This window comes from Pituophis catenifer, unplaced genomic scaffold, assembly GCF_029215685.1.
Source record: "Pituophis catenifer annectens isolate HBS135680 unplaced genomic scaffold, rPitCat1.0.hap2 SCAF_8, whole genome shotgun sequence".
NCBI lineage: Eukaryota > Metazoa > Chordata > Lepidosauria > Squamata > Colubridae > Pituophis > Pituophis catenifer.
The window spans coordinates 41534245-41660185 of NW_027256888.1; the positions used below are offsets into that span (position 1 = coordinate 41534245).

Genomic DNA, 125941 nt, shown 5'->3' on the forward strand with positions numbered 1-125941 from the left:
AAAAAGGGGACTAACTAAAATTCTGACAGTTGCTCCCCTCCCTCTGGTCATCTGATTGCACTCTGGGTGCTCAGCACTGCAATCATGTACCCGCACTTTACAATGATTTGGCCGAAAACTGGCAGTTACTTCTACTTTTCAACAAAACTGTGTCCATAGCAATCATCACAATGTTTGCCTAACGAACACTGCTAAAAATGTAAAATTGAGTTGGTTACATCAGGGATCCCCAATCCCCGGTCCATGCCCAATGTTGGCAACGGCCTGTTTGGAACTAGGCCACAGAAGTGGTGGGCAAGTGCATATGCAACACTGCATTTGTGAAAGCAGCACATGCACACAAAACCATTCCCATCCCCCACCCCCACTGCTGCTTCCCCCTGTCCACCAATCTGGAAAGGTTGGAAACTGCTGGGTTACATGGCCAACCCATTTCATGACCATTATGACTTACAACTCTAAAGGGCAGGCTTCCATTATGGTCGTAATTCAAGGAGTACCTGTATTGAGTGTAACTCTTCCTCCACATGAATGGGAATGGATTGCACAGTAGAATATCGCCAACATTATTGTGGTTGCACAGTAGTCACAATCATCCTGTTTTTCCAGCAAGCAGGGCCAGTTTAAGAAATTTGGGAGGGCATAGTAATGGAATACCGCATTTTAAACAATCACCTAAACACCCAGTCCCAGATTAATATCAATGGATTCCTACAAAATGAGATATGTATTCAGAATGGAATATCCAAAGAATAACCTAAGATGATCGTGTTTCCCCGCAGAAGCCCGATTGCGCTTATTATCAGGAGATGTCTTATTTTGGGGAAAACAGGATATCTAGGAGACTTATCTTGGATATATTACACAATAAAACCCTTCTCAGGAAAATGACCCGTATTGGCCTGGCCTAACACTGAACCACATTGGCAAATGGGTCAAAAACTCCATTATTCCAATCTGCAGTAGCCAGAGGCAGCTGACCTTCCAGGAAATCTCATTGGTTTAAAGTAAATACAAGATGCTCTCTCATGATCAGAATGATAGAGACAGACTGTTGTAGTTTGGCCCATCTTTAACACATAGCTCACTGCAGCAATAGTATTTCTTTACTGTTCCAGGTCCAGTGCACCTATATACATCATGGCCCCACTTACTCCCTAAACCAGACCTGAAGGAAATCATGTATGCTGTTACACTTCTGGCAAATTTAGTTAATTTCCTAAGCAACATCCAGGCTCCATGGTACATAATATAACCATTATTGTGCTAAATCACTGAATATTTCTTACAATGCAATTCTGGAATTAATTAGGAATTTTGCACTTAGAATAATGTTAAGTCATTCTTAATGTGAACAGCTTGACCATAAATTCCATAATTCCTTTCAATAATACTTTGGAGTGGAGGAAAAACACTTTTCAGCGTGAATGACTTTTTTCTTTTCCAATTCCAGATTTTTATAGTAACAGCAACACCTGCTGGAAAAAGTTGGAAAGATTAAAAAAACAAGGTTGGGGAGGTCCTGTTTCTGAAGAAAGATGGTAGAGAGAAACCTTCAAGTACTGTCAAAGAAGGCAAAAGCCACAGCAGAGCAAGAAGCATGCAACAGCTATGATCTTTCTTCTGCTCTCAGCAATCCGGCATCTGCGGAAGTCGATAAGGAGGAAGCGGTGGCCCCCTCCAAAGGCACACTGAAGGAAGGCTCCAAAGAATCTGGAAAAAAACGCCACTTCTCCTTGAGCAAAACTATACTCTTCAACCACCACAAAGCAAACACTCAGCAGGAATATGGCAGTTGGGTTTCCTGTAACTTGTAAAGGCATCAACCAGTTTTGAAAGAGAGGCCCGAGGAACATCGTCCAGAGATGCTGCTTTTCATTTCTAGGACTTAATGCTAACATGCTGGACCATTTTACTGGATCAGCATTAGCAAGCATGTAAACAACAAAAAGACAGAAAAAAAACATGCTGTCACTCCCCTTCCTTTGCTTCAGTCTCTGCGAAACAGCCATTGTTGTGGAAGTTTACTACTATAACCAGGCAGCAAACTCCAGGCATCCTTGTGGAATGCATCAGGTAGACTACCACATTTTTAAAAGTCTGTAGAGATTCTCAGTCATGATTGTCCCAAAGGTGCTTTTTCCAGAGGCAACTGGACTGTCTTGTTTTTTTTCTTTCAAGATGAGAAGTGAAACGTCTTCAAAGAAAAAAACAAACTCCATTTGCCTCCTGAATAAGCACCTTTCAGACACATTTTTTAGTCTCCAGGAAGGGCATCAAGATCTGGCTCTTTACCCAGGTGCTAGGACAGACCGATGGGCATCTGTGGATGGTATGGAAGCATCCTAGGAAGAAGACTAAGACGCAGGGGTTTTGGTTCAGTTGCCCCTACCCAGCGGCTACAAGATGCGGGCTACAAGATCCAGAGGATTTTTAAATGGCACCAAAGATCTCTTTGTTATCAAAGAGATGGTAAAAACCGGATTTTTGCAGGAAACATTATGGTGTCTGCCTCGCTTCCCTAGTGGGACCGTTAGACGAGAGGTGGGAAGCTGATAAAATCGCAAGCACGAAAAAAGCCTCCCCTCTTGTGCATAAGCGCAACAGGCCAGGCGCCCTTCGTCAGGCAACAAACCTCGATGCCTGCAATGCGCATGCTCAGTCCGAAAAATTCGAAAAGGCCCGTAAGTCTGCCTTCGTAGCTTCCGTAACGGCGCAGGAAAAACGAAAGGCGGAGTTTGTCCTTCTGCGGGCCCCGTACTACGACAGCAGACATGGCGGAATATTCTTGTGTTAAGAAAACAAAACTGGTTCTTAAAGGGGCGAAATCGAAAAGGTGAGTATGTTATTCCTCAGGATGGTGGAATGGCGGAAGTGATATAGTGGGTTTCCCTCTTTTTCTCCAGAAAGTGTGGTTGATATCTTCGCCTGGGAGGCGGTTTGTAGTGCTCGCCCTGATATAATGACTAAATGCCTCTGAGCATACACAGATATCCTTCCCTCGCTTTTGAGGAAAAAATTCGTCATGCAGCTGGGATTAAAAGAGGAAATTAATAAATTTTAAAATTTTAAATTTTTAAAGAGTGTATTTTTAAACTATATTTTTTAAACTAAAAATGCAATTAGCGCCGCTTTTAAAAAGGAATTTAATTGTACATTTCGTATCCCTCAATTCAGAGTATTAGATTTGTAGAGCTGCCCATCTCGCACGAGACACGCACAATAACCACCAGCACTAGATATAACCCCAGGCGACAGGTAATAATAATAATAATAATAAAATTAAGACACAATTCCTTTCCCGCCCATGACCCTGGGAAAACAACCCACGTCTTCCATGCCTTACAAAATGCATAAGTGGAATAATGATACAAATCTCTGGATAGCATTTAGTAATACGTTGTATCTTTGCCCTGCTTACTTCTTGAAATAACTTGCTGTTCTTGTACATACATAAGCATCTTATGTGGTTGTGAAATGGAAATGCTTACAGCATGGAATGTTCTCATATATATGTTCATATACATATTCTAAACCACAAAGAATTACGCTAGATTCTTTATTATTTTTTATTTGTGTGTGTGTGTGTCTTTGAGTCAATTTTTTGATTCCTAAAACTGCCCGGAAATAACCTCTGCAGTTTTCTTGTCAAGTTTTTCCAAAAGTGACTGCCTCCTTCCTAGGTCTGAGAGAAAGTGACTATCACCCAGTTGGCTTCTAACCTAAGGCAGTACTAGAATTTGCAGTCTTCCAGTTTCTAGTCTGGTGCCTTAACCACGACACCACCAGACTATTACTTCTAAATCAGACTTTAGCTCAAAAGAAAGCACAGTACTGCGTAAGTTTTACCATAGCTTAAATTCCTATTATGCCGATTACTTTGTATAACCTCTTGTTAAGTAAACTATAGTTAATTACATTGGAATTCTTTTTGCTCCTAATTTGTTTTTGGTTATATTTTGGCAGTATTTATAAAAATTGAATTTGCATTGTTGATAAACCTAAGCAGCTGTCCAGTGGTGTATTTTTAGGACCATAACAGACTTGACTAAGGCTAGGATATAAATACCTCTGTATAATGGATTGTGTTGCTATTTTATGTATAGATTCAAAAGAAGGGTTTATTTCAGGGGAGAGTGAGTTGTAGTTTAAACAAAACACCAATAGAAACCAGGATAGGTTTATAATAGATAGCCTTTCACTTAACATGTGAGATTATGGGGAACCCTGATATTTAAGCAAGAGCAGTTCCGAAAGGATTTGGGAAACCAGATAAGAAATGTAGTTAATTAGTTCTAAATTTCAGCATTTTCTTTGGACATGTCCTTGCTCTTCTGTTGAGTGTTGCTGTCATTTAAGAAAGAAATGTGCAATGGTAAATTGGTTAGAATTATCAATTGCAAATGCCCACTTTTCTTTCAGTAAGAAAAAAAATACAGATAAAAAACGTAAAAGGGAAGAGGATGCAGAAGATAAGCTTGATATAGTTGGTAAGTGATTTTTTTTCATGGAAAATAAAAAAAAAAAGGGAATTGTTAATTAGGGGCCAAAGAAAGATTAATGTTTAAATAAACTTGCAATTCTAGCTGATTTGGACATACCTCCCTGTCTTAAATAATTAATATATCATGTTTTGTGGTTGACTAATAATAGAACATAAGCCTATTATACGACAATATTGATGGTTGGAGTCTGAGCATATGGAATAGTCACAGATTGTGTCTATACTTTGCATATTTTATGATAACTTACTGAATATAACATTCACAGCATTTTATTGTGATTCTCAATACTTCAAGCTATCTAACTTACGAACTCAGATATGTAGTCCAAAGCTAGCAATAGTAAATTTGATCCTTCATGTTTATTTTTATCAGCTGTTGTGGCAAGAGAATTTCTACATCTAAAGCTAGACACTTCATTATTAGATTGCAAAATTACAAACAAGGATAAATACAGGGAAATGTGTTTTGTATCTAGTGGCCTGCAGTCTAAATTTGGTATCCCATAAAGAAGTTAATGTGTTTAATGATAATGACAATTTGAAAGGCTGTTGATTAAAAGCTGCAATTGGGCATTAACATTGATCTCTCCTTAAAATAAATTGTTACAAAGAAAAGCTTTTGCTTGATATTTCCAAAATCTTTCCTTAAGCAATTATAATCCCTTACATTTTAAGAAGTATGGAGCAGCTCTTTTATTCTGTTGTTTTCTCTTATTTTAGAAGGCTGGTGGACAGTAACTAATTTTGGTGAAATCACAGGAACTGTAGCAATAGAGATGGGTTTTGGGACTTATATCAGTGCTCTTGATAATGGCCTCTTTACTCTTGGAGCTCCACATAAAGGTTGGTATCACATCTATTTATATCAAGAGTAACCATTCTGTTTTTCCCAGTGATAGCAAATATATGGTAAATTAATCTTACAAACACCGCCAAAGCGGTGTCCAGATTTCTACCTACATTTAATTATTGGCCTGCCAGTTGCATCCAAAAAATACAGAACCAAGTACAGATAGACCTTGACATTACCACAATTGAGGCTGGAATTTCCATCACTAAGCAATGAGGTCATAAAGTACAATGTTATGTGCCACATTGCTTAGCAATGGCAATCCTGGCAGTCCCTGTTGCCATCTTTAACTACCGTATTTTTCGGAGTATAAGACACACTTTTTCCCCCCTAAAAGAGGGTGAAAATTTGGATGTGTCTTATACACCGAATGTAGCCCTACCCACCAACCTGCTCCCACCCTTCGACCTCCACGCATCCTCTCAAACGGAACTTTTGAGCCTCCAAAAGCTCCGTTTGAGAGGGTGAAAAAGCAAGTGGGTGAAAAAGCAAAGCGCAAAGGCCAAAATGGCAACTCGGAACAGCTGCTGGCTTGTCGGACCGGTTCCGCACTTCGCCTGCTGTACTCACTGGAGTGCCCTGCAATGATCAGCTGCATTTTTGAAGCTGCGTATCTGCCCCAACGAGGCCTGTGCGTGCTCACAACCAGCAGACCTGTTCCTAAAGTTCACTTCTGGGAACAGCTCATTGGGGGTATTCTTGGAGGCCAATAAACCCGCTAATCAGCTGCTCGTGCTGAATCAGGCTAATGTGCTGAAGCTGACTAGGCTATTTGCTAAGGACACTAGCCAGATGAATACCGATGGATGCTGGTAGGCAGAGGCAGAATTTTTTTTTTCTTATTTTCCTCCCCAAAATCTAAGGTGCGTCTTATATTCTGGAGCATCTTATACTCTGAAAAATACAGTAAATTCCATTAGTCATTAGTCAAAATCCATCCTGATCTAAGTCATTCCTGGCTTGGTTTCTTCTAACCCTGAGCCATTGTTCTGCTAAGGTAAGGAAATGCCTTCCTGTCAACTCCCTGCAACTGCCTACTCACCCAACCCCATCTCTTCTCTTTTGGCCACCCCACATCCTGCCTTATTAGGTAGATGCCAAATTTAATTTTATGTTTCTTGTGATGCAAAACCAGTCCTATTTGTTATAAATTATAGATAGGTATAGGTAGTGAACATATCAGAAAAAAATAAACTTTGATTTTCCTAATGTCCTTAGTGCATTCTCTGAATCTTTTGTATCAGTAATTGTTAAAATAATTCTCCAACTCCCAACAACTATTAAACTATTTAAAGCCAAAGTTGGTGCTCAGTTATATATTTATAAGGAATTTAAAAGCAATTCAGTCACAGTTATTGAAAATCCTACCACAAGTTCCTTATTCAACTTCCAATTCTCTAACACTACTGGAATTAGGTTGCATTTTCCTTGGAGACTGATTAACTTTGCTGTCTTTGGTTCTGGCTGAAGCAAGTCCATTGGGGAACTTCCCTGGTCCATCTCATCTTATTAGGTTCACTTCTACCCAAGAATAGAATAAGAATAAAGAATAATTTTGATTTATATGCCACCCTTCTCCGGAGACTCAGGACGGCTTACAGTGCGCTAAGCAATAGCCTTCATACTTTTGTATATTTATACAAAGTCAGCTTATTGCCCCCACAAACTGAGTCCTCAATTTACCTACCTTAGAAAGGATGGAAGGCTGAGTCAACCTTGAGTCTGGGGAGATTCGAACTAGCAGTTATTGCAGGCAGCTGAATGATAATAACAAGGTATTAGTCTGCTGCGCCACCAGGCTCTTCTTCAACAAATTATTGATAATTTGGCATACCACAGTCTCATTTTGACAACACTACCTACTTTTGGGACTTAATGAAGCCCTGGCTGAACCAAAGAGAAGATTTGAAAATCTAGAGATCAAAAATGACAGAGCTAATACCATGTCTTACCCCCTGTACAGCACAATTGCTTTTTCTCCCTGGACTGTCCCTTGATATTTCTTTAACCTGTTATGTGGTCTACATAGGAGACTATTTATTTTGGCCCAGATTGAGATGTTACCTATTAGGGCAACAATTGGTAGATATATAAGTCTCCCATATGAAAGCCAGACTTGTTTCTTTTGGAGGTAGAATTTGTTTGATATGGACTATCATACTGTATAAAATATCATATATCATATGCCTGTTGAACATTGAATTGTGATCATACTTTATATTTCCAATTGTTAACAGTTCTAATTGCCATTGCATTCAGGAGGCCATCCCCCTTTTCCTGGGTGGTAACTCTTCAGAAACCTCAAAGATGTTTGACAGATTTTTATCAGTAGTTACAAGCCATTTGTTCCTCCCTAATTTTATTTATTTAGAATTTTTATCCTGCCTTTATTATTGTAAATCTTAAAATGGTGAACATACCTAATATTCCTCCTCCTATTTTCCCTACAGCCACAACCTATGAGGTGGATTGGGCTAAAAGAGAGTTACTGGCCCAAAGTCACCTAGCTGGCTTTCATGCCTAAAGTAGGACTGGAACTCACAGTTTCCTGGTTTCTGTCCTGGTGTTTTAACCACAATACCACTGGCTCTCTATAAATAACTCATTGTGATAAACATGCCTAATAGTTTTTTCTCATCCTATTTTCCCCAGAACCACAAACTCTCCTAGTTTCTAGCTTGGTGCTTTAACTAGATCAGATTGGGTTCCCTAGTTTGCAAATTAATAAACATTGACTGGATTAGAAATTTTGTTTTTTAAATCCCTTTTTATAGTTGACTCTATTGCTAGTCTTTTTCTTGTTTTCAGTCTTAGATGATAAATACACTTTGATTGAATTCTACAACTATAATAAACATATCTATATTTTTTTAAAAAAAAATAGATGAAGGACCTAGTCCTCCTGAACAATTCACCGCAGTCAAGCTGTCAGATGCAAGGTAATTTTTCTCTTGGACTTTGAATTAATATAAGATTATCAAATTTAGATTGTAGTAGCTCTCTCTAGATTGCTTTTGTAATCATAGTTTAGAAATAATATTTCCCTTTAAGAAATTGATATGTATCAATTTTATTTATGTCCACGAGAGTTACAGAATCACTGCATGTATGCATTAAAAAAACACATGGAGATCTTATAGGTTAGGTTCACTGCTGACACATTTCGATTGTGCAGTTTCTGCAGATGTAGGATGTACAGGTGAAACTCAAAAAATTAGAATATCATGCAAAAGTTCATTTATTTCAGTAATGCAACTTAAAAGGTGAAACTAATATATGAGATAGACTCATTACATGCAAAGCGAGATAGTTCAAGCCTTGATTTGTCATAATTTTGATGATTATGGCTTACAGCTCATGAAAACCAAAAATTCACAATCTCAGAAAATTAGAATATTGTGAAAAGGTTCAATATTCTAGGCTCAAAGTGTCCCACTCTAATCAGCTAATTAAGCCATAACACCTGCAAAGGGTTCCTGAGCCTTTAAATGGTCTCTCAGTCTGGTTCAGTAGGAATCACAATCATGGGAAAGACTGCTGACCTGACAGTTGTGCAGAAAACCATCATTGACACCCTCCATAAGGAGGGAAAGCCTCAAAAGGTAATTGCAAAAGAAGTTGGATGTTCCCAAAGTGCTGTATCAAAGCACATAAATAGAAAGTTATGTGGAAGGGAAAAGTGTGGAAGAAAAAGGTGCACAAGCAGCAGGGATGACCGCAACCTGGAGAGGCTTGTCAGGAAAAGGCCATTCAAAAGTGTTGGGGACTTTCACAAGGAGTGGACTGATGCTGGAGTCAGTGCATCAAGAGCCACCACACACAGACGGATCCTGGACATGGGCTTCAAATGTCGTATTCCTCTTGTCAAGCCGCTCCTGAACAACAAACAAGGTCAGAAGCATCTTACTTGGGCTAAAGAAAAAAAGAACTGGTCTGTTGCTCAGGTCCAAAGTCCTCTTTTCTGATGAGAGCAACTTTTGCATCTCATTTGGAAACCAAGGACCCAGAGTCTGGAGGAAGAATGGAGAGGCACACACTGCAAGATGCTTGAAGTCCAGTGTGAAGTTTCCACAGTCTGTATTGATTTGGGGAACCATGTCATCTGCTGGTGTTGGTCCACTATGCTTCATTAAGTCCAGGGTCAACGCAGCCGTCTACCAGGAGATTTTGGAGCACTCCATGCTTCCTTCCGCAGAGGAGCTTTATGGGGATGCTGACTTCATTTTCCAGCAGGACTTGGCACCTGCCCACACTGCCAAAAGTACCAAAATCTGGTTCAATGGCCATGGGATTACTGTTCTTGATTGGCCAGCAAACTCACCTGACCTGAACCCCATAGAGAATCTATGGGGCATTGCCAAGAGAAAGATGAGAGACATGAGACCGAACAATGCAGAAGAGCTGAAGGCCGCTATTGAAGCATCCTGGTCTTCCATAACACCTCAGCAGTGCCACAGGCTGATAGCATCCATGCCACGTCGCATTGAGGCAGTAATTGATGCAAAAGGGGCCCAAACCACTGAGTACATATGCATGCTTATACTTTTCAGAGATCCGATATTGTTCTATATACAATCCTTGTTTTATTGATTTCATGTAATATTCTAATTTTCTGAGATTGTGAATTTGGGGTTTTCATGAGCTATAAGCCATAATCATCAAAATTATGACAAATCAAGGCTTGAACTATCTCGCTTTGCATGTAATGAGTCTATCTCATATATTAGTTTCACCTTTTAAGTTGCATTACTGAAATAAATGAACTTTTGCACGATATTCCTGTTTTTCGAGTTTCACCTGTATACATACATACAGGTCTCCACATGAAAGGGAAAAAAAGACTATATGAACTAGAGCCCCTTCAGACTCATCCATATCTTGCAATGGATGGTTTGATATGTCTTCATGGGAAGGTTAGACTACATAACCTCTTCTTCTAGTGGCTAGCCACATTCCCATATGCTCATGTTCTATCTGGAGAAAACAATGACACCTTTCTTCATAAGTTTACTAATAAGTATACATGCATTATTGTCTTACCTTATACATCCTGTTTCTACTAGAAATAGGAAAAAATGGGTTTAAGAACTTAGAAAAGTCAATCTAAAAGCAAATCATGGTCTTAGATTGACCTTTCTAAATTCTTAAATCCAACTGGGATTTGAGAAAACACATTGAAATCCCTACTTAATCATAGTATCTTTTTGTTGTCATTCCTTCCTAGTGGAAACTATTTCCCTAAGTATTTTTCATGGTGACGCAGTGAAAAGAAAAGGCTACAAATGCCATTCACTTAAACTCCCAAAGAAAATCAGGATATAGACGATATTGTTAACAGTAACAGCAGTAATAATTATATAATGCTACTTATTATATATAACACAACAGAAGAAAGTTCATTGGGGATGGTTGGATAGTGGGTTCATGCTCTTCAGTGGTGGGTTGCCCCCAGTTCGGACCGGTTCGCAAGAACCGGTAGTAAAACCGTCAGGAGGCCCCGCCCCCCACCCCAGATGTGGCATTCTGCGGATGCGCAGAAACAAGGCATGCACAATCCCATTGCAAATCTATAGTAAAGGTAAGTAGAACCCACCCCTAATGCTCTTGGTTGCATAGGGAGTTCATGTGAATATCCGTTTGGATATTCTCTGAGTTTCTTTCTGAACTGCAAGTGTAAACACACATCCATACTTCTACAGTTTTTCATAATTTCTTTTAAAGAAATGTGTTTATTGTCTTCTCATTGGATCGGAGAGTATTCTAGAACATAATTTGAAAAAAAATATTAACTTCAGTATTAAATCTGATCAATCCCCCAAATAATTTCTTCTCTTTTTTTCCCCTTTCTTTTCCTTTCCTTTCTTTTCCTTTCCCTTTCTTTCTTTTTTCTTTCTTTTCTTCCTTCCTCCTTCCTTCTTTCCTTCCTTCCTTCCTTCCTTCCTTCCTTCCTTCCTTCCTTCCTTCCTTTCTTTCTTTCTTTCTTTCAGAATTGCATTGAAATCAGGGTATGGGAAATACCTTGGCATTAATTCAGATGGGCTTGTAATTGGACGTTCCGATGCAATAGGTGCAAGGGAGCAGTGGGAGCCTGTGTTTCAAGAGGCAAGTGTTCTAAAACATTCAGTTGTCCTTCTTAAAGTATCTTAGCAGAAGAGGATGTACTTTGTATTTGTGAAGAGAATTTGCAGTATCACATATGTCAGATAAAGTCACAATGTTTTGCTCTGAGCCAGACTCTGGCTGTACAGGTCCTGGAATTGACTGAGGCATGGTCTAGTGGAGTTAATCCTACTGTAGCTACACAAATTTGCATTTTGAGTTGGGTAGCCATACAAAAACATGTGAATGATATATAATGTGCTCAATCCCTAGCCTCTTTAGTTACATCAGATCAAATAGCACATGATTGGAAGATTGCCAAAGAGTCCTGTTCAGGCAGGGAAGATTATAATGGGCTTGATTGGCAGGACAAACGTCTGTCTCATGAGTCAGACTAGATGCCAAGATTCTGTTCTTCGATAGCCTAATTACAAGCTATTTTCTTTTTCCCAACTCCAGAGAAGAGATACAGTATTTGCACAAATTGGCAAAGAAATACTTATATACAAATGCTTTTTACTGTAAGTGAATAATGGAAGTTTCCTACCTATCTCTCATTAGGAATTTGATTGTTCCTATTGCGTGTGAATCCTAGTGTGGATTCACTTTAACTAAATGGATGAAATAATATATCCTGTAATAAGACAACTTCTTATGTTACTGAGACCAAAATGACACTATTGGAACATTTACTGTAACATATTTTTTGCAGTGGCTATTTCAGTCTGACACATGGAGAAGCATATTATTGAAAATAATTGTCAATTTGTTGAATGTAGACTTCAATTTAAATTTGTAATAATATTCTAAAATGCTGTGTTGTAACATTAATAAAGTGGGGGCAAATGGTTATCCAAAATCCATGAACATGCATACATGGATGCATGTATCCATCAAAAATATCAAAAATAACATTAATTGGTTTGGAATTAATGGGTATGGAAATAAATTCCTGAAAAAATAATCTTCTTTAAATCTTGCATGTGAACCTTAAGCAAATAATCTAATTTGACTTTTTGTTGTTGTTGTTTTTTCCCTTGCAGGGAAAAATGGCTCTGTTAGCAGCCAACAGCTGTTTTATCAGTTGTAATGAAGAAGGTGATATAATAGCCAAAAGTAAAACAGCAGACAATGATGAAATGATCAAGGTAACTCTTGTGATTTGTAAATAAAGGTACTACTATAAGCAGTGTTGAATAACATAAACGAATGCAGAACCTGTAGCTTACCACCTAATTCAAAAAGATATGATTTCTTTTTTCAAAAATGGTGATGGTTACAAGAACTGGTTGGTACACATGTATCCTTCCTGGTGTTTTGCCTATAACATATACCATTTCTGATCATCATTTATTGTTCAGAAACCCAGACAAGGAAAGCTTCCTTTGTCATCTGATTTAGGTTGTCCATTTTAACTGGCTTGAACTTTAGTACTTTCTTGAGAGAAAAACTGGATCCTCGGCAACTTTAGATGAAATAGCTTTAGCTAAATGCTTTTTCCTTTATTTAAGGTACAGGCTTATATAGCAGAATTGATAGAATCCGATGCTTTGATGGAATCCCAACATATTTAAAATCAGAAAATATTCAGGCTATTACGCAGCAAAAGGCACTATCCCAGCAACAGTGTATAAAACTTAATACAGGAAGAACAGTTGTACAATCATGCGCTTAAACTAAATCCTTGCTATATGTATTCCTTGAATCAGTCTTATACAATCTAGCATATCTTGATGTGTTGGATTATACAAGCCTTTTCCCCCCATGTGCTGAGAGCAATAGGAGTCCAACACCCTTGGGATGTATCAAGTGGGGAGAAAGCTGCTCTGTTTCTAAGGGCTTTTTTATGAGATGTTATCAAAGCAGATTCTTCACAGACAGATGCATATTTAGGATTAGTGAACCTGAATAGGAAAATGTGGAGGAAAAATGCCACTAGAAAGGAAGATAAATTTGAAGTTGGACTTTTCAAAATCTGTAATTTTCTCTCCTCATTTAGATCAGAACATGTACAGAAAGAGAACCCAAACAAAAAGATGACATTTCTGAAGAAGATAAAGGAAATGTAAAGCAATGTGAGATCAACTATGTGTATGTAACATAAATTACTTCACTCTCAGTAAAAAATAAAAGCAAATTGTAACTTCACTAGTAATAAAAGATATTTTTCCTTTGGTGAAAACGTTTCAAGAACTCTGGCCTGAGATTTCTGAATAAATTTTATGCTGCAGCTGCAGCTAGGGCTCAAAACTGAACATAGGACAGATTTGGTTTTGAAGAACAACTTGTTTTTATAGAACAAGATAAAAACTTTTGCAGCTAATTACAAAATAGTTATTTTTACCAACTTGTCTTAAGTTGGGTTCAATCCATAAATGGGTGGATTGTTTTAAGCTATTTTACTGTTAAAACGTCTTAAATATGTTTGTTCTGCAAATACACATGGATACACATATGTGCAACACTCTTCCCCAAAACCACATCCCCTTGATTAAATCATGAAACTTACCTTCTCTGGCATATGCAGCTAATGGTCCTAAGTAAGAACTGCAGTACATGATGTAAGACATATTTCTTCACTGTTCTGGTTTGCATTTAGTTGTCCCCTTGTACAGGTAATCCTTGACTTACAATCACAATTGACCCTAACATTTATGTTTGCTAAGTGAAAGATTTGTTAAGTGACTTTTGATCCATTTTATGACTTTTTTTGTCACAATTATTTGAGTGAAGCATTGCAATTGTTAAATTAGTAACACGGTTGTTAAGTGAATATGGCTTCCCCATTGATGGCTTGTCAGAAGGTCACAAAAGCTAATCACATGGCCTCGGGACACTGCATTGGTCATAAGTATGAGCTAGTTGCCAAGCATCTGAATTTTGATTATGTGACCATGGGAATGCTGCAACCGTTGTGTGAAAAATGGTCACAAGTCACTTTTCAGTGCCATTGTAACTTTGCACAGTCACTAAAGGAACTGTAAATTGAGGACTACCTATACTGTATAACCCATGCAGTCAGGAGGACAAACAAGTCAGTTGACTCTCTACTTGATCCCAGAGGTGACTCCAGTTTCCAATTTTTTCTGTGCCAAGGGATACTTTATAAAGTCTTGGGAAAGTTAATCTTTATAAGACTCTTTTTATTCTATTAAAATATTTCTGTACAATGAGAATTCTCCTAACTATTCTGATAATTCTTTAATGCTTTTCAGTGGTCTATATTTTGCCTTCCCTCTCTCAGGAGTAAACCATTAAGGATCATCAGTAGAGAGAATATATATATATATTATTCAAATCAAAGGCATTAATCATCTGTGTTTTATTTTCTAGGAAGAAGTTTCAGAGTTTTCAAGATCACAAACTCAAAGTAAGCCAAGAAGATAGTAAAATTCTGAAAAAAGCTAGGAAAGAAGGCACTTTCCATGAAGCACTGCTGGACAGGTACTCTTATTTATATACTCTTATTTTGTTTCTCTCTTTTTTCCATATACTCAAGGTGCCAAACATACCAATATTCCTTCCACCTCATATTTTCCCCACCTGTTGGTGAGTTCAGCTGAGAGAGAATGACTGGTCCAAAGTCACCCAGTCACCTTTCATGCCTAAAGTGGGACTAGAACTCATAGTCTCATAGTTTCTAACCTGGTGTCTTAATCACTAGTTCAAATTATTTCAACCAAACTAATTAATAATCTCAAAGCAATCATTTTCTTAACTACAGGATAGAGGGTCTTGTGCAGCTTTTCCTAAACTAAGTACACATTTGCGCGGCACAAATTTTATCTGAAAATATTCTACATACAAATATAACAGTAAATATAATTTTATTTCTGCTTAATTTATATTTATTAAATTTATATTACTATGTTAAATGCAATAATCCTCACAATAAAAAATATTAAAAACAATAAAACAATCATGGCTCCTATAAACAAAGCAGAACAATTCTCTCCCTTTGTGTTCCATCTGAAAATTGCAGTGTATACTTTGGCAGCATTTAAGATTATTTTGGGTAGAAGGGAGTTTGATATTATGATGAAATAAAATGTAAAAAGAAAGAAAAGCATTATTCAAAAAGCATTCAGATAGCTCTCTCTTATTTTATTTTTCTTTCCTTTTTCTCTTGGTGTATACTACATTTACTTAAACATTATTATTAAGCTTAAAAATAAAAATTTATAAAATTGACAACAGTTACGGATCTTGTGTGAGAAAATTGAATAATGGTAGTTAAACCTTTTTTGGGTGGGAGGAGAAAATCTAAACTTTTTGTTTTTGGGTGGGGGAAGTAATTCTTTGTGTTTAGGGGCCTAGAAAAGTTACCTAACTAGTTACCTTAGTTACCTAACTAAGCAAGGCTGGGAGAAGACTACCTGCCTGCTGCCTCAGGCAAAAGACACAAGCTCACCAGCTAAGCTTAACTCCATCACAACACAAATTTGGGTGGGAACTCCTGTCAGTGACTTGCTGCAATTAGCCAAGGTGGAGAGTATGTTCAAGGCACTTCTCAAGTTGCAAGCCCAGATTTTATGGTGATTAAACTTACTGTTATCATTGGTCAGCCAGATATTTAGATTGGATTTGGTATTTTTGTCTGCCTGTCAAGTCCTTCCTAAGGATCTGAAGCTGATTTTTGTTTAATAATATTAAATAATAATATTAAATATATATTAAATATTGTCATTATTATTTAGACTTAATTTTATATGCACTCAGTTTTTTTCTGTGCATGAGGGTTTCATATTCTATGTGGGAATATAAGGTTAGGATAAGCATCCATATTTTTTTATAGTCATTTATATAAAGAGCTTCTTGCTCTCTCTTTTCCAACATCTCCTTCCAACACTGGCCATTTTGGCTTTTATTTGTATTTTGTTTCTTCTTGGTGTTCTAAAACTGTGATTTAGAAACCCAGAGTCATATATGCAGCAGGATCAAGTGAATAAATAAATAATGGGCATCATTCATCTACAGTCACCCATAAACCTAAACAGAAATGATTTAAAGGACTTCATTGTCCTTTTTATCAATTTACATAAAATTTCATATCAATTATACTCTTATATTGCATTGCATTCATTCTATTGTGGTTGGTATAATGAGAATATAATTCTTTATTGGCCAAGTGTGATTGGACATACAAGGAATTTGTCGTTGGTGCATTTACTCTCAGTGTACATAACAGGAAAAAAAGAAAAAAATACATCAAGAATCATTAGACTTAGTGATAGTCATAGGTTACTAATAAGCAATCAAATCATACTAGGAAACAAACAGAACAATATAAATCATAAAAATACAAGCAACATGGTTATAGTTATAAGTGGGAGGAGACAGATAATAGGAAGGATGAGAAGAATAGTAATTCAGTTTTAATAAATAGTTTGACAGTGTTGTGGGAATTAGTTGTTTAGCAGAGTGATGGCATTCGGGGGAAAAACTGTCCTTGTGTCTAGTAGTTCTGGTGTGCAGTGCCCTATAGCGTCGTTTTGATATCAAACCTTTACATAAACTATATTAAGTTTGCTGCATTTTACGACCTTTCTTGCCACTGTTATTAAGTGAATTACTAAAGTTAAATTAATAACATGGTTGTTAAGTGAATCAGGCTTCCCCATTGACTGATCTCACATGATCTCGGAAAACTGCAACCATTATAAATAAGAGTCAGTTGCCAAGCATCTCAGTTTTGATCACATGACCATGGATATGCTGTAACAGTCCTAAGTGTGAAAAACGATCATAAGTCACTTTTTTCACTGGCATTGTAACTTTGAATGGTCAGTGAATGAACTGTTGTAAGTTGAGAACTACCTGTAGTAAACCAATTTGAAGATTAATTATGGGAGTTGATGGGTGGTTTTCCTCCTTCAGTAGTTTTCAAACAAAAGCATTGACTAACGGATATTCCTCTAAAAACAATATATACTATCGTATTTACATTTTCATCCACATAATCTAAAAAGTTTGCTATGCCAATTTTTAAACATTATGGTTTCAAATGTTTTGATCACAATGTTTCAAAAAATACATAATTTTGAGTATAAAGCAGGCTGTTTCAAATATTTTTGGAAGCATGTCAAGCTCCAACTACTGTCAAAAATCCCACAACAGTCCGGTTTACCTATGAGATGGGACATATTGCTAGATTTCACACTTGATATATTTCAGAATGGTACATTTTGCACAGTCCTACTTATATCAGTGATAAATGATATAGATTTAGAAGAAATAGTTCCTATTGATTCAGTTTAAATCACAATTGCATTATGTCAACCATTTTAATCCATCCTTTTCTTCCTTTCTTTTTTAGGAGAGCAAAACTGAAAGCTGATAGATATTGCAAATAATCAAAACTTGGGTGCACTTTATTCCTTCCCTTATTAGCTGCTTTGTATATGTATATGTGTATGTGTGTGAATTTTTTAAAATAAAACAGATTTGTCAAAGTAAATCTCAATTATTCTAAGACCTTGTTATTACTTTAGGAAGCAAGTCCTTGTGTTAATGTATTTAACATTTTCATGTTTATAATTCACATTACATTGTAATTGCTGCAAGATTATCAAAAAATAAGCAGAAATATGCACAAAATATGCAAATCTAATACATAGTACAACACAGGGCTCTGGATGGCTTAAAAAAGAGCCAAAGTACAGATAAAATTAAGTCCCATGCCATTAATGTCATTGACACCTTTTATCAGACAAATAAAATTGTTCTAAAGCCTCTTCCAAATATTATAGGAAGGTAATATTTCCATTTTAATATTAGGTCCAAAAGAAGGGTTCTACTACAAAAGGAGAATATGCTGTTGATGTTGAACATATGCAGGATAGGACCCATGAAAGTTGGTCCAATAAGATTGAATACACAGGTACTCTTTGACTTACAACAGTTCATTTAGTGACCATTCGAAGTTAAAAGAGCACTAAAGTGACTTATGACCGCTTTTCACACTTACAACTGTTGTAGTATCCCCATAGTCACATGATCAAAATTTGGATGCATGGCAATTGGTTTATATTTATGACCGTTGTAGTGTCTGGGGTCATGTCACGTTTTACAGGTTATTGCAGGTTATTAACAACTGCAGTGATACACTTAACAACTAGGACAAGAAAAATGGAGCAAAATTCATTTAACTGTCTCAGCAATAGAAACGTTAGAGTCAATTGTGTGTGAAGTTTCCGAAAGATGCCCTAATTAATTCATGAGCCAGGAGCCAAACTTCAAAAGAAATACAGTCATTTATTAGGAGCACCATTTTGGCAATATTCGGATGCAGTTAGAACTAATCCCACATAGATTTATGTTCCCCTATGACCCTGTCTCTCCCCTCCTCTCTGGCCATGTCATAAATCACATTCTCCAATTAACCACTTTGGCTGGCTGTGAAATCCAACACCCTCTTACTGACTGCAGTAAGAAAGCATGTATAGAATGTAGCTTCAGTTAGGGAAATCAATCAGCTCTATCAGTCCTCCCTTCCTCCTCATGGCAAGCGTTGCAAGTTGACATTGTGATCATAAATCGAGGACTACAGTTAATTTAGATTTAAGCTATGTAAACTGGATTATAGGATTATCCGGCATTCCAAGAACTGGATTGTATTTTGACTGTTACCAGAATGGCTGTAATTGAATTCTTCAAGGGATGGTCCATTAAAAATATTTAAATTTATATTGTAAATGTTGATTGCAGTATTGTTGTAATATTATTAACCATTGAATCTGAAAATAGTGGCAGGTATTAAATAAATAAACATGGCTCCCCTCACTTCTCGAGGGTGACCTGCGCAAAGCAAAACAATTTGAGTACAGATGTAGAGTTTAGGGACGTGCCCCCCCACCTGGCTTGTTTGGATTTTCTGCGTGAAATTTGGCTATAAGGCGATCAGCCTGGATGTTTCGACTCTTTACCCAAGATGCCGCTGATAAGGTGTAACCCTTTTACTTGATTAAATATTGGAGTTGTTTCCTGTGCCACCTTGAATTGAGGATTTGCTGCACCTCATAATGGCTCTGGCCTCCTATGACCTCGGGGTCTGGGGGCTCATGGGGTAGTGGCCTCAGGGTCAATCCGACCATGTGTTTTAAGAGGCTACTATGGAATACCGGGTGTATCTTCCCTAGCATTACTATGGGGAATGGTTCCATAAACTTTGGCCCCTTTGAGTTTTAACCTCAAATATTTTGTGGAGAGGTAAACTTTCTTCCCCAATTGAAATGGCCTTTGCGGAACTCGGTGTTTGTCTGCCTGTTTCTTATAGGTTTGTGCCACTTTAGCTATCGCTTTCTTGACATTCTCCCAGGTTGCTTTCAGTGTCGCCATCCAATCAGTCAAGCTGACTGAGAAGGGGGGCTCCCTTGGGTACTCAGGCATTGGGAAGAAGTCAAGTACTGCTCTAACATGGCATTCAGTCTCTCTGCCCAACCATTGGTGCTCGGATGAAAGGCTGAGCTAAGGTCCTGGGATGACCCAATGGACCGTAGGAACTCCCTCCAGAACTTAGCCATGAACTGGACCCCTCTGTCAGAGATAATTCTTCTTGGTATGCCATGCAGGTGGTAGATGTGTTTCAGGAACAGTTTGGCCAACTGGTGAGCTGAAGGTAGTCCGCTGCAGGGTATGAAGTGTGCCTGTTTGGAAAATAAATCTATTACAGTCCAGATCACCGTGTTTCCCCCACTTTTCGGCAACTCCACTATAAAGTCCATTGCAATCTCCTCCCATGGTCCTGTTGGCTCTGCTACTGATTGTCACAGTCCAGGGGGTTTTCCTGGTCACTTCTTCATCGTGGCGCAGATGGTGCAACTTTTCACATAACTGTCCACGTCTTTCTTTTATGCTGGGCCACCAGAACTGCTTCCATGCTAAGTGTAAAGTCTTTAGGAATCCGAAGTGGCCTGCTGGTTTAACGTTGTGGCTCCTCTGGAGGATCAGGGTGCGTAGGGATTCCGGGACATAGAGCTTTGTCCCCTTCCATGCAAGGTCATCCCTTTTTGTCAGGATGTGTTGATTGTCTTGGAACCAGGAGTCTGCCAGCAGTTCAGTTTTGAGTTTTGCTGTTAGATCGCTTGTTCGTTGGTCGTGCCGGTTGCGGTGTTGTCGTTTGGTGGTTACTTGGCCCGCTATTTGGGTAAGGCGAACGATGGAGTCCACTACCTGCTCCTGCTCACATTTGTACTGGGGCATGCGGGAGAGGGCATCAGCTAGAAAGTTCCTCCCCCCTGGAATGTGCTTTAGCACGAAGTCAAAACGGTTGAAGTATTGAGCCCAACAGACTTGTTTGGGCAATAGTTTTCGCGGGGTCCTGAGGGCCTCCAGGTTTTTGTGGTCAGTCCAAACTTCGAACTGTTTCTGGCCCCCTTCCAGTAGGTGTCGCCAGGTTAGCAGTGCCCATCCCACCGCAAATGCCTCCTTTTCCCATGCTGCCCATTGTCTCTCTGTGTCCATGAGCTTGTGCGCGGTGTAGGCGCAGGGTTGTAGATTTCATTGACTTTCTTTGGAGTAGCTCTGCTCCAACTGCCACGTCGCTGGCATCTGCTTGGATGACAAAGGGTTGTCAGGGTCAGGATGCTTCAACACCAGTTCCTTCGGAAACATTTCTTTTAGTACTTCAAATGCCTCTTGGTAGATTAGGTCCCACTGTAGAGGTTGTCACAGGCAGGGTTTTGTTCCTGGGCGCCCTGTCTTTAGGTGGCTTGTCATGGGTTTGGCAATCTTTGCAAAGGAGGGGATGAATTGCCTGTAGAAGTTCGCAAACCCTAGGAAGCTTTGTAGCTGTCTACGGGTACGAGGGGGTTGCCAGCCTAGGATGGCTTGCACTTTGGTTGGATCCATCTCTATTTCCTCATTTGACATTCAATTACCCAGGTAGTCTAGCCGTGCATGGTGGAACTCGCATTTTGACAGCTTGACATACAAGTTGGCTGCCAGAAGTTTTTCCAGTACCTGGCGGACAAGGGGTATGTGGTCGCCCATGGTCTCGGTGTAAATGAGGATATCATCTAGGTAGACGAGAACCCCATTGTAGAGATGCTCATGCAGCACCTCATTTATTAATTGCATAAACACCGCTGGCTCCCTGCAGTCCAAAAGGCATCACTTTGAATTGGAAGCTCCTTAGGGGGCAGTTGAATGCTGTTTTCTACTCATCTCCCTCCCTGATGCATAAGCATCTAGTGCAGCCTGAGTCTATCAGGGCTTGAAAAGCCCACTGGGTCCCCGTTTTTGGGGCTGTGAGACGTATTGGGAAAACGAAAGGGTGGACTGGTCCCCTCACCATTGGGTTGTTTTCTCCCTTGTCCTTGCTGTCATAGGATTCTGGCGATTGGTCATCGTTGCCTGGGATTCCCTTCCCCCTTCAGCTGGGTGGGAGGGACCTCTTCAGCCTGGAGGGCCCTCCGGGACGTGTTGGTGGCCCGTTTGAGACCTCGTTCCAGCTGTGCCCTGGGTGGTGGCTCTGGCCTAGGCCTCGAGGCTGGGGTCGTGCATGCAGATGCCATGTGGCCCTTCCCCCCACATCTGTAGCACTTCAGCAGGCTTCAAGGGATGGCTGGTTTTGGGGTCTGCCGTGGTGCTGTGGTTCCCCATTGGCTGGGTGGTTTCAGTCGGGTTGCCCTCTCTCTTTCATATCTGGTTGCTTTCTCATGTTGTTGGTGCGCAATCCACTGTCGACTTTTATTGCTACTCAGAATCACTCAGAAAGCTGGTTTGGGATGTCCCAGTAAGCGGTTACCTGGGCAATTTGCTTGTCCAGGCTTGTTCTGAAAAAGTGCACTAGCAACCGCTTTGGCAAAGGGGCTAGCCTCCCAATGACTCTCCTAAATTCACGGATGTGCTCTTTAATGGGACGGCCACTCTGCTTTAGATAGCTGAGCTCATCTTCTGCATACAGGTCTTCCTCTGTCTCCTCGAATCTGGCCTCTAGCAGTCATAGGAAGTCATCTGCATCATGCAGTTGGGGGGCTCTCCTCTTGTGGAGGGCTGCTAGCCATTCCCTTGCTTCCCCCTCTAGCCCCTCTGTGATGGTATTCACCATGGCTCTGGGGGATGGGTAGAGGTGTCCATAACATTCTAGGTGGATCTCAGCTGAGTCAAGGAATAGAGCTAGCTGGTCTGAGTCCCCATCAAACTTTCCTCTGAACTGCGGCAGTTCATTCAGCGCTGCTCCTCTCTCCCCCTGTTGGCCTCTGTAGGCTTGCATTTGATGTAGCTGGCCCTCTTCCTCAGCTCTAGTTTGAAGGGGGAGAGGGGTTTGTCTACCCTGGGTAGCCTGCCTACTGTGTGGAAAAGACACAGGTTGCAGCCTCCTTCTGATGGGTGGAGAAGGGGGGACTGTGTTCCTGTCTGCTTCTCCTCACTCCAAAGGGAACCACTGCTCCTCCCCTCTCCTTTGGCCTGCGTGATGGCCCTCATTGGGAAGGGTGGCCCGGTCAAATTCTCCCTCGGCTGCTCTCTGGAACTCCCCAGGGGCTTTGGGAGCCTGGCTTGTTTCCTGTCCAGCCTCCACTCCACTCTTCCCAGCTCACTCAGGGGCTTCCCCTTTTCCCGGACAAGGGGGGGGGACTCAACCTCAGCTGCTTTAGGTATTAACTCCCACTAATACTCATCTCTTCTTGTTTCCGCCGCTGGAGCAGGCATCTCAGCTTTGATGTCTGAGGGAGGCTGCACTCTGGCTGCAATCAGGCTCTCTTCAGATAGCCCGTCTTTGGCCATGGTTGCCTGATTTTCCCTCCCAGCATCCCAGATATCGGGGAGCAATTGGAGAGTCCATGATTCAGGAAACCTGGTAATCTTGATAGATTTTAAAAGCAGTTCTAACTGTCTCTGAAGTTTCCGAAAGATGCCTTAATTAATTAATGAGCCATGAGCCAAACTTCAAAAGAAATAGTCATTTATTAGGAGCACTATTTCGGCAATATTCGGATGCAGTTAGAACTAATCCCATTTAGATTTATGTTCCCCTATGACCCTGTCTCTCCCCTCCTCCCTGGCCATGTCATAAATCACATTCTCCAATTAACCACTTTGGCTGGCTGTGAAATCCAACACCCTCCTACTGACTGCGGTAAGAAAGCATGTATGGAATGTAGCTTCAGTTAGGGAAATCAATCAGCTCTATCAGTTCTCCCTCCCTCCTGCTCATGGCAACTTGAAAGCTTTGCAAGTTGACATTCTGATCATAAATCAAGTGTCAGCGTTCCAAATTAGGCTTTCTTCCAGCGCTGACATAACAAGTTGAAGCAGAAAGAGCGGAAGCTTGATTTATTGCTGAGATGAACTTTTACCTAGTTTTGTATGTACAGATAGTGTTTCCTGGGAGACGAGGATGGGGGCTGCATTCCTGTGAAAAGAACGTGCCAGGGTGTAGAGATGGATCTGTATGATGGCCAATGGGATATTGGGGTTGGAGAGCGGAAGAGGAGGGGGTTGGAAGGAGGGGCCAGTTTGGCTGCAATTTGAATCAGAAATGTCGGATTCTGCTATTCTTAAAAATAAAATGATTCATTAGACAGCTTGCGCTTGAGAATGAAGTTTATTCAAGATAGCACCGAAACCTGACAGACAGCCAAACTCTCCTCCAAATCCAGGCTGGCTGAGTTTAAATCATCCCGTTCCCTCCCAGACATCTGGTCGGACGGACTATGGCTGAAGCCAAGCTATCGGAGGAAAGCCTGCTTCAAGAAACGGGAGGAGCAGAAGCGGTCGTGATTCCAGCCAACTTGGAAAATACAAAGGTTCAACTTTCTTCACCTTCCCTCCCCGCAGAACTTCAAGCAAAGAAACGTGAAGCAGATAAGTACCCGGGGACTGTGCCAAAAGCCTTAGAGGGGAATTCCCCTTTTGCAAAGGCAAAAGATAAAGAAAAACCCCTAAGTGAATTGGGAAGGGCGAGCTGGGGATGGGAATGGCAGCAAAGCCCAGACAAGGCAGCACCTCCCCACCCCAGGATGAGAGACGAGGCAGAAAGACTGAACGCTATGATAGAACAGTATTTAAGATGCTACGTCGACTACCAGCAGTCCAATTGGGCAGACCTCCTATCTTTTGCGGAGGTTGCATATAATAATGCTGTCCACAGCAGCACGGGGCTAACCCCGTTCAAAATAGTGAGTGGCATGGATTTTGTTCCCATGCCAGAATACCCGAGGGAGCCCCCTTCCTCAGTCAGTTTGACCGACTGGATGGCAATGTTGAGACAAACTTGGGAAAATGTTAAGAGGGCGCTGGCAAAGGCGGCTCAATCTTATAAGGACCAAGCAGACAAGCACCGAACTCCCCAAAGACCATTTCAGCTGGGAGAGAAAGTTTACCTCTCCACCAAGTACTTGAGACTTAGACTCCCGAGCAGGAAATTGGGCCCAAAATTTATAGGACCATTTCCTATAATAAAAATAATCAACCCCGTTACAGTGCAATTGCAGTTGCCACGGCTTTTGGGGAAAATTCACCCCGTTTTTCACAGTAGCCTTCTAAAACCTGTAGTGGGGTCTACCTTAAGGCCAACGCCACGTGAACCCCCTGGGCCCCTCGTTGTTGGGGGCCAAACGCACTACAAAGTGCAGCGGATTCTTGATTCAAGATGGCACAGGGGGCGCCTTCAGTACTTAATTAAATGGAAGGGTTACCCATTGTCAGAGGCTTCCTGGGTGAAGAGCGCAAACATCCAAGCTGATCGCCTTATAGCAAAATTCCATGCAGACCACCCGGGAAAGCCGGGAGGGGGGGTGCACAGCCAGGGAGGGGCTGATGAGACTAATCTTGTTGTGTTTTCCCTATGGGATAGGTGATGTCGCAGAAGTGAAGGGAGAGGGGCCGGATGTCAGCGTTCCAAATTAGGCTTTCTTCCAGCGCTGACATAACAAGTTGAAGCAGAAAGAGCGGAAGCTTGATTTATTGCTGAGATGAACTTTTACCTAGTTTTGTATGTACAGATAGTGTTTCCTGGGAGACAAGGATGGGGGCTGCATTCCTGTGAAAAGAACGTGCCAGGGTGTAGAGATGGATCTGTATGATGGCCAATGGGATATTGGGGTTGGAGAGCGGAAGAGGAGGGGGTTGGAAGGAGGGGCCAGTTTGGCTGCAATTTGAATCAGAAATGTCGGATTCTGCTATTCTTAAAAATAAAATGATTCATTAGACAGCTTGCGCTTGAGAATGAAGTTTATTCAAGATAGCACCGAAACCTGACATCAAGGACTACAGCTAATTTAGATTTAAACTATGTAAACTGGATTATAGGATTATACGACATTCCAAGAACTGGATTGTATTTTGACCATGTAATATTGTTAACCATTGAATCTGAAAAAGTGGCAGGTATTAAATAAACATAATATAAAGCAATAATAAAACCAATATTAATAAATCAGTGTGTTATTTCATTTTCCATAGGATCTCCAAAGGGGCTCAATGGCTCAGCAGTTGAAGACTCTGAGCTTGTCAGCTGGAAAGCTGACAGCCTGGGTTCAAGACCCAAGTGTGCTGCGCAATGAGATAAACTCCCGTAACTTGTCCCAGCTTCTGCCCACCTAGCCGGAATGGGACAACTCGTTGCGGCCAATTCACTCCCTATGGCTAACTTGCCATGGATCAACTCACCATGGGACAATTAAACAATATAATTTAATTATTTAAAATAATTTAAAAATATTTTAATTGTTGTCATTCGCATTTCATTTTGTCCCTCCTTTTACATCCTTTCTTTAATGATTCTGTACTATCATTTCTTCGATATTAGTGTAACTCTTGTCCCATGGCGAGTTGCCCTGTAGCGAGTTGGCCCGTGGCAAGTTGGCAACAGCAAGTTGGCTGTGGCAAGTTGGCATAGACCCCACCTAGCTGTTCAAAAGCATGCAAGTACAAGTAGATAAATAGGTACCAATTCAGTGGGAAGATAACTGTTCCATACACCTTGGTGTATACTCATGCTGGCCACATGATCATGGAAATGTCTTCGGACAATGCTGTCTCCCCAGCTAAGAAACAGAGACTGGCACCACCTCTAGAGTTGGATAGGGGAAAACTTTACCTAGGCTCTCCAAAAATTTACAGACAAGTAAAAAATTGTGGGTTGAAGTTGATTTCTAGCAGGAAGCTTTTCCACAGTGCAGACACTTCCAAAAAGAAGCAACATCTGCAAGCTTGGTCCTTGCTTCACAAAAGTACCCCCCGCCCAGGAAATGCAGTTTAATTTGGTTAAATATAGGCTTTTTGTCGAAGCCATGATGACATTGCGTACATCATGATAATGTCACAATATCAGGAAATGCAATTCTGTCCTGGGAAGAAGTACATCTCTGTTCTCCAGAGCTGCTACTTTGATAACTACATACAGCTTTTTATGTTTGTGCCTTTGATTCATTGTTGACTCTTGTGATTGGTAAGTCCATGCAGTTTTCCTGGCAAAATTTCAATAGTTGTTTGCTATTGCCTGCTTCCTATGGCTGAAAGAGACTGACTAACTCAAGGTCACCCAGCCAGCTTTGTGCCTAAAGAGAGAGGGCTCCTGATTTATAGCCTGGTGCCTTTAACTACTACACTAAACTGGTTCTCATAATTTTCTATGATACTGCAACTTAAATTGCGTTAAAAGGTAAATCATACAGAAAATAGTCTGCCAGCAGGTAGCTTCACCTGCCCCTGCATGATTGATCTTATCACAGCTATGTAAATCTTAGAGCTCAAATATATAAGAAATACTGGGACACACAAACAAGCACATATTTTAGCCCACCATTCACCATCTTTTTAATATTATATTTCTATTATGTCAAAAGCTTATTTATGTGGATATACATTAGGGGAGTTTTATCACAAGTACCATTAGTATATGTGATCTGTATTACATAAAATGCCTATCAATTTTTACCATTATTTTACCAGAAACATTCCATTCAAACAAATAGTGACATTTTTGGAAGGTCTGTATTTCTGCTTTCAAGCTTTACTGTCTTATATTTTCCCACATTTTTAGATTCCTCCCCTTTAGAATTCTAATGTTTCAAAAGAACATTAGGAGGTTATACAAAATATGTACAGAACGGCAAAGCTTGTACACCTTGGTACACCTTCCCCAGTAATAAATCCCACTAAACAAAGAAGTGATTATGGCTGAATAAAGATACATAGACTACACTGTTCATCAGTAAAATAGCATACAAGGAAATTATCTTTCCAAGCATGCTAGAGAGTGACTTGCACAATTTATGAAGGGAAGAAAATAGAACAGAATGAGCTTCAAGATAAGCCAGTTTCCAAAATGTGTATTTCTCACGCTGTAACAATTAACTACAGTTATAACCTAAAGTAGTTATGAAAAAAAAATGTGCAATGTTGCTGCTTACAAAACAGTTAACACATAGTTTGTCATTCCAAGTGATACTTATCCTGGGAGAATCTCAGTTCAGATTAAGAGCTGATCTAGTCAGTGTCTCCTTTTGGGGGGAGAGGGAATATAGCTCTTTTGGAATTATGTAATATGTATCTAAGTTTATATCTTTGAATTTAAATGAATGCATATCATTTTCATCAGGGGTGGGTTCTAATTTTTTTTACTACCGGTTCTGTGGGCGTGGCTTATTTTGTGGGTGTGGCTTGGAGGTCATGTGACTAGGTGGGCATGGCTAGCTGGTCAGAGTCATTTCTGGAAGGTCCTCGCATTTACGACCAGTCCTTGCACTTACGACCCAACTCATTTGTTTGCTTTTAACACTGATCAGCTGTAGGACGGCCCTTTGAAGCCCCGCGGCAAGAGTTTAAACAGTTTTTTATCCCTCTAGTCATCAGCTGGGACTCAGGAGGCAGCAATAGATTGGGGGTGGGACCAAATAAAAGGTAAGAATAACGTGGGGGGGAGGGCGGGGGGGGAGAACCAGTTCAGTGACATCATATCGTCACCGCTACTGGCTCGGCCAAACCGGACCAAACCAGGAGGAACCCACCACTGATTTTCATCCATATCTGTTCCACCCTTTCACCTTTAGTCATTTTGAACAAGTATTTGCCCACTTCGTTACTGATACACTCATTTGAGGAACACTTGAAGAATTAAATCTTTTGCCTTGATCTTTTCTTCATAAATATGGTCGCCTTGAACTGTGACATGGACACAAATAAATCTAATAATAATAAAGAACAGGAAAAGATAACAAAATACGAAGACCTATAAATAGAAATAGAATGACTGTGGCAAAAAAAGGCAAAGATAGTACCAATAGTAATAGGCGCCTTGGGTGCAATCCCAAAACAGGTAGCATACCACATGAACACTCTCAGTATTGACAAAATCATGATTGGTCAATTATAAAAGGCAGCTTTACTCAGAACAGCTTACATCCTGCAACAATACCTTAAACACCATCAAACCTCCACATCTGCTTAGGTTCTTGGGAAGGACTCAATAGATGAACAAAAATGCCAAATCCAGTTTAAACATCTGGCTGATTGAGCAAAGAACCATCATAACATCCTGTTTGATTGTATCTCTTTTTAGTCAATGAATACCACCTACATATAGGAGTTGGCTAATGTCGAAAAGGCATTATTGTCCTTTCACACCCTCCTTTGGCAATCTAAAGGAGTGCCTTCATAGAAGAACCAATTTCTTGTCACTAGATTGTTCACTACATAATACTTATGGGAGAACAGATGGGTGTAGCAAGGTGGTTTTTATTTTTTAATATATTATTTTGGTGACCTAGTTTGTCTGTTGGACAAACAATAGTTTTGAATGTATTATGTTTATAATTAAGTATGGGAAACTTAAGGATATTCTTTATTGTCTCTTCTGATGTTTCAAATATATATTCTGATTATGCAAAATGTTTCAGTTCAAAGAAACATAAGTAATATTTGTTGCTTTAACCAAGGGCCATAACAAAATTAAGATAGGTATTAAAGGATTATTTTAAAGATAATAGTGCATAGGATAAAATGAAAAAAAAAACCAAAACTGCAGCTGATAAATTTTCATGTATCCATGATCCAAGAAAAAGAGAAATGATAAACAGAATTTCTCAAGCAGACTGATAAAATACAGTTATTGGCAATTATCTAAAAAACTAGCTTAGTTTTCAGAAGTTGCCAAGCAAAACTTGTACTGGGAACATCTTATTTTTCAAGCAGTAAAAATTTCAATCAGGAAAGGCAATCATAAAAAAAAATTCTGGGGATAAGGCCAAGATCATACCTTAGTATTTTTACGTCCCACTTAAGAAATTGGACAATGAGAAATAACAATCACCAACTATTATTAATATTAATAATCTGTATTAATAATCATTCATTTTCAATGAGGAAAAATCACTGAATGATTCAAAGTGCGAACTGTGGAAAGAAACAGAGGAAACAGTACATCATATACAGATAACCTTCAACTTATTACCACATTTGAGCGTGAGATTATGGTCATTGCAATGGTTTAGAAAGTTCCCCACTTGGTCACCTTGCTTAATGGCCACAATACCAGCTCTCCCCATTGTAGTCCTTAAATGGAGGAGGATACGTCAGGGGTTGGAGGAGGCCTTGGATGGCCTGGTGCAGGACCGCACTGTATCATTTAGCCGGCTCATAACTGACCTGCATCAAGCCTCCTTCCACCCACTGAGGCAACTCTTGCATTGTTTCCTGTCCTGCTAGATTCCCACACCGTTGGGCTCTTCCCTCATCACACATCACTCCACTCACCTCTTCCAAAGATTACCTTTCCAAAAGAGTATCCAGTTGATGTGTCACACATTGTCTTCCAGCAGAGGCCACCTCCTGGACATGGGCGACATTTGAGCCATCCCTCAGGAGAGGGAGAGATTGTGAGAATGGCAGCTGCTTCCCGAATGGTGGGAAGTGGTCTCTGTAAAAGGCAGCTGATTCGCCTTCCAAAAGACAATCTTTAGAAATTTCTTTTCAGAAACAGAAGCAGCCGATGCACCCATGCAGCTTTTTACAAGAGGTCACTTCATGCTATCCGGAAACAAGTGCCATGTGGGTACTGGCTGCAATTCTTGGATGAAGAGAATTGTGGCCAGTTCTAAAACGGCACCCACTCTGGGATAACATGAAACGGCTTCTATATGGATGGGCTGCATGGTGCATTGGCTGTTTCTCTTTCCAAAAAGCTATTTTCAGAAGAGGGAAGTGAAATGAGGCACAACAAGGAAGGCCCAAGATGTGGAACTCAGAAACTTGAACAGCAGACCCAAGGCCTTTGGGCTCAGCTGGGTGAGAAGTAGGCCCAAGGGACCCAGCTGAGCAGGATGAGAGAATATATGTGGGTGGGAGCAGTTGCAGCATTGCTGCAACAAGTCATATGGTTGTGTGATTGCCAAACACCCAAACTGTGATCAAGTGACCACAGTTCACTTGAGCAGCCACACCTTTGGTTACAGACACAAGCGCTTTCATTCAGCATAGAAATAATCTCAAACAGCTACTGAAGAAAAGATTGTAAATCAAGGACTGCCTGTACTCAGCTCATGCAAGATCACACAAACTAATTATGAATAGCAACATAACATACTTGCCAGAATGAATCACTGAAGCATCTGCAAAAATTATCATGTGGCAATAGCAAAAAAATGGTGAGAATACATATTGCAAATGAGCAAGTTAAAAGTCTATGGAGATTCTCAGTCATCCAGTCATGGTTGTCCCAAAGATGCTTTTTCAAGAGGCAACTGGGCTTTCTAGATTTTCTTTGAAGATGTTTCGCTTCTCATCCAAGAAGCTGCTTCAGCTCCCCACCATCCAGTCCAGCTGCCTCTTGAAAAAGTACCTTTGGGATGAGCAACTTAAAATATTGTGGGATTTCAAAATACAAGTCTGTCAATTATAAAAGACCATGCTACCTGGATTCGCACATATATCATGCCGATACATTACAACAACCTAAAGTTCTTGGAAAGAATTCAGTGCATATGAAGACCAAGATCAGCTAAAGAACTGACAGCTATGATTTCATATTTTTGTATATATATTAATAATAATAAATTTATATTCCAACTGATTCACAGCAATCCTGTAATATCCTGTAAGTCTTATAAAAAAAGAAGTGATTGTGTTTAAACAATTTTCATATTTAAAACTGATTTTCATTCTAGCTCATCGTTGGGAAAACTTTGTTTCTGGATACACTAATCAAATCAAACTGGACAGCTGTATTATGCACCTGGATTTATACAGTTATTGTGATGTAAAATAATTTAATGGGGGAGAATGTTATCCATCGAAATAATAGCAATCCTCATCCAGCATCTGACCCGTCCCTCCCCATGCTTCTTTTTCTTCCAAATTGCAATTAGCAGTAATGTTACCATCATTCCATCCCTGTAAAGTATTTCACTTAGGAAAGAATCAAAATGCAGTACAGGAAGGGGAATCATTGCCTTACTAACACAACTGGGGGAAAGGTTAATAGAACAGAAGTTGATTACAATATGAATATGAATCAGTAATTATGGGCTTAAAAGAAAAAACCCTGCATATTTAGGCTACATCAATAGAACTATAACTTTCAATTCATAGGAAGTTGTTGCACTTTATATTACTTTGATCAAAACACACAGTTCACCTTTGAATGCTTTGGAAAATATGTCTTGCCCTTGGGTGCTTTGGAAAATGGGTTAACCAACATCAGAACACACACCATGGAATTATTTAATTAATTAATTAATTAATTAATTAATTAATTAAGACTCCGTCTTCACGGTTGCCCTAAAATTCTTGAATCACATGCTATCAGGTCTGCAGTTCCTCTTGTGCTACAAAATACCTCATGTATTGTCCTCTCTGAACAAAGATATATCAAGTAGAAGGTGTGCAAGATTTTGACTAGGCCCAGAGGAAGAGGCCAAGTCACTCAGAGAAAACATGGTGGCAACATCTTCCATCAGGCTTGCCTCCAGAAGTTGTGAATGCTCCAACACTGGAAGTTTGTAAAAAGAGATTGGACAACCATTTGTCTGATATGGTATAGGTTTCCTGCCTGAGCAGGGGGTTGCACTAGAAGACCTCTAAGGTCCCTTCCAACACTGTTATTCTGTTCTGGTATTCTCCCACCCTATGGAAAAACATTAGCTGTAGCAATTTAAGCAATCATTCTAGTTGGTTTACCAATTGCAAGTGTTTTGATCACTATGAACAAAAAAGAATATAGGGATTTGGGCAGCAAACAAAATTGTGCTACAGTACATGGGAAAAAAAGATTAGTTTGACTCTCTAGTCATACAGTATACAGATCCTGCAGTAAATATAAATAATTTATTTTATTTATTTTATTCAATTTGTATACCGCCCTTCTCCTAGTGGACTCAGGGCAGTGCACAGCCAAAACTAAAACACATAACAATACAAAATTTAAAATTATTAAAAGAATTATATACTTTGGCCCAATTTTAAAACAATTCGAATTAAAACCCATTGACAGATTAAAAGCTAAACAATTAAAAAACTAAAAAAAAAGGGGGGGGGTTCACACCAGCCCTGCTTGATGGAAAAGAAAAGCGAAGTGAAAAATGAAGTGTGTAATCCAGAGGATGACCTTGTTTAATTATTCTATTAAATTTATTTATTATTTATTGGTTCAATTTATATGCCGCCCTTTTTCTGAGACTCAGGGCGTCTTACAATGCGTTAAGCATCCATCTCATACTATACTGTAGGGCATTGCATTAAAACTGATTCAGTAATATAGAACACACACAATCATAATTGTAGCTTTTTAATGATCATACTAAAATCTTTTCTTCCATTCTTCAGTTCTTTACTTGGGAAAAGATAATGATGGCATAATTGACACCACCCCAATGTGGTGTCTGGACTATTAGTGCTATCTTTATAGATTTATGTGGGGCAGTTTCAGGGCAGTGATCAGTGGATTTTCCTGTTTTCTTTGTCCTCCCACTCTAATATCATTACTAAAGTGTGTTTGTTGGTTAGGGGAACAGAGGTCGTATCACAGACACTTCAGGTTGCTCCAGGAGTCAGCCTGTCGTTTCCTGTTCTACATCTACCTGCATCTTCTGCAGGAGATCATCTGCTAGTAGAGGATGAAGGATCATCAATATGCTGGTGCTACTCAGTGATACATCTCCACTTGGCTCCTTGGGAGACATGCTGGAAATCATAACTGGTGTCGGGAAGCTATCAGGGGATGCATGGGGAAAAATAGGCTCAATCAGATAAGATGGAGTAACTAGATTCAGAGGTTCGCTGATTTCAAAACTCTATTATTTATGATTCTTGATGAGATTGTGCTCCCTGGAAACAATTGCACTGAAGTTGATCCCTCATGCATTTGTCATCTTTTGATTAAATTACTGCAATTTGTTCTATATGCAGCTGCCCTTGAAGATCATCTGGAATCTTTAGCTGGTTGAGAATACAGTGACATGCATGCTTAGTGGTGTAGGGAGCCCACCCACTTCCCAAAAGAAAAATCAGCTAGTGAGCGGTCTCCCTAAAATAGGAAGAAGGCTCCCCTGAAATAAAAGCCAACTCGCATTCTCTCGCAAACAGGGAAATCGCCCAAAGAAGCTTTTTGCAACAAGCCAAGTGTCTGTGAATGAGATACTTTGGTATCCATTCACAAAGGCTCTTTGTGAATGGATATTCAGTATACAGGCAACTCCATTCATAAGCAAAGTGCTACTGGCTGCAACTTTCATAAGGGGCCAAAACTGAGCAGGTTAAGGATACAAAAATAATGACACTTAAGTTTACACCCAAACTCAAGGCAAGACCTGTCAGCCACAATGGGAGTTAGGCAACAATAATTAGAATGCTAAAAGGGCACCATCAAGTACAGATTAAAGTACATTTCACAACGAAACTGGGCATATAAATCACAAAGCCCTAGAACTACATAAAAACCCATCCACTCACCAGTTTTCTCAGATGTCCCAGAACCGATCACTGAAGTCGCTTCTGATCACCAATAAAAAGAACCTTCTTTTCAGCTGGCTTCTCTCTTCATTCAGCAGCAGCATTTCTGCCGGATGGGGACTCAAGCCAATTCTTCCTACAGTGGTTACCCATAGAATTGCCATCTTACTTTGCAAGCTGAATATCCTAGTTGGTTTATTCAATGTGCTGGTCATTCCTATAAAGATTTATATGGTTCTGAGTCTGGATATCTTTATGGCCAAACCACTTCTTTTTACATTTGGTTCTGACAATTCATCGTCATTTTTCTTGACTCTATTTTTTCTTGTTTTAGCTCACAATTCTTAAGTACTGTATATATGCTAGCTTATTTTTATATTTCTCCTTGCTTCCATAAAAAAACTTAGTTTTGTAGTGTCACTTGGTGATTGGGCATTATTGTGAGCTTTCACACGAGGTAGGCAAAATTTAAAAATGGCAACACTTTCATGGGATCACATGACAACACAAACTTGGCTATCCACCAATTTTAAAAAAAGTATATTCCTAGTTCAGTGGAAATTTGTCCTCTTCTATAAAGCCCATAGGTCAACTAAAGACCACTCCAAATTAATAGCCTGTGAACAAATTTCCAAATTTAATTACCGTACGATTTGGAGTATAAGACACACTTTTCCACCCCTAAAAGAGGGTGAAAATTTGAGTGCATTTTATACATAGAATGTAGCCCCTCCCAACCACCAGCCCCCACCCTTCGGCCATTTTCGGCCTCTGCGTATCGCATGCTGTTTTAGACCTGTTCCAGGCTGCGGGGATCGCCACAGCACATCACCACCTCCATGCCTCAGATTTTCAGCCTCCGCACGCCCCGTTTTTGGCCTACGCACATCGCGTTTTTGCGTGGTTCCAGGCAGTGGGGATTGGCGGTGGCAGCAGCAATCCCTGCCTTCTGGAACCACCCGAAAACACAATGCACAGAGGCCAAAAACAGGGCATGTGGAGGCTGAAAACGCGACACATGGAGGTCGAAAACACGACATGCAGAGAGCGATCTGTGGTGATGTGCTGTGGTGATCCTGCAGCCTGGAATGGGTCTAAAACGGAGCATTTGGAGGCCAAAAACATGAGGCACAAAGGCCAAAAATGCTATTCCGGGAGCCAGAGCCACCCGCCAATCAGCTGCTCATGCTGAATCAGGCTGCGATAACTTGCTGAAGCTGACCAGGCTGTTTGCTATTTGCTGCAAGGATGCTAGCCAGATGAATACCGATTGATGCTGGTAGGCAGAGGCAGATTTTTTTTTTCTTGTTTTCCTCCCCCAAAACTAATGTGCATCTTATACTCCGGAGCATTTTATACTCCGAAAAATATGGTACATTTCCCTAGTGCATTAAATGAGCCATTACTCATTATTTTTAAAAGTGCTACAACAGGTAAATGGGACACAATGCTTTTGGACTGCTAAATAGGTGGAGGTCACCGAGAATCAAATGATCTGCTCTTCAGCTATGCAGTTTACAGGTCAACTGGCCTAGATTTCTGTTTCTTTTTCCATTCCACTTCCACTGCCCTGCATCTTTCAGTTTCTCTCTAAGATTTCAGATGTTAGAAATAAAGGACGAATACTAGATAGATTCTGGGTAGATTAGGAAAATAAATCTCATGTTTTAAAATAAAGCAAATTCAGTGCCTTTTAATTTCAGAGTAGTAGGTTCTACTGAACTAGATGGGTGCTGGAGACATTTTGTTAGAGAACACACTTTGAATTATAGTACACATACGCATACACTGATTGTTCTGCCCCAGCTCCAGATTCCCGAGGATATTGAGACACACCAACGGTCCTTATCAAATTTATTAAGTAGCAAGAATAAACCAAAGTCCGGCAAAGGTTGGCAACCAGCCCAGAAAACAAGATATGATAAGACTTTTCCAAAAATGCTCTGATGATAGTTACAAGTTGTTTCCTGCAAGAAACTTACTAAAGGCGTGTGACTTAAATAGGCTAAGGGAGTGGCCAATTATCCTCAAACCTTACTCTCGAGGAGACCTCCTCCTCCTGAGTAGCCACTCCTGCCTTTTGGCAGCCCTGCGTGCTCAAGCATTGAGGAGAGGCTCCTCCACTTCACTTGAAGGAGCCTCTGGAGATTCTGAAGGCCCTGGCTGAGTCTCTGCCTCTGGCACCACATCCTCTTCAGCCTCCTCACTGTCCGACGCGAGCGCTGGCTGCACAGGCTGCTGGCACAACACACCAGCCTCGTTATTGGGATCAGCCACAATCCGCGCAGGCCGCTGGCGGGTCACAACAATGCTGGAGACATTTTGTTAGAGAACATACTTTGAATTATAGTACACATACGCACACACTGATTCATACGTTGCTCTTTTATTTTTAAACTTGTCTTTTTTTAAGATCTCAATAAATCAATATAGCTATGACTTCCTTAGTCTTCTTCCCCTTCCTCTGTACCGATTCACTCTGCTTTTGTATTTTATTTGCCTTAGATTCTCTCTATAACAAACCTGACTAGGTGGCTCAGTGGCTAAGACACTGAGCTTGTCAATCAGAAAGGTCGGTGGTTCGAATCCCTAGTACAGGTCTCCTGCGTGAGCAGGGGCTTGGACTACTGTGTTTCCCTGAAAATAAGACCCTGTCTTATATTTTTTTTGAACCCTAAAATAAGCGCTTGGCCTTATTGCCATGCGTTCAAAAGCCCAATTGGGCTTATTACCAGGGGATGTCTTATTTTGGGAGAAACGGGATAGATGACTTCCAAGGTCCCTTCCAACTCTGTTACCGTTAACAAACCACCTCAACATACTGTACTTACTTCTATGATAGCTCCATTTGTAATCAATCCACATTAATTCATCCCCATTCATTCTTGATTCTATTTTTTTCCTTGGTTTACTACTTTTGCTTCTGAGTATTCCATTTTACTGTATTCCATTTGCATAACTTTCAATTTGATGCTTCTGACATAGCTCTCACTTCGCTAAAACAAAGTGGTCTATGCTCTTATAGAGCGATTTTGCAAACTGTTATTCCTTACAACAGATACAACATATTACTTACCACTTTTCTATTAAGATGCCCACCCATCCATTTTCCATCTTTTCTAAACACCTAACTTTTATAAATTATTTGCCTTAATTTTTATTACTTAATTTAATTGATAAAATATATGGTCGCTAGGAGTTGAAAACAATTTGATAGCATGTAATCAATCATTCACTACACTACCTTGGTTTTTAAAGCATTAAGTTTGAAATTCATACTCTTTGTTCTATCATACAGTCTGTCATTTGCTGAAAATAATTTGGGTGCTAACCTCCCACCCACCCCCACCCCAATACATCCACTCTCTGTTTAACAAACTAATCCCCCTTGGACAATCACTCTTGATCTTCCTCTCTTCTCTAAAATACTCTTTCCAACATCTCCTCTTTTCTCATCCCAAATCAACTATCACTTTTATGCTTGCATCACAATTTTTATTATTTTATATAGCCGTCTGATTTCTACAGGGTTCATCCCCAAGCAAGACTCTTGCTTGAAAGCACATCCTCAAGCAATTTGTATTTCCTGGTTCTTTTGTGAATTTGGAATATTTGAATCCTTTGGGTGGCTTAAAATGAAAATCTAAGCCTTTTTTGCAATGGAAAAATGGTCTTCCATAATCCTTGTAAGCTATTCATGGATCCGTTTGGATGGAACGCTGGTTTTAAAATACATAAAATAGAACCGGGAATCCTCATATGAATACCACTTTCGCACTAAATCACCTAGCACGAAGAAGGAAGCAATTCCATCCCCACTTCTCGGCTGAATGGTACGTTCCGAATCAAAGTCGCTTCCCTCCCTCCCAAAGTGTTTGGTAAATTCCGAGCAGCGAGTCATATGAAGGAGCGGCTACCCCGGGTGGAAATCACGTGTCGGAGCAGCCTTTTTTTAACCTCCTGAGCTGCGGCGGCAGCAATTGGGTTTGGTCAGCTGGAAGGACGATGCGCGGCTGGGTCTTCGTAGCGGTGGTGGCCGCGACTTTGCTGGCCGTGGGAGCCCGGGATCCGGTGAGTTCCAAGGAGAGCTCCCCTCTTCCCTCTCCGCTTCTTAAGCCCTGGACCGGCTCTTCCTTCCTAAATAGTGAGAAGGGAGCTTAGTCTGTTGCGGTGCTGGAATGGGAAGCGGAGGGCGAAGGGGAAAGTCTCAAAAGCGTTGCCGTGTGAATTCGATTGGGGCAAGAGAAAAAAGGGGAAAGGGGCTTGTATTGGCTCGGCTCGGCCGTCCGGCTCCAGGATTGAAAGTAGGCGAAAGTTTCTGCGCTGTAAGAGTTTTTCTGTTGTTGCTGGTTGCTATGCATCGCGCATCAAAAATTAGGACATTTTAGGAGTTGAAGCAAACCTTGCAAGAACTAGAGTTGTTTTAAGAAGGAAAACACCAATGCATAAAAAAAAGAAAAGTCCAGAGATGCTAGGTTTGTTCCAGATTTACTCAAACTTAAGAAAGACCCAGTGAAATGGGGAAGATGCAGTTGATTGCAGTCATTACTTTCAAGGCGTCTGCTCTGATATAGCCAACTTTGGCCTGATAAAAAAAAAAGTATTTAGAATAGAATAGAATTCTTTATTGGCCAAGTGTGATTGGACACACAAGGAATTTGTCTTTGGTGCATGTGCTTTCAGTCTACCTAAGGAGAATAAAATACATTCATCAAGAATAAAAAGATACAACACTTAGTGGTAGTCAAGATTATATAGTTTATATAACTATAATTTATAAGGTTATATAGTTTAGTGTGAGTACATTAACACCAGGAGAGCCCAAGGCTTTGGATTAGATTGAAAAGTTGGGGGAAGTTCTGGAAAAAGACACTGGGGAAACTATTGCAATGTTGTGACCAGGAAAATAACACTGACCTGCCCTAGTCATAAATTGTGAGGAACTGAAAGCTCAACTGATGCTTTTTCTAGATAGGAAAGTAGGTAATAGTTCACCAAGTAATGGGTTCGTGTGAAAAAATGAGATCCCATTTTATAAGAGAGTTGGAGAAAACAAGCTTATTCCATACATTAGAGACAGAATAGAGCAGCTTGATGGTCCTTAAATAGGGTGTGGTAACATTTGCCTCCAGTGAAGATGGCCATTTCTTGTTTTTCCTGGTGAAGGAGTTGTAGATAAACAAATCTGAAGAATGTCAGAGAAGTTGAGAAAGGCTGTACTAAGAAGTCTTTAAAGTTTTATTCAAAAGATGGACCTTGTTAGTCAGATTGACTCCTTCCTAATTTTCAGTTAACTGGCAAAAAAGGATTGAGCTGAAGGAGAAACAAGTTTATAGTAACCACAAGCTTAGGTAGACAGTTTGCAGGTTGCTTCTCAGCCTTCAGAAATATTGAAGTATGAATGTATATAAATGCAAAACACTAGTGCAAGACACTCTTTTCAAAGACCAAATTAAACAGCATTTAGTAATAGAGTTCTACTCACCAACCTGAACAATTTGCCCATTAACTTCAATAACTATCCTCATATTCTAACAGATTTCACTTTAAACTTCCTGTTTTACTCAGTACTGCAGAGAAACTGAACATTGCTTTTCTGCTTCATTGCATGGTTGCAAGAGAGAACTCCCTTCACATGTATCTTGTTCATAAATACAGTATTTACTGGGATTATATGCCATAAACCAGGTTGGAACAGATTAGCTCTCATATCTTTTAAAAATGTTTATGGCTTTTTCCAATCCATGCTGGCAAAATTCAGCTGGGATTTTCGTCTTTTAGCTTTTTGTAGCTTTTTTCCCCTGACTTTGCTATCACATCTTAAATTATTCAGATGTCCAGTGCTTGTTCAGGTTCCTAATTGCATTTAAGCATTTATTTTTACCTTAATTTTATTTCTAAAGTTTTCATGAGCTATTTTACTTGTAGCCCATACAAGAACAAAGATATTCATTATTTGAATATTTTTTCTTCTATTTTATTTTTTACAATGCATACAATTTTTTTCTAATTATGTGAAAGTTCTAACATATTCAGAGAACAACAATTAAACTTGCAGTGGTTTTATGATTCATAAAATTCCTGTTTCTTTTATCTTTCTGTTAAAATTATCAGAATGGTTCTGGCAGTAACATTTTGGCTTGAAATACCAACATACCAATGGTCCATGTGGGGATATATGATGGCACTCCATGTGCCCTTTTTCAGGGATACGCAATTTTTTTTATTTTTTTTCCTGTTGTATATCCACAGATCAGGTGAATTGGGACAGTAGTGTAGTGAAGTTTTAATAAAGAATAGTTTAATGAAGAGTTTTGTGGCTTGTTTGCTTGTACGTGAGAACAGAGGACAAAGAATCATTTCTCAGTTCAGAAAGCAAACATAAAGTCTTCCCTACACATACCAAAGATATGCCACCTTAATATTTCACAAAACCAGAATATATAATTAGGAACAGGAAGAATCTGAGTAACTTCAGATTTAATGAGTTTTTACTTTTCTGGATGCATCTTTGATCTTGCTGCATTTATCTGTATATTTTAGAAATATGAAATTACCTTAATTAATAATTCATTTCCTTCCATGTTCTTATTTGAGATGCCTTTCTTTTATTTTGGCAACAAATACCTTCCAACATACTTAGAATATTACTTTATCTGCCTATTGTTTGCTTACCTGGCCTTTCTTTCTGTTTTATATTCATTAATACTTAATTTTTTGAATAAATATAATACAAAGTTTTGCTTACCTGTAAGGAATGACATATAAAAGATACATGAGCCATATATAAAATGATATACAATTAGAGATGCGACAAATTGCTTGTCTTTTAGAAAATAGATGCCTGTATAAACTACTTTTATACATATTAATCTACTAATATATTAATTTGTATTCAATACTTCTTGCATAGCTCTATCTTGGTCATCATCTCATTCCATGATGGTGGAAGACATAAGGTCCCCAGAAATGACAAGAACTGTGCATGCCAATTTTTAACTGGATCCCTTATAAGCCATACCTGCTGGAAATGAGAGGGGAGGAAAACAACTGGGACATTTCTTGACACAAAATAAATGCTACTTTACAGATGCACAACATTTTAAGGAAGAATGTACTGTACCACTATCTCCAGTTCTGTTTTTTTTCCCCTTTTTATGTTGTTACTCCTGCAATCTTGAAGCAACAACTGCTTTGTACTCTCTTTAATAAACATGTATGTTACCCTTGCCATATGAGATGCCCTGTTCACGCAGAGTTTCTCAACATTGTAAAATTCCCATCCTAATATATTCTTGGGTGCAGCACCGGAAACTAAATTTTTGCATTTCTGCTAATGAATATCATTGAAGTGGGTTATGGAATGGGAAGATTATTATACTACTATTTAACAGTGAGTTGCATAGAAAGTTGTACGTCACTGCTTTTCAGGTTTATTTAGCCTACAGAGACAAGATGCCCAGGGCTGGTTTTCTTTTCCCAAAAAAAACAAGATTCTTTCATGGGTATTTGATTTTATTTTTAAATGTTTACTGGGTTGCCTGAAAAAAAAATCCAAACCTGAACTGTTGTCATTGTTGTGTCAACAATTTTAGCTGCATAATCTAGTTGAGTGATACTTCTCAAGACCTATGATTTTGGCTTCTCCATGCATTTAGAGATGCACATGTTATCAGCAACAGAATATTTTTGTGAATGTGATCTACATAATATTGCATTTTTAAAAAACTTATACTGGTTGGTTCTAATTTCCACTGCCACATTTCTATATTTTTGTTAATGAAGTTAATGAATACATTGAATGAATTTAATGTACATTTGAGGAGGACAAATATTCTGACTAAATGCAGTCAAAGAGGAATGTATTTAATATGGGTCTTTGCTTAGCTTCATTCATGGAAAGTTATTATCTTGTCCTGCCAGCCCCCCTCTATGTGACATCAGGTTGTACTAAAACTTGGTAAACCAAGAAAAAATTCTGGGAGCTATTAGTAGGAAAGAAATTACACAAAGTAGAATCCCAGGATAAAAGGATAAATATATGCATCCCAGGATCCAATCTGAGTCTGTCACGGGGACCAAAGATTTATTCTTCCAAGCTTTTGTGCTGTGTTGGAGGCCCTCAAATTAGAACCTGTTTCTGTTTAACTGGCAGTAATTTAGATATATTGCCAAACCATGCATAAATTAGCCTTATTCTGTTTAACATAGTATCCTCTTAACATCATACCTTAAATACCCTATTGCTAGAGATTTTATATCATGGAAATGAAAGATCCTTAAGCCTGGAAAGGACTAGATTACTGGATAATCTAGATATCTAGACTAGATATGTTTATAGAAATTTCTAAATATCTAAATCTAAATAGCTTTTTGAATAACTGCAGTCCACTCAAAAAAAGCTTCACTACAATCTGCTATGATATTAAGGTGAACTCATTTTCTCACCTGTAAACTGAACTTGTATTCTCATCAATGCAACTTTGTGTTCTCACGTATACACTAATATAAACCTGTATGGAGCTAATTCATCAAGTCAACTCTTGTTAGGTAGGTCTGCTTCTTAATAAATTGAAATATTAAAGGCATATTTTATTTATACTTCATATTTGTTAACTGCCCATCTTTCTTGGAGAAGGACTTCTGGCAATTACTCTGACAAAACTGATACACTCACTTCTTACTGAGGTTGGGTCATAGAGATTCCAGATTTCACAATATTGAAAATTCCATGAATGTATATTTTTAACACAAATATTCAAAAACATAAACACTGATTTAGTAGGTACAAGCTAATTTATTAGGATAATCTTTAACGTGAGTAGCACTCTTGCAATAATTATTCTAACAAACCATAAAGTTGACATAAAATAATTCTAACACATTCCAAAAAGAAAGATTATTTTCTGATTTTATATTTTGTAATTTATATTAACTTTAGTTATGCCTAGTGTTAGGGAACACTAGTTAATTTTTCAGAGAATTCTAGGACAAGTTAATGATTCTAGTTTTAGAAAAAAAAAATACCAAAACCTATTGTTTAAACAAGAAGAAACTGCTGGCTCCAGAAGATTTGTACTTCTACATTTATTTTACTAGTTAGCAAATGATTGTGGTAGTTGTACTGCATAATATTTGGGAAGCTATAATTGTTTAAACCAATTATTAGTCTCCAAACCAGATAAATTGAAAGCTCTCCCTAATTTATAACCAAAATAGTTTGTTTCTAGTCCTCCCTTCAACTACTAAAGGTCAGAAAGGAAAACTTTCAGAACTTCAGATTCTCCAGTGTCTACATTAGTAGTTGTTTCAATGGCGTGTCTGAATTAGTCCACCATATCATACAGTAAAAAGCTTCCCAACTTTATAACTTCTAATACAATATGCATTACTGTATTTAATGGCTTATGCACCAACCAGAGGCAGCTTTTCAACACAAAGTAAAATACGCTGATGGCTACATGACTTAATTCTTGCACTGTGTGTAGGATTGAACCTTCACTTCCTTTTTTCCTATTGCAACAGGAGAAAGTACAAGGACTCTGTAAATGTTTTGTATTTCACTTATATAAAAAAAGCGTCTTCTTAAAAAGGCTTTTATTTTATTTCCAGTTTGCTGAAGATTGCAAAATACATGAATATCCTCCAGAGGGACCAACGTATGTAACTTACTAACAACTGTTCTGATATTTGCAGATGCAAAGAGAATCTGGTTTAATTAGATAGGAATTTTGAATTGTTTGTACTGTATCAAAATTATACTACAAAAAAAATATACTACAAATTATAATACAAAGAAAATTAGGATCATCTTGTATTGCATAATAAACATACCTGATAAAGGTAGTCCTTGACTTACGACCAGTTGCTTAGCAATTGTTTGATGTTCCAACAGCCCCTCCTCTCCCCCCCCCAGATCATGTGGTCATGTTTCGGATTCTTGGGAACCGGCATGTGTTCGTGGCTGTTTGCAGAGTCCTGTGGTAATGTGTCCACACCTTACAATGTTTTTGGCCAGAAACTGGTGTTTCTTTTCGGTTTCTGGCAAAAAATGTCCAACGAATTTACTTAATGACTCTGGTGATTCACTTAGACACTCTAAAAAAGGGTAAAAATCGGACATGATCACATGGTGACCCACATAACAACACAACTTACAACTGTACTTCTATATATCCGGAAAACATGATGGTGGGGTTATAGAGTAGTTCTTGTTAATTCTCTTTAGAAATAATAAAAAGTTTCTCAAGTAAGACAGAAAACAATATTTGCCTGTTTCAATAAATATTAGGGAAATGACTCCAAATTTCATATAAGATGCACCTGTCTTAAATATTGGTGAATTAAAACAGGACAGCTAAAATAATTAGGACAATAGTGTAAGAAATAATAGATTGGAAATTAGCAGTAATAATTATATATTACAGTTTCATTCAGAAATTTATGGAAATTCACTGTTTTTCAGGTTTAAAGGAACAATTCCTGAATATGTCATAAATCTTGACCTACCACCAAGTGAGAGATGGGTCCAGGTGGTACGTGACAAAAAAAATGAGGTAAGGAATATCACAGAAAGAATAAAGTATCTTTGTCTTCTCTGAGAGAGTTACGATTTAATTAATTTGAATTACCATGACTTATCCATAATATTAAAAATGACCCCCAAAATTAGGGGAAAAGCAATGTTTTTGCACATTGAAGTCAAACCATTTGATAAATTGGCAGTTAGGATCAGTCATCTACAGTATCCTCCATTTTGGTCCAGTCAAGAGCCTGTAAGCTAGTGATACTGGATATTCACTATATCTGCAGGTAATCCAGTGGGAACAATTATAAAGGTGTCTGTCTTCCTCAGTTATCCAGAGTAACATTGTAACATATGTAATTGGAATCCAAATGAATTTCCTGAGTAGTTGGTTTTGCAGAATGAGAGTCTGCAAGTGGGAAGAAGTTTCTAAAGTTGACCCCATCACAATGTGACAAAAGAGGCATTATGAGTAAGGATGACCAGGTAGGAGCAATATGGGTGCCTTCCTACATCAACCCTTGCACCCTCACTCCAGATTGAAATGAGGCAGAGAAGGAGTGAATAGATTCCCACTTCAAAGCTTCTTTACTTACACAAAGTGAAGGTTCAAAGTGCCTCAGCAGTTTTGTAAATTGTACATTATTTATTGCACTTATTTATAACGTTTGATATATTTCCATTTAATTGGCTCTTGCATTCCATTCTGCTAACATAGGTTAATCCCATGTCTTTTCTTACACTCTTATAGTTAAAGCTTGTAATGAAGATTATTAAAGATATTGTATTGACATTCATCCATAATGAGAAATTTGTAGCATCTATGGAGTCAAAAATAGTGAGTATATTTTCTATGTTTCATTTGGGGAAGAAATTGAACCAAGTGTAACATTCTAGCTACTACTTATGAATGAAAGACCATGCCTGTAGATGGAGACTTATTAATAATTATATATGTGACCTGTTTAAGAATATAATCTCAACCAGTAAGTATAGTGTCTCTTCCTCCCAAAATAAGACTACTTTTCCAAGAAATCTTAATTATTTTTAATCGGCACAGTAAATTTTCCATACTGCATCAGAGTACAAGTCTCATTAGCAACCCAAATTTGCTAATTCTTGCTTGGAACATAAAAGAATAATCCAGTCTGAATATCTATTGGCGCATTATACCAACTAACAATAGTGGTACCAGGTTTCATTCTTCATTGGCCAACCTAGAGTAGCCAAACAGAGTAGTCTGGGCATGTTCTATACAACAAAGTGGATCTTTTTCTAACTGAGGCACAAAACTGAAACTTATTTATGGACAATTCCATTGATGAACTGTACATGCACAGTTGCACTCCAAAAAGAGGGTTTTTTGTAGAGGTAACAGGAAGATAGATGTAAAAAAAAATGTGGAAAAAAATAAAATAACTGAAAACATTTTTTCGTATTCCATAAACTTTATATACCTGAAAATTTTAATGTCATTCAGTGTTCCAATATTTTAATATGGGTTCCCCTATTGGATTCTCCTGCTTCTATTGGTTTCAGTACAACTTACTCTGGAATTTATTTATTTATTTTTATTTTATTTATTTCGTCAAGCATGTATTTGATAACAGATGCAAGTATAAACATAAGTATGAATACATGAAATGGATATGAATAAAAGGAAACATTAGGACAGAGACAGTAGGCACGCTGGTGCGCTTAAACACGTCCCTTACAGTTAAGACAATTAATTAGACAATTAGACAAAAACTAGGCAATTAGAAGGAATTGTCTAGTTGTTTCATTTTAAAACATGAGATTTAATTATTTGATGATCTCATCCATTATTACTACTGTACTCCCAGCATGTGCAATGTTATGGGAGTTAACATAATAATGGGGGTGATTAAAAAAGCAATAGCACTTAGACTTGTATAACGCTTCACAGTGCTTTACGTGGTTTCCAGAAAATCAGCATATCCCCCACCCCTCCCCAACCATACAGGTCCTCATTTTACCAATCTTGAAAGATGGAAGACTGAGTCAACCTTGAGCCGATCAGGATTGAAGGAATCAAACCCTTGGCAATGTGAGCAGAGTTAGCCTGCAATACTGCATTCTCTTCCATTTTCCTACTGTGGCATTTTCTCTTGAAACAGAAGTGAAGGCTCTTACTAAAGCAGTGCAATATGCTTTAGTATGCAATTATTTTACTTTATAAAATAATACTTTATTGTTGGTTTGAGATGGTCTTCAACTGACTTGCTGGATTCAAAGAAAAAGACAAAACCATGTGGAATGTAGAACTTTCAGCAGTTTTTGTTTCCTTAGAAATAAAGTGTTCTCATATTTCTTTGGTTGACTTGTCCTTGAAAGTCCATAGCCAAATGACTGTCTTCGTTGTCTTCAATAGGAGTTTTATTTTTCCTGTTCTTTATCATCCTTATGTGAACATTTTTCAGAGATTCAGACATTGCAGTCAATGAAATAACAATAAAAGAAGGATTGTATTGGAGTTAATAATTTTTCAGCAATTTCAGCTATTCTGAAATACAAGTGTTAGTCTTTTTCTTTCAAAAGAGAGCGAGAGAGAATAATTGCAGTACTTCTACCAATGAATGAAATTAAATTATATGAATGGTTCCTCAGATTTTATTATACTGGAATAGGCTATCTTTCCATGAGTGGCAGCTGTGCTTAACTTTCAAAATGATCCAAGAGCTGCAGTAGACAAGCAGAAATACATTAGAGTGGAAGAAGGTTACAGATATGGCAAGGGATAGTATTTTTTGTAATGTTTGGTGAGTGGATTGAGAAGGGAATCATTGGTTTGTGTTAAATGTATTTTAGCTTAAAGTACAATGTTTATATTTCTTGCCTGAACCTGTGAGAAAAGACGTGTGTAATCTTATCAGTAGAATAGCAGCTGCAGAAAATGATGTTCAGGAGCCATAAGTTGTCTACTGCATATTACCCTGAATGAAATAATTAGTGCTTAAAAAAGAAAGTTGATTTTTTTTTTTAGCATACATCGTTATAATTTGCCAAATCTAATTCATGGTTTCCTTTTAGGGTTGGTTATGCTCTACCCTTCCCTATCCTTTCAATGAAGAAATAAAAGGCATTGCTTCTGCTATTGATGCTCCTTTAGGTAATTTCCATATTCCTGTAATATTTGACTTTCAAGTACAGAGGTCTTCAAACTTGGCAGCTTTAAGACTTGTGAACTTCAACTCCCAGAATTCTCCAGCCTTTCCATAGCATAGCTGGCTGGAGAATTCTAGGAGTTGAAGTCCACAAGTCTTAAAGCTGCCAAGTTTGAAGACCTCTGCTCAAATATACTGCTCAAAAAACTAAAGGGAACACAAGCAGAAGACATCCGAGATCTGAATGAAGAAATGGCCTTATTAAATACTTTGTTCTTTACATACAGTAGTTTATACACTGCTCAAACAACTAAAGGGAACACGAAACTACTGTATGTAACGAACAAAGTATTTAATCAGGCTATTTCATTCATTCAGATCTCGGATGTCTTCTGCTTGTTTTCCCTTTATTTTTTTGAGCAGTGTATATAGGTTCCTTTGTTGCCTCATTTTAGCTATTCCATTAGCTAAAGTTCTGTGCTGAGGTTCCAGTAAGGGCATGGAACTTCAGTGCCCAGGTGTACAATCTGCATGTACTAGAAAATAGAAAATAAGCATAAAACCAGATAAATAATTCAGCAGAAGAAATGCTAAATCCATTAATTACTTCCATTAAATGTCAGTCAACAAACACTGAGTGGAATCTCAAGTGTGCATTATATTTTCTATAATTTTCATGCAAGAAGCATAATGTTTAAAGCAAGATTTAACTTCATGTATTGGTATATCTGATCTCCTTTATTCTATAACCTTTTTCCTTGTTTTTCAGAAATTGCAAAATGGGGTATTATGTAATTCAGAAAGGCATGCTAGCTCTAGAAAGGCATGCTAGACAATTTATGAACAAGTGCAAATTAGACTTAACATAAGATAAGAAAGCTCATAAATTCTTTTATAAGCAGCTAAATACCGTGTGAGATAGCATCTTTTGTAGCGTCTAATGATTCTCAAAATAAGAGAAAGGAGTGACATAAATTTCTAGTATGCCTTTTCAACATTTTTGATAGTATATAAGTTATTTTTTGTTATTATTTTGCTACCTGTAATCTGGAGTCACCTGGCATTAGTGTTGCCAGATTATATTTCTTGCTTTGGTTTGTACACATTGTCTATATATTTTATTGACAATTCAATATTCTCTGCTTCTGCTCTCCTATTATGTAGGTGATGTTGTTGTGTTCAACATCTTCTATGAGATCTTCACGGTGTGCACATCCATAATAGCTGAAGACAAAACAGGTAGGCAATGCATAGCTATTGTGATTCATTTGAGAATGCAATCCCAAAACATGTGGAGCACCACTTGAAACACTATCGGCATTGACAAAATCACAACCAGTCGTTTGCAAAAGGCACCATATTTTTTTCAGTGCCATTGTAACTTCAAACATTCACTAAATGGATAGTTGTAATTTGAGAAATACTGTACTAAGGCAAGAAGGCCTGGTACTGTTCCTAGGCCTAAGGCCCAAAGGGTGTGAAGGGCCTCATCTCTTGGTTGTGTTGACAACCATCAATAGTGATATCTCCCTCAGCAGCTATTTATTTTAATTTTTGTATTTATGAGGAGAATTTGTTTTTAACTTACTTTATAATATTGTTTACTGCCCCCAGAATTATTTGTTGAAATTGTTGGCCATCAAAATTGAATAAATAAATAATGATTAAACATCTTTTCTCTTCAAATTTGTTTTGCTTTGTTTTCCTTTTCAATCAGGAAAGCTATACCATGCTAGAAATCTTGATTTTGGACTGTTTCTTGGGTATGTAATAGCTGCAAGATTATTATACTTCTTTCTGAATGTTAGTATTATTTGTGTCTTCAGCATAGTGATGTTTTCCATTTTTCTTTAAGGCCATATCTTATTGCAATTACTTGACAATGCATATTAAATCTTCCATTTACATATGAACTGAAATTGAGGGTTAGTTTATATTTTAGGCCCTACATAGTACCTAGAATTTGATATCTAATAGCAAAAATATCAGTGCAAGTATTTGCAATTTCAAGGATGCTAAAAACAAGGGTAATCAATTTATACATCTACTTAATGCTGGGTATAAAATTGGAAGGCCATCATAGTTTTTACAGTATATCCTGCTTGCATATGTATGGTTTTTTTAATGCATTGTCATCCTGTTTTGTTTTGATCTTAATAATTGACAAGGTACTAGGGAGTCCTGATCTTTCTTAAAGAGTTAGCTGAAGCTTTATGTTCTTCACAGCATAGAATTTTAAGATTTACTGCTTGGAGTAAAATTCAGTGGGTGTTAATGAAAAACAAGACTGAATGGGATGAGGAGGCTGACAATGTATGCAAACCTTTCTATTAACTATTAAGACAGATGTTACACCTGACTAGTGGAGAAAAGAAAGTGACACACATGCTATATAGTAATTTTTTGACCAACGGGACAAGTTGTTGAATATATTATATTGATATAAACCCATTCAAAATATGATGGTTAGATGGTTAGCTCACAGATGATGCTTAAAGTGACATATTAAGACTATATAGGTTCAAATCCTAATTCAGGCATGAAGATAATTGGTTATGTAGACCAATCACAATCTCCCAGTTCGGTTAGGAGAAAATTGTACCTTGGATCCTCTACCAGTAACTTTGAATGCACTATTTATGAATCAAGGAACTTTAGAAGAAAGATTATTCTGTGATATTTCCAAATTAAGATTTATAGATTAGCCTATTGTGAAGTTTGTCTAGAGTTGATACTATATCCCTGGTTCTCCTAAAAAAACACAGAGTGAAGCCATAAAATATTGACTGATCTAGATCTTGAGATTTAGCCCTTGACCAGAAAGAAGAAAACTCCAATTTTCATAGCTATCACCAAAAGGTGAAACTCAGATGTTATATAGTGAGCAGCACATAGATTACTAAATAATTAGGTTTTTCTGTTCAATGAAGCTGCTAGAAAGGACTCCATTTAGTTTTGAATATATATTTATTTCTTATATTTAATTGTCTTTCTCCCTTGTAGGTGGGATGTACAAAATAGTTCCTGGTATACAACGCAGAAGCTGAAGCCATTAATGGTATCATTGGATTTTCAGAAAAACAATAAAACAGTATTTAAATCTGCAAATTTTGCTGGCTATGTGGGAATGGTATCTGGAATTAAACAAGTAAGTGTCCATTTATCGATCTATCGATCTATATACTGTAAATGGCATTCTGATCTTAATACTACAGAAAGATCATAATTTATTACTCTCAACCTGAACATATTTAAACTCAGATTGGCAGGTGTCCAGTTTTTCTTTTTTGTGACTAACAGCCAAAGCCTTCCACAACTTGCAAAGCATAAAGTGTGCAAACTTTTACTATCTGCTCTTATTTTGCCTGTTTATTTATTGCAACATATATAAAAATCAATAATTTTACCTTTCATGCTTGAGTTCTGCAAATGTAACAGAGCAAATCAGACCAAATATTACATGACTGGAGAGATGAAGAGATTAATTTTGGCCTAAAACTTTCTTGGGTTGCATTTTTTGTTACATTCATGAAGTGTATTTATTTGACAGATAGATTGACTAAGAAATGAAATTTGTATCCTCCAAATTTCTACAATCCTGGCTGCCACTGGAAGTGCTTCATGCACAGGTCTGAGGAGAAAACAAAATAGGCACACTTAACTTAAATGTTCTACAAATATATTTGCTACAGCTTGATGTTCTACAGTTGGGCAGTGAGATGGAAAAATGGTTCAATTGTTGAATATTCCTCTAAATGTCAGGCTTCCTCCAAATTCATTTTTCTTATTGAATCAGAAACCCCCTTCCCTGTTCTGAGGAATTATTTACATGAGTATTTTTGAAAGAAACTGTTCTGTCCCCCCTCCTCACACAGGCAAACATAATACCAAGCATGCCTGCCAATATTTTATTAGGTAAACAGATTAGAATTCTTGGCAGACCAAGGTTTTGGCAGCAAACTGCTGAATGCCTGCCAAGACCATTTCCACTCCCATAAAGTAGAAGAGGACTTATCTTCAGTCCGTTCCAGGAACAACAAATTATCCACGAGACAAGAGTTTAGTCAATGTTCAGTCCAAAATATATCCAAACCGAATTTCAGAGATCACGATGTGATTTGCAGGGTTTTACTTTGTCCGTCACAAAGCCTGAAGTGCAATCCCACCCACTTTTATTCCTGGTGGGGCGTGGCTCCGTGACTCAGCTCAATCTCTGGCCCTTCCACGCCTCTTACGTTGCTGCGCATGCTTCTCCCTCCGACGCTGCCTGGGATCAAGCCAGGATTCATCCTCCTCAATTCCTATCAATTGGTGCTCTGATATGCCTTTCTCCTGGCACATCCCAGGCTGTTCCTCCTGGCCTTCGGATGGAACCTGAGGCATTGCCAGAAAGGAGGGTCCTGGAGAGGGAGGCCTTGTCAGTTCCTCCCAATCACCTTCTGAGTCCTCTTCCTCTGTTAGGACAGGCTTGGGAGTCGGGGTCACAACAGAAACATGAAATTTTCAATTTCTCTCTTTTCTCTTCTCTGGTAATCATGTCTTGTTTAGCTGGTGTAACAAATCTCAGGATAGTTGACAGTGAGTTTATTTATTTATTTATTTATTTATTTATTTATTGGTTCGATTTATATGCTGCCCTTTTCCGGAGACTCAGGGCAGCTTACAATGCGTTAAGTAATAGACTTCATACTTTTGTATATACCTGCTTAGTAGGGTTTTCGGCCCTCCCTAAGCGGTGTTCTTTTTTATACAAAGTCAGCTTATTCCAGTTAATGGCACAATCATTTTGCAGCCCCTGTGAAGGCACTGTGAGGCTCAAGCATCTGACTGTCCTCTGTCGTGAGAATTTCTAACTGGGTTCACAGTTTATTGCTTCAAGTTTATTGATGGTTTGGGATTGGCACATTCTTTGAACTGTGAACTTGTAAACAATGGCTTTGGGTTTTGTGCAGATCCAGTATTAAACAAGGCATGATTGGATTAACACGTTAATTGTGTTAATCCAGTGATGCTCTTGCACACAAACATATAATAAATATATTAAGGCATAATTTGCTTATTTAAGCAACCCTCATTGTCTGAGTTCTGCAGCTTGATAAATCAAACTGGTTTACAATTCATGGAGGTTGGCGTCACAAACAAGCATCTACAGTATGATTTAATCCATTGTGTGAAAAGCTATGTACACAAGCATGGTGAACTGTGGTTTGCTTGTGCCTTATTGCATAATTTATAATTCATTGGGTTTGTGCATCATTGCAAGTCAGAACTCATTGCTTATGGTCACAAGGATGGATTCAACATTTTATGCCATATAAAAGGATCACACAATCATTTAAAGCAGGGGTGCCCAACCTTGGCAGTTTTAAGATTTGTGGTCTTTAACTCCCAGAATTGGCGCTTGTCAATTCTGGGAGTTAAAGCTGGGGAATTCTGGGAGTTTAAGTCCTCAAGTCTTAAAGTTATTGAGGTTGGACACCCCTGATTTAAAGTGATTTATTAAAGGAATCATAGTGTATGTAAATAGTAGAGCCCAAAGCTCTGTAATGGGAAGTCTGCTAGTCATATTGGACTCCTTTATGGAAGAATCTTTATTAGATATGATAATATTGGAAATGAATTTACTTTATTCAAGTAACAGTTGCATTCATTGGCTTCTGTTTTAGGGGATTTTTACATTAACCATGAATGAGAGATTCAGTCTTGATGGAGGTTACATTGGTGAGTATCCCTAATGAACTGTTCTTGTCTAAAGAGAAAATATCAAGAGAGTGTCATTTTATTAAAAGATGAATCCTAAATCCCTCAGATTATCAATTATGTCTGATGTCAGGATTGAAGAGAAATAGCATTAAGTTAAGATGCAAAAGACGAGGTGTAATTGAATAGAATTAATGCTCTGAATCTTTTACAGGAGTCTTTGAGTGGCTTATTGGCAAGAGAGATGGTTGGTGGATGAGTTTTCTCACCAGAGCTGTGTTGGAAAACAGCACAAGGTAACGTCAGATGCTTAAGCAGTTCAAGATAATTAATCGTTTTGTAACTGCTGTAAAGTCCTTTCCTTTCCTTTCCTTTCCTTTCCTTTCCTTTCCTTTCCTTCTTTCCTTTCCTTTCCTTTCCTTTCCTTTCCTTTCCTTTCCTTTCCTTTCCTTTCCTTTCCTTTCCTTTCCTTTCCTTTCCTTTCCCTGCCTGCACTCTTTTCCATTTCTTTTATTTTTAAATTTCATTCTGTACAATTTCATGCTTATTTTTTATTTATGTGAAAATCTTTTATAAAAATTATTCAAAAGTTGCTTAGGCAGTTAGGCAGCAGATGTGACTATATATTAGTTTTGCAACTAATACAGTTTTTTTACATTTCTGTAAAGTTCTTGTTAATTGTGTATTTTTATCATCAGCTTTTATTGAAAAATTGGGTCAGGCACACAAGACAAGTTGTGAATCATTTTGCTTATGTAGATAATGATTGATTATTAACAAATTTTTGTCAACTCCTAGAAACCATATAAATAGATTTTCTCCATGATAGTCTATCTCTAACTGTAATCTTTCAGATTGCATTCAACAGCATTGTAGTAAAATCCATCAAGCTTGCTGCTAGTCTTCCTATCATGTTTCCCCGAAAATAAGACCCTGTCTTATATTTTTTTGAACCCTGAAATAAGCGCTTGGCCTTATTGCCATGCACTCAAAAGCCCAATTGGGCTTATTATCAGGGGCTGTCTTATTTTGGGGAAAACAGGGTAGAGTTCTCTTTCTTCCCATCTTTTCAAGCATTAGCAAATGCTTGAAGCATTCTCCAAAAAGCTAGGTTTTCACATGTGTCCAAAGTAGGATAATTTGATAGTTCAGTCACTTTGATAAATTTATTTTAATTCTAAGACTAGTTGTTCTACCTGTTGTCATATAAAATTCTACCTTTACATATAATTTTATTGTGCTTGACTTTTATTGCTAGAGCTTACAGATCTTTTGAATGTTTGCCTATCAAGGTTGAGTAATCAACATAGCACAGGTTATTAAAGTTTGTCAATTTTAAAACTACATTCTTCTTCATCTTCCAATCCAGCTCCCCTTAATAAATATTCAGTACAATGGTACCTCAGTACTCATCATTAATTGGTTCCAGGAGGTGCGATGAGTACCAAAAATGATGAGTACCAAACAAATTTTTTCCATAAGGAATAATGTAGTGAGTCATAAGGCAGCCGACGCTGACAACTTTTGCATTGAGTACGCAACAACGATGAGTATCAGGACAAAATTTTTTCGTCAAAATATGTTGAGTACCAAATTCAATAAATTTCAAAGCAGTTGAGTACAAAGGTGCCACTGTATATAGTTGGATGAAAAAGGGGAAAGTTAAATTCCTTTGCCAACTTGGAGCCAGTCTTTCTTTTTTTTAATTTGTTTTATTGAATTTTTACAATTAAACAATCATTATTCAACTCTTGTGCATGACTGTGACCATTTACATATCATCACACTAGTATTCACCTATACTCTATATATTTTTACTAAATCTATATTCTATTATTTTCCTTTTTTTCTATTTTTGAACCAATTATACCATTTCTCACATATTACATAAAAATCCGAGTCCATCAATTCTTTAAATTCAAATGTCATTTTGTCCATCTTGGCACAATCCAATATCTTCAGAGGGTATATTTGAGCTTCTCCAACATTGTGCAAAGACCAATCTTGCCGCAGTTGTCATGTGTAGAATAATATATGTTGGTATTTCCTTTTCATTACAATTCTGGTGTGTATTCTATCTGGAAGCCTCTTACTTCTTGTATCCAACTATGTATTTTCATCCAATATTTTTTTGTTTCGGAGCATAACCACCATGTATGAAAGAAGGTACCTTGCTTTTGTCCACATTTCCAACAATTGGGATTTACCCCAATGATGCCCTTGAAGTGATGTCCCGGTGCCTGGAGGCCGTGCGGATCTGGATGGGGAGAAACAGACTCAGGCTCAACCCATCCAAGACCGAGTGGCTGTGGTTTCCGACATCCCGATATAGTCAGTTGGCGCCATCACTGACTATTGGGGGCGAGTCATTGGCCTCCACGGAGAGGGTTCGCAACTTGGGTGTCCTCCTGGACTCACGGCTGTCTTTAGAAGAGCATATGACGGCCGTGGCCAGGGGGACTTTTTATCAGGTCCGCCTGATTCACCAGTTGCGTCCCTTTCTGGATCGGGACTCGTTAAATACGGTCACTCATGCTCTTGTTACTTCCCGCTTGGACTACTGCAATGCTCTCTACATGGGGCTCCCCTTGAGGAGCACCCGGAGGCTCCAGCTGGTCCAGAATGCAGCCGCGCGGGTGGTTATGGGAGCGACGTGGCGCTCCCATGTGACCCCCCTCCTGCGCGAGCTGCACTGGCTCCCGGTGGTCTTCCGGGTGCGCTTCAAGGTTTTGGTCACCACCTTTAGAGCGCTCCATGGCATCGGACCGGGGTATCTACGAGACCGCCTTCTGCTACCAATAGCCTCTCACCGACCAGTACGCTCCCATAGAGAGGGGCTCCTCAGGGTGCCGTCGGCCAAACAGTGTCGACTGGCGGCCCCCAGGGGGAGAGCCTTCTCTGTGGGGGCACCTACCATCTGGAACGAGCTCCCCCCAGAGATACGGAAGATCCCGGACCTGCGCACGTTTCGCCGTGCTCTCAAAACCTTTCTATTTCAGCAAGCTGGCCTGGCCTAACTCCCCTCTTTTAAATTCTTAAATTTTAAATTTTTTAATTCGTGATTTTATAAATTGGGTGTTTTAATCTGTGTTTTGGCCGAAATATTTAATAATTTTAAGGGATTTTTAATATTTGTATTGTCTGTATTTTATCTTGGCTGTTCACCGCCCTGAGTCCTTCGGGAGTAGGGCGGTATAGAAATTTGATTAATAAATAAATAATAAATAAATAAATTTGGATATATTTTTGCCAATCTAGAAGGAGCCAGATACCAATGGTAAAGCATTTTATATTGATTTTCTTTATATTTTGCTGACCTGGTTAGTTTATAATTTGTATTCCAAATTCCTTTGGCAACGTGGAACCAGTCTGTTTCATTATGCTCTGTCTGAATTGTGGTTTCCTGACCTGTATATACTGTTAAGTTTCTTGTGAGAACAATAAGATGCTCTGGGATTCCAATTTTTCTGAGCATATTCCACGACTTGATTTGAATAACACAGTAAAAGGCCTTTTTATAGTCAATGAACCACATTGCATCTTCTTTTTCATATTCTTTGGCTTTCTCAATTATCTTACATGCATCAGCAATGATAACTTGTGTTCTTTAGCCTGAACCAGTTTGGACATCTGAAACCTCTTTTTCAATGAAGGACTATAATCAGATGATCCTAAGCATTGATGTATTTTTAGGACAATAGTGAATACAGCTGACTGATCTTCATTGCTGCCTCTGAATAGCAATATAATTGTTTATCATAAAGGAAGGGAAGAATAGGAAAAATCATCTTTCCCATTATTTAATTGGAAGAATAGGAAAAATCATCTTTCCCATTTAATTGGCAGTCGAAGAGCCACATTAGAGGCACACTAGGTCATAGGAACTCTAGTAGTAGATGGACTAGAGGAAGTGTTATCAAGAGAATCTACTGTTGGTATCCCTTGTGGCTTTCCTAGCATCAATTGCCATGGTTCTAATCCTTAAATTAGCCATCCTGTAACTATATCCTTCAGATACATTCTTAGAACTGACACTGAGAATGGCTGATATTTCTGGGAGATACCAAGTTTGGTAAAGCTATTTGAAAGTTTTTCAGTATCTCTTTGATTCTTGCCTGTTTACTTAGGAATAATAAAATGCACCTTATCTTTTTCCGTTCTTTGTCTTTTGCAGTAGAACAATGTCTCCATCCATCCATTTATTTATTCTTATATATTACTCTGTATGGTACATTCCCAAACTGGTCAGAGGTTATTTGATCCTTGGGTATAGACATCTCTTCTCTCCCCACCGCCCCAAATCATGCCACTGAAACTTACAAATACTAATGACTTTTGGTAATCACTGAGATAACTTTTTCTCAAAAATTTTTGCTGAGAAAACCAAGAGAAGGCCCATTAAATACCCCCTTTCATAGTCTTATGACTGCTGAAAATAATAGGGTGGGAGGATGGGTAGCACACACAGCCGCCACAAACATAGTTCCTATTCTTGCTGTATACAAGGCATTTTGAAAGGCCGCCTTTTGGTTATAATGTGCATGTCACGCCTGCTCCCTGTAATCATTGCATTGTTTCTCTTGTTGCATATAGTTATGAAGATGCAAAGGATAAATTGGCCAACACAAAGCTGCTGGCTCCAGCTTACTTCATACTAGGAGGAAACAAATCGGACGAGGGTTGCATTATTACACGTTCTCGAAGTGCTGCTTTAAACATTAAGAAGTAAGTATGGTCACTAAGGAAAATATCACTGTTGCCTATAATAGCATGTGTTAAAACAGCCGTGTTGATACTTACAATGCAATAAAGGTGGTTTTAGCCAGTTTTTGCATTTGTTTTCAATCTCATTACATCAGCTGTGCTTTATTAGCTTTAACAGTTTTCTTTTTAAAAAAGAAATGTTTCTAAATTTATGAGAGATCTGTTTGGGATGCACTTTTAAGAAATAGCTTGAATTTAGCTGCTAATGTTTTAGAAATATTGGATCATAACTTTGGTAATATTTATCTTTTATTTCAAGTTTGGATGTAAAGAACGGCAACTGGTTTGTCGTAGAAACCAATTATGATCCCTGGAAGGCTCCACTTATCATAGATGACCGGAGGCACCCTGCAATGAATTGCTTGAATAAAACAGGTCAAGAGGTAATGCTGTGTAATATGAAATATAATTATGCAGAGAATTAAATCTATTAATTTGATTCTCTTATGCAAGGGGGTGGAACAAGATGTAACTTAGAAGCACCATTAAAAGAACAGCTGAAATTTGTAAGTTGTTCCATATAGTCAACAAATGTAGCCCAACATAACCATGGTTGAGATTTCATATTTGCACTAAATCAAAATATGGCTTTTATTTTACTTATAGATCATAGTTTATAGTCCACAGTTCAATCCCAAAATACATATGTTTTCTTTTAGTTTGTTTTAGGGCAGTAAACTAGTTTTAAACTATAGTTTGTTACCTTATTGACTGGAATTATAATTTAATGGCAATGCATGATTTATGAGTTTCTGACATGTTTTTGTGGAATGGCTGAACTTCTGAAACACGCAAGGGACAAAAGGGTGGGTTAGAAAGGAAAGGAAATTTCAATAAACCACAAATTTAACTAGCCATGTCTATCTTGTATTAGGCATGGCTAGTTCTTGTCTTGTTTAACAAATAATTAGCCTCCTCTACAAATGCAAACAATATGGTTAATGGAAATAACTTTAATTCTAAAATTCAGCTAAAATACTTTGACACAATAAACTAAACTAGTCACAAGCCTAGAGTTATTTGTTTTAATTCTACAGCTGGCAGGGTAGCAACATCTCAAAGCAAATTCTTGACTCTACCTATGATGCAAGTCATTTAGAATGGGACACTTGTTGCTGAGATCGGAGATTGGTTAATGGTATTCTGTTCTACAGCTGCGCTAAAGATTAAAACAGAACTTTTAATTTTTGGTGTCAAACTTTACTCTTCCTTCCCTACCAGAAAATCGCATTATCAGGTTTATACAACGTTCTCTCCACAAAGCCTATCCTCAACAAGGTAACTCTTCTTTATTTTACTTTTATTTATACCTCACCTTTATTTTTTTATAAACAAGTCCAGGTGAGGAATATATCTAATAGTCCTCGTCATATTTTCCCCACAACAACTCTGTGAGGTGGGTTAGGCTGAGGGAGAGTGATTGGCCCAAAGTCACCCACACCCTGGCTAAGGTGGGGAGGGGGGGACTAGAACTCACTGTCTCCCAGTTGCTATCTTGGTTCCTTAGCAAAATTGGCTGTCTAAACTTATAACTCCTTGTTTGATGCATCCTAAAAGAATTACATTTATTCTTGTCCGTCTGCCTTTGAATTGTTCCATTTGCTTTTAAACTAAATATTGTTTTGAGCATTTGAGAGAGAGAGAGAGAGAGGAGAGAGAGGGAGGGAGGGAGGGAGGGAGGGGGAGAGAGAGAGAGAGAGAGAGAGAGTGAAGAATCACATTGATTTGGGTCATTGATTGTCACTAAATGTCACAAGGATAAATCAATAAAAGGGACCTGTAAGTTTTAAAATTTTCTCCAGCTGCAGTTTGTGTTCTTTGCCTTGACAGCTGTGTAACTCATGTTCATGCGTGCCTGCAGCCAAAGATCACTATATTCCATATTGACAATATCTTTGAAATGATGCAAAATCACTTTTTTTTTTCACCATAGTTCTACTTCTTGCAAAGATACAAATGCCACAAATCTAGTTGGGTTTATTGTTCAGTTGAATAATTGCTTTTGATTATTTTTTTTTGTGACATAATGGATGTTATTTGCTTAGAATAGTCATCTAGCACATGATCTGTTTTTTGAATTTGTGTAAGCTTATGTAACAGCAAGCAAATCTTCATAGTTTTTCTCAAGATTTTAACTCCAAGTGGTTCTAGCCTAGGGACACGATTTCCTTTTATAAAGTAAAAACTAGACATTAAACTTGATTGTGACTATAAACAACAGTGCCATGAAAGCATAGTTAAATCGGGGCTTTGTTGTATTGTGACAAATCAGGTATATATCCATTTAATATTTTGCTTATCTTACTAACAGACATATGATAAATCACAGCAGCCCTAATGTAGCAAAAGCATTGAAACGAAAGGGTTGTTGTTTTGAAAAGCATTTGCTTTTATCATATTGGCAAACTGACATTTTTATATGAAACTTTCCCCCTTATTTAGTTGACAGTCTCAACCACACTTTTAGAAGTTTCTGAAGGCCAAATAGAGACTTATCTGAGGGATTGTCCAGACCCCTGCAGTCCCTGGTGAGGGCCATGCAGCCTGCAGAATGCAACTCATGGAAGAGGATCCCATGCTGGGTGAACAATGGCAGATGTTTTCCATTGCCAGGAACCTCTTCATCTTCAGTGTGTCTCCAGAGAAACCTGGATTTAAGTGCTTGCAATTCAACCAGCAAAATTAACTCAAGTCTGCTTTCCAAATGTATACTTTTTCATTGTATGAACCTTAAACAGGGTTTGGGGCTTCTGCTTCTTCCTCCTTAACATCAGTTGATCCTTAGGTACAGTGTTACTAGAGAATTTCTTAAGGCAATATCTTATTGCAGTTTACCCTATGTATCTTTACTCAGGAGTTAAGGCCCATTGTATTTGGTATGCAAGGTGTGCTTTAGGCAGGTGTGTGTGGGATACAGTTTTAGGAGATGAGTTTGAACTGGTATTGTCCAATCCTTTGAAAAAACTCAAGTGTTTGCCGCCTTCTTTGGCTGCCACCTACTTTGGTACATCAGTGTACCAAATGTTCTGGAGTTCTTACCTCCCTGTGCACCTGCAGACTTCCACCTTCTTCCAGGAGAGAGCCATGAGAAAACCCAGCCCTGCCTCAGAGGAAGAGCATGGCACTCCTTTCCGGTTAGCAAACATGCCTGGAGCTTTCCAAGGTGTTGCCTCTGACATTCTTCAAAGATTCCCAGTTAGTCCTGCACCTATGATGGTTTTTCATCTTCAGCCACAAGTTTTAAACCATATCTTAAAGTAATAATTATGAGTGAAGCCATGTTGCTGTTTTCCATAAAATGTAATTGACTAAGATAGCAGATGAGTAGGAGTTTTTGGGCAGTCTGGTGAGGCCACCCACACCCTCTGCTCTCTCTCTCACTGCAGTGTGACCTCCAGTTGGATAAGTAGAGTAGAAAGAGTGTCAGGTTGAGGCATATCAGTAAGTACAGCGTGGTGGGTTCCAGTGCACTGTCTCAAGACTTGGTATATTTTTAGTGGTACTACTTGCTAAAATATAGAGCCACCATCCCAGGATCACAACAAACTGAATGTTTCAGTTCTGTTAATTGGAATTAAAAATGTTAACATTAATATGTACTTGATAATTTTGCAATTAAAAAAATAAATTACATCGTGTCTTGTCTTATTGAAAGGAAGTGATATTGCACTGATAAACAGTGTGTTGCTGCAACTTCCAAATAACTTTTCTTTCAGTGTTTACTTGTGTAACATTTCTCATAAATTAAGCATAGGATCCAGCTAATACATGAATCAGTTTTATTACTTGACTGATTCATAAATTAAGCTTGGTATCTTTTGATAATTTAAAAAATAGCCCTTTTAAAGCCACCCATGCCCATATTTCATTGATTTGTTTGGTATCGGCAAACAATTCTATTATAGTTTGTATGAAGTTGAAGGGATGGGAAAGGCAGAGTAGTCTTCAAGGCATCTGTAAATGTTGAAAGTTTGGAGACTCTCCTGAAAAGCACACTGGTGCTTTACTCCCAGGCATGGGAGATTACCTGGGTGAGGTAAGTAAATGTTGGTACAGGAGAGAGCTTAATGTTTGAGGACTTAATGCTAAATAATCCAAATGATGTGAACTAACCTGATGCTCTCTCATCTACAATTTTTATTTACTGCCTTAATGAGCAAGAATTTGCTTTCACCCAACAAAGCTTTTCTAAATGACTGAGATGTATTTCCATAGCATGTTTAACTTGCTCCACTTACTGGTTTAACAGATCCCACTCTATTGCATTTTATAGCCTACACATACCATGAGTAGGATGTAAAATGAATATTTGCTCTTTGATCTTTTTAAAGATTCATTACATCTCATTAAAGTTGTTAGATCAAGTCTTTCCAGTTGTGGTAAATTGTTATCTATTAATCAAGTAAATCTTTTAAAATGTTTTATCAGGCAAATAATGTTGCATTCCTGAGTGGGTAAGATATTCCACTTAAGCCTTTATATTTAAGAGCTGTGCTTAGCTCTGGTCAGTGACTGATATAATTCAAGGACCTTGAACTTATTTAGCATCTCTGCAAAGCAATTCTTCCTAGAGTATTAAATTATAGATAGGTTTTATATCTGAATCTATTTGCACTCTTAAAACCTTGGGAGTGCACTCTGATGTGTTCCACAGCCATGCTGTTGGTGCATTGTGTATACATCCCCCCCAAAAATCAATGTTCATTCAGAAGGAAGCAAAGACTGGCTACTCCCATTAGCTCCCTCCCTTCCCGAATTAAAAAGAATTCACTCAATTATATTCCTAAAAGTTGTGTTTCCTAAATGAGATGTCTCATTCTGTACATACGCTACCCAGTGAATTCCCAAAAATTTGTTAAATTTCATCTGTCTTTGAATTAAGCATGCCTAAATCTGCTGATTTCAACATTTCTCACACTGGTAGGACCAGTTTTGCTTCAGTTTAATTCTCAGGGCATCTTTTATCTGCAAACTTAAACTGGCTAAAGGGTTTACAGTATTCAACACAATGCCCAATTATGAGCTTATCCAATTTGCTACATCACTAAAACTGTCTTGGCTTGCACATTCCACTATCCATAATCCATGGTTTACAATTAAGCATGGTTCTAAACACCCACACCTTTTTGGCTTAATGCAGTCAGTGATCTCTGCTTTTTTTGCCTAGGGATGTGGCAAGGGCCTTTATGCCTAGATAATTTAATACTTCCAAGGATATTATTGCAACGTGGCAGGACAGCTTATATACTTGTTGGCTTATTTCTTGCCTCTATACCCAGGTCCTACTCCATTTTAAATAATGGAAATCAGAATTATCCCAGAAAATTAAAAAGGCTAACTGTTCTAAGCCGGATACACAAATGAAGATTACTTTATTAACAAGCAGATGCAATTAGGTAAAGAACAGAGGTGGTATTCAGCAGGTTCTGATCAGTTCTGGAGAACCAGTAGCAGAAATTTTAAGTAGTTTGGAGAACCAGAAAACATTGCCTCTAATTGGCCCCGCCCCCATCTATTCTCTGCCGAGTCCCAGCTGACTGGGAGGAAATGGGGATTTTGCAGTAACCTTCCCCTGCCATGTCCACCAAGCCATTCCCACAGAACCGGTAGTAAAAAAATTTTTGAATCCCACCACTGGTAGAGATATCGCCACCACCACTCATCTTCCACACTAGATCCAGCTAAATCAGTTTCCCCTTGACTGCATAAAACAATGTCACCCTTTCCAAACTATGGTCTGCTTAATAGATTACACTGTATTGGTCTTTCAGATACACAGTAGATGTGTTGGGGCTATAGCCTATGTGGCAGAAGATGATGGCCAGGGTAGTTCAAGGCTCTAGGAAGCGTTCACTGCTAATGGAGCACCACAGCAGAGTATAGGTCAACCATAAGCTTCTGGCCCTCAAGTTACACACTGAAAAGGGTCTCCAGTTACACAAAACACTAGTCTGAAATAGTGGAAATAGCCAGTCAATTTTTAGGTACAACCATACTGAAACATGTTTCATCATACTGTAGTATATTAATAAGCCAAAACTGGTTAGGTTTGCAAATATCACTGGCTAACAAAAGATAATTCCTGGGATAACACAGCAGGCTTAATTTATCAGCAAACCTTTATGGCTTTGAAAACACTTTGAAAATTCTGCACTGTGAAGAATTAAAAAATAATAAACATAAAAAATATGTTGAAGACAGACTGTATGAAAAAGAAATGTATTCCATATTGTAATGTCAGGGCCCTTTCTGCATTTTGTAAGTAAACAGGTACTGTAATATAGAAATACTCTTTTTCAATATGGTAATGAAGGATCGTGCTTCAAAAGTGGGGAATTTTTTTCTGCTATAGCACTGGCGTCAAACTCGATCACATCATGTGACATACTGTGATGTATCGCAACATTTGCCTTTGCAGAGCCGGGGTGGGCGTGGCATGCACGTGATGCATCCAGCCCACAGGCTGCCAGTTTGACAGGCCTGTGCTAGAGTGCCTATTTCTTCTGAAGTGACGGAAATCCATCTAGGTAACAACACCCACTTCTTGTCTCCTAGGCATTAAAAAAAAGGAAGAAATATAAAGAGCTTTTCTGACCCACAGGCCCAGGGAATGAGAAAGGAGGATTGAAATCTCATTATTGAGCTCTCTTAAGGAAGAAGTCATTACAGTATTGATCAGACAACTGAGCAATGCAAGCTCAAGGAAGCAACCTCCACCGGGGTGAAATCTACTTACCTTCCTTATCAGTTCGGAAGTGCATGCGCCCCGCCCGCACGCATCACATGCACGTGCAGACCCTCTGTGCATGTGCAAAACATTCTGCGCATGCGCAGAGGGTTAAAAACACATTACTTCCTGGTTAAAACCAGGAAGTAACAACACCCGGGTGGGTGGGTGGAGCCTCGCACCGCCATCGCTACCAGTTCTCTGAACAACCTGCCACAATCACTACCGGATCGCCCAATCCGGCCCAAACCGGGAGCATATCACCCCTGACCTCCATCAATACTTATTTAAACTTGAGACTGAATTGAGCTTTTATTTTATTCCTTTACAAAAACCTACTGAAGGTGATTTCAAAATGTAGTCACTTCTGCTGAATGTAGTCTTTCCAAATGGGGTATGATAGATGAGTGGATGTGTGCCTGTACATACGCCCCTGCTTGCTATACATTCACAATACTGCAGGCTATAAATTCTTAAGAGCTCTTTTGGGAGTAGCCACATATCCTTCTGCGCAGAGACTGGTATTCAACCTATTAAGTAAGCATCATAATTAGACCCTTTAAGAACTTGAACAAGGTAAAATTCCTTTAAGATCTAGTTATCTAAACTTTTACTATTATAGCTATTTACTATTATATAGCTATAATATACTATTATAATTCCCAGCCTGGAGCTCACCAAATGTTTATTACTACCATACTACCACTTTTCCTATTGCACCGAAGTTCATGATATTGGTAAGCCAGTGCACACTGTAGTGTAACGTATGTGTCATGTTGATTTGTAGAAAAATGATAGGGGGTACTCCACTGAAGAATGCTGACCTGGTGGCTAGCCATGCAGTTATGCTAAGCCATAAAAAGGATCAAAGCTTTCCAAGAGAATATATGTGTTGATGCTGTTTCCATCTCTACTGAATGCAATATAATGGCTGGATCTCATTGCTAATTCTCTGGGAATTTGTCACACATTTTCCACTCATTTCCCTTGATCAGGGGTCTGCAACCTTAAACACTCAAAGAGCCATTTGGACCCATTTCCGACAGAAAACCACACTGGGAGCCACAAAGCCCTTTCCGTGCCTAACTATTTCTTGAGCGGCCACAGAACTAGCATATGTAGCTGAATTAAATGTTCTGTTTTCTTCTGAAACTTTCTTTTCTTGGATTTATCCATGGCTGGCCTACCAGGGGTTGAAAAGCTCAATAAATTGTGTGCCGGCGGGTGTCACACATTGGCAGTTGTGATACATATTTTGAGTGACGGAGCCACAGCAGTGGGTGAAAGAGCCACATGTGGCTCCAGAGCCGCAGATTGCTGACCCCTGCCCTTGATATATACATACTGTATTTTTTGGAGTATAAGACACACCTTTTTCCCCCCAAAAAAGAGGATGAAAATCTGGGTGCGTCTTATACTCCGAATGTAGCCCCACCCAGCCTCACAAAAGGAGATTTTAAAGGCTGAATGAAGCCTCTGAAAGAAGCTTCAGGAAAAAAAAACCTCTGAAAGGCTTTTATCTAAAATAATATGGCAAGCAGCAAAAGAAGAATCAGTAAAAGTTCTAACCAAACAAATCTGGAGAATGACAAAAATAACCAACAGATTGGAAGAGGTTAATCTATATACCAATACCAAAGAAAAGAGACTGAACAGAGTACAGACAGTCCTTCAGAAAAAAAGCCTCTGAAAGAAGCTTCAGGAAAAAAGCCTTTTTCCTGAAGCTCTGTTTCGGAGGCTTTCAGAGGCAGAAAAAAAAGTTGTTTTTTCTGAAGCAGTGTTTCAGAGGCAGAAAAAAAAAGCAAGACACAGAGCTCACAACCAAGGAACCTGTTGCTAAAATTCACCTCTGGAAACAGCTGATTGGGGGTATTCTAGGAGGCAGATCCACCCACCAATCAGCTTTTTTCTTATTTTCCTCCCCAAAAACTAAGGTGCATCTTATACTCTGGTGCGTCTTATACTCTGAAAAGTACAGTATTAATTTCTTAAATGAGACTTCAAAACATAAGTATTCATTTCTTAGTGAGACTTCTAGATGACTGCATTTTACAAAATTCTGCATCTTTGTTTCTGTGTTTATTTTCTAACAATCCCTACAAAGCCTGTAGATATTAATGGAAGACCATGGCATTTTTACCAAGTACCTGATTTTGGTTTCTATTGAGTGGAATGTTCTTGTTGCTACTCAAGTTTAAGCATAAACATACACATAGTCTTCTCAAAACAGAAGAATTTGTGCATTTGCACTTCTGAGTTGAGCTAAGACTAAACAAGGTACAATTAAATACTTAATATGTTAATCTTTAAAAGTATTCACTTCCCAACCCCAGGGATGTTTGTAGGCACTGCCCTTTTTGCCTTACAATACTTTGATCCACTCTGTGCATCATTCACTTGAATAGCAATAGACTTTTAAGGCAACATCTGATTTTACATAGTAGGATCAAACTGTGTTTACAAGGGGAAAAATTACTAATGATACAAAAAAAGGAATACATTATTTCAAATACATTCTATCCAGGTTGGTAAGGCATCACTGGTATTTTCATAGAACAAAATTAGGCATTAGTGCTGTCCTGCACATTCATGGCAAGAAGGAATTTCATACTGTTGTAACAAAAATAACGTTCTCATCATTCCAATTTTGGGAACAGAGGACTCTGGATTTAGATATATTTTCACACAATATTTTATAACAAAATGAACAGTTGTATTCAGAAGAAACAGTTTCTAAAGGGTACAAAAAACCGGTGAAGAATTCTGAAGTGGTTGAAATAACGATATATTTAATATATTTAACTTTCCTTACATTTTCTGGGCTAGTCCATTTAATCAAAATATTTAATCAAAAAGAAGAAAATATTGTATATACAACTGTTTATACACCATATGGAGATGGTGTAAAGGAGTAAGTTGGTCAGTTCTTACATACAAATACAAAGCTGAAATTGGTTTGGGATACTGTCCCAAAACTATGTCCACAGGCAATCACCTCAGTCATTTTGAGCTAAAGATTTATGATGACCAATGAAATGGTTGAGAGCACAATCATTAGAGATCTAATATATGTTATAAGGACAAAGAATTATTGTGTTATATGTGCTAAGAGATTATTATTATTATGACCACTATTTAGAAAATTTTTATTTCAATCTGATCTTTTTACTATAGTTTTTATTACTCCTCATTCTCTCTTTGCCCTGTAAATCTCTTTCTGATAAAATAATTATAGCTCAGTATAGCTTACACTGCAGTAAATTTGTCAGTTTTTAAGGTACCCCAATATACAGGAAGAGCAAAACATTGCTCTGGTATTGCAAGAAGAGCAAAACATTGAAGAGCATCTTTGGATCAAGCCCATTATTGTATGATGAGAACTCAGTAACACTTTTATAAACAAGCTAGCAATAAACTGTTTTTAAAAATCAACACTCTATTATTACTCATGGCTCATCTTAGCTTCATATAGCATTGTCCAAAACACACCTACATACAAGTCAAACTTTTTTTAAAACTACATGGTAAAATTGCTAAATCACAATAATAAAAACATAAGAACTGCAGCCAGGTTGAAAGTTAGCTGTTTGAACTTTTATGAGAAAAAATTAGCAAGCCTATTCTAAAAGGCAGTGTGTGAAAAACTACTTTACATTTTATACAGATTAGAACACATGAAACGTAGTAGTGATTTTCTATTTGCATTTATCAATGAATTAGGCCACAGAAACGTTCCAGAGGTCATTTTCATGCACTTTGAGCTCCAACAATCTCTGAAAAAGGAAAATAAAAAGTAACTATTTATCAACAATACAAAATACATCTTTGTACCGAAACCAGCTTTAACAAAGGTGTTTTGTAAACTACAAATATATATGATCAGACAACATGAGTTCGTTATTCTCATTGTGAAGATGAGAGTTTATTGTTCCCTACAATTAATACAAATCAATGTAAATAGGTAATAATTTTCGGTACGTCAAGAAACAGTTTAATAATTCAATAATAGTAGAAAACAAAATAGATTATCACGGTGCAAAATTTGTCCATCTAGAACAGAATGTTCTGGAAATTCTGGAAAGTTCCAGTCTCTCTCCTAAACATCCTTGACCCTCCTCCTAAGCAGGGTTTTTGGGGATAGTTCAAAAATTTCCAGAAGTAACTTTTTTAAACAGGCAGCATTTTGCAATGTTGAATTGTTTCTAGTTTGGAAATTATTAAATATACCTGGGAATAGTTTAATTTAGTGGTTAAGGTACCAAGCTAGAAAGCAGGAGACTATGAGTTTTATTCCCACCTTAGCCACAAAAGCCAGCTAGGTGACTTTGGGCCAGTCACTCTCTCTCAACCCAACTCACCTCACAAAGTTGTTGTGATGGGGAAAATAGGAGGAAGAAGGTGCATTGGGTATGTTCATCACTTTGAATTATTTGTAAAAATAACAAAGGCAGGCTATGAATAATTAAAAAATGAAAAAATGTGAAGGCCCAGAATGGAACATTCCAGAGTTCTCTAGGCCAGTGAATTTTGTACATTTCTAAGAAAGGATAGAACCTGTTCAACTAAATTTCACTTTGTTAACTGGTTCACAACCATAGCAAGACAAATGTAACTGTAAAATGTAAAATGTTAACTGTTCTCCGACTTGAGCTTGATTCCTGGTCATTTCACTATATAGTTCTGTTGGGCAATGATTCAGGAATGGTTTTTTATTGCCTTATTCTGGGAAGTTTCTTTCACTTCCCAGTGTTGCCTTCAGCTCTGGTGTTTCTTGATGATTTGCCACTCAAGTATAACAACCTCCTCTTTCTTTTTTAGGATAACTAAAGTCACCAAGCTATTATAGAGATATGCATATTATTTCAGTTAGGGTTAAGGTTAGGGTTAGCTTTAAGTTTGAATGCAGAACAAAACTAAAAATATTTATGCAATTTTCCTAGTTCTAAAGTCTACAATCTGCATCAAGTAAACTAATTGTATCAGCAGGAGTAGGATAAGCAAAACTAAAGTAATCAAAGATTCTCACCAGGTTCCTTCAACATTTGAGGATCTCCTACTAATTCCTCACCCTGCCTTTCTGCTTCAGCTAGAATTTCTTCAGTGATACTATTTGTCTGAGACTCTGCCATCATTTTTTTCATTAGTTCTTCCTGAAAATGGATCACAAGAGTAATTCTCACAATTTACTAGTCTTGTCCACTTGTTCTACACCATGCTCTTAAAAATAACCTTTTTGCTTTGTATATTTCTTAGCATAACATTTACCTCTGAGTAGACTGCAAGTTTAAGCGGTATGTCTTCAAGTTTAACAAAGTCATCTTCATCAGATTTCTGACTCACATTTCCAGAACCAGTTTCCTATAGAGAGAATAGTTCTAATTTAATTATTTATTTGTAAAATGTATAACTTGACTTTTTTCCAAGAGCTCAAGGAGGTCCCCCAAACATAATATATAATTTTATATATTTCATTAAAATAATTACTTATTGACCACTTCTTGTTATGAACAGATATAATCTTTCAGTAGAACCAATGTAACTGAACTAAACTAAAACTAAACAATAAAACTGAAATCCAAAAGAAGCATTCTAGGTAGAAAATTCTCCAACCATGCATTCTTGAGGCTCATATCATATATTTATATTATATTTAAAAGACAAAAGCACTACATACATATTCATTAACCAATACAGGAGATTCTGTATCAGGACTGCCAACTACAGAGCTTTCAGGTGTTCCCGATGATGATTTTGAGTCTCCACATATTGCGTCTATAGCTTTGTTTTCATTTTCTGCTAATGGAGAGTTTGTTTTTTCAGTAGCTAATTTAATGTTGGCATTAAAATCTTCAGCAACTCTAACAACTAAGGACTGCTTTTCTTCTGTAAGATTAAGATACTGAGGTACAATAGCAGGTATATTTTGATCATCTGAAAAACAAACAATATTTGATTAGGTTGCTTGCAAAGACTGGGGATTTTATAACAGTTTACACAAAAAAAAAACAGTTTGTGACTATGGAAAACATTTCAAAAGATTACATTAAAAGATAACATATATTTTATAGAAACGATCATGTTGAATAATTTAAAACTGATCTGGTATAAGTAACTCAAAACTTCAATATGCTGACTTCAGTTAAACATATTAAGACATAGACATATTGTTAAGATGGTCCAAGATTGCAGTCTTAGAGGCTGAAAGAATAACACATTGTGTCATTTTGTCAATTAGTTTATAGTCTGAATCCAGACTGCACCAAGAATTCATGCTATATTACAAAATATTAAGACTTTGAATAATAAGCAAAAAATAATACTTGAACAATTTATATAGAAACAGCAGTCTACTTGTGGCCCGAAAATTATTAATATGAAGTTTCTAAGCAAAAACTTAATATAAATCAACTTGTTTTGTCCATCTTTCTCTTGTTCTCCTTCCGCTATTTAATTAATTTTCTTTGACCTATTTACTAGTTTTAATAAAGCCAAAATAAATGTAGATCTTATTAATGTTACTTAAATTTTCAAATCTAAAAGCATGAAATCTTAAAATCCTACTCTGAAAAAGTAGGATACATTTAATAAACTCTGAAGTAAGAGTGCTGCCACGCCATAGAATCCTTTGTGTTCTGTTTAGTAAGCATAAAGTATTCATAAAATAAGCACTAATGAGTAATACCTAGCTTTTATTTAACTTCCGTATAATTAACATAAGAGAAAGCAATTATTTTTATGAGTGCATTTCTGTATTTCAATAGAATATATCTTTCTAATCATCAAAACATTTGTGAATTAATTCTACTCCGGCCCAAACCAAGCATCATCTAATTGCACAAAAATTTCAGATGATTTATCTTTTTTCCTAAGAACAAAAAATACCTTGTAAATAAGTTTTTCTATATTCATTTTACCTTTAGTATTTACAGAGTCTTGTTCAGAAGATAAAGTTTGACACACATTTGGATTTTCTGATATGGACTGTGAAATCTGTGACAAAATAAATTTATTTACTATTTTGACTCATTTAAACATTAATTATTTCGTATTAATTAAAGCTCCAATCTTATCCTGAAACATATGAAGAATCTTAAATTCAGTGTTAATAGTAATGTTCTGCTTCAACTAGTTTAGCAAGCAGGAGAATATTCATTCATTTAAAACAATTTTCTAATACATTACATTATTACCGATTAAAAATCCCCATCAAACTTCCAGTCTTCTTGTTTGAAAAGCTATTGTATTCTTTCTTAGTAACTTTAAATTTTACAGTTTTACCACAATTTTACCACTATAGCATAGTTCTAGATTTTCTAAATAATTATGTTAATAAATCTTTCCAAAGAATGAAAACCTGTCTAGCATCAACACACACTCATTCTCTCAATACCTGTTCTTCTTCGTTTTCAGCTGTAGTTTCATTATTTGCCTGGAGGGAGGTTTGAACATCTACAGGTCCTTCTTCAAATTCATCTATTTCTTCGTCTTCATTTTCATCTTCTCCACTTCCATAATTAGTGAGAGCCTGAGTTTCTGCTTTAGATAAGCCTAGAATGTGTGAAATATACTCCAAACATAAAACAGACCACAATGACTAAATACATACCCAGAAACACAAATGTTAAAAGCCTTGGGTTGTTCTTTACCCCAGTGTGAGTTTAGAATAGTCTAAAGCATGGGTGTCACACTCGCTGTGTCACGTTGCCGTCACGTGACACAGAGAGACACAGCACGTTTTGCAATGTTTTTCCCATTCATGGAGCTGGAGTGTATGTGGCCTGCATGTGACGCATCTGGCCTGCGGGCTGCCAGTTTGACACCCCTGGTCTAAAGGGATATAGTACATTCCAAAGTCCTCTGAAATGGTCTGTTTCCAGTTTAAATTCTGAAAATCCTAAATCTTCTGTTTCAAAATAAACTACCAAGAGATATTAAACAGTGGAGAAGGAATTACTTGGGCTCAAGAAATACAAATCAAAGACTACTTTGAAGCATAGAACTACTGTTTGAGTCTTTAGATTCTAGCCTTGATTCTACAAATGTATATGCAAAATATTTTAGACACTGAATAGTGAGTAAGGCTAAAGCTGTGCATCATAGATGGATATCTTACGGCATAATTTTATGTTTATTTTAATTATCCAGAATGTGCAATATAGCATACTCCCAACTAAGTACAGACTGGATGGAAGTCAAAGCCTATTATACAAAGAAGCTACAAATGTTCAGCAATAATGGTATGTGCAGTACAATATTAAAAATGAATGTAAGTGTATTTCATTTCCTATTGGAGACACAAGAGTGAAAGAATGCTGTGGGAACAGTTCTTTTCATGCATGTAATCACCTTTGGAATGTAAGTATACCTCTGTTAAACCAGGCTCAAGGGCCAATCTAGTCATCATAACTTTACTTTAGACTAGCATCTATCGCATTTCATCTTAAACATAATTCAGGCTCAATAGGTGTAATAATCTATCTGATACATTTAACAATTGGATTGACAAACATGTGAATACATTTATCTATATTTATTTATTTAGCATACAGCAATTTATCTATAACAAGCTAGAAACAGAAGAGGAGAGAATTAGTGATCTTTCATTCCACTAACGCAGATGCTTGATTACATGAAATTATAATCAAAGCCATTAAAGTTGCTTACTTATGGAGACTGGACAATTTTCACTCTCTTCTTCCTGATCAGAAGGATCTGATCTTGTACTGATTGGAATTTCTCTGCTGAATATTGCAGGTTCATGAACTTGCTTAATAGTTTCAGTTTCATCTTTGTCCTAGAAATAAACAAAATTATTGTTATACAGAATAAAAGAACTTTAATTGTTTAAGATTTCTTTTTAGTGGGGGGAAAAAGGATGAATCCTATAATGTCTATTCTATAAAAGATTTTACAATTCTGCTCAAATTTATCATCTCTTCAAATACCACTTGGGGGGGGGAGATCTTGGAGTAAAGAATATGAAAACTTCTTAATGTGAAAGAACCTATTCAGCAACTATTATCATTGCTTATGAACCTCCAAGAAATATCTAGTTTGACTGCTGCTCAAAAACAATTTAGTTTAATTTTGCTGGCCACTCTCACTATTAAAAAATTAATCAATAAAAGCCCCAGCATCACCCCAAGTTAGAACAACCTCCTAAGCGCATTTCTACATGAGTGTATGAGTATTTGTGTTTGTGTGTATAGGATTAATAACTTCTCTGATCATTTGAGATAAATATTAAAAAGTTTGTTTATCTTTAAAAATTAATATAGTATTCATCAGAAATGATAAAACACCTTCAATTACAAAATCTGCAAAAATAAAGAAATAGAGGACATATTCGCCATTGCTTGAAAATTCCCTTACTTTGTCTTCATCAATATCTTCAGTAGATGAACATACTCCTTCTTCAAGTGATTTTTTTACCTAATAAATAGAAATTTGAAAGAATACTGGCTTCTGTTCAAACTAAATACCAACAACCAGATAAGATGGAAATATATAAATGAATTCTGAGCCATATATTCATTTTGCTGTGATTTTCTTTTTAGTTGGTAACTATTAAAGTATTACAATATTGTTTAACTAGATATTTTAGTTTTTTGCAGCTTTCCCTATTAGAACTGGCTATTAGATTGGCTGAACACTTTCTCTGCAGGCTCTGGATTGGTATGACAAAGATATAGTTGAGTGGTTAAATTTCCTTACAACTTAAAAATATAAAGGTCAGATGATTCAAATCCTATTGGGATGCTAATATTTTCAAACTCCTTGTCTTATGTCCAAGACAAAAGCAGAGTGAAACCTTAATGAATTGTAATAAATTAAAAAACTAAGGAACAAAGAACCATTCTATTCTTCTACTGTTCTACAAATAATATACTAAACTGAAGAATTTAAAGTACAAAGAACTGTCATAAATAACAGGATGTGGTCATATTATAGCAAGCTAAAGTTTTCATGGTAAAGACTCTGATACTGTTTGATATTAGAACAGAAAAAATTCTGCATCCTTTTACATCTGCAGTCTTACTAGTGACGAATAAAATAAAGCAAAATATACAACCTTCCTCAAAATTCATGAACACTCATTTCCAAAATATGCCATTTGTTTTCATTATTGCATACAGAAAGAAAAATGTCATTTATTAAGAATGTAAAATATGGTTTAATTTTGAAGCTGACTTACTTTCTAAGCTGAACAAAAATTCTCAAATAGAGGCTCTTAATAAATTCTTATTTATTATCAGATTAGCCCCCATCAGCCTCAGTCATTGTTTTTGGTGTTTGGAAACAATGGGAGCTACAAATGAAAATATCTGAGACCAAAACAAGTGGAAAAAATTGAATAGTTCATAACTGAATATCATTTGAGCTCAGGAAGAATACCGACAGTAAGAGAATGCATAGGAAAATATCAAAATTGAAATTTAACAGAATTTGAAATATATTAATATATCTACATTACATGAAACAAAATTTTATATTGGCCTCTTTAATATAAGATTATGCTATTCCACCTACTTCTATTTTTGGTTTACATTTTTGCTTTGCTGTCAGACTGTTATTATCCAAGTCTTGCATGAGTTTAAAAAAGGCTAATTCATTGAATAAGACTTCAGAAATCTCCACAAGAAGGTCCTCCCCACAATCCTTTAACTTTTTACCAGCAAATTTTGCCAGTGAATCCTGTCCAAAAAAGAGAAAAGAAAAGAAAAGAAAAGAAAAAGAAAAGAAAAAAGGTTTAATATATCTATTATGTTTAACTTTTATTCTTTCCCACCTCCTGATTATATTCAAGGTGGCTGACACAGCATTATTCAACTTTACTTCATAAATTAACATATTAGCTCAAAGGCTTAGCTAAGATCACTGAATGAGTTTATGGGTAAGCAAGGTTCTAAGGAATATAGCATTTTATTCTAAAGCAAAACAGACAAGAATTTGGATTAAGTTCTCCCCCATGTTTCTATTGTGATAGATACTACTTTTTCCAAATATTTTCTGATTGTATATTCCTTGTTTGATTAATTAATTAATGCGCCAATTTCTAAAGCAAAAATAGAAGGCATGAATGACAAGTGTTCCCAAAGAAGCTCTGTCAAAAGAAATGAGAGTTACATCACAATCCTTCTGACAGACTTTTCTACTTAAACTAACATTAAAAAATATAAAAAGGATTTGGACAATTCTCATTTTTAACCACTGAAGTAACATTTCAAATAATTTATCAAAAGTTTCATTAAAATATTCATTTTCTCACACTGTAAAGATGAGTATATTTTAAGTGTCAGCATTTACAAATCAGACAAATGCTATGGATTGCACTTTCCATACTTATACTTGAGTTGCCAGATTATTTAAGATCTCTTTCATATTAATTTTTCAAGAAATTATAAAGCGCTTAGCTTTGATTCAGTAGCTTAAGTGCTATATAAACAGATTTACTGAAGTGGTAAAAAAACAACTGCTATTATTGGCAGAAACATTCACTTCAGAATCAAGGTAAAATAATATTTCCAAAGCATTACCAGCACCATAGTGATTCTGAAAATAATCCTTATTTTTACGGAGCTCACAAATTGTATACTTGCCTGCAAAATGCTACCAAGTTGCTTATGAAATATCTTGACAAATTCTTTGCTTTCATCATTTTGTTGAGTAAGGGTTAAGACCATACGTTTTACAGCAGTCAAGAGTTGGGAAGTACATATTTCATCCATGTGTTCCTAGAAAGAATTCAGATTAAGTTTTATTTAAGCTAAGGATGTATGTATGAAAAAAGTAATTTAGTTTACATAACTTGATTATAATTTGCATATAAATAGAGATAAGAAAAAGATCAGAACTCAGTCAATCAGGGCTTCTTTAGAAAATACAGAATAGGAAGAAATATTCTAATTTTGGTAAGAAACACTTTTACTTTGAATATGGGATAAGTGAAGCACCACCTTCTCTACAGAGGAAATCAGCTGCTTCTTAAGAAAAATCTAGCTACAAGTTTCTGTAAGAGCAAATTCTTATTTTCTAACTGGCACTTACTGAAATCAACATTATAATACCTTCAGAAATGGAATAACTTCTTTCATAATTGCTTTAATTTGTCGATCCAGCTGCTGAGTATCTATTCGGGGGCAAGGAATAGAAGATACTTCAGTAGTCTGTGGTGCAGAATGGCTTTCAACTGCATCTGAACCTTTAAAAAAGTATGTTAATATTAATACTTTTTCCTCTCAAAAAAAATTTCGATATAAGTAAAAATTTCTGGATCTTTGATTACATACATTGTAAGTAAGCATACTAAAGAATAAAAAGTTCAATATAACAAGTGTATAGTCCCTGCCTTTTTTATACTAATTATATACAGTAAATACCAAAACATTTACATTCAAAAATCAGTGCTAATATAGCAGATAATACCCTGAAATATGCAACAAATTAATACCTTCCAATTTAGAAGAAGGAGCAGTCTGAAGATTACTACAGCAGCCATCCTCGGACTCAAGATTATCCTCAGCAGCTATTTTCATCCGTTCATATTCTCTCATTCTAGCCAATGCTTGGTCTAAATGAATCACAGTGTTGCCTATATATTGGCAAGAAAATCATATAAAATAAATCTTTTGGCACTGAAAATCAAATATTACCAGGTGCAAATTAAACATAGAACTGGAAAAAGAGGGACCAAGATTATTCTTAAGTATACCTGCCATTAAAAAACTACAATTAGGATAATCGGGACTTAATGACTGAACGCATGAAGAAGCTAACTACTATGGAGATTTATAATACTCTGAAGTTAATGCCTAACAGAAGGAATAATATTTTGCTCTATATATTAACAGTATTATGTTCTTTAATCTGTAACAATGGGTACAAATTCCAAGTCACTCCATTAGGTATAAAATGTATTTTCATAAAGCTGTGGCACTGCTCTATATCCAAAGCCAAACTCCTCTGGATAATTCTTGCTTAATTATTTGAGAAATAGAATGTGATAACAATCACAGTTCTTTTCTTTTTTTGAATGCTAAGACTAAAAGAGAATTTCAAGTTTGAAAAAGGGACAACCTGCACCAAAATGGACGTTAAGTGACTGATCATTGTCTAATCGATATCTAGTTGATTGTTCTGATCATGAAAATAACAAGAACAGGTGATCCACCTTTAACAACCACTTATTCTGCAGCTGTTCAAACTTGCAACATAACGTTGCAAGTTCTGGCTGGTGCTGTGCCCTTGTGGTCAAGTGATCACAATCGGTACTTGGCAACTGGTCCAGTTTTCTAATTATTGCAGCATTATACAATCACATTAGCACAATTTGTGACTTTTCCTGCCAGCTTCCTATAAGTAAAGTCAATGGGAAAATGGCAGGAAGTCAAAAGTCACAATCATGTGAGGTCATAGCTTAACGATCTGCACAATCCTTAACTATCAACAGTATCAGCAACAGAAATTGCTGAAGCCACATGTGACATTGCACTTTGTGCTGCATCACCTAGCGATGGAAATTCTGATCCCAGTTATAATTAATTGAGGACTATCTGTACTCCAATGTCAATGAATTGCAAACTGCAATTCTTAGGTTGGTGCTTACCAAGATCATCAGTAGCAAATGGTTCAAAATTTGAAGATGTAGATCTAGTACTGCCATTGTCTCTATCATTTTGTTCAGATTCTCTGCAAGCACCTTGGTCAAAATTCTTTGCAAATGTCTCCTTAAAAAAGACAACACAAAAATTTGGCAATGCTTTCCCATAATCAATCATCTTTTTACAATTTTATACACTACCGTTCCAGAATTTTAAGTAAGATTATTTTAAAATGGATTACTCAAATTTGATTCCCTGCAGGTATACTGACTTGTTAGCTAGGAATTATAGAAATTGAAGTGACATGCATATACAGTGACTGGGAAAGATAGTAAATGTGTTCAATAAGATCAAGCCTCCAACCATTTGCATAAATTGAACATATATATGTGTGTGTTTGTGCGTGAGAGAGAGAGGGTGGGAGGGAGGAATGGCTAGAAAGAGAACAGCAGTATACCCCCTCCTACCAAAAAACTGCTAGTAAAGAATGTGACTATAATTCAGGGGTGTCAAATTCAAGGCCCACGGGCTGGATCTTGCCTCTGCATCCCAGCACCCACCCAGGCGGGGGGGTGTCACTCCTGTCATCGCCAATTGCCACCACCGCTGTTCTGGAGGGGTGCTCTGCTGATCAGCTGCTTGGCAGCGAATGGCCCAGTGTTCCCTGGCAGCAGCAGTGACAGGTAGCAGTGGTGGCAAATGCTGCCACCACACCAACCCCCTTTCCCCCGCTGCAATATTCGTTCTATAAGATGCACAGATATTTTCCACTTACTTTTTTGGGGTAACTGTGTCTTACAATGCGAAAAATATGGTAACTCAGTAAAGTGGACAATTTAATTGTTCAATGAATTTTATGCTAAAAACTAAAACAAAAAATACACCTTTATTAAGTCAAAAATCAAACTTGATGTTAAAATATCCCAAGGTTTACATAACTTACATCATCAGTGGTTGCAAGACTTTCGCTGGGAGTAAGCTCTGAATTTGATCCTATCCAGGCATTTGAGTTCAGTTGCTTTGGACATTCTCCTCTCATATTATCTTCAGATGCATGCCTGGTCACTATGTCCTGTGTAAAGCAATAATTTTTGGCAGAAGTTTATTTTTCAGAAATTTAAAAAAAAAAATTAAAAAGGCAACCTCAAATCACAATTTTCTAAGTACCTGTAAAGCATACAGTGCTCTTTGCCTCAAATAATCTGTACTTAGCATCTGGAGTTCATGGAAAAGTTCAATTAGAAAATGAGGACGAGATTCATTTTGAGATATCAAAGTAGCCACTTCAGAATAAATGGTATCTCGTAAAGCTTCAAACATAGAAAGGTCACTGCCTGTTTCTGCAGAAAGATAGACAAAAATGTTATCTTAATATTAATTTTTTATTAGAACAAAAGTTTTGAGGAGAATATATAGCACAGTTGTGGTATGGTCACACCTTCTAGGAAGAAGGCAAATTCTTCAGCTTGAAAGGAAATGAGATATTCCTGTTCAGTGGTTAATGGTATTCTTTGCAGGATACTACCCTAGAGTTCCCTGATCTTGGTGAGGCAGTTGCTAAAAATATGAAAAGTCCTTGCATGTGAAGGGAATATAGAGCATGCCAAATATGATCCAAGTCATTTTGTACTTAATTTACATTTCTAAAACAAATCAATTTCTTCACATCTCTTTGCAGAACTAAAATTTCAGAAAAAGTCACACCATAGACCCTGACACATGATTAACCACAATTAGATACATTCTCCCAGTCACTTGTGAATCTTATTTTAAACACAGAATTAAGTTCAATAAGAATTCTCCAATTTAATACTGAAATCCCAACTTCATGCAGATGTTTAACATACCACATTACCAAAGAGTGGATTTGCGATAAGGAATGATATTCAAGCTCAGGATCAATGTTCTGATCTCCAAATAATGCTTTCAATTTATTTACAAATATCTCAAACATTTTTCCCCATATCCTACTATCAAGTCACTTTTATTTATTATGTATAAATGTGTGAATTTCTAAAATGATAGCATAGTCATAAATTATTATATATATCACCTATCACCTGTAAACTACATCAAGAGTGCCAAATCATTCCTGACATTTATGGACCTAATCAGTTTCTTTACTTCATGTCTTTGTCATGGCTCTGACGAAGTAGGCAGCAGTCTAAATTTTATGCTATAATTTTTTATTCAAGATCTCAAATTGTTGATTTTATCTGTCCTTGAATTCTGATTAGTTCAATTTTATAGACATCCAATGATGAATTTTGGCAAATACAATTCTAAACATTAATTCATTCAGGTCCTTCTTTTTTTTTTTTAATGATAAAAGTCTTAACTCTATTCCACTTGACCCACAAGCTGTATTTTCTTGCAGCTAAGATTTACTGTGTTTCCCCAAAAATAAGACCCAGTCTTTTTGGGGGGAAGGGGTAACAAAATAAGCACTCGGGCTTATTTTCAGGGATGTCTTATTTTTTTGACATGCAGGAGGCTGTGAACGTGGGGATCAAGGGAATGGGAGCACAGCTACTGGTGGCCCCCTCTCCGTCCCACTGTCTGCTTGCCAGCAGCCACAACAGGCCAAGTTCTCAGCACGCCCCAGCCTCCACCCACCCTGCCTGCTGCTGGAAGGCGAAGCAGGTGCAGAGCTACCGCAGGCGACCAGGGGCAGCCATAGGCCTAGCTCGCACAGCTGGCACGAGAGATGCAGCGCCCACCAGGACCAGGGTACGGCACCTGCAGCACGAAGTAGGCATGCAGCCTAGTGCTCAGCAGTCCAAATATTTGACAATGCAGGTCGCTGCCTATGAGGTACCCAAATACTTTTCGCCCAGAGGGAGACTATGCTCTGGACAAAAAGTGTATAGCAGAGCCAGGCAGAGGCAGAGGCGATCTCAATGCCCATCTTCCAGGTTACCAGTAGAAACAACACACAGCCTCTCCCAGTAAAGATAATTGCAGGCAATGCTGTCCCTTTCAAGCTATCAATTCTGTGTGTGTGTGTGTGTGTGTGAGAGAGAGAGAGAGAGGAAAGGAGGGGGGGAGGAGAGAGAGAGAGAGAGAGAGAGAGAGAGAGAGAAAGAGAGAGAGAGAGAGAGAGAGAGAGAGACAGCGGAGGGGAACCAGGTAAGAGGACCGAGCCTCCCCCACCCAAAAGCAGCATGCAGCCTCTCCCACTAATGAGAATTGCAGGCATTTGCCAGCAGACACATCATTGAAACTACATATTAAGATCTATAGCTATGTTGCATAATGTTTGGATTTTCAAATGGTCATATAATTAGATGGTCTTAAGGTACAAATAGTTTATAATAATAAACTATCATTATTTACTCTATCTTATATTTTTTTGGAAGTTAGTAGCTACTCATGATTGATGAAGAAAAATAGAAAAAAATGGTTACATTCTGGCTATCTCAAGAAATAGCTACATATGCCAGATTTACTGGTATTTCTAATATAAATGATACTACTTATATCCTTCCATAAAAATCTTTCATATCTGCAGTATCTGCCTCATAATCTTTTAGTAATAATACCTATTCAACTGAGCAAGTAGATAAAAAATTTTCAGTGGTATGTAGAAGCCATCTGAAGTAATGAAAGGCATATTCAACAATTAAATAAGCAAATAAAAAACAAAAAAGTTTTTAAAAATGAAGGCAAGTAAGTTTAGAAGCTAAGCAGCTAGTGCATTACCTGGTGCTTGTAAGCATGCATTTCTGTTAGACTGCTGCAGTATTCTCCTAGCATGTGCTGCAGGAAAGGTGCGGGTGGGAAGGACAGACAGTGATAAACACAAAATGTGTATCAGAAATAAAGGCAAGGCCTAGTGAAATAATGGGAGAATGTCTACTTAGTAATAGAAATTATTTTTTAAAACTTCCCTTGGTAACCTTTTCATTCCAGATAAGGGAAAAAAGTATCAGATTCAAAAAGCGTTTTTGAAAAATACATGACTTTGCAATGGTGCCCAGACACAATTCTAGTTGAAACCAATTTTTTGTCAAATGAAGTAAAAATAAATACATTCTATTTAAATGTAATTTCAACATTAAAATTATCTCCCATAATTTCAAAGAGCCAAAAAGAAGAAGAAACAGATAAACATTTCTTCCTTATTGGTAAAAAGAAAAACTGGCCCTAAATCATAGTTTGTATTATGGGTATGAGCCGGTCTCTAGCCTCCTGGGTCACACGCTTTGTTTTCTCTCCTCCTCCACGGTAGCTATAAAATTACATGCTTTTGCTTTGGATTTACAAGTTTTTAATGAATTATGCAAGCTATAAATTACAGTACAGATAAAAATCATTTGGTAGAGGGAGAGCCTTCATAAATGAGAGTGGATAGCTCTGCGGACAAGGCACTGTAATTTAACACCAGCTGTCTGCAATTAAAGTAAGTTTGAATCTTGCCAGGCTCAAGGTTGACTCAGCCTTCCACCCTTCCTAAGGTAGGTAAATTGAGGACCCAGTTTGTGGGGGCAATAAACTGACTTTGTATAAAAATATACAAAAGTATGAAGGCTATTGCTTAACGCACTGTAAGCCGCCCTGAGTCTCCAGAGAAGGGCGGCATATAAATCAAATTAAAAAAAAAAATGGTACTTTACTCTCACTAGAATTAAAGCGTCTCTGTTTGAGACAAATCCTGAATAACATAGGAAGTTAATCTAATCTAAATATGTGGCTGAATAAAAAAGAATGAATTTGATTAAAAAAACCAACTGTAAAGCTACAAAATGATCTAAGGTTTTCCAGTGCTGTAAGAGATCCTACTGTTTCTATTACTTCATAAATTAGGTGAGAAAAGGCAATAAGGAAAGGTGTAGTCTAGTAACTAGTCTATTTTGCAATTAATGGGACAATACATTCAAAAATGTATACAGTAGTACCTTGCTACTCAACTGCTTTGAAACTCATTGAATCATTGAAACTCATTGAAGTACTCAATGCATTTTGACATGAAAATTTTGTCCTGGTACTCACTGTTTGGTATTCAACAAATAAGCTAGAACGTATTGGCATTGGCTGCCTTGTAACTCACTATATTATTCGTTATGAGAAAATTTTGTTTGGTACTCATCGCACTTCTTGGAACCAATTAACAATGAATACCAGGATTCAAGAGAACTTGAAGAGCTGTCTCAGGAAAGAGGATACAGATCCATTATTCCCGAGGTAAGACAAGAACGAATGGGTGGAAACTTTATAAAGAAAGATCCAAGCTTGAAGTAAGGAAGAATTTCCTGATGGTGGGAATTATTAAGCAGTGGAACACTGCCCTCTGGAGCTCTGAGTGTTCCATCACTGGAGTTTTGAAGCTAATGTTATAGACAACCATTCTCTTGGGTAGGTTTGAATTATTTCTCTGGAACTGAGAAAGAGATAATGCAGTGGAAATCTTGATTCTATCATAATTCTGTAATGTATCCGTAAATTTCATTCCATTCTATTACAAACAGGTCTTAGTATGTTTTTCCCTAATTGAAGAATATATTTTCCTAAAGCATCAAATTAGGCACTAAGCCGATTTCTGTGACCTGTTCTGTGACCTGTTCAGGCTCCATGGCAAAATCAGCCACATTTTCTTTGGATGCGAACAATGCAGCAACTGAAGTAAATCAAAAACAAAAGCAATGGATTCTGAGATATGTGTCCAAAGAAAGAAGTTTGGGCTCGCTATTATAATGTTAAACTATGGTTTTGTTGTAGGGTTATACAATTTCAGACCCCAGAGGTGCATGCAGTTTCTCAAATCCCTTAGAGCCCTTCCAAAGTTGCCAATAACTCTATTTTTTTAAATAAACAGTAGAAACATATTAACTAAATTTAATTACTGTAATTTGAATGAAATTTGAACTAAAGCCAAATCAAAATTTTGTTCAAGCCTCAGATATCTTTTGAGTGTGTGACTCCAAAAATGCAGGCACTATTCTGAACACTCCCAGTTTATTATTAAGTCTGAATATGCCCAACTTGCACATTATGCATATGTATCAAATACGTTTAAAATTACAACTAAGAAATAGGAATTTTGCTCTTCAAAATGAAGCTATATAGAGAGAAAATGTGGCCTTCTTTTATTGGGTTTAAGTCCCAGATAAGAACAAAACACTAAAGAATCTTATTTTGACTATGTCCATCTAATCCTTGAAAATACTTCCTAAGAGATTAGAAGATGCTACTAAATGTTCACTGAGGAGTGATCTCTGGAAAATGAGCAAAATCATTATCCAAGTCCTTCTGTCTGATTTTGAGATGTCCCCTTCAGGATAGGCTAGTCTATTCATCAAAATCCTCCAATTCTTAGAGATGTATTTTTACATGAGGAGAAATTAGATCTGTCAGTCCCATTATACATTCTTAACTGCAGATGTAACACAGAAATACACACGCACATGCATGCATATTTGATATATACACTGCACTTTTTCAAATATGTGTCTGTGTATGTATGTATACATACAAACAAACATATTTGAACAGTGTACTTTTTCACTATATGTGTGTGTATGTGTGTATAGTGAAAAAGTGCACTGTTGTACAATTATTAGTCAGGAATAATTTGATTTTGGAAACTTGTTGCTAATCATTTACTTGCTTTAAACATCATTTATTAAAACAAATTGGTAAATGTAGCCATTAAACAGAGTTATTAATATAATAACAATATAACCAATTTGCAAATTATTTAAGCTGAAAGTTTTAATTTTAAATATGCTTACTTTAATCCATTTATTATTATATTTAAAAGGATCTTAATAGAATGGAAATGAATTTAGGACTGAAATAAAGAATTCCATCCATATTTTCACAACAGTACTTTTTATCTTATGTACTCTGTACTATGTTCTGTGAATATTCTGCTAAACAGTTAGCAGTTACGTATGTTATGTCACAAAACATTTAAAACCCAATTCCTTTTATGCAGACATGAAGAACATATGGATCTATTTATTTCAGAAGTATATCATTTAAATATTTTGAAATAAGTACCTGAAGACATTTCTGATGACCTACTATATTTAATTATTTTCTCCAATTGTTCCCGATTCTTTTTACTGAATACTTTTGCTTGAACAAGTTCTTCTTTCCGAGTTGAAGGTCGACCACTGTTGCTCTTGTAAGGCTCACATGTACTAGAAACACTGGCACTTTCAAAACCTTTAAATAAATAGATTTTAGTTTTACAACTTATTCTAATTCTCCAAAGCTGTAACATTTAAAAATGTCGATCACAATGTCAATCTATTAAGCAAAATGGCTTAATAGAGTCTACATAAATTAAATCAACCAATTTAAACAAAAACGGTTTGGTTTGGATTAAATTAATAAATGTTGATTTGAGTCAAATACCAGAAACCATACAAACTAATTAAATCAACATGTTACAAGATTGTTTCTGAAAGTTAGGCACTAAAAAAGAAATCTATAAGCATTGACTACACATTTTTTACAATGGAAATGTACAGTGGGCGAGAAGGCATTCATTCATATGGGCTTGTCCCATAATCTTCATACTATGTTTTAATGTCACAAAGTGTATTAACAAAAATGTTATTTATTAGCACTAGGCAGCAAAAAAAAAAAAAGATTAGTCTTCAATGTTGAAAAGTATAATCCTAGTTTTTATCATGATAGACCACTCTGCATTTAATTTGCTCACTAATTCCATAAATCCCAATCACGCCTCAAATTAGCTGGCCATAAAAATCTCAATAGGAAAATGATTACTATTGGCCTAATGTCTGGTTCTTTTCTTTGTGATTACTTCCAATAACAAACAATGTTTACCTCTTAAGCTGGAACAATGGCATGAAGCAAAAAGTAATGACTTGTGGGTAATCATCAAAATCTCTATAAACCTTGGGCAATGACCATGTGATACCTTATACTTAAACTTAATGACATCAAATTTGACAAAGAAGCAAATACCTTGTCAGAGAAACAGTTTTGGCAAATAACCAATTACTTCTCTTCAGACATTTCCAAAACAAAAGAAAACTTTATTTTAGGCAAGCATAATATTTTGCAAATGGATGTAAAATATTCTAGATTATTTAATAGAGTAAAGAGGGCAAGCAGATTTGCTCCATGTGCCATAGGGGCACAAGAGATTACAGGGGGAGTGTCCATCTAAGAGAAGAATATAAAAGTACTGGTTCAGATACACTGGGAATTGCCACAGGACCTGCACATAGGGAAAATATTTATAAAGTTTTACACTGCTGCAGCCTATTTTAAGAGTTTTGTGGACTCAATTTTCTTGAGGTTTTCTCACCGTAAGAAAAAAAAATGCAAATATAGAGAGCAACCCAAGCACAAAACAAGTCCAAGTTTATATATACAGTTGTCATACCATTAGCTCTAGGTCGTTTTTTAAACTGGGAACTACTCCTCCTCTTATTCTTGGACTTTGGTGTTTTGTCTTTTGAAGCCAGACTGGCCTGTGCAGATGCTTTCCTAGGTTTAAATGTTTTTGTCACAGTAGTTGGATCCACCGGATCAGGCATGCTACTAAAGCTTTCCAAAGATTCTTCATCAAATTCCCTTCGTCTGCTCATGTCAGGTTGATTTTTGTGATTGCTACATGCTGCATTTTGCACTGGGACTGCAAATCCAGTTCTGAGAAATGGCTGTTTCTCTTTTCCTCCTTCCTGATACTCATTTAACCAAGCTGATCTATTTTCCATCTCTTCTTCAGGCTGTCTCTGACTTCTTAACAAAGACAGAAACATTCAGAATATATTTCAGTCATAGTAGTAAAGCCAAACGTTTTCCAAGAAAAGTTAATAAGAAAAGTAAAAATATAATTTAGCACAGTTCCATTGCTACTTTGCACAAATCTCTAGCACATCAGTTCACCAGCCTTCTTTACAATGGTTCATCATTAAATATAATCGTTAACAGCTGTTAATGTAAAGTGTTAACAGCTTTCAGCACATAACCTTGCAAATACAAATATTGGGTTCCAAAAAAGAGGTTGAATGTGTTTTCAAATAATACTAAGATATGGTAAAAGATTATAGTTCCTGCCCTCACATTGTTCTATTTGAATCAATGATATCTTCAAAAACTCTTCATTCCCTAGCAATTAAATTGATATTCAGAGTAATATGGTACTTGTAGCAAGAGAAACCAAAACTAAAATTATTCTTTTCAAATACAGTTTGGAATTAAAACCAACAATACTCTATAACTTTTGTCTTTATACATTAACCAGCTGGGGGACTTTGAGCCAATCACTCACTCTCAGCCCAACTCACATCACAGGGTTTTTGTTGCGGGGGAAATAGAGGAATGTGTGTTGGATATGTTCACCACCTTAAGTTATTTGTAAAAGCAATAAAAATGAATAAACAAATAAATAAAATTCCAACTTTATTATCAACCTCTATCAAAATGGAAACCAAGCTATTCAGTGCTCAGTGTTTTCTACCAAGGAAGGTTTTTTGGATACAAGCATTATTCTGCCCTAGTAAAATATGAATCATCCTATTAGTAGATAAATTGCTGCTGAACCCAAATGGAATCAGACTGATACTCAGTACCTTTGAGTAAAGGAAATTCCTCATTTCAACAAATACTGCAACTTAAATATATCATTTCTAAATACCTCTTTCACTATGAATATTACTGCGTTTAAGAGAAAAGAATACCAAAATACAAACAAAACTTTTTTTTCCACAAACAGAAACCAAGTGTGAATTATAATGCAATGCCATTCGCCAAGCACTAGAAGCAGATACCACATATTAGGTTTCAGATACCTTTGGTTCTCTGCTCCAGAGGTAGAATTACTTTCAAATGGCTTTGGAAATGCCATATAGTCAGCTTTTCCAGTATTGTTATGGTTTAAGGTTGGCTGATATTCACTGTTTTGAGCATTACAATTATGTGAAAAGTCTCCAGATGGAAACATCTGGCCAAGATTGATGCCTATAAAAATAAATGAGATCAGAAATAGATTATATACATAATTCAAGTATTTTTTTATCACCAGAATACAAGAAAAGTAAATAAACGCTAACATATTATTGGGTTTTCAAATTATGTTGATATTTTTCTTCAAGATACTTGAAATAGTTCAGATAAAATTATTCCATTTATAACCAAGCTAAATCCCCTGGCTATAAGACTGATTTGAATCCCAGTATAGGAGATTTGTACTATAATTTATACATTTACAAGGAAAAAAATAAACTTGAAATAAATTAAGAATAAGAATTCTCAATTCTTATTCTCAAGACCTAGATATTACATTTTTTTACTTAAACTATTTCCTAACTAATGCATTTGAGGAGTAAATAGCAAAATCAATCTGCATATTAAGTTCTATTTCCTCTGGCTGTAAATAAACTTTATGTTCAATTGAGAATGCTCTCTTACAGATGAACAAATGCTGCAGGGAATATATTTCACTTTTAGTTGATTCTAAGGTGCTGTAGGAAAGTTCAGTCTTAATTCTTTATTCTGTTATATAAAATGTACTAGCATCTGAATCAAAAGAATAACAGCTTCAGTTTTGTTTAGAAAACTGAATGGTTCAAATAAACATTATTAAACAAATATCATCAATTAAATTCCTTTTAGTTTTTAACCATTTCTCTTTATTCTCGATTACTGTAAGGCATGCAGATATGTACTCTCTTGTTCACCTTTGTAAATATTAATGCTTTTGAATAACAGTATATTATTTTTTAATCTTAATAGTACTGAAGGAAAATATTTAGATGGAAGCAATAAATTAAAACCACAAATTAAAATGTCATATACTTTCTTTTGCTATTAAAGAGGCAATTCAAGCATGTTCTACATAACATTCACACATTTAATTAGTTAGAAGATACTTAAGTAAACCAAGAACAATTTGCTTTGAAGAAAGAACGATGTGAAACTAGGCAGTGCTTTCTGGCCGTTTGTTTGCAACAAAAAAATCGGCATCATTGCTACTCCTAAATTCTGAAAATGCCTACCTGGTGGGAAAGAAGAGAAATTTGTGAATCCAGGCATATTGAATAAGTTCATTGCTTGGGAAGGGAAACTAAAGGGACAAAACACAGTTGGTGATGGATGTGGTGGTGCCCTGTTGTCTTTCTCCTCTTTAGGTGTTCTGGCCTGCTGCTTCTCTTGCTGACGCATGAGATTATTTAACATTTGCTTCAACCTGTAATTATAAGTAATTATTTATGAACAGAGAGTAATATAAGGTTGAGGCAAAAAATTAGTTTTAGGGAAAGTAATTAAATTACATTTAATTATTGAACATAGCCAGAATTGTGCATATCAGTTGGCAAAGAGTAGTAAGCAAAAGAAAAGCAAATAACAAATAGCAGTTTGTCATAAATAGCTATAAGAAAGAATAAAACCAAGATGTTCTACATATTTAACATGTGGCTTAACCTCTATATGTATATCTTTTAAAACTAAATAAGGCATTATAATTATTTCATTGTTGCTATAGTCCCAGAAATGCTTAAATCTTTTAGAATGTACCTCAGTACTGTAATAGTAGCTTATTAATTGATTACAAGCTTATCAACCTTACAACCTTATCAAAAATAAAAAATAAAATACAGCATCTAATTATAGATAAAAGAAAATACAGTAATAAAATACATATGTAGTAAATATAAGAAATCAGTATTTAGATAAATATGTATTCTTTACAGGATACCCCATCTGTATCCTGTAATACAATGGGTTTTATCTCAACCTCCTTAACTATAAACCTAACAGTTCTGATAATATATACATTAGAGCTCAAAAGGAAACAGGACAATCGACAACTCAGATCCCACATACAGAAATTTAATGTGACAAGAATTCTCTTAGGTTCCTCAAAAATAACCAAATGCACGTAATTATGTTGTGTTGGCTGCTATTTCTGAAAAGGATATAAAGTTAAAGTGGATACCTTTGAACATTATTTTGTTGCCAGGTCAGCTGTGCATAGCACTGATTTAACTGATGCATTATAAGGTGTACTTGTGGTGAAGCAACATTACCAGGCATCACACTATATGGGCCAGTAAGCAAGGTCTGCAGTAAACAAGAGAGCATCTGCAAAGAAAAATAATGTTAAGTATTTTTAAAGACTTTTTTTAAAAAATGCAGTAGGTCAGATCTGTACTGGCCACTGTCATAATTATTTTTCCAGGAGCTGCATCTTAATCCAAAAGTTCTCCAAGACCACATGAAGTCGGATAGAAAATCTCTCAGCTTATTCTACTGCTCAGAGCTCCCCAATATACAGATTTGTTTTCAGTTTATTAAATCTTAATTGATTCTAGCTCCTGGCTAAAACTGAGCTAAAAAAATCCAAACAGTTCATAAAATATTGAAACCCTAACCATCCCAAAAATCTTTTGGCCTAATTTTATAAAATCTTTTGGCCTAATTTTCAGAAAGGTTTTTAAATGGATAAAGTAAAATACCACAAAATATAGCTCTCCAAAGGGAGACAAGTACTATAATACTCATTTACAGATTCTTAGTTTAAAATATTGTGGAGGAAAATAAGAAACACGACTGGATTAAAAAAAACCCAATATACATGAGCAGGAAAAGATTGGATCTGCACTGAACCGTTTTAGGATTCTTGACCAAAATAAGCCAAATTCACAATCTGAAAAAAAATCACCCATACTGAAGAAAGCTCTTTTAAAAGTATTTTTACAATGTACCTGTTGGTCCTGCATTAAAGTCTGACAAACACTGACACTGAATTCAAGATGCTTCTTTAATTGGTTAATTTGCTCTTGCCATTGTTCTTTCTCCTCCACATAAGAAAGTTCAGACATCCAACGATGATTTTCTTGTCGTCGCATGCTGATGTTCTGTTGCTGCCTTGCTTTATCTAGAGGGCGGTAGTTGCCATCTGCTGAAAGAGGACGAGGAGTCTTCCAGCTAAGAGTAATGTTACAAAAAGGCATTATTATTCTAGCAAATCATCTCCTGGTACAATCAATTCATCAAATAAAAATGCAAGAGATTTAAAAATCCATTTGGAGAAAAATGTATTTGCTCTTTCATACTGTTTTACAAGTATGGTATCTTGATCACATATGTATAACCAGTCCTCCCTTACTTTCTTACGGAAGGAATTGCTTATCTTTGGATATATATTGGTAAATATCTTGTTTTCCAAGCAAAGTGAACTGAAATATCCCAAAGTACATTTAATTTATTCTTAGAAGTTACTGAGTTTTAGTAGCTGAAAAATTGAATAGCTGAATGATAAACTGATAAAGGAAATACTCAGAAGTCCTTAGTGCGCTCTAAGTTTGGTTCTTTTCCTGCAGATGTTTCATTCCCAAACTAGGTAACATCACTAGTGCTAGTAGGGAATGGGTTTGCTTTCAGTTTATATTTTAGTAGCTGGTCCTGTCAATATTCATGGGAATGACTTTGGTGGGTCTTTGGTTGGACTATTTACTGTTAGCTTATTTGGCAGTTCCTTGATTGGACTATTGTTTGCTTCTTGGTTATTCTTGATTGGTCTAATGTTAATCTTGGCAGTAATCTCTGATCATCTGGCTGTTGATTTTTGGTGAGGTGTTTTGGTTTTTTTGTTCTCTTTTTGGTGTTCCCTTTTTGTTTCTTTCAAATGGTATATAGATGTTGTATATGTCTATATGCCTGTTAATGGCTGATTTGTCAGTGCCAGGCTCGGCATGATGAGAGAAATAACATCCATCTGGATGATTGTGGTGACACTTACTGTTTTATAACTAGTTACTTTATGATTACTGGAGATCCTATTATGAAAATAAGGAAGACTTTTAAGTAAAGTGATTTTTGACTTGCGGAAGATTCTTGGACTACTTAAATGGAATTGAATAACAACTCTGAGATGTAAAGGGCTATGATTATGAACTTTCTGAGGAGTAACATTAGATTGGGGACTTATTAAATTAAAACAAGATGCTTCATTAGGGGGAAAGAAATGAGACTTCAAGAGAAATGGTGTGGATGTTTCAAAGCATTAGGGGTACTATGGAAAAGAATCACAGAGAGATAAAGTACCTAATGCAAGGCATACATGGGAAAATATGCTACAACTGATGATGAATGAGGAGTCCAGGAAAGAGAAAAGATAGCAGAAAGAATGGAAGAAAAGGCAGAACGGACAAATCAGCAAACAAAACCAAAAGATGGGAAGGAGAAGATGATAAAGATAATAATGACTGATGAAATAAACCAAGGGAAAAGCACTTTAAGAGATTTAAAAGAGGAATCAGATAATTGGGAAGATACTTTTGAAAGGGAGATAGGGGCTTGGGTGGATATTTTGGAGACCTGGCAGCTTAGGAGGATAGAGATGGGAGAAATACTCAGTCTGAATGGTGAAGATACAGATGTTGATAGAGATAAAGATCCAGGAGAGGAATATGGGAAGCAAGCCAAAAAAACAAATAAGAATTGAAGTATTAAAACGGGTGAGAGATGATGGATAGAAATTATTATAGATATTTTTTTATTTATTTTTTCTAATATAATGATGGTCTGATTAGAAATTTATAGAGGAAGAAATAAGAATACACACATTTAGTAATAGTGACCTGATTTAGGGGGAATATTAGCAGATATAATTTTTCCTTCTTTTTATATAATAGAATATAAGTTAACAATTTGATGGGAAAGACTAGAGGGTGAAAGATGATATTACCATGTACGTTTAAACATCATTGGCATTAAAATGGAATATTGAAATTTGAATAATTGCCTTAAAAATCATGAATATCAATTCTAAGATTATATATATATACATATATATATACATATATACATATATACATATACATATATATATATATATATATATATATATATATATATATATATATATATAATTAATTTGATTTATATGCCGCCCTTCTCCGGAGAGTCAGGGCAGCTTACAATGAGTTAAGCAATAGCCTTCATACTTTTGTATATTTATACAAAGTCAGCTTATTGCCTCCACAAACTGGGTCCTCATTTAACCTACCTTAGAAAGGATGGAAGGCTGAGTCAACCTTGAGCCTGGTAAGATTCGAACCTGCAGTAATTGCAGGCAGCTGTGTTAATAATAGGGCGCTTTAGACCACTGTACTACCAAGGCTCTTGTGTATGATTAATATAATGATTATTACCATGATCATTATTGATATTTGCATCAAAATGAATTATACCCAGGGGCCACACTGTTCATGTATTGATATTGATGTATATTTAAAAATAAAAAAAATCTAAAAAAAACCCAATTTAATTATTTAAATCTAAATCTAAAAAATAAAAAAAAAACCAATTTAATTATTTAAAATAATTTTTAAAATATTTTAATTTTTTCATTCACATTTCATTTTGTCCCTCCTTTGGCATCCTTTTTTTTTAATGATTCTATCCCATTATTTCTTCGATATTAGTGTAACTCTTGTCCCACAGTGAGTTGTCCCACGGCAAATTGGCCATGGCAAGTTGTTCCATGGTGAATTGGCCACAGTTGTAGACCCCCAGGCAGCATATATACCTAATGCTCCTGCTTCCTATTTGAGCACAACAACTTGTGAAGTGGATTGGGCTGAGGAACAGACATTCAACTAACCTCTCTTTATCTTCTTTTGCACAATATGAGATCTGATCTACATTATTGGGACACATGGGCATTTCATTGGAACTACATTCTTGTTCTTCCTCTTCCTCTTCTGCTTGAGCCAGCCCATCAGAAAGGTAAACTTCATCACCTTCATCTTCATCAAGTGCACACTGTGTAGATCCTCCCCATGTTGCCATTGTCCTAGCATTAGAAATTTTAAAAGTATAATAAAAGTGAAATTAAGTCATACAGAACTAAAACATGACATCATATCAAAATCAATATAAAATATTTCCCAAATGAATATCATAATCAGGATATACATTGTTTTAACTTCATTTTTTATTTTTTAAGAATTCTGTTAATCCCAAATGATATCTAAAGGATAAATATGCATTTTATTGATATATTCCCTTTCGGTGACTTTATTTTCTGTTAATGCAGAAAACTACAAAATTGATATTGGAAAAATTGCACAACAGCATTTAGAAAAGCATGATCTAACTCTATGACAGGAATCAATTAGAAATAAACTCAGTTTAGCTCTTCCTTAAGTGTGCTGAATATGAAGGAAGGGAAAATGCTCTCTGACTTTCAAATTTCTGTTATATATTCTTGTGGAATGTGTTTCATGACCTGGCTTATTGTAAAGGGCTAATAGTATCTATAAAAGAACAAGTGATATTTTTTTTTTAAAAAAAAGTGAATTATAACGTAACAGTTACTGCTCATATGTTTATACCGAGCTATAAACCTGACTACCTAACCAGCATTCTGGCCAATCATAATAATAACTAAAACATGATTGAGAGGATGAAAGTTTGGAGACATTTGAATCCTAGAAACTTTCATGAAAAGACAAAGACACAGTCACCTTATGGGGAATATGTACAGCATAAAAATTTAGTAAATACAAATAAACATTTTTATATAACTGCTATTGTAGCTACCTACTAGCCAACCATTTTAACTACAGGACTCATGAAACAGAGCACAAAGAGGAAGCAACAATATCCCAGCCTTGTCAGCAATTAGGATAAATTGTAGAGAAAAAATTCCCTTCTCCTCAGTTAATGCTCTAATTATAGCTATTTAAATAGATTCTAAGCCTTTTCGGGAAAAATACTCTTTTTACAGCAATTTCTTCACACCAGATGAATAGAACTTAATCTTACTTTTCTGTTCTGCTTTGCTGGGGAGTACACTGAGTCTCTGATCCATTACTTTTAACAGATCCAGGCGCAGCAGGTGAACCATCTGCTAAATTTTGTCTTCTCTGATGCTCAGCCATTAAGGCTTCTAGTTGTTTTCTTCTTTGTCGCAATTCTTCTCTTAAAATTTCATGTTTGCGCACTTGAGACCAAGTCTGTTTAAAAATTAATATTTATAGAATATTCGTGAGGTTTAAGGCAAAGTATGTTAATTCAAAATAATATACAAGGATATTTTTTTTTTTGTTAGACACAAACCATGTATGTTTTGGAATGGCCTGAGTTAAAGTAGTATAGAGAAAAGGTTCCATATCAAACAACTCAAACAGTAATGACATTAAGGAAGAAAAAGAACATAAGAAAGAAAAAAATATTTTTTTAAGCAACTGAAAAAGAACACAAGAAACATTCTTTTTTCTAAGCCATAATGTATACTTGCATTGACAAAAAAATGGAGTAAATATTCAGTCAATCAATGATGTAATCAAAGAGGAAACAAGTTAGAAAATACAAAAAGTTATTTGTCATTTCTCCTTCAGTTACTTGCAGTTTTCATAATATTTATTATCAAACGTTATCAGAGTCTTTAGAACAGTTTGTATATTCCATTTTGCTGTTTTGTTTTTTAAGAGGAGGAAGCAAAGAAAACAATTTCCCTTTTCAATTACAATGCTGCTATATCAGTTTCTCCAAGAAAAAAGTATAGTAGTATTATTAAAAAAGTACACACAATACCTCACTATCTACTACTAATTCTTCTGGTTGAATCGGAGACTTGCTCACTGTGCTGACTTCATTAGCAGCTGCTGTGGAAGCATTCCCTGCACAATTATCCAGGCTTGATGTCAGCTAAAAAAAGAAATAAATATTAAAATTGCAATCTGATTACTCTAAAAAACTTAAAACCAAAAGAACAATATACAGTATTTTTTAATTTTAATTAATTAAACTGATTCCAGTAGAGTGAAGAGTACTTGATTAGTGTCTGAATATTGCACCTAACTCTTTAAGGATATCTCTTTTAAGCAACTAATATATCTTTCTTCAATTTATTCAAAGTTGCATTTCTAAACAGTTTTTTGCAATCAGAACCAAAATACCTTCCTCCCCTTTTTAAAAAATACCAAAATTAATCTTCTTGCTAGTGAGTTACAAATAATATTGTGTTAGACTCTGTTCTTCCCTCCCTTATGTTAGAAATCGAAAGGAATTGTACATACTTGAAGATCTGGGCAAGCCTTCTGCAGGACCTGAATTTTTTCTTGAATATTTATAAGTTTCTTTCTTTCTTCTTGAAGATGTTTAAGTTCTCTCTTTTGTTGCTGAAGTTTAGCTTCATAAAATTTCTCCCTAAAAATAACAAATTTTGTGTTATTATTTTCTGGGTGAAAAAATTACAAAAATATATAACAAAATAGTAGCCTTGTAACTTAAAACCATTTCTCGCCTTTCAGTTATTTCAAACTGATTCATAGGAACAGATCTATATAGTTGGATGTCCAATGTGAAAGCCTAATATATTCATTGTAACATTAAGAATTGGTGAACCTCTAAGTTAGATTGCACCTTCCTAGAAGACCATGAAGAGATTGGCCAAGTCCTAAACTTTGTACACTTTCAAATATGAAGATAAAGTTCTTTATACTTTCCAGTATGAAGATCAAAGACTCATACTTTTCCAGTATGGGTCTTTTATCTTTATGCGAGTTTCAATTCTGGCCCTTCAAATGTGCATCTTCCTCAAATGCACTAATGAATCTGCAGCTTAATTTTATAACATTCCTTAATGAAAAAGACCATACCTTGCTTTTTCATTCAGTCCAACACTTTTCTGTGATTTGTTTGCACTGTTTCGAATGTTGTTTGGCTGTTGCTGTCCTTTTTCTTCCTCAGCCAGAAAAAATTGTTCCACATTACTCTGTCCTGCTGCCTCTGGCTCCATCTCATCATCCTAAAAGCAATAGCAATATCTTTAGCAACCTTAAAGTTCCATCTATTCCCATTTTCAACACTTTATATGTCATTTGAATGAGTATACATTGAATAAAATATATACGTATTTCTAGCAATTCCGGGCAGCTGAGTTTTGATGACACCAGTCATAATTAGTGTCATATTACATTTACTTTAAAAAGGATGAGGAATTTAGGAAAAAGAATTGAAGTTGTAAATAAATATCCAAATTACAAACTATCATGATGAACAGAGAGCAAGAATTCCAGCCATACGATGATAATATGCGTACCATCTATACATCTGTATATACTCAATAATACATTTGGATATTGAGTTATCAATTTAAATGCCAGTAGACTCAATGAACATACAACAAATACAAACAAATTGAATTCTTCAATTTAGTAGAACTATCATTTAAATGTCATGTATTTCTGTCACTAATGAGTTAGTATAGTACATTAGAATGCTATAAAACAGGCCTTCAACATAAAGATACCTTTTCAGTATTTCATCATTTAAAAACTTCTAAAACCGAAGCCATTACAGAACAAACCAGACCATATAACACTCTTGAAAATTATCCTATTTACTACTGGCATGAAAGAAGTTTTTTTTAAAACTAGAAAATGTACCTGGACCATAGCCACAAGATTTTGAAGCTGTTTCAGTTTTTGCTTTGCTGCTATAAGTCTGTTAATCTTTTGCTCAAACTCAGCATCTATAGCACCCTCATCAACTATGCTACTTCTTCGACTGGATAATGAAGTTTTGCTGATTCTATCGGCTTCAGCATCAATATCCTCCTCATCATCTTGTGGGACAATCACATCATCTTCTTTCCGATTATAGTGACAATCTGAAAAGGACAATAAACTAAATAAAGGAATGAAGACTTACAGTATTTAATAAACTATTTAAAATTAGAATAATCCAAAATTAGTGGATTTTGTTAAAATTCCATTTATAATATAAATATTTACAAAGTGACAGATAACAAGTACCGTCTTAGAGCAGGTATATACTCCTTTGGTCATCTTAGATCCATCATGGCGAACCTATGGCATGTGTGCCAGAGGTGGCACACAGCGCCCTCTCTGTGGGCACGCGAGCCGTTACTCCAGTTCAGCCGTGCCATGCATGCGCGCACGCCTCCCACTGGCCAGCTGGTCTTCGGGTCTCTGCTGTGTATGCGGGCGCGGGGGGGACGGATGCTGAGGGCACGCGCATGCAAAGGTTAGCCATCGCTGTCTTAGATCCTGTCCTCTGAAATTTCTCTAGCTTTGTAGTATCTTTGGCAAGGTGCAGCAACCAGAACTATGCACAATATTCCAGGTATGGTCCACCATTGGGTTTTTTTTAAAAGGGCATTATTATATTAGCATCTCTATGTTCAATAACATTTCTTATTATCCCTAATATGCAATTGGCCTTTACAGCAGATGCATACTACATTAACACCTGCATTGAGCTGCCCACATTTACTCCAAGACATTCACTGCTAGCACTGGCCTCATTTGTTTCAACAAGTATTTACAAATTTTAACGCTAATGTGCACCATCTTACCGTACAACACTTAAATGACTGCTAAAAAACTAAGATGTTACTGATTAATTAATGTTGCAGTAAGAGTTCACGCCAATATATTACAGAATATACATCCAATAAGATATTGAAGCATACCTAAAGTAGAAGGCATATTTGGCATCCTTACATTAGCAGATTGATTATTTATTTCACAGGATGTATTAAGATGTCTTCCATTTCGGTTATTAGTTCCACACTGCAAATTGCTATTATAGTTAATTTCACCCCAGTTACTGATTCCTTGAGGATTCCTGTTTTGAAAAAAATCCAGTGGATCAGTATCTTTAATTTTTCACAAGTTATACACTACCACAAAATAACAATTTCATACAAATATACACTAAAACATTTACTTACTCAAAAAAAAAAAATTCCTTTTCCCCTACTATAAACTACCCTAACGGACCTTGTCAGAACAACCAATCTTACACAAAGCACTCTACGTTGTGTGCCAATGTCAAGTTTAAAGAATACTTATTTTCATATTGACTATACAAAATAACCTTCAAATTCTCACATTTGTTTCATTCTTTTAACTTCAGTAAACAAAAGTCTTGAAATGCAATCATATAATTGTTCCCTTAGGAGAGACATTAGGTTGAATTCAGACTGAGGTGACCTTAGGTAGTCATTCAAATCCAAAGATTTAAAATTTAGTAAATAATTTAAATAGGATTTAACTCAATCAATTTTAAGTATGCCTAAACCTGAAGATCTAGCGTCAATGATTAAACCAGAAATTGCAAGAAATGGAAATATTTCCTCAAATATCTAAACCCAAACCCAATTTTGTCTTGTTTGTTGTTTGTTAGCTGCCCACATGAACAGTACATATTTCCCTTCAATGAGAAATTCACATAAATCCTTGAAGGGAATCCTTATTATAACATCAAATAATAATAATAATACAAGAGATACAATTATAAAAAGGAACAGATGCATTTTGATTCATAAACGACCTGCTCAAAGACATGAAAGTAAAACTTGACACATCTAAGTAAAGTCCTAAATTACTTATGTTGATCAGCTCTAAAAAGCCATCTACAAGTAGGGTAGCAACAGTAAACAAAATTCAATTATGCATGAAATGGTACAAACATACAAATGAAAGATATAAATTAGTTTTAGTTAGTCAAGCAGTAGATTATGATGCTAAGTTACAATTAGTATCAATGTACAGTATTAGCGTAACAAGTAAAATAAAAAATATTGTGGGCAACAGTCTCTCTCAAACCCTGAAAAAAAATGACAAGACAATCAGGAAAGCTTATAATTGCCCCAGTGGAGCAGATTATCACACTATCTGTGTATTATTGCAACACAAAAAGGGTAAAATAGATATATTCACTTTAATTTCACTATTATAAACATATTACATATTCAAGACTGGACAAGAACAAATGCTGTTAACACAATTATATTTTGACTACACATTACTTATTAACTTATGTGCAAGTAACCAACCTAATATTTGTAACAGGTTGTGGATTCTCATGTTCAGATTCACAGTCAGACTCTCCAGTCTCTTCTTCCTCTTTAGTATTTTCATTTACAGCATCTGTCATCATATCAGAAGTTTGCTCGTAATAGTGGACTAGTTCACGCAATTCATTCAATCTCTTGCGAACTTCATTCAGCTTCCTAGAATTAAAAAAAATCAGTTTACTTGTAGATAAGAAACAGTGGGGGTGAGCTCTAATAATTTTGTTTGCTTTCTTTATATAAATTATTTTGACTAATGTATGCACTATTATTAGATGAATAATTTTGTAAATTATCTTAGAAAGCAGATTATTAGACAAAGACCACAACTTCTTGATATCTTGTTCTCTGTTAGTCAATTGTATGATAAAGTACTAGAAAAGCCTTTCTGCCAAACATTTGTGTAATTCCCTTGAATTCTTAAGATTCAATTAGTGTCCAATTTATTTCATGCTGCATTGTGAAATAACAGAAAAGATAAGTTATTTCTATATTCATGATGGCATTAGGTCGCGTTATCCAAGGAACTTCTTTATTTTTATTTTTGTGTGCCCTGTAAATGCAGGCAGAGTGGGTCCATGTCCCTTCAATTAAATGTTGCCATATCATGCAACTCAGAAAGTGTGCTTTCTATAGCAATCCGCAGCTTGTAGAACATCATCTCCTTCAGAGATACACACAGTGTCCTCTCCTGGGGTTCCAGAAAGCCTTTAGAACTTGAGTATGGGATTAATGCAGTTGTTTTGTATTGTGGGGTCTCTGCTGTGCTTTTCTATTGTTTACTGTTCTAGTTCTTTTAGCCAGAGCTGACTGTTTATGTGGATTTAAACTGCTTTAATTATTTTTACTAGTTTTCCTGGATTTTGTAAACTGTCCAGTCTTCTGCAGTTGGTGGACATAAAAAAATTAATTTAATTAAATTAATAAGTATATTATTCTTTCTCAATCTTCATATTCCTAGGATCATCTATAACAGGGTTGTCAAACTCAAGGATCCGGCCATGGAGTGCTTAGATCTGGTCCGCAGGGACACCCTGGAAACAGCGAAGGACTGGCCCGCGGTGGCTCTGCCAGAGAAAACGGTGCTTGGGAGGGCCACACGCAGCCCTCACGAGTTCCATTTTCACTGGCATAAGGTTGCAGGAGGCCGTCGCAGCCAGAAACGAACTCCATTTTCGCTGGCAGAGGGTTGCAGGAGGCTGTCACATCCGGAAACAGAGCTCAGGAGCCTGGTTTCACTGGTAGAGCGCTCAGGCCACCATAGGCACCCCCGACATGAGTGACGTTGAGCTGGCCACACCCACTCCGGCCCCCCAAAGTCAAACACAACCTTGATGCGGCCCTCAATTAAATCGAGTTTGACACCCTTGATCTATAAAGATTATCTTGGAACTAAGAACCGATTGTCATAACTCAACACTTTTAATCATACCTGTAATAACATTTTTATAACTTTGTGTTCTATTGGTTTTATTGATTTCATTAATAGTCCAAATCATATGGTAGAATTAAGATTCTGAAATGGGTATAATATTGCAGTGCTAAATAACATCATGAATTTTATTTATGTATGCTGTTACTTCCAGTAAAAATATGTATATACCTATTTCAAAAATCCAAACAATTATATGCATATTTAATGTTCATAATCAAGCTATATGTTAGCATTCAGCATGAAAATCTACCTTTTCTCCACAATCACTGTTTATATAAACTGAAATCCCTTGTAGCATGCTATTACTACGACCACAAAAAACAGCTATGACTAGGAATTTCTATAACGCAAGTCTGCTTTTTTTAAACTGCTTTTTTAAAACCAATAAATTACAGTACTTAATAAGCCAAAATAATGTAATAATGGATTACTGAAGCTTTTCTGTTGGATTTAAGTTGTCTTCTTCACTGTCATTCTGTGAGGTCACAGAATCCGGATGATATGCAGCTGAGGATGCTAAGCTGTTTGGTTCTTCATTGACAGCTATTGTAGGCCCTGCAGGTGCAGAAGCAATTGAAGCTGTGCTCCTTTGATCAATACTCCTTTGAGGAGATCCTGCAGCTGGCAGAACTGCAAAGTTAAAGACAATTCTGTTTAATCCTGTTTTACGTTAAAAAAAAAAAAGATGCATCTGTTGAATATCTGATCCAAGCTTAAGGCATATGCTAAAGATAATTTAACAAAGATGTTTTAACTCCTGTTAAAAAGTCTTTCTAAAACAATAACCGGCAATCATTGGTGGAAAGCACTCCCTCCCTCCTAGGAATCTGGACTACATTGCATCACAAATCACTTATCTTAAAATCAGCATTTACTTATCCCTTTCTCACAAATATTCTCATAGCTTTCTTTAAAGAGTCATTCTCTTTACTGTGGAGAGGCTGGAACTTGGAAATATGTAAAATAAATAATCCCACATACTTATTTTCATAATGCTTGAGGATAGAAATCTCATCCAACATTTATATTGTAACATATCCCTTCACTATTTACTTATGATATGGGAGGAAAAATAACTAAGAATTTCTGAGAAAATGGTATTTAGAGAACAGTACCTAAACTTGACAGCTAAATATTAGCAATCTTATTTCAAAATGCAACAGAATTGACTTGATTCCCATTTTCAATAATTAAGTATCCCAAAAAGTTTATCTCTAAAACTCTAATTTACACTTCAGGATGCCATCTACTTACATGATGATGAGTTGTTAAGATGCTGGTCACGAAGTGTATGCAGTGCTCCTAGCAGTTTATCCATCTTTTGCTTTTTATCCTGTAATGCTACCATCTTACTAAATAGTTGTGCTTTTTTATCAGAAAGTTGCTCAGACATAGAAGAATTTCTGCTCTGGGAAACTTCTCTGGCAAGAGAGAGACTCTCTGCTTGCCTTCTGTTATCAGGCACAGGTTGAATCTAAAATCAAGCACATATATTTCAAGCACTGGAATGTTTAGCAGTGAAATATTTTAAAGTACATTTAATATGCACACTCCAAAAATAAGCCTCAATTTGATGTAATTTACTTTTGACAAATATGTACAAGATTGTATAGCAATACTTTTGGTATTTTCAAAAACTGTTTACATTAGTTCTCTTTAAGTGTGGATTGTCAGGAATTCCAAAAAAACCTGAAATACTGACAAATCATTTTTATAAGATAGAAACGAAGGCTGGGTATCAGGGTGGATAAAAATCAATGATTTTTTTTAAAAAATCAAAAAAATCAGATTTTTTTTTATTTAAATCAGATTTTTTTGATTTAAATCGAATTTATTTTAATAAAAAACTTTTGGGGTAAAAATCTATCGTAAGATAGTTTTCTATTTAAGATACATAAATAATTTAGTTTATTCAGCATGAAATGGAGCTTAGTTATGTAGCATGAGGTTGTATATTCTGCAACACTGGGACTATCGGTGAGTCAACAGTGGGTCAAAGGAGTAGCAGAGATGACAGCTGCTCTTTAAAAATTATGATTTAAATCGAGTTGATTTAAATCAAATCCACCCTGCTGGGTATTATCTTTTTCCATCACAATTGCAATTATTTCTCTCTCACTGCAAATACATTTTTTAAATCAATTGCAGTCAGCTGGTTTTTTAAAATTTCAGTTAAAATCAGGCAAAAATCCCCCTCCGTGTTGAGGTACAGCTAGGAAAAAGTATATCTCATTTTGTAAAACTGAAATATATCTTTATCTTTCAACCTTTTATATATTTCTATCCTCCAACTTTTTATTTTGCCCCCAAATTTAGAGCTTCAATGTTATGAAAAATATAGCTGTGTCTCGCTTTGCCAGAAAAATTTGGAAATACCCTTCTGTCATTGTATTGTATGCGGCGAGTGATGGAAATGAAAGCCATCTATAAAAACCAATGGAGAAAACAAATATTTAACTGAATTGAGACTAAATACAGCATGTCTATTCTACAAGGAAGGGAAAAAAATACAACTATGAAACCTGAGCATTATCAATGGACATAGAATGCTGACTGAATGAGGGACAAAAGCTAAAAACATATGAAACCTTTAACAAAAGTTTCCCCAATACATTTTATTGTGATGCTAAACATGTCAAGTTTTATACTGCTGATTTTCATCAGCAAACTACTTAAGATCATTTGTACACACACTCAAAAGTTTACCTGAGAATCATGAAGCTGGTTATGAAAACGCTGAATTAAATCATTTAATTCCTCATTCAGCTCAGATGTTAGACTCACTCCAGAAACGCTACCTGTTGTTTCTGTTACAACTAAAAGGAGGAAAAAGAGAACAGTCCTACTCAGATATCAAAGTACAAGCTAATTAAAAATTAAGAAATAGAAATTGAATCACATCAAGAATATTTATATTATTTTTGATTGGAAATATGAAAAACATTGAGCTGCTAAATTAATTTATTTATTTTATTTATTTATTTAATTGGATTTATATGCCACCCTATCTCTGCAGGACTCAGGGCGGCTCACAACAATAAACAAAAACAAACAGACCGTTAAAAACAAAGTCCATGATAAAATTGAGAAAAAATCCAATAAAACCCCATTAAATTCAATTAAAAACCCCTCAGTCTAGGGTGGCTAGATGGAATAGCCACGTTTTGAGCCCACGGCGGAAGGAGTGAAGGTCGGGGGCCACCCGGAGCTCCAGAGGGAGTTGATTCCAAAAGGTGGGTGCGCCTACAGAGAAAGCTCTCTCCCTGAGGGTCGCCAGCCGACATTGTCTGGCCGACGGCACCCTAAGTAGGCCCTCCTTGTGAGAGCGCACCAGGCGATGGGAAGTTGTTGCTGGCTGCAGATGGTCCGCCAAATATCCCGGGCCTAAGCCATGTAGGGCTTTATAGGTGATCACCAGCACCTTGAATCTCACCCGGAGAGCAACCGGCAACCAATGCAGGTCGCGCAGTAGAGGGGTAACATGGGAGTGTCGGGACACTCCCATCACTACCCGCACGACCGCATTCTGCACCAGCTGAAGCGTCTGAGTGGTCTTCAAGGGCAGCCCCATGTAGAGAGCATTGCAATAGTCTATACAGGAGGTTTACACATGTATTTCTGGAATTATTAATAGTTTAAGTCATAATATATAATGTAGTATATTATATTCATTATCTTTTACTTTCTAAATATTTCTTGCTTTTCATCTCATGCATACTCAACTAGATATTTGTTATTTTAATATACTTATACTTCTAGCATTGAATTGAAAGCCAAGCTAAATGCAGCATCAGTGTCTTTCATTTTTTAAAAAAGCTTGGTATATTTCTCATTAATGCTGCTAAAAATTCATCTAAATTCTAATTTAAATTCTCAATGAACGTAGTTTTCAAGTGCCTGAGTAATGTGGCCCAAATTTTTTTTGTCTGTTTAGGTTTTTTTTAAAAAAATATATAGGTTCAACATACCAGAATCATCCATGACAGCAATAGCTTGTTCTGCTTTATGATGAAGAGCAAGCAAGGCAGCTTGCCTCCCCTTCAGAGCCTTTAATTGTTCCTGCTGTTGTAGCATCCTTTTCAGTAAATCATGTTGCTTCTTTAGGTTTGCAAGTTCTTCTGTAGCTTCTTGCTGAGGATCTCTAGCCTGGAAAAATAATCATCATTTATATTGTACCAGAAATAATTTCATTACTTTTTGCAATTACAATTTGCAAAATACTTCTGTGAGAAAGGAATTAAATCTTAATCTAAAAAATATTTTAAATTGTGTACGTTACATTAAGCATAATATTGTACTAAAAGGACAAGTCAATTTGTTAATAAGAATGAAAAATGCTGGCACTGTCTATTATTTCAAGTAAATAGCAAAAATTTATGCTTAGCAAAGTAACTCTCTACTAAATGTGCATAACTATTACACTGATCATTTTTTTTCTAAAGGTTTGGGTTGATAATGGGTTGAGAATAACTTAAGGGACAATATTTAAGAGCCAGTCAATAATGGAGGGAAAATCAACAGCACATCAGAAACCTTATTATTTCAATGGAAGGGTAAAAAAAAAAAGGGGGGGGGACCCTAACAGAAGTAAAGAACAAAACACAATTTCTACTCAGTTCAAATACCTTATTGGAAATTATCCAATCCAACAAAGTAAAACTCTTTGTTTTTAATATCTAATGTCTAATTTAAAGCTTGAGGGGAGTTTTTAAGAGGGAAGAGGGAAAGAGAAGATTTTTTTTTAAAAAAAAAGAAAGTTATGGGATTAATCTGACCAAAATAGAAACAGGTCCAAGTCATGCAACAAATAACTTCTCCAACTTTTAATAGCTGTACAGGTAGTTCTCAATTTACGACAGTTCATTTAGAGACCATTTGAATTTACAATGGCACTGAAAAAAGCAACTTATGACCATTTTTCACACTTACGACCATTGTAGTATCCCCATGATCATCAGATCAAAATTCAGATACTTGGCAACTGATTCATATTTATAGTGGTTGTAGTGTCCTGAGGTTATCTAATCATCTTTTGTGACCTTTTGACAAGCGAAGTCAATCAGGAAGCCAGTCACTTAGCAACTGGGTTACTAACTTAACTGCATTGATTCATTTAACAACTGTGGCAAGAAAGATCGTAAAATGGGGCAAAATTCACTTAACAATTGTCTTGCTTAGCAACAGAGGTTTTATGGTCAATTGTGATCATAAGTCGAGGACTACCTGTATAGACATACAGAAGACAAAGACACTGTACTGAGTTCCCCCATTTCTGCTTACAGAAGTACCCAATTCGCAAAGTGGGAATCTCTGCTAGAATTTATTCATTTTTGAAAAAGCTGGTCAGAATCCAAATCCAAATCCTATTAAAAATGCTATTTTAGGAAACAGTAGGTAAATTTTAAAGTAATAAACTGATAAATAAGAAAAGTCCAAGAGATACTGTAGTCAATTATGCTAATGCAAATCAGTGAACTTGAAGATTGGTTGCATCATAGAAAAGATTCCATATGGAAGCCCTCAACTTTTTTGGCTTTTAAAGAATACCTTCTACAAATAAACAATATTTTCCTGGAATAAATAATAATTAAGAAACAATATAAAATTTATTAATTCAAATATTAATTCTAACAGACATTACCAAAAAGAATTAAGAAATCATTGAAACAAAAGAAATACTGATTGGATTTTAAAGAAAAAGGGAAGGCTTAAAAGATTAAGACCTTTTACTGAAAGATTCCCAAGGCAATATTTAGTAGTACCTTTGAGAGCAATCCAGGTTCTTGGCTATTTATCCTACTAGACCAGATTTCCCTGCCATTGAGGGCAGTTGTGTCTCTTTTCCCTTTTGGAGTTGCTGTAACATCCATGTCTGAAACCTGTGCTTGAGTAGCTGAATTCCCTAGTTTGTCCTCAATGCAGGGCCGAGTTTTCAGACTAAAAGATACCTCCTTTATCAAATAATTTAAGTCAGACTGTGAGCATATATTTCGGTGAAGCATAATTTTTCAAGTTATGGCCTATTGATTTGTCAATACAATATGTCTGTACTTAATTCATTGCAATTTTATTTGTCTCAACATATCAATCACTATGATCCAGAGGACATACAGGAATTTCACTCTCCTTTAGGTAGTTTTTTCCATTAAATATTTCAATTACCATTTAAATTTCAAAAGGTAAGAAAGAAAACAATTCAGAAGTATGGAGGCAATTATTCTAATCAGGAAAACACTGTTGCCTCATGGATGGCATACACACATTTCCATGGATTATGACCAGTATAAATTCAATAATTATTTCAACAGGACATAGGTCAAGCCTTGAAATCCACAATGTAATATTAAAAGGGGTTACTCCAAATTCATCAGGCATGTTTTGATATTACCAAAAATGTTTTATGAGGTTGAAAAACATTTCAAACATTTTGAAGTTCAGAATGGCCCTAAAATATTTCCAGTGAGGCTTTGTTTTGCTTTGACCTTGAAATGTGTTACACACCAGTATAATCTCACATGCATAAGTAAAATTCTCATATGTGCTGCAGAGGATTATCCTTCATGGAAGAAAATGATAGATTAGTGTTTTATTAAACTCATCAAGCTCAATTATCTACATTTTTTTTAACATTAATACTGGTCACTTTTTAAATTTTCAAGATTATTACACACTTAGCTTTGTTCCTACAGTACTACTCCCATTTTTTTTAAAAAAATGAACCTTTTGGCAAGTTTTTCAAAGGAATATGCTAACGCGAGCCAGTTATTATTCTCATCATTTATAAGGAAGAACTGTTGATTCTGAGTAAAAATGCAAACTTGTTGCACTTGCCCATGTCTTAAATGAATATTTTGGTTATCCCAGCTCAACTCAGAATTTTTCTGATAGAGGGCTGGCTGCAATCAACTATCAAATACAATGTAATTTCTCAGGATCTCACAAAGTCAATTATAAACCTATCAGTGTATTATTTTTTGAAAAAGTGACGTAGAATAGTTCCATCTAAAGTAATAAAATTTAGCAATAATGTGTTTTATTACAGGTTTTATAATATTTAGCATTGTAAATAATGAAAAATAAGGTGTTTAAAATAAATTCTAATCTTAAATTATCTCAAAAATCGTCTTCACTTGTAGCACCTTAATTACTAAAAAGTATCTTACCGTTGTATCTGAAACTTCAGACTGCACATCTAAGTTTAGTGATGTGCTCTCAGCTACAGAACCAGATCCCACAGCTGAATCTATAGTCCGACCATCCTCCTCATTTTCTCTAGCCTGAAATATTTTTGTGGTATAAATAAAAAACTAATAAATGAAATAATAAAATGAATGTTATGGAGATAGTGCTATATAACAAACTTATCCCCCATTTGATTTTATGAATTTTCTCAGTGAATTTCAATTGTCTTTCAAACTTACTAGCATTTTCTGCAAAAATTTCAGGTATGATTTCTCTTGTTCTTTCAGATGATCTATGAGATGTGATAAGCGTTCAACATTAGCAGATCTCTCATTTTTCTCAACAAGGTCTTCTCTCATAGAACTAGCTTTTGCAATGTAGTCACGAATTTGAACTAATCTGCTCACAATCTGAAAAAGTCACAAAAGTAATGATCAATTGGGTTGACTTGATATACTGGCTCTAAAGCACTATCATAAAACAAATACATTTCAAGACCTGTCTCCTAATAATATGGGACAACCTATCATAACAATATACAAGGCTAATTAGCAAGGTAGTAGAATCCTTTGCATGGATTTATGATTTATAAATTACACATATGGACTGCACATAAGTAACTGTTAGAACCCTCAAAAGAATTATGAATCACTTACAAGAGAATCTCGTTTTAAAATGTTCTGCAGGAATGGTTGTTCAGTTTAGATTTCTGAGCAATACAATTTACAAATGGATTCTATACCACCCTCTTAAGTCTGTTCTATGTTCTTATAAAATATTTTGAATTAAAGGTTTTTCTTCATGTATCTAGTTTTACGAAATCTGAAATCTTTTAAAATTAATCACTAGATCAAAAATGTCTACAAAGTTTTCTAATTTGCTTTAAAATGTAAGCTATTTCATGCATTGGGCTTTTAGGCATTGTAGTGGGCAAAAGTTTCATTTCTGGAATATCTGCTCAAGTTACTACATTGGTGAAACTCAGAACTTTTGTTAGTTTAAATAGAGATTCAAAACTGGAAAGATTTGATGTAAGAAAAGGTCTACCAATCTGCTGATACCGGTAATTATAATAAAACTAAGGCTAAATTATGAAAGTGCAATAAAATATAAAAATGTTTTGCTATATAAATATAAATATAAATATATTTATATAAATATAAATATAAAAATGTTTTGCTATTCTAATAAAATAGTCTTGTGCAAAACTACTATCCATTGAGAGTATAAGTCAAGAAAACTAAAATGATACCTAGAAGCAAGTCATGTCAAAAGTTCTATCTTTGTTTTCATACAAAAATTAACATTAATATGTTTATTTCTTGCCCTACCCTAATCTCCAAAAAAAAAAAAAACCCTCAATAATTTTATTCTCAGTGTGAGGGGAGGAGTATTACACAAACCATTTTTCAATTTCAATTCAATTTCTTCCTTCTCCAAATAGGACTATCATTTTAGGGGACAGTAATAATTCATTATTCCTGGAATCCTCAAACTTTTAACTACCCATCAGAGCTTATTACAAAATGAGGTTATATAAAGTTTTTAATGCATTTTTAAAGCACTGTTAGAAAATCACCTGTAATAGTGCATAACAAAAATATATTTTTAGTTCTTAGTATCACTTTAAAGTTGAATCATTTTCAAAATTAAAATTTTGTGCAAAAATGCACAAAAGCATTACTCTTTAAGATGAAACCCCAGACGGGGAGGACCAGTGTCACAATGGTTAGAATGCAGTATTACAGGCTAACTCTGCTTACAGCCTGCAGTTCAATCCTGACAGGATCAAGGTTGAGTCAGCCTTCCATTCTTCTAAGGTTGGTAAATTGAGGACACAGATTGTTGGCGGAAATATGCCAACATTGTAAACCACCAAGAGAGTGCTATAGGGCACAATGGGGCAGTATATAAGTCTAAGTGCTATTGCTATGAAGTACAAACAGCACCTGGCTACTGTCCACCGCAGGTTCACCTCTACCATCTTCTTCAATTGAGACTGGACAATTCTGCAACAAATCTTTATTCAAAGCAGCGGTAAATAAGTCTTTATATTTTGAAGATGCACCAGTTTCTTGTATTTGAGAACTCATTGCAGTCTCTTTGCCCTTGTTAGTATTAATCTGTAGTGATAGGAAGTTGAATGGTTTTCTGTTTTCATTAAGCTGGCGTTTGTTGTTAGCAGCTGTTGCTCTGCCCTGAGAATCACTTCCAATACTTCTCTATGTAAGAGTGAAACATCAACAAATTATTCACATTTCCAATAATCATGTACTACTTACATGTAATATTAAGGAGTATTACCCATGCTCTGAATAGGCAAATATTATTTTCTATATCACATGTTCAGAATCAAGACAGTCTGTAACACTGATACTATACAGTGGGGCTAAAAAGTATTTAGTCAGCCACCAATTGTGCAAGTTCTCCCACTTAAAAAGATGAGAGAGACCTGTAATTGTCATCATAGGTAGACCTCAACTATGAGAGACAAAATGAGAAAACAAATCCAGACAATCACATTGTCTGATTTGGAAAGAATTTATTTGCAAATTATGGTGGAAAATAAGTATTTGGTCACCTACAAAAAAGCAAGATTTCTGGCTCTCACAGACCTGTAAGTTCTTCTTTAAGAGGCTCCTCTGTCCTCCACTCATTACCTGTATTAATGGCACCTGTTTGAACTTGTTATCAGTATAAAAGACACCTGCTCACAACCTCAAACAGTCACACTCCAAACTCCATTATGGTGAAGATCAAAGAGATGTCGAAGGACACCAGAAACAAAATTATAGACCTGCACCAGGCTGGGAAGACTGAATCTGCAATAGGCAAGCAGCTTGGTGTGAAGAAATCAACTGTGGGAGCAATAATTAGAAAATGGAAGACATACAAGACCACTGATAATCGCCCTTGGTCTGGGGCTCCATGCAAGATCTCACCCCATGGGGTCAAAATGATCACAAGAACGGTGAGCAAAAATCCCAGAACCACACTGGGGGACCTAGTGAATGACCTGCAGAGCTGGGACCAATGTAACAAAGGCTACCATCAGTAACACACTACACCGCCAGGGATTCAGATCCTGCAGTGCCAGATGTGTCGCCCTGCTTAGGCCAGTACATGTCCGGGCCCGTCTGAAGTTTGCTAGAGAGCATTTGGATGATCCAGAAGAGGATTGGGAGAATATCATATGGTCAGATGAAACCAAAGTAGAACTGTGTGGTAGAAACACAACTCATCGTGTTTGGAGGAGAGAGAATGCTGAGTTGCATCCAAAGAACACCATACCTACTGTGAAGCATGGGGGTGGCAACATCATGCTTTGGGGCTGTTTCTCTGCAAAGGGACCAGGACGACTGATCCATGTACAGGAAAGAAGGAATGGGGCCATGTATCGTGAGTTTTGAGTGCAAACTTCCTTCCATCAGCAAGGGCATTGAAGATGAAACATGGCTGGGTCTTTCAGCATGACAATGATCCCAAACACACCGCCCGGGCAACGAAGGAGTGGCTTCATAAGAAGCATTTCAAGGTCCTGGAGTGGCCTAGCCAGTCTCCAGATCTCAATCCCATAGAAAACCTTTGGAGGGAGTTGAAAGTCCGTGTTGCCCAGCGACAGCCCCAAAACATCACTGCTCTAGAGGAGATCTGCATGGAGGAATGGGACAACATACCAGAACAGTGTGTGCCAACCTTGTGAAGACTTACAGAAAACGTCTGACCTCTGTCATTGCCAACAAAGGATATATAACAAAGTATTGAGATGAACTTTTGATATTGACCAAATACTTATTTTCCACCATAATTTGCAAATAAATTCTTTCCAAATCAGACAATGTGATTGTCTGGATTTGTTTTCTCATTTTGTCTCTCATAGTTGAGGTCTACGTATGATGACAATTACAGGCCTCTCTCATCTTTTTAAGTGGGAGAACTTGCACAATTGGTGGCTGACTAAATACTTTTTTGCCCCACTGTATATTACAATTCAGTTTAAACTGTAGCATGCATCCACCCATCCTTTTTTCCCACCATCTCTTTGTGTCTATCATTACTCTATTTTTTACTTCTTTCCCACTAACTTAACTATCAAAAGAAAGTGTGACAGAAGGCAGAACTAAGAGGTTCATTAACTGTTGGTTTTGTAGTGAAGCACTGTAGAAACAAAACTCCTAGCAAGAATTTAGTCTGTGAAGGAATACAAAACAAAAGTCAGTTTAGAATACATATTGATATTACACAGTACTCAAATAGTTGTTAAGTATCAAGCAGAAACATGAACAGGGATTTCCTTTATTTCTAGAAGTAAAAAAAGTTATGATTATAGTGACAATAACTTTAAACTGAAAAATATATATTATTGTTGCTCAGAGCTACCAAAACTAGGTAACAGATTCTTTAACTATTCTTCCCAAAAAGAATGCAAGCAAGTATTTGGGCAGACACTAGCATTCCCAGACGGAAACAAAGCACCAAAAAGCACATTCTGGCAACTGCTAACTTTTACATTTCTTTCTTCTTCAACAAGAAGAAATCTTAATGAAACATAGTAATTATGCCCAAGATTAAACCTTTAGAAGTTGAAGTTGGTATGATTCAAGAATAACTATAATGATAACAGCTCGATATCACGCAGATGATCTTGGGTGATCCCTAACAAACAAACAGGACTGTACCTGTTTAATATTTGAATGGGACACCATCAGGAAGTCCTAGATATGTAGACTTAACTGACAACTAAAAAAAAAAGCCCCTGGAAAACAATAATGTCAAGCCATTTCCACATTGTTCCAATAAAACTTAATGGATATGTTTATTGACATATCTTTAACTTAGTTTCAATTTTATTTAACAGCCTTACATTTTGAAACAAGAAATAAAGCTTCTTTCTTTTCTTCTCATGGGAAAAAAAATAATTGGATACTCTGCATTCCAACTTAAGTAGAATGGTGAATAAATTAAATCACTTGAAGGCAATTCATATTTTCTTTACACAGTATGAGCAGCTGTATTAAAACCAGCAATACCAGGAAAAATATTTAACGTGACTCCTGACAAAATTCCTTCTCTTACATTTCCACATTGAAATAGTAATGTCACAGAAAAATCCAGACAATTTGTCCTTTCTTACAAATAGCACAATTCCAATTATGCCTAATCAACATAGCTTGCAATGTAAAAATAGGTGGCATACATGTGTCTTGAAGTGAATCATCTCAGGTTTGCATGGGGATACTATACTTTCCTCAGTACAGAATTCTGTTTACAACTTTTCTCAACTCACCTCAACATTAAACTATACTGCACAATGAATAAGATTATTTACTCCATTTTTAAAAAATATTTAACTATGTTTTGTTTAGTAAAGATAGAACACAAACCTGGTCTAAATCACTGAAATTTATTCTTTGTTTAAGCTTTTCCAGTTCTGTCTGTTCTGGGACAGACATTTGGGTTATATATCTAGTACGAGGGAAAGTATGCGGAGTCTTTGACTTCCTTCGTCCAACTTCTGGGGTAGATTCTGGAGAAATATCATTGGTAAATCTTGTTTCACTTTCAGCAGAAACTTTTTTTTGGTTTTTTTCTGAAGATCTATTTGGCCTCTTTGGCTGACTTCCCCAACTCTAAAATAAAATACACACAGCACAAAATCACAAGGGAGAGGTTTAAAATTAAAGATATTGATGTTTAAAATGGCAAAGAGAAAAAAATCCTACCAGAAGCATTTTAATTAAAATTTACTTCCTGTTGAAGGTAATGTTACAATCTACATGTTTTATCAATTCTGTAAAATTAATTTCAAGCTTATACTTTCAACGTTTCTTATATTGTTGCTTTTTTTAAACAGTACTTTATGTCTTTAATTCTTAAACCTTGTAATTTTATGAACTTCATAATTCATTTCAAGAAGTTTAGAAGAACCTTAATGCATAACCCCCATTTCATATGAATATACATAAGAAACTGTAGCAATACCGTATTGTTCAATCGATCATCAAGGCTTTCATGGCTCCAGCTTGGTAAGTCATGGTCATCTATTCCTTCTTCAAAAGGATTTCCTCCTGTAGCCATTGGGGTGATGATCAGCTATTGAAAAAATAAATAGCTGCAAGATAGAAATATATTTTAGCATGCTATCTTTTAATTTATACATAATTAAGATATTGCATCAATTCAAATGTAATGAGAATATACTGAACAAGATCAGTCACAATTATAATGGGAAATGATTTCTATATTTGAATTGGTCCGTTCTTATAACATTGAAGATCTATCCAATAGTTCATCAATTAATGAATCTATTTAACAATAGTATATTTAAAGCCCTTTATAGTTTTTATTTTAGAAACAATATATGCCTTAAAAATAATTAAATTAAATCTCTGGCACAATTTTCTGTAACAATTTAACTCAAAGGAATTTCCAGAACTAAGCTCAATTTACTGTATATACAAGAATGCTGTAATACAGTTCAGATTATACAGTAAAACATGCCTATACAGCACTACCCTATTTTTGTATTCCAGTATTTTTAAAATTTTATTCAAAGATAAACAGGTTTAAGATGAAGCACTAATCACTTAAAAGATTTCTACGGTACTAAATCCTATAAATGCAGTAAAGCCTACTGAGTTAATATGTATTTATTCTAGGTAAATTATGTAGGATTGCAATCTACACTGATTAAATACTAAAATGGTTTATTCAGAAACAACACAAACATTCCTTCTACCAATGATACTGTAAAAGTATGTACAATCAATGTTACTATATGTTGCTGTATACATTCCATGACTTGCTATAAATATGTGCATTTATTCACATGAACTTTATTTAGTTTTAGAGCTAATCCTTTTTCACTTATTTTCCTATTAGCAATTTTCAAATAACTCGTCATGAAAGATTTGCTTCTCTTCAATACTAGTACCATGACTAGTAAAAGGTGGAACAAAGTTCATACAGGTAGTTCATACAGGTAGTTCTCAACTTACAACAATTGAGCCGAAAATTTGTGTTGTTAAGACATTTGTTAAGTGAGTTTTGCCCCATTTTATGACATTTCTTGCCACAGTTAAAGAGAATCACTGCAGTTGATAAGTTAGTAACACAGTTGTTAAATCTGGCTTCCCCATTGATTTTGCTTGTCAAAAGCTTACAAAAGGTGATCACATGACCTTGGGACACAGCAATGGTCAAAAATACGAGTCAGTTGCCAAGCATCTGAATTTTGATCACATAATCATAGGAATGTTACAAAAATTATAAATGTCAATAATAGTGATGTCACTTTTTTCAGTGCCATTGTAACTTTGAACGATCACTAAACGAACTGTTGTAAGTCAAGTACTACCTGTACTAATGTGTGCACAGACCCATCATTTTTATTAAACAGAACAAGAAATCTTCTGTCCTTGATGGAAATGCAGAGAGAATATTCAACTGTTACAAATTTAAAGATAATACAACAAATATCTTCCAAATTTCTGATTCAGTTTCTTTGCTACATGACGGCACCATGACTTTGAAGCAGTATGTACAATGCAATCTATTGTCCATAAGTCCTAAATTTAACAACTTACTCTAACATAAGATTATATATTCTGTATACATTATGTTTTCTACAATATATATTAAAAATATTATACATATATAACTCTCTTCAATGCCAGGATCAAAAAATGACAACTGAAGGATAAAATAGTGTAGACCCTTCCACATATTTTTAAACAATAAAAACTAAAGTATATTAACAATAGATATCACACATGAAATTTTCTTATGAACTTCACAAACCTAAGTCAAAATTAGAATACAGCAAACTTATCAAATACAAAGCAGCAATGCAATATCAAATTATTTTTAAAAATTAGAATAAGTTGCTATAAACATGAAATATCACCCTCTTGTCACCTTATCTTCTACTACATAAAAAAAAGCTAAACCCAATGACTCCAGTGCTGTTGTAAATTAAGATTGGTAATAGTTTACTGAAACAGTTAATGTATTACTGAAAGCAGGCATACTTAGCCAATCTCACAAAGTTGCCATTTTTCTCTTGTCTTGGAATTATGTAAATAATCCGTATTATGAGAAAGTAGCCATGGTTTTTTAATATGAGAAATTTTTACAAAGATAGAATTTTTCTGTCCTTCATCCCACTTTTTATTCAGAGGAAGAAAAAAAGTGTTCAATTTTGGTTTCTTTTAAACAACTGTTTGTATTGATCTCTTTCCTGAAAGTGAAAGCTTTGCATTGAATGTTGTTCCTGGAATATTTAACAGTGCCTGTACTATGCTCAACGTGTGTATGTTCATACTTAGTTGAACAATATTCACTCAGATTTGGGGAGCATCCAAATCCAATTATTTGGAAATAAGCCAATTCCTAGAATCAATTTAAGACACCAAGTTTGATTTACCATGAATGCCCCACTCATAAGAAATCCTTTTCCATGTATTTATACCCTATAATAGTAATGGAAACAAACACTAGGCTCTGATCCCCTCACTAACTATATAATCTGAGAAAAGAAAAACATGTTCAATTGTCATGGATAGTTTGACATACTTAGATGTTTTATACATAACAACCTATCAATCCAATTTACAGTTCTTGCCCCTAAAAGAAGAGCCTTTTTTTACATTTTATGGTGTTTTAAATCAGAACACCTTAGTTTTCATTAACCTTCTTTTGTAAATTTCTACAGTATTTATAGTGTTGCTGTAGATCCAAGCAACAAGATCAACATGGAGTTACTAATACAAAGAGCTGCCAAACTTATATTGAAACAGTTCAGTACAAAGGACAATAGAAAATATAAACATCCTCAGATTTGACTCAGAAGCACTTGGCCCGTGCTTCTGAGTAAAAATACATAAAACTCTTGCACACACAAGATACTGTTCCATGATTCCATTTCTTATTTTTAGGAATCAAATGGTCAATACAATTGGGAAATTCTGTAGCCATGTATTAGCTTTCTGTTAGAATGAAGAAGAAAAAAACAACCTCATGTATATGCAATTATATTATATTGTATGGCACAACATTATATTGTATGGCACAACAATTAGGCTGAATTTGCAAAATATACCAAGGCACAAAATACATAACCAGTTTCTATAAACCCCTGCAATGTGTTTAGTTCATGGTTCACTGTTTTCTGCATACGCAGAAAATTGGATTAATTCAGCAAATCATGGTTCAATTACCAGGGACTAGGAAACTATGTAAACTAAAAATGCAAATGATAACTCTGTCTTTTTATATATGAGTGACAACAAAAGTTTGTTAGATAAGAAGTCAGCTGGCCCTGAAAACTCACAGATTTTTCACTTGAATTCATAGTTTAGTGGATAATGAAAATGCCCAAAAGTTATAAAGCAATAAATTTAGGGCACGAAGCATCCAAGATATAGAAACTTAGTTCTTATATTGCTTTTGTAGGAATTATTTAAAAATAGGCCTTCACAATGGCCCAGTTTAATGTCTCAAATAAACCCACAAAGAGTTAAATTTGGTTTTACCTATATGCCCTTCTATTATTCTTCTGTACCTCAATTTCATTTTAAGAGAGCAATCCAGTAGGAGGAGACTGAATTTTATAAACTACCTTTCAACAACCCAACAGCCTTCCAGCCATTGCTGACACTCATCTCCTGTTAAGATGCTTAATAATTCTAAGTATCTTTTGAGCAACTGCCTTGTTGCATGTTTCATATATATATGACATTATATATATGTCAATGCCAGTATACCAGTCTTATTGCTAATCGATTGGAAGGGGGGGTGTCAGGTGACCATGACAAATTTATTACAGAAAGATCAGAAAATCAAACTTTCCAGATCCATTACAAATAAACAATAGTAATGAATCCTACAGGGTTTAACCCGCCCTATACCACTAGCCGTTTCCTACGAAGGCAAACCATTTTCGGGACGGGGTGGAGGCAGGTAATCTAGCCTACCTATTTGGGACGCAGCTGTCCCGATCCTGGAGACCAGCCGTCCCCGAAGCGCTTCAACGTCTCTTTTAAAAGCTCCCCAGCCGCAGTTTCCTCTTTCCTGGCAGCCAAGGTGCTACGCTACTCCCGCTGAACGGAATGAAGAGGAGCAGAGGGTAAAAAAGACGGTTACGGGGCGGAGTCCCAGGGCCCGCTTTTTCTCTCAAATAGGCGGCAATGTCGAAGTCGCGAGGGAAAGGAGAGGGACCGAGGCAGGTGGCTCGGCGCCAGATTGCTGACTAGGGAAGCGAACGCGCCGTCGCCCTAGCAACAAGGAACCACTACCTTTCTTCCACCCACTCAAGGTAGAGGGGAGGAGCCTGACTAGAGCGCGCGCTGCAAGGGAGGAGGCGGGGAGAAGGGCACGCCCCCTCCCCGTCCTTCCACGGAAGGAATCGAGGAGCGCGAACACCCCGAGGCCCACAGACTAATCACCTCCCCCCGCAACTGCTTCCCACTCCGAGGTTCACCTACGCTGGATACCTTGGAAATATAACACACACATATATTTCTTGGGAGATATAGCGCGTGCCCCCCTTTTGCCCCTCCCACTCATTGTGTCCAAGTGAGTAAGCTCGCGCTTCTTCGTACCGTGATCTATCGAGAGACCCGCTTGAGAAATCCTCTCACACCCCACCTCCAACGGCTGTCCCGGACGCCATCTTGGTTTTTTTTTTTTTAGCGAAAAGAAAGTCGGCGGACGGATACACACCGTTACTTAGTAACGTCTGCCCGGGAAACGATGATGCTCTTCCGCGCCGCGCGTCCCAGCTTCGTCTCTTCAGCCCGCTGATCCTGTGTCACGTGATCAGAGCGCCAATGCCCTGCCCCCTTCCGAGCTACAGTATTCCGTTCCTGGTTGGCCAAGATGCTTCGAATCAACTCGCGCGGGAGTTGCCGAAATAAACGGACCAAAAACTATGTTTCCCAGAATGCAGGCCGGGCGCTTTCCCACAAATGAAAGGGATTCTGGGAGCTGTAGTTTCAATTTCTCTTCCCACCCTCTGTTCTTACCATTCTTTGATAAGGTTGTTCTTGGGAAGGGGTTGTTTAGACAGCAATGCAGGGAGAAGCGTGCATCCGTGATTTTTGAATTTCTGAAGAGAGGTTTCGGGAAAAGCCTACATCCAAAATTAGTGCGGTCATGAGGGGAGAGTAAACGGTGAAGGAGAAGGAGAAGGAAGTGATTAAAAAGGAACAAACTGCACCCCCAACTAGTTTTACAGCAAAATGCTGACACCAAATCCATTTTCATCACTGTGACCGGTAACACCTAGCAGTGATCCATGGAGAGCTGTAGAGTTAAAATGGAGCAAACACAATGACACTTACTATTTTAAATAAATAAATAAATAAACTTTATTGTCATTGTATGTGTATACACAGTATACACATGCAACGAAATTCACTTAACATCCAAAGACCAGGTCCAACACACATTAATCCCCAAACACACTCCCACCCACCACAATTCCCACCCCTAATTTTATACACCAAAGTAATCAAAACTGCAAGAAATTAAAGCAGTATGAAACACTATGTTGACAGAGAAAGTGGAAAACCTATAATACAGCCAAAGGTGATAGAACCAGCAACATAAAACCTGTATAAACTGGTTCTTTCCATTTTAAACTGATTTCTACAGGACTGAGGCTACCTTCTCTCAATCGGATCTTGCAGACAATTCTCTAATATGACAATTATCCAGATTTATGCTTCCCAACTAGTGATGCAAAAGAACGAGAGATTGATACATTTTATTTCATGTCCAATCACCATATGATCTTGAGCATACACCCACATTTTCAAGAGAATATAAGGAATTGCCTTGAATCTCATTGATAAAAAAAATGCAGAAATACAGAATGGAATCCAGTAAGTTCTTAAGATAAACATAAAAACAGACTGACAAACACTAAGAAACAGAAAGCAAACTGTCCTGTCCAAGGCCAACACTCACAAACACACACAAGAGGTAGTTGCGCATTTTACTGTTGGTATTGTTAAACAAGTGCCCAAGTAGTAAAGGCCATTTTTTTGGTGAAAGAATTTGCCAGTGACATCACCCTTGCAGGGGATGCCCAGTTGGGGGCTCCTTTCGTATTCCCATTAAGTTGCCCACCAAAGTGATACCCATTAATCTAATTAATTGCAGTTACCTGCTTTGAAACTGCTGGATTGGTGGGAGCTGGAGCGTGTGATGGGAGCTCATCCCACCCATGGCAGCAACAGGTCTCAAATGCAAGCCTGCTGATTGTCAGTCCAGCATTCTAACCTCATGAGCCACTACACTCCCTTAGGGAGGGCATTTTTTTTATTTTTATTTAGTGTACGCCATTTACAGAGGTCATGCAATCACTGATATACAAATTTAGTTTAAATAAAGCATCAGTGTGTGTGTGTGAGAGAGAGAGAGAGAGGAAAGAGAGAGAGAGAGAAAGAATACAATAAAGGACATAGTACAGTATAGTAAATTAAGATAAAAACCATAGTAAAACCACCATAATATGGAGTCATAAAATTGCAATGGATATTATAATTCAATATTTAAGAAAGCTAGCCATCTTCTAACTGCTTCTGGTGACTGTGGTGAGATCATTCCAGATGCCTTGAAATTTCCTGAGGAGACATTTTTGAACTATATATGCTATATTTTGTTCCGGTGCATCACAGTTGTATTGAGGGCTCTTGACCATTCCCTATTTAAGGAGCTTTGCCTTAGTTCTGGCATGGCCTGTCCTGATTCTATTCAGGTGGCTCCATATTTTTCAGGGGAACTGCATTCTTGGAAGAGGTTTTGTTGGATCTGTGTGAACTGTTTGGTTGTGATTAATAAAAGTCACCCATCTTAATCACCATTCTTCATGTAGATCATAAAACTGTGATAGGTTATTCCAAATTAGTTTCCTAGAGTCTAATATTTTATGTATTGGAAGATGTCTAGGAGTCAATGGCATGTTTATTTTATTCCACTCTCGGACTGTCTGTTGTTATCTCCTGAGATCAGGAGGAGCAATGTTAGAAAGAACATGGAGCCCTGAGTCCTATGTCAGTTAAGGGTTCTAGATATTATTCTCTTTGTGTCATTAAGGTGAACATAAATATTGTTGCTATGATAACTTATTCCCTACTCAATATTCGGCAACAAAGTATAACAGGCATGAGAATGATGCACACACAAATAGGAAACAAGTCCCAAAATCAAACAAGCATGCCTTACAAGAGTTCCAAATCCAAAGCAACTAGTGCAAGAGTAGTCAATGAAGTCCAAGGAAAAGAAGCTTCATCAGCTGGTCTTGGGGTCAAAGCCAAAGTCATGGGATTTGAAGTCCATATTCAAAACACACAGAATCTGGGTTAGCAAATGATTGTTACCAACTAAGATGCTTGTAGTATTGTAAAGTATTTATAATGCCCGTCTTTCCAATCAACTTACACCAGTGTGTAAAATTGATCTGTCCAGCAGATGGCAGACATAGGAAAGAAAAATACATTAAATGTTTGGTGCAAGGACCAATACTATTTACTAAAAGCTGGAAATGTTTAATAAGTATAGGATGCAAGTAGACTAAGAAATTATACTTCTCTAAAGTCACTAATGAGCTTAATTTAGGCTAGATATCAGAGGTAGGTTTCAGCAGGTTCTGACCAGTTCTGGAGAACCTGTAGCGGAAATTTTGAGAAGTTCAGAGAACCGGTAATAAAAATTCTGACTGGCCCCACCCCCATCTATTCTCTGTCTCCCAAGTCCCAGCTGATTGGGAGGAAGTGAGGATTTTGCAATGTCCTTCCCCTGGAGTGGGGAGGGAATGGAGATTTTACAGTATCCTTCCCTTGCCATGCCCACTAAGCCACGCCACACCAACCAAGCCACACCCACAGAACTGGTAGTAAAGAATTTTGAAACTCACCATTGCTAGATATGTATAATTACATACAAATAAACAGTATGCAATGTAGCTGTTGTTATCATTATGCGAAGAAAAGAGATTATCCAATTCATATCAGAAAGATTCCACTTAATTTTTTTGCATAAGTCAGGGGCTTCCAACTTTTACAGCCAACGAGCTCATATTGAACTTTAAGATTATAGAAATGTTACAAAGTGCTTCTACAGGATGATTGGGAATGAGCTTGTCTAAAATAACAATTTCTCACTGGGGAAATCAGTGAGATAGTTCTCCACTATCAACATTAGCATCCTAAGATGTTTTATAGCTTGTAGGTTTGTGTATCAGGTACACACTGGGGTGCAATGCAATCCTCTATTTTTTTCTTCTCTTAGAATGCCTATGGGGTATAGTCAGGAACAGAAGCATTATTGAAAATAGTGTTGGGTTTAGTATTTTACAAACACCTTCCCATTTAATTTTTTTCTTTAAAAATCAGATGATTTTTAAAGAAATTGAATCATATTTTCTTTAAAATAACATCAGAAGAATTTTAAAAAATGCCTTTGCTTTAGAGCTAACTGTATAGTGAATGAATTTAGATGAATTTTAGATGAGTGCATGCTGAAACAGGTTCACCAAGTTATCAATTTAACATCTAATGTAGTGTCACTATTCTGAGCTATATATTAAATTGTTTTTTGGAGCACTGAAACACACCAGGATCACCCATTTGATTGAGACCACTTATTTATTTATTTATTTATTTATTTATTTATTTATTTATTTATTTATTTATTTAGTCAATTTATAGTAGCCACCCATCTCAGCAAATGATTCTGGGTGGTGAACAATATCTAAAAATCAAATGGAAGCAACAAAAACCATTGCAACCATAACTATAAAAACTAAAATACATAGCAGCAGAGAAAATGTAGTAGTTACTAACAGAACCAGGAGGTAGGCATAAAACCAGGTCTTTAGGATTTTACGAAAGGCCAGCAGGATCAGGTCCAGCCTAATCTCTGGATGGAGAATGTTTCATAGGGCAGGTGCTACAACAAAAAAGATTTACCTTCTGAGCCTGTCAGTCAACATTCCTCAGCCAACAGAACCCAGAGCCTGACCCAGAGCAGATAGGACAGGTATAACAAGATGAGGCAGTCTCTTAAGTTAAATTATGTGAAACCAGACCATGATCAGATTGCTATTCTGCACAAAGCTTAATTAGAAGCTAATATAGATTAGTTTAATGTAACTATTGTCTGGACTACTGATTAGCTTAAGGCAAAGTAGTCCTTCAAAAATGATGCAGTGTATGGGAAGGTTTCTATTGCTATTCTCTTTTCATATTTTACAGGTACATGGGAAATCTAAGTTGGAAAACACCGGGGCTGAATGAAAAAGGAGCCTTTTTCCACTCTACGTGCAAGAGTTGACCTCAGATGGGCCACTGCAAGCTGTTTATCGGAGATAGCATTTGAAAAAATAAATATATATTTGGTTCTTTCATTCGTTTGTTGACTTTGAAGGTTTTTGTTATTTTTTTCCCTTCCAGATTAAAGTTATACTAGAGATTTCAAATGCTTCATAAGTGGTGGTATGGACCTTGCAAAGTAAATTTTTCATTATTTTCAAAATACCCTATTTTAAATAAATTTTATTGAAGACGTTTAAAAGAATTAAAGAAAGAATATGTGGAATTGCAAACAACCTTTGAAAATTGGAAAAGGATAAAATGGTTATACAATGTTTACTCTTTTGTACAATTACATTCATAGGATGTGTCCTAATAAAGATTTCTGTGTTACTTTTGTTGTGGATACAAAACATAGGGACAAGAAGATTAGGAACAGGAATAGTTCCTTTGGCAGAATTATATAAAATAGAAAAGTAAACCTGGCTCCTATAATATTTGCCAGGTCAGAATTCTCATCTCATTTGAGCCAAAATACTTTCTAATATATACAAGTTTATGATTCTTGTACATATAATCCAATTAGGCATTCCTAGGGGAAAAAATAAGTATCAAATTCTGAGATGCCATTCCTATAAACAAAATCTTTCAGGGACAATATGCTTCAACAACTGAAATGTTAAAAATTGCACCTGATTCTTCTTTATTTACAAAATCTTCTACCACTAAACTACAGTATCTTCTCCCCAAACCATTAATCTAATTGAATGTGTTTAATAAATGTGTTTAATATGCATTAATTTTGTTTGGTGTGTATAGGAATTTATAATATATCAACTATGGCACTGACTTTCAAAAATAATTTTCTAACCATTTCGTTTTTGTAATACAAATTGTTTTCAGTAGATGCTGATAGATAATAGTTCATTTTTACATAGCCTCTAAGGTGAAATGTTAACCTATTCCTTTTATGCCCTGGATTGATGATCTGGACTACAATGGATTCTGCTAACAGAATTGTGTTTTGCTTAATGTCTTAGCTCAGGGGTGTCAAACTTGATTTCATTAAGGGTCACATCAGGGTTGTGTTTGACTTCGGAGGTGGGGGGGCGTGGTCAGGATGGGCATGGCCAGTTCGACATCACTTGTGTTGGAGGTGCCTATGGTGGCCCGAGTGCTCTGCCAGCAAAAATGGGTTTCTGAGTTCCGTTTTCAGCCGCAATGGCCTCCTGCAACCCTCTGCCTGCAAAAACAGAGCTCCAGAAGGCCGCCCAAGGCCCTCATGAACTCCATTTCTCTGGCAGAGACACTGTGGGTTGGTACTTCACTGTTTCCAGGGCGGCTCCACAGTCCAGATCTAAGCACCCTGCAGGCTGGATTCAGCCCCTTGGCCTTGAGT

At 36.6% G+C, this 125941-nt stretch overlaps 3 protein-coding genes across 3 annotated transcripts; 2 read left to right on the plus strand and 1 right to left on the minus strand.

Annotated features, from left to right (window-relative positions):
• The first annotated feature begins 2693 nt into the window (after positions 1-2693).
• Positions 2694-17894, plus strand: FRG1 (FSHD region gene 1). Its single transcript, XM_070948557.1, has 9 exons — positions 2694-2836; positions 4423-4490; positions 5225-5347; positions 8239-8293; positions 11342-11456; positions 12497-12601; positions 13453-13544; positions 14787-14897; positions 17770-17894. The coding sequence occupies exons 1-9, from the start codon at positions 2775-2777 to the stop codon at positions 17804-17806; spliced, it is 768 nt and encodes a 255-aa protein (XP_070804658.1). The 5' UTR covers positions 2694-2774; the 3' UTR covers positions 17807-17894.
• Positions 17895-38323: 20429 nt separating this feature from the next.
• On the plus strand, positions 38324-62090 carry ASAH1 (N-acylsphingosine amidohydrolase 1). The gene is made up of 14 exons (XM_070948166.1): positions 38324-38414; positions 43956-44002; positions 44809-44899; positions 45620-45706; positions 47920-47998; positions 49158-49232; positions 49711-49756; positions 50997-51141; positions 53660-53714; positions 53908-53989; positions 58287-58418; positions 58717-58840; positions 59679-59735; positions 60900-62090. The coding sequence occupies exons 1-14, from the start codon at positions 38349-38351 to the stop codon at positions 60987-60989; spliced, it is 1176 nt and encodes a 391-aa protein (XP_070804267.1). The 5' UTR covers positions 38324-38348; the 3' UTR covers positions 60990-62090.
• Positions 62091-67953: 5863 nt separating this feature from the next.
• Positions 67954-120001, minus strand: PCM1 (pericentriolar material 1). Its single transcript, XM_070949054.1, has 41 exons — positions 119827-120001; positions 119200-119325; positions 115208-115337; positions 114610-114855; positions 111175-111447; positions 109465-109635; positions 109207-109320; positions 107806-107994; positions 106012-106189; positions 104750-104859; positions 103298-103517; positions 102475-102673; positions 100591-100767; positions 99223-99377; positions 98174-98397; positions 97385-97533; positions 96803-96932; positions 96318-96431; positions 95547-95737; positions 94381-94572; positions 91478-91700; positions 90709-90854; positions 89768-89958; positions 88562-88730; positions 87151-87509; positions 85788-85955; positions 79953-80125; positions 79729-79857; positions 78791-78911; positions 77636-77776; positions 77253-77386; positions 76785-76919; positions 75715-75879; positions 74557-74616; positions 73849-73978; positions 72575-72732; positions 72099-72174; positions 70859-71115; positions 70450-70542; positions 70211-70334; positions 67954-68957 (listed from the first exon to the last, which is right to left on the minus strand). The coding sequence occupies exons 3-41, from the start codon at positions 115301-115303 to the stop codon at positions 68932-68934; spliced, it is 6306 nt and encodes a 2101-aa protein (XP_070805155.1). The 5' UTR covers positions 115304-115337; positions 119200-119325; positions 119827-120001; the 3' UTR covers positions 67954-68931.
• Between the last annotated feature and the right edge of the window lie 5940 nt (positions 120002-125941).

Excerpts from the sequence above, each read along its gene's own strand:
- FRG1 (XM_070948557.1), top strand. The coding sequence starts at position 2,775 with ATGGCGGAATATTCTTGTGTTAAGAAAACAAAACTGGTTCTTAAAGGG. Across the intron at positions 11,457-12,496 it reads GGGAGCCTGTGTTTCAAGAG|GGAAAAATGGCTCTGTTAGC; the intron begins GCAAGTGTTCTA and ends TTTCCCTTGCAG. Across the intron at positions 14,898-17,769 it reads CATGAAGCACTGCTGGACAG|GAGAGCAAAACTGAAAGCTG; the intron begins GTACTCTTATTT and ends TTTCTTTTTTAG.
- ASAH1 (XM_070948166.1), top strand. The coding sequence starts at position 38,349 with ATGCGCGGCTGGGTCTTCGTAGCGGTGGTGGCCGCGACTTTGCTGGCC. Across the intron at positions 47,999-49,157 it reads TGCTATTGATGCTCCTTTAG|GTGATGTTGTTGTGTTCAAC; the intron begins GTAATTTCCATA and ends CCTATTATGTAG. Across the intron at positions 53,990-58,286 it reads GTGTTGGAAAACAGCACAAG|TTATGAAGATGCAAAGGATA; the intron begins GTAACGTCAGAT and ends TGTTGCATATAG.
- PCM1 (XM_070949054.1), bottom strand. The coding sequence starts at position 115,303 with ATGGCTACAGGAGGAAATCCTTTTGAAGAAGGAATAGATGACCATGAC. Across the intron at positions 98,398-99,222 it reads AAATATGCCTTCTACTTTAG|ATTGTCACTATAATCGGAAA; the intron begins GTATGCTTCAAT and ends TGTCCTTTTCAG. Across the intron at positions 71,116-72,098 it reads AGACTCTGTAAATACTAAAG|ATGATCAAAATATACCTGCT; the intron begins GTAAAATGAATA and ends TTTGTTTTTCAG.